This window comes from Cnephaeus nilssonii (genome assembly GCF_951640355.1).
Source record: "Cnephaeus nilssonii genome assembly, chromosome: 13".
In the NCBI taxonomy this organism is placed as follows: Eukaryota; Metazoa; Chordata; class Mammalia; order Chiroptera; family Vespertilionidae; genus Cnephaeus; species Cnephaeus nilssonii.
The window spans coordinates 45,768,346-45,886,267 of record NC_137084.1 but is presented as its reverse complement, the minus strand read 5'-3'; the positions used below and the strand labels follow the sequence as shown (position 1 = coordinate 45,886,267).

At 40.4% G+C, this 117,922-nt stretch overlaps 1 protein-coding gene across 8 annotated transcripts; it reads right to left on the bottom strand.

Moving 5' to 3' along the window:
- Positions 1-37,005: 37,005 nt before the first annotated feature.
- On the bottom strand, positions 37,006-117,060 carry EMSY (EMSY transcriptional repressor, BRCA2 interacting). Of its 8 annotated transcripts, none has more exons than XM_079786945.1 (21): positions 116,710-117,060; positions 114,865-114,973; positions 108,855-108,954; positions 107,138-107,212; positions 105,808-105,849; positions 101,959-102,134; positions 99,677-99,826; positions 96,064-96,323; positions 87,397-87,673; positions 84,433-84,687; positions 78,001-78,150; positions 74,333-74,503; positions 66,168-66,304; positions 63,270-63,443; positions 61,456-61,651; positions 52,083-52,247; positions 50,208-50,363; positions 45,751-45,902; positions 43,246-43,809; positions 41,795-42,295; positions 37,006-38,952 (listed from the first exon to the last, which is right to left on the bottom strand). In XM_079786945.1, exons 2-21 carry the CDS (start codon positions 114,932-114,934, stop codon positions 38,758-38,760), a joined length of 3,966 nt encoding a protein of 1,321 aa, XP_079643071.1. In that variant the 5' UTR covers positions 114,935-114,973; positions 116,710-117,060; the 3' UTR covers positions 37,006-38,757. The 8 variants fall into 8 exon arrangements, with proteins under 8 accessions (XP_079643071.1, XP_079643070.1, XP_079643074.1 ...); XM_079786944.1 differs by having other exon boundaries at positions 99,677-99,829; positions 116,710-117,058; XM_079786948.1 differs by lacking the exon at positions 99,677-99,826 and having other exon boundaries at positions 116,710-117,059.
- Positions 117,061-117,922: the final 862 nt, after the last annotated feature.

Below are 117,922 nucleotides of genomic sequence, written 5' to 3'. Positions count from 1 at the left end.
TCCATTCCAGCCCAGAATAATTGTTACCAGAGGTGGGCAAGTCCAGGGAGGGAGGCGAGGGGAAGGGCTGGAGCACAGCTCACAGCAGCCAGCGGGGCCTTTGGTGACTTGGAGAGAGGGGGCATGAGACAGAGGGTGACAGAGAGACAGAGGGAGACACTGAGACAGAGCGGGGGCAAGACAGAATGAGTTAAAGCAGATGTGACAGCGGGAGGCAGTCAGATGCAGTGACAGACAGAGAGCAGGCTGGGAGAGACAGGCATTGAGGGGTGGACCCTGGTAGGGAGCAAAGAGCTGGGGAGACTCGACAGAGGAAGGAGAGATGGCAAAGGAGAGCAAGAGAGGGAGCGAGGAGGAGGGGATGGAGAGGGCAGCCTCAACAGGCATAGAATAGGGCTGAGGAAATGCCAGGCCGGAGGAGCTGGGAGGCTGGCAGGACATGGGACGTCTCGGAGCAGCTGGAGCTCCCGAGCCCAGATGGCACTGCAGCCAGTCCCGGGGCAGCCACGCCAGCCACGGTCACACAGGGAGACGCTGGCTCTTGCCCACTGACCTTTCAGAGCCCAGCCCCTGCCTTGCACAACCTACCAAGGACACCCTTCCTCTTGCCTCCCTTCTGGAACCGGGCCTTAGAGCCCCCGGCCCCTCCTCCCCAATCACCTTCCCACAGGCTCCAGGAAACCATTTCTTTGCGGTGGTCCTGGGAGGTAGGAGGAGCACAGGACATGAGCCTTGGTCCTGTCCCTGCCTCTGTTCACCACACAACCTCATGCACCTCCCCTCCCCTCCCCTCCTGCATCTGTGGAAAGAGCTGGGCTCACCCCTCCAGCTCTGTGTTCTGAGCTAGCAGCACAACTGGGCTACACAGACGACGGACTCAGGCCACGGTCTCGTCTCCCACCCATTCGGTCACTCCCTCCCTCCCTCGTCTTCTCCCTCACTTCCTCTCCTTTTCCTTCCCTCCCTTCCTTCATGCCTTCTTTCCTTTCCCTTTCCTGTCTTACTCTTTTCTCTTTCCCTTTTAACTCCATTATTCCCTCCCTTCCTTTATCCATTCTTTCCCCCTCTCTCTCTTCCCTACCCACTGAGTGCCCCCTTTGTGCCAAGCCTGGGTTTGGCACTGATGTCTAAGAGGTAGATCCCACAGGGTCCCTGGATCTGGTGGGCTCAGCCTAGGACAAGGTACAGGTGTGGGGAAGCCAGGGACAGATCAGACTGCAGGCATAAATGCCCCTGCCCCAGGCTAGCTCGTCCCAGCTTGTATCTCTCTGCCCAACCCCTATGTCCACACAGCTCTGCTTTGGGCAGTTCAATCTGGACACTGACCCCAAGACGAACAGAGGCTGACATATAACCACACATTTTCCATGTTAGAGTTCGGGACGGCCAGAGAGCCCAGAGAAGGACAGAGACTTGCCCAAGGTAACGCAAGCAATCATAGCCTGACTCACTTTCTATTTGGCGTCAGTCCGTCCTGGGGGGGCGGGACTGGAGACTCTATAAATCCCACATCTGGGGTGAGGGCAGCCTCAGGCATACCTTTGAAGGCGAGGGAAAGTCTAGTGATGGCTAGTCAGAGTGAGGTCACTGATGGGACCCATGTGTTCAGGCCTTATCTCCCCTCCAGCCCTCCCCACCCAGCCCCTGGAGGCTTGGGAGTGAGCGGGGGAGAGGACTGTGGTGTGTCAGTCCAGGCTCTGAGCCCAGAAGTGATGAATGTGGAAAAAAGGAGCGACAGTGGCCCCCACCCCGGCCACCTTAGGTCTGTTGTCACAGGAGGTGACGGAGGGGGAGCTCTGGAGGGATCGAGGCTTAGGCTGGAGTGGTGCCAGCTTGATGCAGCTCCATGGCCTCAGGTGAGCTCAGACTGGTCCCAACTGAGTCCTTCCGACTTGCCAAGCCAGCCCCACACTCCACAAGCCATTTCCTTGCAATCTGTCTCTCAATGTTCATCACTGGTGACTCTGCTTCTCTGATGGGCCCCTGACTGATGTACCATCGACATGGGACTGTGTGCACTAGCCCTTGTTCCTCACCATTCCCTCCCAAACACTTTTTCATATTGGCTGCAGAATAGTCTATTGTGTTGATGCATCATAATTTACTAAGCCAACACCCCTTGCTGGATATTCAGGTTACTTCTAAACATCCATATCCATCTATCTATATATCTATATCTATATCTATATCTATATCTATATCTATATCTATATCTATATCTATATCTATATCTATATCTATATCTATATCTATACCTATACCTATACCTATACCTATACCTATACCTATACCTATACCTATACCTATACCTATACCTATATCTATATCTATATCTATATCTATATCTATATATCTATATCTATACTTTTGAAACTGTCATGAGCATCATCACATAGTTTGAAAGTTTTTTCAAAGAGCCCCCTCCCCAGCTGGAGTCGGGAAGGGGGCTGAGGCTGACCCGTGACGGCCTCTCCCATGGCGGCCCAGCCTCAGCTTCTCTCCTCCCTCCCTCTATCCCAGAGCTCCTGCCAGCAGCAGAGGACCTGTGCCCGAGATTCTGGACCCCCAGCGGTGGAGGCTGGACAAACACCCCAGGCTCCTGCTTCCCGGCTTTAAAGGCCGGGCGCATGTTCTGTACACCAGCTCAGAGGGTGCCCACAGCAGTGACCTGCCCACCGAAGCACTCGTTCTTGGGTTCTCTCCCTCCCTGTTTCCTGGGGTCACCTCCTGAATGAAGCTCCTGCACCTCAGTCCGTGGCTCAGGGTCTGCCTCGGGAACCCACGTGAGGATGGGATTTGTGAACACTTTCTTTCAAAGGCTCAGCACCACCAGTGGGAAAGGGGCCACAATTGACTTATTTCTTCTCAAAATCCCTGGAGTCCACTTCCCGCAGAGACCGCCTCAGCCTTCATGATGCAGCGTGATAGGCAGAGCACAGGCTTCGGAGACAGGCAGCCACCGCACCAGCCCTCGCAAGCCGCTTTACCTCCTAAGCCTCAATTTCCTCATCTGGAAACGGCCAGCTGGGCTTCATACAGCCCAAGATCGAAAGGGAACTACATACGTCCCAACCACCTCCTTCCCACCCCGGGCCCTGCCCCCTTGGCACCTGCCTCCTCTCTGTGGCTAGCTGGGGAGAGCTGAGTCCAAAAGCCACATCCCTCACGCTTCCCTGTCCTCTAACCACCCACACTCACTCCAAACCAGGAGCTGTGCCGGGGGCCGTGCCCTGATGATGTCATGGATCCCCCACAACTCTGGGAGGCAGGTGCAATGGTGATGCCCATTTCATAAGTGAAGAAACTGAGGCACAGAGAAGAGGGGACTTGCCTGTGTGGCTAGGGTGACACAGAGCCTGGTTTCATGTCCAGCTCTCTCCGGCTCCGAAAGCCATGCTCTTACGTGTCACATGACCCTGCTCTTCACCCTCGAAGCCCTCTTGAGAGAAGAGGGGATTCCTTGGAGCTGACTCAGGGCCTGGGGCCAGGAAAAGCCACATCCCTGGGGCCTGCGGGGACGGAGAAAGTGACACCATGGAAGTTCCCACACAGCCTTGAGGCTCTAACCAGCTGGGCAGCTCCAGGCTGAGCAGGGTGCTGCCGGCTCCGCTGGCTGCCCTTCCGCGCTGACACAGGCCCCTTGTCTGGGGCGGCTTCCTGGGAGGCTGCGTGACACGTGGGGAATTGGGGAGAAGTGAGTGAGTTCCCTCTGTGGGTCCGGAACCCGAGGTCATCTGCAGGCAGACATTCCTCAGGGGCTGAGGTGGAGAGGAATTCAGGGCGAATTCCAAGGCTGCTTTTCCTGGGAGCCACCAAGAGGAACAAGTCCTGGGAATGGCCTTTCTGAGTTCCAGAGCAGCGCTGGCCAATCAAGTACCATGCGAGCCACGTACTATGTTCTATTTCCCCGGTTGCCACAGGATGAGAGTGAAAAACACACCAGGTGAACTTAATTTTAATAATACATTTGTTTAAGCCCATGGTCGGCAAACTGCGGCTCACGAGCCACATGCGGCTCTTTGGCCCCTTGAGTGTGGCTCTTCCACAAAATACCACGGCCTGGGCGAGTCTATTTTGAAGAAGTGGCGTTAGAAGAAGTTTAAGTTTAAAAAAATTGGCTCTCAAAAGAAATTTCAATCGTTGTACTGTTGATATTTGGCTCTGTTGACTAATGAGTTTGCCGACCACTGGTTTAACCTAATATATCAAATCTGGTCCGTGCCTCTCCTCTCGCTTCCGGTGGCTTGCAGGCAACCTTCGGCGTCCTTGGCACGTAGAAGCATCATCTTGGCCTCTGCCTCCATCTTCCCATGGCATTTCCCTGTGCAAGTCTAGGTCCAAATTCTCCCTTCATGTAAAGACACCAGTCATGCTGGATTAGGACCCACCCCAATGAGCTCATTTTACCTTGACTTCCTCGTAAACATCCAGTCTCCACATAAGGTCATATTCTGAGGGGCTACGGATCGAGGCTCCATAGGCATTTGCGGGAGACAAAACTCAACCATAACACGAGGTAGTACAAAACCAGTGTGGCGGGGAGGTTTGAGGATCCATGCACAATACCATCCAGGCTCTGCGCCCCGCCAGACGGTGGGGACCGACGTACAGCCACTAAGAGGGACCTGGCTGCACGTGGAATCCCAGAGGAGCTTTCATAGAATGCCGGTGCCCAGGCCCCACCCACGATCCTGGTTGAACTGGCCTGGGGTGCGGCCCCGGCCCGGGGATTGTTGAAGGTGGGATGAGGATCTTGGTACTAAATCTGGATTCATGGACTCCACTGCCTCATCAGCAAACCCTTGCTCGGTTGGCACCGCTGCCCTGGCCCTCCCCAAATCCAGGCTGCTCAGGGTGGGACCTGTGGGCAGACAATGGAACAAAGAGGCTTTGTCCCAGCCCCACCCCAGGGTGGAGCCTGTGTACCTGGGCCGCACCTGAGCAGAGGACCTCCCAGGGCTGTGGCTGTGGGAGGAGCAGGGATTACAAAGTTACCGTCCGGGGGATTAGGCCCAGGAAGTCCCTGCCTGAGGCCTGTGACAGGGAAGGGGAGGGAGCCTTCGGGCCAAACCTAGAGGGGGTCAGAGAATGAGCTGGTGATCAGGGAAGGAGGGGAGGGCCTGTCCCCAGAAGGGGAGAGAGAAAGACTGTGGAGTGTGGTGGCCTCTGAGGTCACACGTACGGGCATTCAAATCCTGACCTCGCCACCTACCACCAGTGGGATCTTTGGCAAGTGGAAAGCTTATTCTAAGTCTCAGCTTCCACGTCTGTAAAATGGGGATTGCAGACACAATGCCTAAACCGTGTGTGTGTGTGTGTGTGTGTGTGTGTGTGTGTGTGTGTGTGGCGGTGGTGGTATTGTGAGAATAAGCATCAGAACTGGCCATAACAGTGTGTTACCTCAGTTTCAACCTTCTCCGTCCATGAACTGAATCACTCCCACAGCTCTGCCCCTCCCACCCTTGCTGGAGACATGGCCCTGGGGTCACACTTGCAGTTTCACACCTGTCTCCTCCCCATGACACCAAGGATCTGGGGGGAGGGGCCTGGGTCTTGTTCTGTGTCCCCGACCCAAGGCTTATGCTCAAGCGACAGTAGGTCCTTCTGAGAACCGCAGCTCGGTGGAGATAAGCATCTCTCCGGGTTCTCAAGAAGTGCCTGGCAGCACTGAGCAGCCCGTTCGGGTTCACGGCCACACCTGAAACGTGCTTGCCCCTGAGAGGTGCTGGGAAGCCTGCAGCTGCGGGATGGACAGATGGAAGTGCAGCACTTCCCGGCAGGGGCCGCTCCACCGGCTGTTCACAGGAGCCCGTGTCTGCTGAGCAGCTGTGCTTGGTCCTTTACGTGCACCTCCTCCCTGGCTCCTCGCAACAGCCTGGTGGGGCGGCTGCTGTTATTCTCGCCTGCTTTGCAGATGAGGAGACAGAGCTGGAAGGAGAGGAGCACTTGCCACAGCTTGTCCACACCGCAGGCCACTCCCCACCCCACCCCACCCCACCCCTCTGCAGGGCAGAGGGCTCCGGATCTCATCTCGTCCCTGCAGGCCCAGCAAGGTGCCACCACGTCTACCCTGGTTTGACTGTCCACCAGACTGGGAGCCCCTGGAAGGCAGGTCCCCAGCCCAGCACAGGGCCTGGCACAGACTAGGGCTCATTAAGTACACGAGTGAGTGAGTGAGTGAGTGAGTGAGTGAGTGAATGAGTGAGTGAGTGAATGAGTGAGTGAGTGAGTGAGTGAGTGAGTGAGTGAGTGAATGAATGAGTGAATGAATGAGAGAAAGCTAGGAGCCCTGTCTTTCAGGGTCCGGTGGACAAGCAGACAAATGTTCAGGGAGCAGAGGGCCTTGGGAAGCACTGCTTCCCCTCCTCATGCGCGGGGAACTGCTCACCCAGCCTCCTGGCCCGGGGAGGTGAGGGCTGAGGCTGATAACAGAAGGGGCCTTGGAGCTGTGGGAGAAAGTGTCCCTTGGTGTCGTTTTGTACCAGGAGGGAGCCAAGGCCCAGAAGGGGCAAGGACTTGGCCAGGCCACGCCGTCAGTTCACAGCAGAGCAGGTTTAGAGGCCGGGCCTCCCCTCTCCCCACTGGCCGGAGTCCTCTCCGCAACATCTCGCTCTACGGCTGTGCTGTCATTCTGATCATGCCATGCTGCTCTTCAAGAAGTGTCCTGGAGCTGCTGGCCTGTGCCAATGCGGGAGCAATGCCAGAAACTTTGGGGTGCATCACACTTGACCTAGGAAACAAAGATGAACAGGTCAGGGATGAATAAAATGGTAAAAATGCAGCAGCACAGGGCAGGGCAGGGAGGACCAGATCAGCCCACCTCAGGGCCATAAATCTCTGAGAAAGGGTGTGCGGGCCTTGAAGAAGCCCCCAACCTCAGTGCAAGACCAGGGGCATGAGAGCAGGGGTGTGCAAACCTGGATGTGAGCCCAGCTCGGCCATTCCCCTGGGGCAGGTCCCTTCCTCTTAGAGCCTTGGCTTCCTGGGAAGAGACAAGCTCTACCTCAGGCTTGTGAGGATGTCATTCATCCCCATACATGGCCCAGCTCAGAACTGAACCTTTCCAGCACCCTCTGCCCCTTACCCTCACCCTAATCCTCTTTTTAAAAAAGTCCTCACCCAAGGATATGTTTTTATTGATTTTTAGAGAGAGGAAAGAAGGGAGTGAGAGAAACATCGATGTGAGAGAGAAACATCAATCAGTTGCCTCCCATACAAGACCCTACTGAGGATCAAACCCGCAATCTAGGTATGAGCCCTGACTGGGAATCGAACCCATAACCGGTTGGTGTATGGGATGACGCTCTACCTAACTGAGCCATCCAGACAGGGCTCACCCTAATCCTCTTGAACTCCTGCCCCTCCACCCCTGAACAGAGGCGGGAAGGAGGGTCCCAGCCCCATGCTCCAGGACTGACTATGGCTCCCCGCCTCCCCGGGCTCTGGCGTGAGTTCCTCATAAGTGCCAGGAGCTAAATGCCTTTCCTGGTTTGCATTTATTTCATCCTCTAGTGACGGGAGGATTATTAACATCATTCCACAGAAAAGGAAACTGGGGCTCAGAGAGCAACTCCCGCAGTGTGTCAGGGCTGCGTAGCTCCCAAACCATGACCGCCCCACTCCTCCATCTGTTGGGGTTGTCTGCAGCCGACCCTGCCCCCCTAGGCCACTGCCCTCCATCCTTCTGCCACACTTCATTCTGGGAGCCAGACTCAGCCCTGCACCTCGGCCAGCTGCCTGGGCTGTTACCTGCACAAGCTTCCCACAGCCCTGCTGCCCCGTTACCATGAGGCCACCCACCACACACACCTGGAGGTGCCCAGCTCACCTGGACATCGCTAGTGCCTGGGTGCTGCTGGGTCCTCTGCTCCCCAGTCTGGTGAGTAAACCTCAAAAAGGGAGTGGCCTTGTCTGCCTTTGTTGTGCTGTATCCACTATGCATGGCACATGCTCAGGGCTCCACGAACATTTGCATGAATAAGAATAAATGGCCCAGCCAGTGTGGCTCAGTGGTGGAGCACTGACCTATGCACCAGAAGGTCACTGGTTCGATTCCTGATCAGGGCGCATGCCCGGGTTGCGGGCTCAGTCCTCGGCGGGGGGTGTGCATGAGGCAGCCGATCGATGTTGATGTTTCTCTCTCATGGATGTTTCTGTCTCTCCCTCTCCTTTCCTCTCTCTCTAAAAAGCAATAAAAACAAATACTTTAAGAAGAAAAGAATAAATGACTCAGTCAAACAGCCCTGGCACCTCCAGCCAGCGCTGGCTGTGCAGGACCATGCCACCCCAGAGCTGGAGCCAGGAAGCCCGAGCAGTGGCCAGGACCGTGTCTGCAGCTGGATTCCACAGGTGGGGCAGAAAGTGGAGGCCGGAAGCAGATTCAGAGGAAGGGGCAGGAGGTAAAGGGCTCTGGAAACCACAACCAGGAAGGATGGCTGGGGGAGGTGGAGTAGCCTGGAGTCATCCTACAGAAGACTGCAGAGGGGTCTGCCCATTTACTCATTCGTTCATTTGTTCAATAAACTTTGCTGAGCCGTCTTCCCATGCCACGCTCTGTGCTGCACGCTGGGGCACAGAGATGAATCCACCCTCCCCCGGTCCTGGAGAATCCTCCAGTAAGCGGGAGATGGAACTGGGCCAGACAAGAGCCTCCCTCCTACCCCCCGTCCCCTACTGCTGTGAATGGGCTGGGAGCCCAGACCAAGACGGCTGGCTGACAGGCTACAGGGACTGGGCAGGGGGCACAGTGACGCCCTGTGACTGAGCAGCCAGGTGGACGGTGATAGCACCACAGAAATGGGGAACATGAGAACACCCAGAAGAACATGGGGAGCCAAGAGAGGGTCTGTGTGGGACATGTGGGGTTTGAGGTGCTGGTCAGGCATCCCAGGGACTTCCAGGAGGACCAGACAGATGGGTCAGGTGATCCCAGAGGCTCCAGGCGGGGACAGAGCCTTGGCGACTGCCAGGGTAGAGATGGTTCCCCGTCCCCTCGAAGCACCTGTGGGAGAAGAGTTGACAATCTTGACGGAGAGGAAGCCCAGGCCACTTCCTCCCTCTGCTTGGAGCCGAGGGGTGGATAACGGCTGGCCTCAAGCCTGAGGCAGCGGGACCTTCCTGCTCAGCAGCGCAGCATGCGAAGGAAATAACTTTATTAGCTCGTGGATGAAAAACAGGAAACGAATGCTGTGACTCGGGCACCGGCCGAGTTTCACTCACATCTAGTTTCTAGGAAACAGGTATGTGGCCTCAGACTAGGTTGGGGTTTTCTCAGCGAAGTCTTTCTGGAAACGCCATGCTTTTCTCAGGAAAAACCATGCCCTATTGCCGCCCCCCCCGCCCCAGGCTAAGGGGTAATAGTGAGAAGAGGCCCCACTACTCACTCTATCCTACCCCCTAACCCAGCAGGCCTCTAAGAGACCAAGCGTTGACAATGGCTGGTTTCCTAAGCACCTACTATGTGCTATAGGTAGAAATAAATTGAATACATCAGTAATGATAATAACAAGAAGAAGATTGTTAAAGTTAAGTAAAAACTTTAGCTCAAAGAGCACAGAAAAGTTGAAAGTCAAAAGATGGGACAGACAAATATTAACCAAAAGGAATCTGGACTAGCCAAATTAATGTCAGACAAGACAGGCTTGAAGACCAAAGCATTACTGGAGATAAATTAAGCCATTACAAAATGATTAGATTCAATTCACCAGGAAGATATAAAACTGTTTAACTCATACGCACATAATAACATAACTTAATAGATATAATAGATGTATAATATATACATGTAATATATACATATATAATATATATAGTAGGAAATCTATCAGGATTTGATAGATTATGTAAAAAAAAAAAAAGCATCAGTAAGACTTTAGAGACCTAATGCATGGACACAGAACCTGCATCCAATGACTGAAGAATAAACCCAACGTAAAGCACATATGAACCACCTTTGCACACTGATTCTACACTGGGCTATAAAGCAAGTATCAACAAATTCCAAAGAATCTGTTTCATCACAAACCATGTTCTCTGACCACAGGGCTCAACATTAAACAAATCTATCAATGAACTGCTCTTTATTAACAGATTAAAAGAGAAAAAAATAGAATTATTTCAATAAATATATAGAAAACATAAAATTCAACATATCCATCCATGGTTAAAAATGCAACTCCTAGCAAATTAGTAATATAAACCAACATTCTAAACCTGATAGCTACAAAAACAAAAATCTGAAATGTTAAAAATATTTATTTTAAAAACAGGAATAGCATAAGGATGCCTACTATTGCCATTTCTATTCAACATGGTACTAGTGACTCCAGAAAATTGAATGAGACAAAAGAGAAATAAACTTTCCCTAGCCATTTGGCTCAGTGGATAGAGCATCCACCTATAGACTGAAGGGTCTCTGGTTCAATTCCGGTCAAGGGCACATGCCCAGGTTGTGGGCTCCATCCCCAGTAGGGGCAAGGCATCGAGGCAGCCAATCAATGATTCTCCAACCATTGATGTTTCTATCTCTCTCTCCTTCTCCCTTCCTCTCTGAAATCAATACAAAATATATTTTAAAAAAGAGAGATAAATAAACTTATAAGGACTGAAAAGGGAGAAACAAAACTGTGTTATGATTTATATTATGATTTAATGTAATTTTTACATAGAAAAGCAAAATAATCTACAAACTATTAGATTTTAGAGAGTTTAGCAATTTGATGTAAAATCAACATGCAAAAGCCAATTGCACTTCTATATACCACCATTTTTCCATTTTTTCCGTTAGAAAACTGTACTTTTAAAAGGTAATTTGTGCTAGCAATAAAACACAAAATATATGTTAGTAAGTCTAACAAAAGATGTGCAATATTGATAATAAAACATCAATGGAAGGCATTAGAGGAGACCTAAAGGAACCGAGAGGCCCACCACACTCATGAACAGGAAGGCTCACTATCCTGAAGACGCCAATTCTCCCCAAATTGATCTGAAGGCTCAGTGCGATCTCACACAAAATGCCCAATGACCTTTCTCACTGTTTCCTCATGATTAGATTCATATGGAAGGAAAAGGTCCAAGACAGGCTCCCATTGACCAAAGACGGGACCATTTGAAAATCAACAACAATAATAGCAAATGGATTTAAAGCATAAAAAATGATAAGCTCATAATAATTTAAAAACCCTTCTTGATCACATTTAGAGGATGCTAGGAAGCTAGCTCATTATTCTGAAAACTGGCAAGTCAAAGGGAAAGATTCAGACATTCATCCTGACTTCCTAATTAAATTGTGCCTCACGAAAATGAACCAGTGCAGTTGATGCAAGGGAAGTTTTTGTTTTGAATAAAGGAATTCTAGCTAATAAACAAAGAATAGAATTAGAATATCACTGTTTTACATTTCCTTAGAGATGCCTGATTACAGGATAGGGACAGGAAATGTCCAAGAACATCTTGTTATGCCAGCAAGTAAGGAAGTAGTCCAAGAACGATGGGGGCTTTTCAAAAGGATACAGGAGCCAGCTTGAAGCGACTCCCACTGAATAAAACAAAACCATAAGGTCATACTGATATAAACAAATAAATACATTGAGAGTTTGATGAGGAATGGTATATTTGCAGCATTTCAAAGGCTCTCTCTATAAAATCACAAAGGAGAAAAGAAGCACTCCACGCGGAGAAGACGGCAGACATCACCTTAATCATCACCAGCAATGGGGCAGATCAACACCAAACCCCACCTGAGGGTGCGACAAGAGAAGCACAGGGTCACTCCCCTGACAGTCCCGCTCAAGACGGGTCATCACGACGAAACGTCAGACAGACTCGCAACGAAGGAGAGCTACGGAATAACTTCCAAGTTGTTAAACTTTAGAAAGTCAAGTAAGGTGGTGGCCACACAATGCAATGTACAGATGATGTGTTATAGAACTGTACACTTGAAACCTATGTGATCTTATTAACCAATGTCACCCCAACACATTTAACTAAAAATATTTCTCAAGTTAAAGTGGATAAACTTTTCCCGACTGAAGGAATCTAAAGAGCCATAACTAAATACAGTACGTGTGTCTGAAACTGGATGCTGAGGCTATGAAAGGCATTATTAGGACAATCGACCCCTTGAATGGGGTCCAAGGAGTAGATGAGAGCAATGACTCTGTTAACCTGCTGGCTTTGATGGTCGCACTGTAGTTATAGAGAAGACGGTCCTTGTTTGTAGGAAATGGTACCGATTCGGGGGTGATGGGAAACCGGGACCACAGCTCACTCTCAAAAGGTTCACAGGAAGGAGGGTTCTTTGTAATGTACTTGCAACTTTTCGCGTTTGTGATTGTTTTCGAAATTAAGAAGAATTTTAAGAAACAATCAAAGGCAATGTCTGCATCTTGTTTTGGATCCTTCTTCAAGCAAACGCATTAAAAAGACAACCAGGGAAACGTAACGCGTTGGATATTTGATTATATTAGAAAAACATTCATTTTTTGAGGTGTGAGAGTTCATCTCTTGGAGGGTGATCATATAGACCTCGAGGCTTGCTGTGAAGCTCAAACGGAATGATGTTTATGGAAGTGTCTGGGATGTACCAGGCATGGTTGGCTCTCAGTGAACATCCGTGTCCTCTCCTCCTGTCTAAGGGCTTCTCAGGGAGAGGGGAAGCCCAGCCCTGCCACCCAGGAGCAGGGAAGCCCCTTGAGGGCAGGGCTGTGTCACGTACTTCACTTCTCCGCGGTGGTCCCTGCAGCTGTCCCGCCAGCAGCACCATGTCTGACATGACTGACCCCTGGGAAAGGACAGCCCGACAGCAAAAGAAAGCCAGTCACCGCTGGGAAAGCCGGGGGAGTCTCCTCACTCATGCCATGAAGCGAAGTCTTGACCCTCAAGAAAGGAACTAAAAGGACAGAAACAGAACTTCTCAGTGGGGGGCCGGGCCTGTTCTTGTTCCCTTTCCCCCTCTTTGGAGTCTGGCCCCATTGAGATTTGGAAATGTTTATTTATTATTTACTTTTTTTGGTGGGAAAAACAGAGTAAGATAAAATATTTCCTTGTGTCTGGAGAGCTATTTTGAGCCAGGCCAGCCGGGTGATGCTCCCGGCGATGGACGCTGGCTGACCCAGGCTGGACCCCGGCCTTCCGGCCTCTCTCCCTCCCAGGCCCCACAGTCCTGGCAGCAATGCAGCCTGCGGGAGCCTGGTTCCACCCCCAGCCAGTGACTCATCCAGGGTGATCTTGAGGAAGCCTTTGGTGCTCCTTAGACCTTATCGGCCAAAGGGGAGGCTCGGGCTGTTCCCGTCTGGGATTCTGACAGGGCCCCTCAAACTGTGGAAACAAATGTGCTGGAGAGATAGTGAGGGTGTAGACAAACAACAGACTTCCACCCAGCCTGTCCAGCTCAAGATCCCAGAGGTGGCCAGGACCTCACGGGCGGTTCCTCGGACCCCCATAAGCCTCCTCGCATCAAGCCGTGCCCCTTCTGTCCACCTCCTCTCAGTGGCCAAACTGCACTTCTGGGCAATCTGATTTGGCCCAACACTTGCCCAGTTCTTTATCAGACTCGCACTCCTCCTCCAAAGAGTCCAATTGCACCTGAGGGCTGCAGGCCCCGCCAGAGCTGGGCACCCCCTCCTCTGCTCACCCAGCCCACTCTTTCTTTGTGCTCTGAAGCCAGGCTGGCCTCTGTCTGCTCCTCAAATCGTTGACGAGTCACCCAGGAGTTTCACAGGCTTCGTCTTAGTTCATCCTCACCTTGACCTTCAAGGCAAGTGTTCCTTCCGGGGCTAAGAGTTGGGTGGAAGTGATGTTTGCAAATGTGTCTGCCGCACAATAGAACCTTAATAAATGTTGGTTTTCTTCCTTCCTGATGAACACACACCCTCTTTTCTTTACAAAACCCCAATGGCATCCACATAAATCTCACTCCAGCAGCTGCTGCTGTGGGGTGGGTGTGAGAGGGGAGGGGCAGGAAGCCCAGGGGCCCACCAGCCAGTGGGCCAGGCCCCGGGCTGGGAGGCTCTTGGGAGCCCTGCTCTCTCCTGCTCCCCTGGCCGGTGCTAAGGGGCTGGGTAACTGTGCAACGAGCTCCCCGCATCCCCAGTGGAGATGGGACTCTGTCTCCTGCAGATTGGAGGAGGCAGCTCCTGAGCAAGTCCCAGCAGGAGGAAGGAGCTACCTGAGACCTCTGGATCCTGAAGGTGGAGCAGGAGCAGGTGGTGGTGGGAATCCCAGAGGAGGAGGAAACACCCCCAAGGAGGAGTTTTGAGAACCTCTGGACAGCCCTGGGGAGGGGTTTGCTGGGATGAGGAAAAGGAGGCATCCCAGAGCCCAGCAGCCTACAAGGGCCAGACCTGGAAGCCCTGAGGGCTCCTCCAGGCCCTTGCTCTTAAAATGTGGTCCCAGGGCCAGCAGCATCAGCAGAGTCTGGAAGCTCGTCAGAAACGCAGAGCCTCAGGCCCTGCTCCAGACCTGCTAACTCAGAATCTGCCTACCAACAAGACCTCGTGCTTCACAAGCACGTGAAAGTCCGAGAAGTGCCGTGTGCGGCAACGCCAGGGACCGAGGCCCCGAAAGGAGGGACTGCCCAGTTTCTCCCAGTGAGTCAGCGGCGGCAGGGAGCCAGGGGCCCAGCACGCCCGGCGCCATCCTTAGACCAGCTCTGCCTCATCCTGGCCCTCCGCTCAGGAAGCTGTCCCCCCTCTCTGGGTGTGTTTAGGACAGAAAGCACTGAAACTGGGGCAGAAGGGCCCTGTTGGGGGGCAGGGGCCTGGGACCCGTTCCCGGCTCTGTTACCAGCTGGAGGTGTAAGCTGTGCTCCCCGGCCCTGGCTTCCCTGCAGTTCTCTGAGGTGGACTGGGGTGGGCAGGACAAGAAATCTCACCCCATTCTACTTACGGGGACACTGAGGCCTGTTAGACAGTAGCCTACCCGAGGCTGCCATCCCCCGCTGCCCTGCTCAGCTCTGCACAGCTCGGATGACTGAACTGTGCTCCCTCGACCCAGCCTTCCTCTCTAGTGGTTCTTTGCGCTCCTGTCAGTTATCAGAGGCCCTGGCTCGGCTGACAGCCAGCGTGTCTGCTGCTGCTGCTTGGATGTCCACATTCCTGGGCTGTGACAGGGAACACACCCCGAGCCCAGGCTGGGGGCACCCAGAGGGGTTCCGCTTGGCTGCAACCCCTGGGGCCTGGCTGTCTGGAGAGTGTCAGGAAGCAGAGAACTTTCCTTCTCACTGATGGGGGCAGGGGAGATGCTTCTAGAGGCTGAAATTGCCAGAGCTGAGTAGGGCGCAGACTCCCGCCAGCCGGCCCTGAGGCAAAGCCTAGCTAGTCCTGTGGACTGGGGGACAGGGAGTGTGAGAGGGGCAGGGACACGCTCAGGGTCAGTGGCTAACCACAGGAAAACTGAGCAGCAAGGCTGAAAGACCTCAGGTTAAAAGCCAGAGCTGCCTGGATTTTTGTCCAAGCTCTGACATTTCTTAGTTGTGTGACTGGGGCAAGTCACCTATCACCTCTGACCTTCCGTTTCTTCATCTATAAAGTATTAACACAGCCGGTACATGTGCAGTCAGCTTGCAGTGTAAGCCTGGGGAAGCCACGGGCACTCGTGGTTCAGTCTCAGCGCGGCACTGCATTTAAGAAGTGCACCTCCACAGACAAGGCCATAGAGTAACCCGTTCTGTACCTGAGGTTCTTAATGAGAAATGTGAATCCAGAGTCCATGCAGAGCTCTCAGGAGCCACTTCCTTCTCCGAGCCACTTCCACCCTGTGCCTGGTTTGGCTTCTCTCTCCTCCAACACCCTGAAAACTCCAACCCCATACTATTCAGCTTTTTCTCATCTTCCCTCCTTCCCAGTACTTTAGTATGTGCATCAACTCAGTCCATCGTCCAGCAATGGGGAAGAGAAGAGGGAAACTCACAGGATTCCCTTTGGCAGGACGGGGACCCTGCATAGTGACCTGTGTGCATCCCAGTAACAACTCTTTTTAAATCTGTGGCAGGACAGAATTATTAACATACTAGAGGCCCGATGCATGAAGATTTGTGCAAGAATGGGCCTTCTTCCCCTGGCTGCTGGCACCTCCTTCGCTCCAGCCGGAGCCGCCTTTCCGCCTTCCCGCCTTCCCATGCTGCCCAGAGGCCCGGAGCGGTGCAGAATGCCTGCGTCCCACCTCACCCCCAGCCGCTCAGTGCCTGCATATGCAAATTAACCCACCATCTTTGTTGGATTAATTTGCATACTCACTCCTGATAGGCTGGTGGGCATTACGAATGTAATTTGCATTCTTACTCTTTTATTAGAGTCAATTTGCATCTTACTCTAGGGTCAATTTGCATCTTACTCTTTTATTAGTGTAGATGGGTATCAAAGGCTTCTCCTAAGCCCTGCCCACTAACAAGACTCTGCCTTTCTCCTTCAGTTTCTTTCCATCCTCACCCTCTAAGGAGGGTCTTGCACTGCCAGGTAGAATCTTTTACTTTGGAGAATGGAGTTGGAGGGTATGCAGAGAAGAACGGGATTGAAGGGCAGCAGGGAAGGGGAAAGATTTAGCAAAAGAGATTTATTTTATTAAGAATGAAGGAGGGGCCCTAACCAGTTTGGCTCAGTGGATAGAGCGTCGGCCTGCAGACTGAAAGGTCCCGGGTTTGATTCCAGTCAAGGGCATGTACCTTGGTTGCGGGTACATCCCCAGTAGGGGGTGTGCAGGAGGCAGCTGATCGATGTTTCTCTCTCATAGATGTTTCTAATTCTCTATCCCTCTCCCTTCCTCTCTGTAAAAAAATCAATAAAATATTTTTTAAAAATAATTTTAAAAAAAGAATGAAGGAGGGAGTTTTCACTACTGCCCAAGATATAGAACGCTAGAAACAGTGTTGCTCCCATCCTCACAAGAAAGGGCCAGGAAAAATACACACCAGATTTTGTACCCATCAGAAGTCTGAGGTTGGAGGACAATTAAGTACCCTGAATCCCCAGGAGGGACAGGCACCTCCAAAGAGAGATGAAACCAGGGGTTGGGTCACCTGTGACAGAGCCCAGGAGGAAGAGGCACTGGCCACCATTCACACAGACAAGAAGAAAACAGCTAGGAGTTTAATAACTGCCAACAGCCAAGTGTTGCCTAGCATGATAGTATAGAGCTTCAGACTCAATAGAGTTTTAACATACCTTTAGGTTCTCTTTCATGCACCTCTACCAGGTAGCCAGGAGAAAGATGGGGAGAAGGGTGAGAGACTATTGGGAGTCTCCTTCAGGAGTTCAGATATGCAGGAAGGTTCAGCAACTGCTAAAGGAAAGGCACACAGCACTGTCAGCCTGCCAAGACCCTTCTCTCATAGGGAACAAAACCCTTCAGCTACTTGGGCAGAGCATCATACCTTATTGACCCCAAGGGCACAGGCAAAACCCCACTGCTTGACGATAGAAGGATGAAAGAAAAATATCTCCATTCTGGTACAGAACAAGAAACTGTCCCAGGCCTCACATCCTAAACTAAGATGACTAGAGGGCTCTTTCCACTGGAAGAGGGAAGGAAATCCCATCTGGTGCAAGGTGCACCACAGATAGAAGGCAGACATTGGCTTCCCTGGGAAGGAGGGGCAGGAATGCTGAAAAATTTCCAGCTGAGAGGGCCAGGCACAGTGCTAGCCTAAGACCAAAGCTGGAACACAACAAAAAGAACACCTCCCTGCGCCTTTGGTGAGTCTCACAGCACTGAGTCATCAGTCTACTACTGGGGAGGAGCAACCATGTGGACAGTGAGTCCTTCTGTGGGGAAGGAGTAAGAGGATGGTTAAAGGAAAAGAAGAAATTCCTGAGAAAAATCCCCCAGCATCCTAGTTCCAACCCTAAGTACAAGGCAACTCTAGAGGAACTTGAAACCTATGATGTACTGAAGGTAACCATGATAACAACAAAAACCCAAACCCAGTTCAACTCCCAATTCAATCCCACACACTAAAGGTTTCACAGAACCGGAGATATGTCTATTTTCAGGTGTAAATTGTATTTATCTCAGTCTCTACTGTTCTACAGATAATGTCTGATAGTCAATAAAAAATACAAGAGACATCAAAAAAGCAAGAAGCAAATGGCCCATTGTCAGAGACAAAGCAATCAATAAAACCGGAATCCGAAATAATCCAGATGTTGAAACTATCAGAAGGGAACTTTAAAACAACTAAAAGCGATATGTTTTAGAATCTAGTGGAAAAGATGGACAATATCAAAAGCAGATGGAGTTTCAGCAAAGGAATGAAACTATAAGACTGAGTCTAATGGACATCCTAGAAATAAAAATTACAGTACTAAAAATGAAGAATTCCTTTTATGGCTCATTAGTAGACTCTCTGACAGACTCCTCACTCTGAGCTCCAGCACTGGGCAGCTGCCCGAAAGGTCTAGAAACATGTTTGGTGGGGTGAGAGGAGTTTTGAATCATCTGGCTTTGGAGTGAGGGCTGGAGGGACAGCTTTCTCCCAGACAGAAGTGCTGGCAGAAGCTATTGTTCCTTTGCTGAGCCCTTCTCTGGCAGGCACAGGCAGGTGCCGTATCCGAGTCTTGATCAGCCTGGCTAACACTGGTCACCCCACTCTGATGATTCCCTGAGACCTTACCCCATTCAATTTGGTGGCCCACCCAAGCAGCTTCTAGTGGCTTTTCCATACAAATGGCCCATTGTCATTCCTAAATTATCTCAAAGGTCTATAAACCCTAAACAAACAGCATCTGGACTTGGTGTGCCATACAAGGCCCCAGGCCCAGCACTAGTGGCAGCCAGATTCAGTTTGAAGCTTGGCCTCTCCCAGGCACTTCCAAGCCCAGCACAAGTAGCAGCCATCTTCAGATTGCTTTGTAGCTCATGCCAGCTGGTCCAAGGCAGGGCACAGATGGCAGAGGACCTTGGCCTGCATCTCCTGGAAGGCCCCAGTGCCAGCACACCTGGTGGCCAGTTTCAGACCATGTTGGAGTATTGCCCAACCACCTCACAAGCAACACACTAGGGGGAAGACTAGGCAGGCACCAGAACCCCACTGAAGCGAGTTTTGCTCTTTGTGGTCAGCCCCTGCAGAGCAACTCTTCTGCTATAGTCATGGCTGGTCCTCATAGCCAATCAGCCTGGAGGTCAATCCATCCCACTGATGTGCCAAGGGCAATCAAGGCTCAATCTAGGAGGGTATACACAACCCACATCAGGGGTTACACCTGGAACTCCTGGCTCTGGTAATTAGGGAGGCTGTGCCACTGGGCCCTATAAGAAATCTACTATATAAGGCCAACCTACCAAGACTGAAAGACATGGCATATCTACCTAACACATAAAAACAAACACAGAAAGGCAGCCAAAATAGGAAGACAAAAGAATAAGTACTAAATGAAAGAACAGGAGAAATCTCCAGAAAAAGAACTAAATGAAATGGAAGAAGCAAACTACCAGATACAGAGCTCAAAAGAATAGTTATAAGGATGCTCAAGGAACTTAATGAGAATTTCAAAAGCATAAAAAAGGACATAGAAGCCATTAACCCTTTGCACTCGCTTGCTTTTTTCTCAAGCTGCTACCGATGCTAACCGTGTCGAGTCACACTCGACATCCGAGTGCAAAAGGTTAAAAAGAACCAGTTAGAAATAAAGAATACACTCGAAGGCATTAACAGTAGATTAAATAAAGCAGAGGATCAAATCAGCAATTTAGAAGATGAGGTAGCAGAAAACAATCAGAACAATAACAACAACAAAAAAGAATTTTAAAATGTTTAAAGGACCACTAGGACAACATCAAGTGTAATAATAACCAAATCATAGGGTTTCAGAAGGAGAAGAGAGAGCAAGGAATTAAAAATTTATTTGAGGAAATAATGACTGAAAAATTCCCTAACCTGATGAAGAAAATAGACACACAAGTCCAGGAAGTACAGAGAGTCCCAAATAAGATGAACCCAAAGAGGCCCACATCAAGACACATCATAATTAAAATAGCAAAGTTTAAAGACAAGAGAGAATCTTAAAAGTAGAAAGAGAAAGACAGTTAGTTACCTACAAGTGAGTTTCCATAAGACTGTCAGCTGATTTCTCAACAGAAACTTTGCAGGCCAGAAAGGATTGGTACAAAATATTCAAAATAATAAGAAGCAAGGCCTACTCAGCAAAGCTATCATTTATTTAAAATTGTAAGACAGATAAAGTGCTTCTAAGACAAGTAAAGGCTAAAGAAGTTCATCACCACCAAACCAGTATTACAAAAAATGTTAAAGAGTTATCTTTAAGAAGAAGAAAAAAAGTCAAAATATGAATAATAAAATGGCAATAATTACATATAAACAATTACTCGAAATTTAAATGGATTAAATGTTCCAATCAAACGACATAAGGTGTTATGCTGTACACCTGAAACTAATACAAATAATACTGAATGTAAACTAATTTTAAAAAATTAAAAATATAACAAATTATTTAAAAAGACATAGTGTGGATGAATGGATAAGAAAAACAAGATCATTACATATGCCACCTACAAGAGATTCACTTCAAATTGAAAGACACACATAGACTGAAAGTAAAGAATTGGAAAAATATATTTTATGAAAATGAAAATAAAAGATGGGGTAGCAATATCTATACCAGACAAAATAGACTTTAAAACAAAGGCTATAAAAAGAGACAAGCACCCAGCAATTTCACTTCTGGGTATTTATCCAAAGAAACCCTAAATTGAAAAGACATATGCATTCATATGTTCATTGCAGCATTATTTACAAGAGCCAAGATATGGAAAAATACTTAAGTGTCCATCAATAGATAAATGGATAAAGAAGAAGTGGTACATATACAGAATGGAATATGACTCAGCCATAAAAAGAATGAAATCTTGCCACCTGAAATAACATAGATGGGCCTAGAGGGTACTGTGCTGAGTGAAATAAGTCAGACAGAGAAAGACAAAATGCCATATGATTTTACTTATATGTAGAATCTTAAAAGCAAAATAAACAAGCAGAATAGAAACAGACTTATGATATACTAGAGGCCCAGTGCATGAAATTCGTGCACTGTGCTGGGGGAGGGGGGGTTGTCCCTCAACTCAGCCTGCACCCTCTCCAATCTGGGATCCCTCTCACAATCTGGGACTGTTGGCTCCTAACCACTCTCCTGCCTGCCAGCCTGATCACCCCCTAACCACTCCCCTGCCAGCCTGATCGACGCCTAACTGCTCCTCTGCTGGCCTGATTGCCCCCAACTGCCATCCCCTGCCAGCCTGGTCACCCCCAACTGCCCTCCCCTGCCGACCCGGTTGCCCCCAACTAACCTCCCCTGCCAGCCCGGTTGCCCCCAAATGCCCTCCCCTGCAGTCCTGGTCACCCCCAACTGCCCTCCCCTGCCAGCCTGGTCCCCCACAACTACCCTCCCCTGCTGGCCATCTTGTGGCAGCCATATTTGACCACATGGGGGCGGCCATCTTGTGCGAGGGCACGAGGGTCAATTTGTATATTATCTCTTTATTATATAGGATTTTGATGGTTGCCAGATGGGAGGGATTTGGGGGGGATGGGTGAAAAAAGTGAAGGTATTAAGAAGTACAAATTGGGCCCTGGCAAGTGTGGCTCAGTTAGTTGAGTATTGCTCGTCCCATACACTGAGAGTTTGCTGGTTCAATGCCCAGGTTATGGGTTTGGTCCCTAGTTGGAGTGCATATGGGAGACTACTGATTAATGTTTCTCTCACATCGATGCTTCTCTCTCTCTCTCTAAATTCAATAAAAACAATTTTTAAAAAAATAAGTACACATTGGCAGTTACAGAATAATATAGCATAGAAAACATAGTCAATAATATTGCAATAACTATGTATGGAGTCAGATGGTGCTAGTTTTATTGGGGCAATCATTTCATAAGTTATAAATGTCTACTCACTGGGTTGCACACCTGAAACTAATATAATATTGTATGTCAATTGTAATTGGAAAATAAAAATTATATAAAAAAGAAAAAAATTATAACCTCAATAGCCCACACATGAACCCACAGATCTAAGAAGTTAAGATAAAATTAAGAAGAATAAATATAAAACAAAACAGAGACCCTAGATACATCATATTCAAAACTAAATATAAAGAGAAAATCTCGAAGAACACCAGAAGGGGTAAATACACATTACTTAGAGGCACAAAGATTAGAACTACAGCAGACTTCTTGTATGAAACTATGCAAGCCAGAAGGCAATTAAGAAATACCTTTAAAGCACTGAAATAGAAAACAATAACTGTTATCCAGAAGTCTTGCCAGTAAAAAATATATTTCAAAAATGAAGTCAAAGGCTTTTCACACAAATAAAAGCTGAGAGACACTATTGCCAGAAGACCTGTGCTATAAGAAATGTTCAAAGAAGTTCAAGTACAAGGGATATGATACCAGGAAAAAATTTAGATAAACACAAAGAAATGAGTACCTTGAAATATTTTTAAAATAAAAATAGATATATTTTTAATTGCTCTAAAAATAACTGTGTACCACAAACATAGTAATAATGGATTGTGGGGTTTGTGATATAAATAAAAACAAAATGTATGATAATAATAGCACAAAGTATGGGCAAGAGGAATTGAAAGAATCCTATATAATAACAGCCTAATGTGCAAATTGTCCCCTTGGGTGGTAATTCAACCGGGAGTTTGACAAGGAGTTTAACTGCTTGCTATGACGTTCACTGACCACCAGGGAGCAGCACGGAACATGGTGGGCATTGGTGACATGGCGCTGGCAGAAGGCGGCAGTGGAAGCACTGCGGGCCCGATGGGCCCCAATGAGAGCAGGACCGTGGCTGGATGGTGGAGCAGGTGAGTGGGTGGCACCAGGCCAAGGTGGGTGTGAGCGGGGGCCCAACGCCCCGACAATCACCCGCAGATGGCGACCAGTGGGGGGGAGGGTGCGGGCCACCACCCGGCTCCCAGGCACTGAGGAAGCCAGACGGGGGGGGGGGGGGGGGGGGGGAGCCTGCCCCAACCAATTGCCCCGCAGGCGGGATGGTAGAGCAGGTGAGGGGGTGGTGCCAGGCCAAGGCGGGGTGCCAGGCGGGGTGGCGCGGCTGTGGGGCTGTGAGGCTGGGGGCACGAGCTGGGGCCCGATTTCTGAAGGCCACCCAAAGGGACCCCACCCATGCACGAATTCATGTACTGGGCCTCTAGTACCATTATAAAGTTCTTATACACCTTAGGTGAAATTGTGTAATATTATTTGAGGGTAGGCTGTGGGAAATTAAAGCACATATTTTTAAAATCTAGGAAAACCACTAAGGATTTAAGTTTTAAAAACAAGTGTAATAATAATAACAGAGTCGAAATTGAATTTTAAAAAACACTAAATCCAAATGAAGGCAGAAAAGGGAGAAGTGAAACAAAGATGGGATGAACAGAAAACTACTAACAAGATGGTAGATTTAAATTCAACTATATCATCCTATATAATAAAAGCCTAATATGCAAAATGTCCCCTCGACCGCGAGTTCGAGGGGGGTGGGCGGCAGGGCTGGCCGGCCAACCACCTGCAGCCCCTCCCTGTGGCTGGATCCCCCCGTGCATATATATTACATTAAATGTTGATGTTCTATATACACCAATTAGAAGACAGAAATTGTCAGATTGCATTAAAAAAGCAAGACAATAACACATTGTCTACAAGAAACCCACTCTAAATGTAAAGATATTGACAGGTTAAAAGAAAAAGAATGGAAAAGAGTGTACCATGAAAGTGTTAATCAAAAGAAAGATGGAGTGGTCATATTAATATCAGACAAAGCAGATTTCGGATCAAGGCAATAATCTGCAGCAATAATCTTCATGACTCTCACAACATAATGTTGAGCAAAAGAAGCCAGGTACAGACATGTATGTACTGTATGATTCCATTCTTATAACGTACAAAAGCAGACAAAACTATGTTGTTAGAAATCAAGATAGTAATTAACTTTTGGCAAGGGATGGTAATGACTGGCAGGAGCACACGCTGGATTTCAAGGTACTGACAATCTTCTCTTTCTTGGTCTGAGTTCTGCTTACATGGAGGTGTTTAGTTTGTGAAAATTTACTGAATCAACATGTTTGCAAGGTACAGTGTCCTGCATTATATTATACTGAAGAAAAAGGGTTGTGTGTTTTTTTTTAATAGCATTAAAATACACAACAATAGCATGTAAGTCAGGAGTGGAAGGTACATATATTCTATGGCACTTTTATTATTCAAGAAGAGGGTAAACATATTAACTACATTGAGTTTTGGTAAATTCAGGATGATCTTTTAATTTCTAAAGAAATCATGAAAAAGATAAAAACAGAGTGTATATCTTTCAGACTAATAGAGGGGGGAATGAAATGGAACCAAATAATTTGAATAAAGGGGAGAAAGACATAAAAATAATGGAATAAACAGAGTTCAAATAAATGATATAAATTCAATATATCTGTGTTTAAATTAAGTATAAATAGAGTAAATGATATACTTCAAGCACAGAGATTTTCTGTTCACCAAAAGGCATTTTAAAGAGTGAAGGCAGGTGACATTAAACTTTATATAGAGAACCTCAAAGATTCCACCAACAAACTACTAGAACTGATAAATGAATTAAGTAAAGTAGCAAGTCACAAAATAAATGTCCAGAAATCAGTTGCATTTTTATACACCAATAATGAACTATCAGAAAGGGAAACTAAGAAAACAATCCCATTTACAACTGCATTAAAAAAAATACCTAGAAATAAATTTAACCAAGGATGTAAAAGACCTGTACTCAGAAAATTATAAGACACTGAAGAAAGAAGATACAAGTAAGTGGAAGCATACACAGTGTTCATGGATAGGAAGAATTAACATAATTAAAATATCCATACTATTGCCCTGGTGGGTGGTTCAGTTAGTCGGAGCATCGTCCTGTGCACCAAAAGGTTGTGGGTTAGATTCCAGATCAGGGCACACACCTAGGTTGCTAGTTTGATCCCTGGTTAGGGTGTGTATGAGAGGCAACCGATCAATGTTTCTCTCTCACATTGATGTTTCTTTCTCCCTCTCTCTCTCTCTTTCTCTCTCTCTCTCCCTCTCTCTAGTGAATAAATATACCCCCAAATGAGTATAAAAAATTAAAATGTCCATACTACCCATAGTAATCAAAACAGCATGGTAGTGGCATAAAAACAGACACATAGATCAATGGAACAGAATAGAGAGCCCAGAAATAAACCCATGCCTTTATGGTCAATTAATATTTGACAAAGGAGGCAAGAACATACAATGGGGTAAAGATAGTCTATTCAATAAATGGTGCTGGGAAAATAGGACAAAAATGCATTAAAAAAGGAAACTAGATCACCTTCTTACACCATACACTAAAATAAACTAAAAATGGATTAAAAATGTAAGCCCAGCTTGTGTGGCTCAGTGGTTGAGCATCAATCCATGAACCAGGAGGTCACCAGAGCACATGCCAGGTTGCAGGATAAATCCCCGGTAGGGAAAGTGCAAGAGGCAGCCAATCAATGTTTCTCTCTTTTCGATGGATCCACTATTTAGTCTATACAACATCAGGCAACATCATCTAAGGGTGGAGATTTGAGGAGAGAGATACTATTCTCAGTCGGGGTGTCCTACGTGAGACTGCATAGACCCCATGTGCTATAGCTGTACAGCTCAACCTTTCATTTTCACACAAGCATGCACATGCAACCATTTCCCCCAGCATTCTCACACCACTAAGAGTTCACAGAGCTGTGTACAGCACATAGATATGGAGGAGACAGGAAGAAGCAGTGAAAAGAACACTAAGTGTGGAACCATGGGCTTTGGTTTGGCCCCTTCGTGAGCTGTGGGATGTCAAGAATTGGTTTTTCAGTAGGTAACATGGTGCTAACTTACCTCCTCTGACTATTGTGAGAATGAGGAGAAACAGGGGATGTGAGACCTCTCTATAAACTTCACAGCACTGTGCACATGGTGGAATTATTCCTACTAGAGGCCTGGTATTTGTAAGACGCCCTAGAGAAAGTTGCTAAAGATAAGCTTCCCAATAAAACTGATGCACAATCACAAGAAAGCCTCCAGGAGGTCAACTAAGACTTGATATGGAAAATAGGGTCTGTGGTCCAGCAGCACCAGCATCTTCTGCGATCTTGTTAAAAATGCAAAACTCAAATCCCAGCTCAAAATTGAATCCAAATCTACTGAATTAGAATCTGCATTTTAACAAAATGCCCTGGTGGTATGACTGCACACTGAAGCTGGAGACTCACTGGTCCCGTCAGTGGGGTCAGGGCCTGCCTTTTCCCTCACTTGCCCCTGGAGCCGCTCAGCTGCCTCCATTTTAGATTTTGGACTCTTATCCAGATCTGCTCTGGGGAGAAACGGAGCATGAACTAACCTGTTCTTATTCCTTTAGCAAGATTCTGTATTTTCATTCCTGAGCTGGGAAATTATTATAACTATGCCCATAATAATTGTAAAGAAATAAGAAATGGTAGAATCGTGTTCAAGAAAGCATAATGAATTTCTGAAGTTTATCATCTAAAATGATTCAAATTAACAATAACAACAATATCCTATTGCTTAATTGATTTGCACCGTGTTAATCCGGAAAAGTTGTCAGTGCAAAATGACTCATTCCCTAAAGGTCTTAAATAAGATTCTAAAATCACCTCCCATGGCTTTCCTGCACTTTGAAGTGACAGAACGACAGCAGAGATGGGCACTGCCCCCTACGTCTAGAATGGCTGATACACAAACATCTCTCAACAATAACATCCTCATCCAAAAATAACCTGCAATAAGGAGGCTATTTCTGGGATTTGCTTGTGCATTTTAGTTAACAAGCATCTGTGCACCTGTGGGCAGAGCCCCAGGACCAGGATGGTCTCAAGGGGGGCGTTGTACAGTTGATCAGCAAACTTGTTAATGCTTCCTCCATAGGAAGTCCTGTTCTAAAAACATGGAGATGAATCCAACTCTTAGGGCAAAACCCTCATGGAGAAAAAAATTGGGAGCCATAATGGGAGATAAGGAGGATAAGGAGGAAAGAGTCTGAGAAAGCATCCCAGGAGAAAACTTTGGAGATGAAGGGTGAAAGGGGGTTTGGTCAACAAACAGAGGTATGAGAACAACCTGCACAAGGCTTGGAAAGAGAAAGGGCTTGTGAGTGTTCTTCTTCCGGCAGGACAACAATGTAATGCTATGGGAGAAAAACTCAAGATAAGTAGCCCTTTTTGGATCATGTCAAAAACTATGGATAGGCATGTGACAGGGGGTAGGGGAGGCTGGGGGAAGGTCAATGGGGAAAAAAAAAGGAGATATATGTACTACTATATGTAATACTTTAAACAATTAAAAAATAAAACTATGAATAATTCATGGACCTGTCAGAATGCTTTGTTGTCCTCTAGTTATGTAACAGCCTTCAGGTGACTGCTCTGAGCTCATTGCTCCCTAGTCAGCCCACACCCAAGCCCAGTTTCCCACCCCATCTTTGGGCACTCTATTCCATTCTTCTGCCCCCTTGCTCATGGAAGAGGTCTACTGGTCTTCCAGCTTCAGCTCTGGGATTGCCTGTTTTTGAGGTCTCCACACCACTCAGAAACCTGACTCTTCCTCTCCTCACCATGGACAGGTAGTAATACAGTAGAAAGCATGAATTAGAAGAAAAGGAGTTGATCTTGGTTTGGGACAACTTGAAGCTGAAGTACTTGTAGGAAATCCAGTATTTGTACTAGTAAGATGTCCCAGGCAGTGGGTTTTGGGTCAGGGAAGAGATAACGATTGTACATATGGATTTGAGACTCATCATAAAATTGAAGCAAATGTTCTATCACCTACCTGCTTCTGCCCCCTGCATATCTTCTTTCTCTTCTGTTGTAGTGGATGAATCCAGCGCTTCCACAATCTTGTGCCCCCCCTCACCCCTCCACACACATACATACCATTACTCAAAAACAGTGCACCAGCATTCTCCTCTCCTGCATTGTAAAATTTATTCTCTCCTTTGGATCAATGCCTCTGGGAATCCCATTTCTTTAAATGATTTTTTAAAAAGGCCAGAAACATCTTGATCTCACTTGCCTTTCCAGCAACTATTCCATATCTCTGCCTCTTTACAGCCACTCATTGGATAATCTGTGTTCAGTCTCCAATTCCCTCCTCACATTCTCCTCTAGCTTTTGTCCCCAACTCCACCAAAACTGCTCTTCCCAAGGTCACCAATGACTTCACTTGACTAACTCCATAGTCTTCATCTTACTGACTTAGCAGCTTTCTTTATGTATTTCCAAGACACTACAATCTTAATCTCCAGCTTCACCTCCCATCCTTCTGGCTACTCCTTCTCGGTATCTTTTCTGGTTCTGCTTCATCTTCCTGACTCCTGCCCAGGGATGAGACCTTGGACCGCTTTTCTTTTCTACCTACCTACTTGACTTCTTCACCCGATGTCTAATAGGCAACTTGAATTTAATTTACCCCAAACTGAGCCCTTGATTTCCTCCTTCAGAATTGTATTTTCTACCACAGTTTTTCCGACCTCAGTTAATGGCCATTCTAATCTTCTAGGTTGCTCAGGACAAAACCTTGGTGTTGAGAGTGTTGTCAACAAATTGCAGTGGAGGCAGTCCCGAGCTCCTATCCTCCCACAGAAATATTGAAAAACAAGCAGAAACGGTCAGAATCCACTTTGTCAGAATTCTGGAACATTGCCAAATGTTTACAGCAACAACCAAATGTTGAATTAAGAAAATGGAAACTTCCAAAGTGTAAGGTGGTTAATAGGGGCTGTGGGAGATGGAAATGGAGGCTATTTATAGCAGGTACAGAGTTTCAATTTGGAATGACGAAAAATTTTGGAGATGGATAGTGGTGATAGTTGCACAACAACATCAATGTACATAATGCCACTGAACTGTATACTTAAAATGATTAAAATGGTAAATCCTATTCCATGTATATTTTATCACAATAAAAAATGAGACAGAAAAAAACTAGTAAAGCTTTGTGGCATTTTTTACTAGCCTTTGCCCTACCCTGCTTGTCAACAGTCTTGAACATGTTAGCCCATGTCACCAGTGTGAGGTCTATTCCCTGGTTCTGGAAGAAGCATAGTAGACCTCATTTGCAAATTATTGTGTCCATCTGTTCTAACCTGTCTCAGGGCCATTTGAAGAACTAATGCAAGGCACTTGTCTCTGTCTTACCTAAATCAGAACTCACCCAGGTTGGAGAAGCAGCAGACATTGCTTGAAAACATGGTAAGGCTAACAATCCTCAGACACCTGAGGTAAAAGATTACGGATATATAATGAAAAAGGAGGAGGAGGAGGAGGAGGAGGAGGAGGAGGAGGAGGAGGAGGAGGAGGAGGAAGAGGAGGGGAGGGAGAAGGAGAGGAGGAGGGAGAGGAAGGGGATGAGGGGGAGGAGGGGGAGGAGGGGGAAGAGAAGGAGGTGGTGGCCTGGGAAGAGAATCTGAGGAGAGAGTTTCTTCGGGAAACTGGGGAATTCAAAAGGACCTATATACTAGTATAAGGAGGAATTTCGAAAGCCACATACATGCTTAGAAAAGAACTAAGATAACCTCAAGCTTTCAGCTTAGGTTGGTCCCTAGGTTTAGTGGAAGTCTGGGTAAGTGTTGAAGAAGAGCCATAGCACAAAGCAAATATGTAAAGATGAGAAGTGTGTTTGTTCATTTGTTTGGTTAACTTATGAGGTTCAAGAAAATCTCTGTCAAAACAATAGCTGAAAGCATGCTGAGGAACAGAGACTTCAGTGACCACACACGAAAAGTAATATAGTCTCTGGAAAAAAAATAGTTAAGAGAAGTCACTAGACAAATACTAGTAAACCATTATATCCTTAAACAATATAAAAAAAAACAAAAGACACCAAACCAACCAAACAAAACCTAACCCCAGCAAACACTGAGGGGAAGGGAAAGTCTAATTTTCAGAGTTACCACATCAATATTCAAATGTTTCACTTTTCAACAACAATAAAAAATCATAAACAAACAGAAAAGTATGGCCCATTCAAAGGATCAAAATTAATCGACTGAAACAGTCCCCAAGAAAACCCAGACATTGGGCATACTACATAAAGACTTTAAAGTAATTCTTAAATATGCATAAAGAACTAAAGGATAACATGGACAAAAACTGTAAGAATAAGGAAAGTGATGTATGAACTAAATGAGAAGGTCATGAAAGATAAAATATAAGAAGGAACCAAAGGGCAATTCTGGAGATGAAAAGTAAAATTATTGAAATAAAAACTTCTTGGCAAACCAGTATAGGATTTCCTCAAAAAATTAAAAATAGAATGTCATAGGATCCAGCAATCCCACTGCTGGGTATATCCAAAGAAAATTAGATCAATATCTCAAAGAAATATCTGCACTCCCATGTTCATAGCAGCAATATTCATAATAGCTAAGATATGGAAACAACCTAAGTGTCTGTCAAAGATGAATGGATAAAGAAAATGTAACACACACACACACACACACACACACACACACACACAATTATTCAGCCTTTTAAAAAAAGTAAACCCTATCATTTGCAACAACATGGATGAAACTGGAGGACATCATGAGAAGTAAAATAAGCTAGACACAGAAAGACAAATACTGCATGATAACACGTATAGGTGAAATCTAAGAAAGTTGAACTCATGAAAGCAAAGAATAAAATGGTAGTTGCCAGAGGCTGGGGAAATTGGAAATATTGATAAATAAAAATTTTAAAAACTCATGAGGGGTTCAATTAAAATTTGAGCATGCAGAAGACAGAATCAGTGATCTTGAAGATAGAACAACTGAAATTATCCAGTCTAAGAAGCAGGAAAAAAAAATTAAGAAACATGAATAGAGCCCGTGGGACATCATCAAAGAAATATTTTAATAATAACTGAAAATTTCCCAAGTTTGAGGAAAGACATGACTCTACACATTCAAGATGTTCAAAGAACTCCAACTAAAATAAACTCAAAGACCTACACTAAGACACATTATAGTTAAACTGTCAAGACAAGACAGAGAATTGTGAAAGAAGCAAGAGGGCAGCAACTTGTCATGTATAAGCACTCCTCAAAAAGATTAACAGCCCATCTCTCACCAGAATCCATAAAGCCCAAAAAGCAATGGGGTGACATATTTAAAGTGCTGAAAGAAAGAAAAAATTGTCAATCAATAATCCAATACCTAGCAAAACTGTCCTTTGAAAATGAGGGAGAAATTAAGACATTCCCAGATAAACAAAAACTCAGGAAGTTCCCTACCAGTAGATAGAACCTAAAATAAGAGCCAAAGAGAGCCCTCAAAGAAAATTATGAACCTACATGAAGAAATAAAGATCTCCAGGTGAAGGCAGCTACATGGACAAATATAAAAGTCCGTATCATTGGTTTGTAACTCCACTTTTTATTTCCTATGTCATTTAAAAGACAAATGCATAAAATAATTATAAATCTATGTTATTGGACACATAATCTTTAATTATGTAATTTGTGATGACAACAACATAAAGATAGGACAAAGCTGTATAAGAGCAGAGTTTTGTATGCTATTGAAGTTAAGTTGTTATCATTCAAACTAGACTGATATAAATTTAAGATGTTCAATGTAATCTCTTTGGTAGCCACAAAGAAATTATCTAAATATCTAAAAAAAATGCACACTAAGAAAATGTGAAGGGGATCAAAACATTTCACTGCAAAAAATAAAAAATAAACTAAACACAAAAAAATGTAATGGTGTTTAAAAAAATTTATAAGGCGTATGGAAAACAAATACCAAATGGCAGAAGTAAATCCTTCTTTATTAGTAATTATACTAAATGTAAACAAATTAAACTCTCTAATAAAAAAGCAGAGGTTGGCAGACTGAATTCTAAAAATAAAATGAAAAATACAATATCTATCCATGAGTTTTTAAATATAAAGACATAAACAGGTTGCAAGTAAAAATATGAAAAAATGCATTCCATGCAAATGGTAACCAAAAGAAAGCTGAGGTAACTGTATTAATATCAGACAAAATATACTTAAAGTCAAAAATTGTTACTGGAGACAAAGAAGGACAATAAAAAAGGAACTGAATCATCAAGAAATGTAACAATTATAAACATATATGCACCAAATAGAGTCCCAAAACATTTGGGGCAACTATTAACAGAATTGAAGGGAGAAATATAGTGGAGACTTGTGAAGACTTCAGTATCCCACTTTCAATTATAGATAGAATATGCACAATGGAATGAAGATATAAATTATTAATAGAAGTACAACTGGAAAATTCACAAATATGTGGAAATTAAGTAACATACTCTTAAGCAAAGATTGAAGAAATCACAAGAGAAACTAGAAAATACCTTAAGATAAAAAAAACAACCACAACATACCTAAATTTATTGAATGCAGAAAAAGCAGTGCTCAGAGGGAAATTTATAGGCATAAATACCTATAGTGGAAAAGAAGATCTCAAATCGATAACTTAATTTTATACTTTGAGTAACTAGTAGAAAAACTAAACCCAAAACTAGCAAAAGAAATAAAATAATAAATAATAGAATGGAGATAGATTAAATAGGGAAGAGAAAAACAATAGAGTATCGATGAAACAAAAAATCAGTTCTTGGAAAAGATCAATAAAATTGACAATCCTTTAGCTACTAGCTACTGCTAAAGAAAACAGAGAAAAGATGCAAATAACTAAAATCAGAAATCATAGCAGGGATATGACTGCTTCCTTAAGCAATAAAATTATAAGAACACTATACACAATTATACTCCAACAAATCAGATCACGGAGACTAAATGGACAAATTCCTAGAAATACACCTATTACCTAAACTGGCTTAAAAAGAAATAGAAAATCTCAACAGACTTATAACAAGAAAAAAGATTGAACCACTAATCCAAAACCTCCCAACAAAGAAAATTACCAGGACCAGATAGCTTTACTGGTGAATTCCACCATTTAAAGAAATAACACCAATCCTTCACATATTCCTTCAAAAAATAAAAGAGGAAACACTTCTTAACTCATTTGATGAGACCAGCATTACCCTGATACCAAAGACATAACAAGAAAATTATAGACCAATATCCTTCATAAATATAGATACAAGAATGCTCAACGAAATACTAGCAAATTGAATCCAACTGCATATTAAGAGGATTATACAACAAAAACCATATGGGATTTATGACAGGAATGCAAGAACAGTTCAACGTAAGAAAATCAATCCATTTACTTACTGTTCTTTGAACATGCCAGATACACATCTCAGGGCCTTTGCACTTGCTGTTCCTCCACCTCGAACACTCTTCCTAGAGACATCAGCCTGGCTGACTTGCTCATTTCCTTCAGATTTTTTCCTAGTCGCCGTCACGTGAGTACTCCCCTGTTTATCCTATCTAAAATTTCACACACAGATAAGACCCTGAAATTCCGTATTCTCCTTCTCTATTTTTTCTCATTATTTTCACTAAGATACTATATATTTTTAAATGCATATTTATAGCCCATTTGGAATGTAAACTACATAGGGCAGAATCTCCCCCGCCCCTCCACCCCCATTTTGTTTGCTGCTGGCTATCCTAGTAGCGAGAACAGTTCCTGGAACAGAATAACTGCTCAACAAATATACAGTCAATGATTTAACCCATTTACAGGTGGAGGTTAAAGCCATAGTATGAATGATAGCTTCAGGAACACTGCAGAGAGTAAGAGGGATGTAGGTTGAGCACAAACCCTGGTGAACTCTATCATCAGGGGAAAAGCAGCTGATCCCATGCAGAGCCGAATATAATGTTATTGACTGAATGAGAGTGAATCCTACCTACCAAGATCATCAATGATCTCACTAAATTCTAACCACCTTGAATATTAAACCTTGAGATGCAAGGGCATAAAAAAATAGAGAAACTCAGCACCTCTCACTTTAGACTGAATTTTTTAGAGTAACTCCCTAGCACAGTGGTTGGCAAACCGTGGCTCGCGAGCCACATGCAGCTCTTTGACCCCTTGAGTGTGGCTCTTCCACACAATACCACGTGCAGGAGCGCACGTACAGTGCGATTGAAACTTCGTGGCCCATGCGCAGAAGTCGGTTTTCGGCCTGGGCGAGTCTATTTTGAAGAAGTGGTGTCAGAACACTCAAGGGGCCAAAGAGCCGCATGTGGCTCGTGAACCACAGTTTGCCGACCACTGCCCTAGCATGTTGAATTCCCCACTGGCAGGCACATTGTGGGGAATTGCAAAGGAACCCTCACATTGTGATAGTGTACATAAGGAATTCCTATCAGGTAGCTATAATAATAAAAGTGTAATATGCTAATTAGACCGGACAGCCAAACATCCTTCTAGACAAAGCCAGGGCTGTGAAGAAAGCTGCTGCAGCTGCAAGAATTTTGTGCATCGGGCCTCTAGTCGTCCATATATATTAAACCCTAAGCGACCGAATGACTGGTCGACCAGTCGCTATGACGCACACTGACCACCAGGGGCAGACGCTCAAAGCAGGAGTTGCCCCCTGGTGGTCAGTGCACTCCCACAGCGGGAGCGCCGCTCAGCTGACCAACCCGTTCCGATGGCCCACCAGCCCGGCAGTAGCCATTCCCTCCCTCAGTAGTCCTGCAGGTCCAATCTCCGGAGAATAGGCCAGGCACTGAAGGACCAGCACCACTGGCATGATCCCAACAGTGCCACCGGCCTCCTGGAAGGCAGCCTTGGGCCTCACAGCCGCTTCCCCTCCCTAGACGCACCATAAGGAAGAAATGATATAAAAGCGGCCACCAGGTGGCTCCTGGCAACCAGCGTGAACATCAGCAGGACAGATCCGGATCCCAGACTGGCAAGGGCGTCCCACTGCCCTGCCCAGAGGACCTATTGCATCCCAGCCCCGCCACCACTCCCATTGGGATGGGCGCCAGATGCAGGGCTCATGGCTGGTGAGCGCTGCTGTGGCGGTGCGAGCCTCTCCCTATTAGGATTGACTGGGCACGAGCCCGCGGCAGGCACAGCAGGGTCGGGATGAGCAGGAGTGGCAGGCAGGAGCTGCAGGCGGCGTTGAATTGTGGGTATCGGCCCGGTCCCCACAGGCCACCCTGAGGGGCCCCACCTGTGTGCAAATTCATGCACCAGGCCCCTAGTCCATATATATATATAAAGGTCTAAGTGACCATTCGACCAGTAGCTATGACATGCACTGACCACCAGGGGGCAGACGCTCAACATACAGGCATGGGAACATGGAACAGACTGATGAATCTCAGAGGAAAGGGGGGAGGGCAGGAAGAGATTAACCAAAGATCTTATATGCATACTAGAGGCCTGGTGCAGATTCATACACCGTTGGGGTCCCTCAGCCTGGCCTGTGGGGATCAGGCCAAAACTGGCAGTCCGACATCCCCCGAGGGGTCCCAGATTGCAAGAGGGTGCAGGCTAGGCCGAGGGATCCCACCAGTGCACGAATCCATGCACCAGGCCTCTAGTTATATAAGAAATTGGGTGACTTAAAAACAAAAAAAAAGTGAATCCTTGCCTACACAGAGCACCGTTATGCAATGCAAATAATTTGCAGTAGGTTATTAATGGTGAGCGCTAAGTAAATATGTTTATCCCCAAATGCTAGAGGAACCCAGCAGTGGGGTGGGATGAGTCCTCATTGAAGAGATCTGGGAAATCTTGGGGGAGGGGAAATTCAAGCTGGGCTTTGAGGAATGAGACTTTTAAATGCAGAGCAATAAAATGTGTGTGTGGTGAAGGAGACAGGCAGTAGATCAGGGACGTGAAATGGTTTTGAATCTAGAAACAAAGGTTGAAGCTTTGGCTGCCTGGTATGTCAGATTCAAAGTACAGTATTGGGGAAACCACGGAAGATGTTTGAGAAAAGGACAAAAGGAGTCGAGACTGGCATCAACAAAAGATATGTCAAATACATTTTTCTGTTCTAATGAACCAATGTAACTCCAAACAATTTGTAACTATGGTAATTCATTTTGCAAACTCCACTGCCTGAAAACTTTTCAATGATGTCTCATTGTTCTTAAAATAAAGACCCAACCCTTTATCATAACCCACAGGATCCATATAATTCAGCCTGTACTTTCTGCTCCCACCACACTGGCTTAGTCTCTTTGCTGCTGCCACAATGGCTTATTCAAAGTTCTCCTCCCACCACAGGGCTTTTGTACCTGCTGTCCATATGCCTAGACAGGTGTCCCCCCCTCCTCTTTGCCTAGTTAAATCCTCTTCCTTCAGATCACAGCTTAGGCATTCCATCCTGAGGGAAACTCTCCAATCTCCCCATTTCTATCATGGCACTGCAAATTTCTCCATCACAGCACTTAGTTGCAGGCTCGATCCCCAACAGAGGACGTGCAGGAGGCAGCCTATCAATGATTCTCATCATTGATATTTCTCTTTCCCTCTCCCTTCCTCTCTGAAATCAATAAAAATACATTTTAAAAAATAAAAAATGAAAGGACGCCTGGAGATCCACATATAGTGTCACCATCCACTTAATCAAGAAACCTGTTTCTTGTTTCCTCCTTCCTTTAGCCCTCACATTCACTTCATCAGCAGGAAGTCCTGTTTATAAACTCCATACGGGTAGAATTTTCTGTTTATTTGGTATAGTATCCCTGGTGGCTTAGAATAGGGCCTGGCACACACGAGATGCTTAATTAATACTTTTTTGAATAAAAGAATTCATGTTGCCCTTGAAAATAGCACCTTTAAAAGAAAACAATTTTAAAACTCTCATTTGAGAATTTGTTAATATGTGCACTAATTTTTAAAAAATGTAGACTATGGAAGTTTCATTTGCCATTCCAGTTGCTGAAACATGTTAAGACTAAATTCTCAAAGGGAGACAGGTATGCTATGCTGCCAGAATATATATAGAAGTAGAATGTAATAATTTTATTCAAGTGTGCTCTTGTTACCTGATCCACAAATATTTAAAAGATATTTTATTTTATAAAAACTTACACCTGCAAGTAATGAATTGACCATAACAGAGGGTTTAACCTGGAATACAGGATATGCTGAGGGGGCCTATAAACCCCTAAAATTATATGCAAAATCTAACATGTATATTGGCATGTGTATCTTTTTGGTGAGAGAGTTCATAGCGTAATCAGATTTTCAAAGAAGTCTATGACCGGAGAGGTTAAAAAAATTACTTAACTATAAACAGTCACAAAGTCTTTTAAACATGAATTTATACAATAAAATAACATCCAACAGCTCCATCTATGGGTAGGTCATCATCAACTAACAGAAATAATGACAACTACCAGAGATCAGTGCATCTTATGAATGCTTTTGTTTAAATCATGTCACTCTAGTGGGAATTTATTAACTATAGTATCACAGTTTTTCTTTCCAGATATAGATGCAAAAATTAGGAGACTGTTGATGAATTCTACTTACAGTACTTCAGCACCAAAAAATTGGGCAGTTATGCTGATATATGTATGTACAGTTCAACATTTGTCAGTCTTAAAACGCTCATTTATAGTGAAATCTATATAAAACCGTTAAAAACATTTCTATTTACATTTTTTAAAAATGAAAAGTATAATTTCCTTTGCCACAACTTGTCAAAACTGCCTTATCCTCCCACCCTCTTACCCCTCACTCTACTTGCGACAGTGGTCACAAGACCCAAACATATTGCTTAAACAAACTATGTCCTAAAAAGGTAGAATGCTTTAAAACATTACATTTAGAACTGTAAATGAACCTTTTATACATTTCAAAGGGGGTTAAACAAAAGTATGTAAAAGATTTTTCAAAGTCTCAGTCCAACATGAATGTGCAATTTCAATATAAAGATAGCAACATATGAACAATTTGTTTTCCTGAACATAACTGAACATTTCCTTTGGGTCAGAAAATGTTTCTTTTTCCTCTGCTTCACAATGAAACATTTTCTTGTAAGTTTTCTTAAAGTGGGGAGGGGGAGGTGGAAATGTAGGCAATCCTGGTTCACAGGAAATTTGTCAGAAGGAACATAGTCTGCTTTAAAACGTTTACATTTAAATAAATAGAAGGCAAGTGTGCTGGCCCGGAGCACAAAGGAACAACACAATAAATTAGCATACAATTGGTGAGAATGTACAAACCACCAGAAAAGCACTTCCCACTGGTTAGGGATCTGATTTTTCATCATCCAACAAGGACTCTTTAATGCCAGTATTTTTCTAGTTATTTTATAAACTATGATCTGAGCAAATGTAAAATGTTGAATTGGTTAATTCAACCCTTCCAGGGATTTGCAAAAACATACAAGATTAAAGGGGGGGAAAAACTGTTCCTGTCACACTGTTTCAAAGTACAAACTATTCACATTCTCTTTTTTTGATGGTGTTTTGCTCAGTAGAAGCCAGCAGAGGAACATTCACAGAAAAAAAGTCTCTTTCCACTGCAAGGCAAACTTTTCCATCAGCCACGGTCCAACAGAGGAAGAATATCAGGTCTCCTGCCCTGTAGATGTGCATCTCTTTTTCTTTTTTTTTCTTTTTTTCCTTTTTTCTTTCTTTTCTCTTTTTTAAAAGTACCTTCCCTGTTTTGTTTTGCTTTAAAATGCTTCTCCTGCAGCAATTCTTGTTGAAATACTGCTGCTGCGGGATCTACAGCCTAAGCATGGGCAAAGTGCTCTCTTTACACATCAAAATACAAGGGCTTCCCTGGACCCTTGGTAACCAAGTAGGTTTTAAAGTGCACTCCTGTATCCGAAACACTAGGATCGTTCAGCAGAACTCTGAGAGGGACTGGGCTCAGTTCCATCCTCTGTGCTACTGTCTATGTCCTGCTCCATTGCTGTTTCATCGTCATCCAACTGCTGACTGGTGAAGTTGTTTAGCTCAAGGAGCCCGCTGGGCTCTACTACCACATTGGAGCTGGAGTGACAAGGAATAGCGTACTGAGGAATGGCCTGGAAGAGAAGACACAGGAGAAAAGCTTTATGGAAAAGAAAAGGTAACAGAAAGATTATCCAACAACCCTAAAGAAGAAAAAAGGAATCTGACATTTATTAGACAATTACTACACGTTGGACACTGTGCTAGGTACTTTCACATGATATTCTACTAAATCCCCATAATAACACTATAAGGAAAATACTATTCCCATTTTACAAATGAGGAAACTAAGAGGGTCAGTGACTTAATCAAGGTCACAGTTGGTCAGGGTTAATGTCAGGATTCAAAGCCAAGTCCTATTAAACTCGAAGTAATCCTTCTACTCCTTGAGGGTTCCTCTTCTAACAAAGGAGGATGAAAGCTGTGCCTAATTCAAGAGACAGACTTTGAAGGACATTTTCATTTGATCATTAAGCACATTTTAAATGTATACGTAGTCAGATTTTTTGTTTGCCCCCCCCCCTTCTCCCCGCCCCCCTTCCACATAGCTAATCCTTGTGAAAAAGTCTCAGAGTCAGGAGACCAGGATTTTTGTTCAGCTTTGGCTCTAACTGTGGACCTCTGAAAAAATCACTTCACTTCCTTGAGCTTTTATACAAAAACTTTTATACAAAAGTTTGCTTTTGTGTAAAATAAGATGGCTGAAGAAGATATATTCTAAAGATCCTTACAGTTTTAAAATTCTATGAATTGCACATATATAGACTCTTTCAGGATAGTAGATATATTCTATCTTGTTTACTACTCTAATCTCAGCACCTAGCACAGTGCCTGGAACATAGAGTTAAATAATACATGTGGAATGAATGAACAAACGAATGAACGAATGAATAAACGAACTATACATTACCTCTGTCTACAAAGAATTCATGCTTTTCATTCAAAGCATTTACTATCAAAGCACTTCTGCAGACTTCCTTCACTCATCCCCATAGGTATTTTTCTAAATCAGTAAAATCAGTATGTACTTCAGGTCAAAGCTAAGTATAACTAATAAGATCTGAAAATGTTCTAGCAATGTATTAATGATAATTATAATAACATGAGCTATTTTTATTGAATCTATCAGACACTTGACCAGCTGCTTTATATACATCTTCTGACCTAATCCTCAAAACAACACTGTGAGGTGAATGTCATTGTTTCCATTTCATACATGACAAAATTGAGGTTAACTTTGTTGCTCAAAACCAAAATGCTGACAAGGAGTACAGGTGAGATTCAAATCTAGGTATTTCTGACTCCAAAAGCTTGATTCTTAATCACTATGCTGCTCTTCCCTCTGACATAGCAATCTAGCACATGGTACATGCTAAAAGTTAGCTGAGTATTCTGAAGAGAAACTATTAAATAGCTATTATCCTGATACATGCAATCGATTGCATTTTCACTCCTGTTCAGAAAGTGCAGAAAGTAATTTCCAATTAAGCTATCCAAAATTATTTTCAATTTAGTGAGTATACCAATTTAACCCCCCAGGAGCCATAATAAATTTTAGTAAAAATAGTATTAGCTACAATTTATTGGGCAATCACTGTGAGCCAGGTACTGTGCCAGGTGCTTCATCTCAATTTTATGTAATCCTTACATCAATCATGTAAAGTAGGCGTACCTTAGTCCCACTTTACTGATGAGGAGACTAAGGTACAGTGAGGTTAAGTAAGTAGCCTTGCCCAAAGTCACACAGTGAATGGCAAAGCCAGGAAAACATTCCTTTTTCACTATACCTCTTCAGAGAAAAACAACAACAAATCCCTTTGTCAAAGATTATTTAATTCACTAACATTTATTTTTTAATAGGGGGGAAAACAAGATATTTAAATAATTCAATGGCCAGTTCAATTTGCCTTTAAGCATTTTCCCCATACTTAATTATATCATATTTGGATTAATACTGGTTAATTTGCATTCTCTCAGAGCTTGGCATCATGGAAAAGGAAGTTTACCACAGGAACTGCCAAGTGTGAATCTAGAGTAAAATCCTAGACTATTCACATTTCATAAATCTAAAAATTCTCAATTAACTAAAATTGTTGCTCTGATACCTTCTGAGACAAGTATCAGTTTATCAAAAAATGACAATTGTCAAACAGCCTGGTACTTTGGAAGGGGAGAGGGAATAAAACACAATTCCTAAGGGCTAGTCCAAACCAAATCTTGGTCTATTATGCATGATGAAAGATGAGTTTAGAATGAAGAGAATGTGAGACTCATGTTCACTAGCCTGTACTTACCAAGACAGGGCAGTAACCATAATGAGATTTTTCAATAATAATGATTGAAATAAAAAGCAAAGCTTTACGGTTAATCCCAAGTTAGATATAAAGTTAAATTACTTAGAAAATTTTCTTACTTGTTTCTCTAGACATTTCAGTTAGTTAAGTTTTTATTATCCTAAAAACCATAAATTTGGATCAAGATCAAAAACTGTATTTCCAAGGAAAGGATCCATAAAATGTACTTGAAATAGAAGTACAATCCAATTATATCCCAGAGCAAAGATTAAGGAGTCCAAAATTGACCCTAGGAAGTTGCCAATCTTCAGGGGTGACCTACTGAATTTAACATTGGGAAGTGTGACCTGCATAAATCAAGCTGACATATGGGCTCAGGCCCCTTGACTGTCACTAAGGTGTGCTGTCTGACAATGTCCATCAATTTTCTGGGATTCACTTCCAAAAAATTAGTATAAAATTGTATATTTGAATAAGTATTAAACCAAATTTGTCAAACACCATCTCAAGGTAATCTGTCTTTTCCCCATCTTGGTTTGACTTTTTCTGTGATATCCCAAAACCCACCAAACCCACCACCCCCAAGATGCCCAAGAGTTCTCATGTTCTTTCCAGTTCTTACCTGGATGATAATTTCTGCTGGGCTCTCTTCAGCTTTCTTTTGGCCTACATTCTGAATATGCATGAACTGGCCTGTTGTAGGCATTCCTGCTGCATCGATTTTCCTTGTTGTTAGGGGAGGGCCAGCAGCAGATGGACTTGAACAGGACTCTCTACATTTCTGTTGCTGGGGAGTGCAATTCGCCATCCCTGCCACCACCACGTGGGTGGAGGATGATGATCCTGCTTCACCAGCGAGCATACTAGTGGCAAGAGCCTTCTTTGGGGAATCCACTACCATATGCTCTACATTTGTATCAATCTGAGCTTCCATCAAAGACATTTTCAAAATGTCTGACACTGCTGTCTTCTCAGAGGCCTGAATGGGAGATATGCTTGTAACTGGTGATGTCAGCTTAGGCACAGAACTGCCACCAGTTATCTTTGTAACTGTGGGTGGCTGGCGCCCCTCAAAAGTTATCTTTGTAACAGAGGATCCTTGGGTTATAATTGGCTGCTCCACCTGAAAACAAATTGGGGTTGTGTGTGTTACAGCTACATCTTTTTGAAAATCTATCAAACACCCCAGACAATATGGCAAAAGAAACATTTGTGCGGTATACTAGGAAGACATTTTGAAGCTTGGTGTTTCGATAAGAGGGCTGGTAGGGAAGAAACTGGCTACTCGTACAGAACCTAGGGAAAGAGGAGGGGTCAAAAGTTCAGCCAGCCAAAGTTCATAGCAAATTAAGGGGGGAAAAAGTTACAGCAGTCTTGTTTTCCTTTAGGATTTGTATTCCCACACAGTATACCTTCAATCTGTCTCAAATTATTTCATATAATCTTCAGCTTTTTAAAATAAGAAGTTTTTTTTAATCTTTTGCTTCAAAATACATTTACACAAACATATTCTATATATTTATGTATTTATAATTTACACCTACACACATCACTCCAAAGCCACTGACTTTCCTGAAAATAGTTTTTCTTTCAACTATCCAGAGATAATTTCTCTGCAATGTAGAAGATAATTTATTAACTAGATGGTGATGATGCAAACTACAAAGGAAGACGTTCAATGAAGCGCCTTAAAAGACTACAGTTTACTTAGCATTACTGTCATAGAAATAAGAGTTTACAGGCATAGAAATAAATATTTTATACCTAAACAAATAGGAATAATTTAGGGATATCGCTTCTATGCACTGTTGATCAATGCTGAAGTGATTTCATTAAAAAATGCCTGGAAAATCAACTTCTGAGTGCTATGATTTTTTCCCCTTCCTATGTTAATGATGTGCATTTCTTCCCTAATGTCAACCTTCTAATGGGGTAAACTAAAACCAGCATAATGAGGCTTTCGAGTTTCCTCTTGCCAGGAGAAAGCACTGCTAATCATGATAGGGTCGTGATAGTTTCATTTTTTCCGTGAACAGAGAAGTTTAACTTTGCATGCTATCAATATTCCGTTACCTGGCTTGCCGGCTGTTTCTCTGACGAGGCTGGGAGCGCCATTTGGCTCTGGGGGGTTTGGGGTTGCACGTAGATTTTTGGTTGGTTCGGAGCCTGCTGCAGTTTAGGGAGCTGCTGTGTGGTTTTCACGGCAAGCACCTGTACTACAGTTTGCGGGGGCTGTGCCATTAAGGTAGGAAGCTGCCTGTCTTTGGCCACAATAGGATGCTGTGTGTGCTGTACATCTGGCTTGGGCTGTGCTTGTTCTTGCTGGAGAGGGGTGAGTTTTTGATGCCTGATGGAAAGCTGGGGCATTTGCGGGAGTTTGTGCTGGAGCTGGTCTGCCTGCAGGTGGATGGTCTGCTTCTGTTTAGTCTGGAAGCACTGCAGAGTTTTCACTTGCAGCTGAGTCTGTTCCAGCTGGGGCTGGCTAAGTTTCTGCTGTTTAGCAGACTGTGACTGAGGCAGGGCAGATCGGTAAAACAGACCTGTCTGAGGGTCTAAAGTGTCCATCTCTTCAACCTCACCCTCCTCAGTTCCAAGTTCCTCGCTGTGTTTGGTAAAAGCAGTGTGGCTGCTTAATGCCTAAGTAAAAAAGGCACAAAGTAAGAATGAAATAAGAAAAACACCTATAATGCTACATTTTCCTCAAATTGGAAAAGACTTGGTTATGAGATTCATGCAAAAATTATCAGAGGGAAGAGCCTAAAAAGACCAAGAAACCTCAAGATTTCCAAATCTAAAGGGGGCTTTACATTGAGACTCCTGTAATTTCAACTCTCAGACATTAAGTACTGTAAAAACTAGTCTACTCACTTCTACTAGTATAAGAAAAATTTGACAGGGTCCGAACTTATAGGTAAGAAGAACAAGGTTGCTCTGCAAGCACAGCCCAACACAGAAAAAAAAGAAAATGCTGCCCTGGCTAAAGAAACAGCTCTCAAGACTGGTAATCAGAGATGGTAACCACACAAAGATGTAGCAAACCAGGAATGAGGCATCCAGAGAAAAGCCAAGGTTCGGAGAAGCCTACTTTGGCTGTGTGCATGCCCAACAGTGTCCAGAACAGCGGTCGCCAACTGGTGGTCCGCGAGGTCCAAAAGGTTGGCGACCGCTGGTCCAGAAGGTAAGAATTGTTGCCCGAGGGACATGCCCATCCCAGTCCCCACAAAGGGCCTCTCTGCTCAGAGTGGAGATGGCTTATCGGGCTTCACAAAGGTCTGCGGAACCACCCTCTGCACTAGCCCTCCTCACCTCACCCCTTTGCTCAGATTCTAGGCCCACCAGGCAACAACTTCCCAGAGACCCGGCTCCCTGGAGAGAAGGAGGGGGAGGGGACAAGAGTACTTCTGTCAGTGGAAAGGGAGATTGTCTGCTGTTGGTTATAATAGTGTTGGGAGGAGCATCAATCTTGAGTGACATGATTGGGGCCAGCCTGTCTGACCTCTCTGGCTGTCTTGAGAAAGAGGTCAATGTCAGGACTGGCCAGAACAGGGTCAGACTCCAGGCTGAGATCTGACACCTAGCAAAACCTCTGGCCATCTGACTTCCCTAATGACACCAATCCCATTCTTGTCATATGCTGTACCTCTATAAGATTCAATTAAAACCCTCCCCCATCTCTTAACGAACTTACACCTAGAGGTTTTTAATTCAACATTTTCTTCATTGCCATTCAGGTAGTTTGCCTACTATTAGGGTCAACTGCTACCGGTAGTTGAGAGCTGGTGATTTATGTAAATACTTAAATGTGATATCTATGATATCACTTTATAATAAAGGCAGGCTACTTTGAATTTAAATCCTGGCTCTGCCACCTAGGATAAGTTATTAAACTTCTGTAAGCATGAGTTTCCTCATTTGTAAGAGGGATAATACACCCATCTTACAGGATCATAGAATTAAACAAGTTAGTGCATTTAAAGCTCAAAGCACAGTATCCGACAAAAAAAAAATCAACTTATCAACATGTTTTCTTTCTCCCATTATCCTTGGTACCAGATTCTCTGTTTTAATTAATTCATTCTCCCTGTTGAGTCTTTTCCTTCTTCATTGGTCATATAAAATTTTTTTAAAAAAAAGGTCAAATATTTATTTATCTACTTATAATGTTCCCATGAGGATTCATTATAAAATCAAAAAGTAAAACAAATAAGAAAAAAAAAACAACACCTCAGTAACAAAAACCGAAACAAGCCAACTTCTATTTCATCTGAAATTTATCTCAGTGATAAATTCTTTCATAACAATAAAAATCATAGAAGCAGCGACCAATTCTAAATTCATCTAGATAGCCCCACCCTTTCAAAATAGTAAGAGTTCACAGAAAATCCAAGAATATTATTTCTTAATTACTTTCTGTTAAGACTTTCAATTCATTTCCTCTATTCACTCCTCACAGATGAAAGAAGTACACAAACACTCTCTGATTCAGTTATTTCTCCTCTTACAAGAGGAGATGAAACTGAACCTCATTTCAGGCAAAATGCAGTTACAGAAGGTAGGAAGAAAAAGAAGAGGTACAACCTGCTGCATAATGTGGGTGATTGCTCCTGGGGAAGATGCTGGAATGGACTTCACCACCACTGAAGTCTGTGTTGCAGTCTGTGACTGAGCCACATGCTGGAGTAGTGTCCGCTGGGGCTGGGAGGGCTGTTGGGGCTGGGAGCGATGGCTGACTGAAAATAGAGGAGGTGATGATATTTCTCCAGAAACCACTACAGCTTATGTAGCTAGTAGTCATTTTAAACAAATATATGTGATACGGCATCACAGAGAAAGTGTGAAGTGAACTAGGAGGCAGAAGACCAGAGTCTGCCCACCTATGAGCTGTGTGACTCTGAGAAAGTCACACCCTCCTATGAGTTGTACTCACTTTCTCCAGTGACGTTTATCCCACTAAATAAAATAATAACCAGTTTCTGTAATGGAATCCCAGATTAATTTCTTTAGGGATCGTAAGACAATACAAGTTTATTTAATCTCTTGACCCCAATTCCAAGTGCAACAAAAACCAGAAGCATCCACTCTTTATGTTTATACTAGAGGCCTGGTGCATGAAATTAGTGAATGGGGGAGGGAGGTTCCTCAGCCCGGCCTGCACCCTCTTGCAGTCCGGGACCCCTCACTCCTTACTGCCCGCCTGCTCGCTGCTCCTTACCAATTGGCTTGCTGCTGCTTAGCACTGCTACAGAGGTGGGAGAGGCTCCCACCACCGCCACTGTGCTTACCAGCTGTGAACCTGGCTTCTGGCTGAGCAGCGCTCCCCCTGGGGGAGCGCACTGACCACCAGGGGACAGCTCCTGCGTTGAGTGTCTGCCCCCTGGTGGTCAGTGAGCATCATAGCGACCGGTCATTCTGCCGCAATGTCGCTTAGGCTTTTATTATATAGACTAGTGGCCCGATGCACGAATGAAGATTTGTGTAAGAATGGGCCTTCCCTCTGGCCGGAGCAGCCTTTCCGCTCGGGCCCAGAGCCGCCTTTCTGCCTTACCACGCTGCCCAGCGGCTGGGGTGGTGCGGAACGCCTGTGTCGTCGCCATGGCGACAATGCAAGCATCCTGCCCTGTCCCCTCAGCACCTGTGTATGCAAATTAACCCGCCATCTTTGTTGGGTTTTTTGCATACTCACTCCTGATTGGCTGGTGGGCATCGTGAAGGTACGGTCAATTAGCATGTTACTCTTTTATTAGGTAGATAGCCTTACAGTTCTTAAAGCTGTAAAAGGTCAAGATGATACTGCAGGGAGTGTCATCACTAAGAGTCACACCTGGATTCTGCCCCACTCTGCCACCAACCAACTGTGGGAATTTGAAGACATCGTGTAAACTTTATTTAACTTCTGAAACTTAAGAGATTTTGTTTGTTTGATTTTTGTTTTTTAATTGGATAATAATAATTTGTTTCTACCTAGAAGAGGACCAAATGAAGTAATAGATTGAAAATATTCCTTAAATTGTTAAGTACTAAAATATAAAGTTAACAAAATAATAGAAAAATCAGTGTTCTTTCATCTTCTCTTAGCTCATCTGACACAAATAAGTAAGAGTATACATTGAAATAACCCCACTTCTTTTTCTTTCGCTACAAAGATCCCATGTAATAAACTATCTATATTGATGCCAATCGATCATATTTTACCAGCCTGAATTTCCACATTTTAAACAGTATAAACATTCACTGCGTCTTATTCTACACAGCTTTAAACATGTTTATATTTACTGAGAAACCAACTTTCTGAATCAGGAACAGAGTAAAAAATTCTAGAAAATTAGCTAAGAATTCTGAGAAATGAAAACTCAATAATCCATGATTCTAATGCTCATATATATATTTTAAAATATATTTTTATTGATTTCAGAGAGGAAAGGAGAAGGAGAGAGATAGAAACATCAATGATAAGAGGGACTCATTGATCAGCTGCCTCCTGCACGCCCCCTACTGAGGATCAAGCCAGCAACCTGGGCATGTGCCTTTGACCTGAATCAAACTTGGGACCCTTCAGTCCGCAGGCCGATGCTCTATCCACTGAGCCAAACCAATGAGGGCTAATGCTCATATATCTTGATCTACAATTTCAAGTAGTAGTGGTTTCATACTTAGAAAAGTCATCAGTGGGGTATCTAAGTGTAAGATGATCACTACAGAAATCAATGTAAAAATGCCATTTATGTGTAATAAGTACAGAACTTTTAAACTATTAAGTGAAATATAAACAAGCTTTATTTTTATAACACATTCTATCTATACTCAAAAATGCATTTTTCTATTGTTGCTGTATGTACATACTAGTATGCCTACATCTGATGAGATTATAGGCATCACTAGTCTTATTTTATAAATGTACTGTAGTATCAGTTTGCTTTATTTTTCATTTTATATTATATGAATTAATAAAATCTTTCATTTGTGCTCAACCAAACTGGAAAAAAAAAAGTTGGCATTTATATCAAAACAACTAATGAAATCTACAATATGACTGAATAAGAGAAAAATAAATCATATTAAAATTAAACAAGCAAGTTAATGAAATTTTTATTGATGAAAGCATCATCAAAAATGAAAGGTATTTAAAAAATAAAGAAACTTCTGATGAGATTATCAGATTATATAAAACATTTCTGCTGTCCATACTAATCTTTATACTTATTACTTTAATTTTTAAGGAATGAAATGAATTTAATAGAAGATCAACTAAAACCATTTAAAAATAATCTTTATTCAAAATACTATAAATCTCTTCTCCAGAGTACAGGAAAGTTAAGACAAAACTAACACCCACTGCAGGATAATACAAGAGGCCAGGGCCAGGAAACTGGCTTGGAAGTCAAAGAAAACGCTGCATGTGATTGAGGATATTATTGGGAGGAGATTATGAAAGAAGGCCACAGAGTGAACATTGGAAAACAGCTTAACTGGGCCAAATAAATACCATAAAATGGTCACTTACTTCTTTAAAGAACTCTTTTTTTTCCTAATGTCAAATTCTTTATTTCTAAGAAAAAAATCCCACTATTCTGCAAAAAGAAAATCTCTCTTCCTTTCTTTCACTGATTGGAGCTTTCCTTTCCCCTACCAGATCAGAGTAGAGCACATACATTGAAGTGGTTCTCCCCTAAACAATCATCTTTTACCTTTGGTTATACAACAAATGGATGCACACAACTCACCTAGAAGGGGAAAAGCAACCTCTGTCCCCTCATCACTGCATTCTGAAAAGGATAAGTATGGGAAAAAATCATAGGTCTTTTCATCTATTTGTGATAATCTAGTCCAGTAATGGGCAACCTTTTGAGCTTGGTGTGTCAAACTTTGCCAAAAAACTGAGCATAACTCGGGTAGTGTGTCACTTTGAGGAAAAAACTAACTCCAAGACTCTAGTCGCAAATGTTTCATCCTCAGGAGCAGCAAATGTTTCATCCTCGGCATGCGGCCGCTTGTCATCAGAAATGGCTACGCGTGTCAGTGCTTACACGCGTGTCATAGGTTCGCCATCACTGATAAGTCTATACCAAGGTCAATACTGATTTCCCTAACATACTGCCCTCTGCTTTATTTAGCTTTCTGCTAAATATCTCTCAAGTACTAGTAAATGCTAGATGGCTTTCCATAATCTTTAAATGGATTTTCCATTTGGCAATTTTAACCCATTAGTTTTAATATCTTCTAAAATGATGCCAAAGAATTCCCTTTCTGCTTCAGTATTTACATCCTTCAAATATTTTTAACTTTATGTTCTATTTTAATCACTGCTAAGGAATACTTAAGACAGGTGTTCTTTACATAGTGCTTCATAAGTCCTCTCTCCTAACCCTGAATTATTCACATTACTACTCTCTGAACTATTTCAAATCTCAAGGTAATGAAGTGTCCAAAACAGAAAGCAGTATTCCAGGTGTGGTTTCACCAGCATCTGAAAGAATCTATATCCTTCCTGCTCCATTCTCTATATACACCATCCAAAAATCTCATTAGTATTTTGCTTCCAGGCTGTATTTTAAACAAATACCTAATTCACTTTCCACCAGAACTCCTAAGTATTTATAATAACTTAAAAAATTTTCCACATTTTTTCCCCTTTACATTAAAAAAGGGTTGGATTTTCTACCTTCTTTCTCCCTTGATCCACCTCTCCCCCTCCCCCAAAATAAAAAAGTTTGGATGCATAAAAATGTTTATTTCTAGATTTAAAAAAATATTTATCCTCTCTCTATAAGTGTTAGCCTATAGTCACAGGTATTATTTATGGCCAACTTGCAGTTTTATATTACTTGCTAACTATAGCAACCTATTATCTCCGCTGCCCCCCACCTCCCCTGCCAGTTGTAAAAGAGTAAATCCCAAGGACAAAGTGAATTTGCTCTCAGAGCAAACTGAAAGAGATCCGGAAATGTAAAAAATATATTCTCCCCCAAACAACCACCCTATGAAATGCAGAAAGGTAGCTCTCCTATCTTAATACTACTTTTCAAAAGGACACCTACCAGTAGTGATGTATTCAGCAACTAGTTCTGATTCTACTACAGCAATTGATGGACTCTCCGGAGAATGTCTCTTTTCCTGGGTCATCTGAATAGGCACTGCCATTTGACTCAAGTCAATAGTAGGTTGTCTTGGTTTAGATTCCAATTTTTCCTTTACTGCATAAAAAAGTCAGGGGAAAAGTTAACTTTTATTACAAACAAGTACTAAAACCAGAGTTGTCCATGGGAATAACGAACCAGACCTCTGGGGTGCCACACTGGTAGTGACTAAGGAGACAATGAGTTGAAAAGGAAAAATCAGACTGCTATGCAAGAGTACAGAGTCCACAACTTGTGCAATCATACCCAAAAGCCTAGCAAAAAGGACTCATATGCAATCAGAGTAAAATCCCCCCCTATTATCATTAGGCCAGACAACTGGTTCTGTTTCCCTTATACACATTTCCCTTAGAACATTTTCTTTACCCTTCTGCAAGGTAGTCCCTGGAATCCTTGAGTTCACCAACCTGAAAACAAAGGGTGAATAAGCAGTACAAAGCATGATTTCCACTCAGGCACACCTACCCTGAATAACACAACTCGGTGATCAGTTTAATTTGTTCTATTAAAATTTTAAGATAATCTCTAAAGAAATATTAGAATGTTTTCAATGACTTTTAAAACATAAAAATTTTTCAACATTAGAAAAAATGGCTTCTGTGTTCCTGCAAAAAAATGTCTTCTGGAATAGTCTGGAATCAGGAATGGTTTCCGTGGACAGATTTTTCTATCTTATCACTTTTCCCACAGAATCTACTCAGTTTCTACTTTCTTATAAGGCATTAATGAAAATGGCTGAGTATGTAAAAAACAAGGAGCTGAGGAAATAAATGACTAAGGCTAAAAATAATATCAATATTTAAAAATGTTAACCGAAGACTTACATTAAATACTAGTATTCTTGGGGTAGTGTAGAGTGGATGTCACAACAAAGAGTAGTAACCAATAATCAAGTCCACTGAATGATCATTCAGATTATTCCCACAAAGCATATAATGTGACAAAATCAAGATAATCATTTAAACAAAGAAAGCAAAACAAAACCAAAAAAATACAAAAGTCACCCTATAAGTAGAGAGGACATTGAACTAGGAATCAAGACATTGAATCTCACTCTGCCACTAACCAACTGGGTAACCTCTCTAGGTTTCAGTTTATTTATCCATAAAATGAAAGGGTTGGATGAGATCATTGCTAAGGTCCCTTAAATACTCCGACAATCTTTGACCTATTATAATAGAGAGGTCAGTATTTATAATACACGTTTTGCCTAGTTTGTTGAAGATATTTAGTAACTAGAAATACTGACAGAATCTTGTGAGGATAGCTTTGCATGGAAGTTCAAGTAAGTAAATTATACAAAGAAACATGAAGATAAAATTAAAACAAATCAGAATGCTAGAAAGGGCCATTAATGGTATTTTATGAACATAAAACTGTCCCACCAATATCAAGGAGGATGACAAGGGCCCTTCAAACTGCCTCCTACTATTCCTGAATAGAGCTGGTGAACTGTATCTATCTTTCCACTTAGAAGTAACAGACCTACTCCTTTCTGGTAAGAAGAGAAACAGGATTGTCCACTTAAGTCAGGAGACAGAGAAGAAAGAGCTCTGCCATTTTTTTCTACCTTTCTACTGACTATATCTATCCTTCAGTACTCCTGTGCACATCTTAATGAACTGACAAGTGAGCAGACTGCACCAATGATTATAGACAAGTCCAGAGGGGGGAAATGTGCTCAAATAACAAAGAAAATAGAACAGTGGTAGTATTTTAGCACAACCCATCTCTAGAGAAAACATGCTTCATTCAATTGAGCATGTGAGTTCATACCTGTTGTCTGTTGGAGTTCTAACAGAGCTTTGATTGTTGAAGTAGCTGATTGTGATTCACTGGATACATCCTGATAAATTATGGTGGGGCTAGTCTCCATTGCAATCTCATGTTCTGACCAATCCTGACGCCGGGAAGCAATTACATGAACTACAGGCTGGGAATCTGTTTTATATTAGTTAAAAAAAAACAAACCCTATAAACAAAGTTTCTCTTTAAAAAAAACAATTTGCTTTTTAAAAATCTTTGTATTTATTGTAAACTTCATGCTTTATCTCCCCAAGAAGACTTGTAAGCCCCCAGAGGGCAAATGTCTTTCATGTCCGTATTCACATAATCATTCATTCATTAACTGAACAAATTGGGCACCTATGTGCCAGAGTCTATATTTGGCATTGAGGATACAAAGGAGCTCACAGAATAATCAGAGGATTCTCAAGAAGCACACAATCTGGTTGGGGAGACAGACATGTAAAAAAGACAAGTTACAATTCAATGTGATAACTGCTGTAATAAATAGATGTGTACTGTGTAAGTGGGTATATATTTGTCTAAGGACAAAATGCTATAGGAGTCTTATTTTCCCAAACGCAGCTGAAAATGTGCTCTGTATTACAACCTCAGCATTCAGTCAACACTTATTGGATGGCTGATTTACTGAAAGGAAATCTTGTCCACTGATAATAGGACTGGATAGATAATCTAGAAGCAACCTGATATAATAAGACACATATAACATTTGGAATTCAAAGTCTGAGGTTACAGCCTCAGCTCTATCAATTATTAGCAAGTTGGTTCTTTGGGTCTTAGTATCATTATTTAATTATGGCAACAATAAAATCACCTCTCTACCTCACAGAATTTCTGAGGATCTGAGGATATAAGGAAATCATACATGTTAAAGAGCTTTGTAAACTATGAAGGGCAATAGAAATATTGTTGTGGTAGTGGTGGCCCGAAAGTCCTCAATTCTAAGACTTTTTGATAGTTTCAAATTAAATTACACCCTAATTCAAGGTTTATTATATTCATGCTATACCGGTATGCATGTAAACACTAAATGTGCATCAAATCGAGCAACAAATTATTTATGAGTTTGCTATCTACAGAATAAGCAGATTGGAATAGACTACTTTTAAGTTCCTAAACTCCTTTGTCCAAGACACCACACAGAAAATTATGCAGGGTATATAAAGGCATGATCCCTACTCCCAAGTTTGGATTATAATGAAAGAGACATAAAATAAACATATATATATATATAGCTTTGTATTTTGGGGTAAAATCAAATGATTAGGGCAAATAAGATGAATACATAGAAAGAAAAAGTCTGCTTTGAATTGGAATGGTCAGTGAAAGCATCACAGAATAATAAAAATAATTCATGTAGCCCCCCAAACAAGAATAAATGGAACCTAAGTTTGGCCTTCTATGAATATTATATTTTTGAAAACCACAAAATTGTCCCAAAAGTTTGAGGCAGGGGAAACAACTCTTAAAAAAAAAGAGAGAGATAAAAACAAAAATAAACCAATACAGTACGTCCTCGGGTTACGTCGGAGATCCGTTCCTACGGCGCGATGTAACGCGATTTTCACCCTAAGTTGGAACCCACCTACGTAAGCACCTACGTCACTCACATGGAGCACATACACAGTAGTAATGAAGTGAAAAAGTAAAAAAAAGTGTAAAAGAAAGGTAACAATTCCTGACCTTTACTTGTGGTAAATAAATAATAAAAAACATAAAGCAGCCAAAACCGGTTTGGCTCAGTGGATAGAGCGTCGGCCTGCGGACTGAAAGGTCCCAGGTTCGATTCCGGTCAAGGGCATGTACATTGGTTGCGGGCACATCCCCAGTAGGGGTTGTGCAAGAGGCAGCTGATCGATGTTTCTCTATCATCGATGTTTCTAACTCTCTATCCCTCTCTCTTCCTCTCTGTAAAAAATCAATTAAAAAATATATTAAAAAAAAAAAAAAACATAAAGCACATATGTACATATGTCAAAATGACGGAACTTTTTTTAAATAAATAAATGGGAGATGGCGACGTAATCACGAAACGACGTACGTAACCCGAGGACTGCCTGTAATCTTCCCAAAGAAAACAAAATCAGTATACAATAAATCTGGAAATTTTAATTAACATTAATAAGTTATTACACACACACACACACCCAAGTGGGTAGAACTATAAGGCACATGAATAAGGTGACCAGATTTTAACATTGGTAAAGCAGGACACCACTGACCGGGGTGGGGGGGTGGGGGGTTCGTGATTAAAAATTTGGTCTATATGGAGCAACAAAAATTTTCATAGAACACAAAAATAGTATTGTAATATATTTTTTTAAATTTCAACATAAGTACAATTTACAAATATAATAAATAAAAAATTATGTATAGTATTATTTTATTCTTTGGCATATTTCTCATTTGAGTGAATTTTTTTAGTAGATTGCTGTCATTGTTTAAAAGGTCATGAATTTGCCATAACGTAAGTCGTAAGTGTCACTTTCAAGGCCGGCGCTAGACTTTTTGCCGCCACTATAAAATATAAATAATACGAGTACTGTCTGCTAAATTCAAGAAAATTTATGTATTTATGAAATAAATAAATTACTTACCTAAATTATCTGAATAGCTGATTTGTAATGACATCACTTGTTTAACTAGCTTACTAGCACGCAGTACGATGTGTATCGTCTTAGAGACAGTTACAAAATGTTTTCGTCGTTGCCAATCCCAAAAAATGCCATTGTTCATTAAGTCCAAACAATGGTGGTCGAATTCTAACAACTGATCAACAATGCGAACTTTGATAAGCAGTTCTCGATAATCAGTTCTCAACAATTATTTGTTATTATTAAAGTTTAACATTATAAAATTAACAAAAATAATATAAAACTCATATCCTGGCTAAACAGCCACATGGCCGCCGAAAACCGTATATTCCCTTCCCGTTCTCCTGCCGTTCCCTAGCTTGTTGTGCATTCTTTCCAAAAATCGGGACTTTTTTAAAACGCCGCGGGACAAATTGTTAAAAATCGGGACTGTCCTGCCAAAAGCAGGACGTCTGGTCACCTTACACATGAAGGATGTATAACGTCCATTAAACTTCCTCCAAAATCTAGAAAATTAAAGGATACTATCCTGAAATACCAAATGCTATGTGAAGCATATAACAATTTTTCTTTACTCATTCAAAGTAGATATATAGAACTTAAACTTAAGAGAATTATATTAGAGAACCATTCTTTTTATATAACCTAAGTTCTCAAATTTAAAAAATTCCATTGATGATATAAGTACCCCTTGATTGGGTGAGAGGATCTATAGGCAAAGAATGACTTGGCAACTCCACTCCATATATATCGATTATCTAAAAGAAAGCAAGGACTGCATTTGTAGAGGGATATAGTAGAGACTAGAAAAGGAACACAAATTTCCACATGGGAACACCTATCAGAGGCATCACCACAAATAACATCATCCCATAGAGACTGGGGAGATTGCTCACTCTCTGCCCAAACTTAGAAAGAGTAGCTGACCATCACAAAGTATTACTAAAACAACCCCAACATCTATGACACAGAATGAGAGAGTGAACCTAGATGTGAAAACCATTTCTTGAGTGATTTTCCTCTCTACCTTTGGCTTATGCTTAGTCTGGATAAATCTACTGCCTATCAAGCCTGATGCTGGGGTAGGAAAGTAATGACTGAGGTACCGGGAGTCTGATCTCATAGTACCATTTGATTATGTGATGTGCATCCATCTTGTAGATTTTTTTGAAAGTTTAATGGAAATTATGCATCCCTGGTGTTGTACATATTCTACTCAGTGTTGTTGTTTGTTTTTTTTAAGGGGTATGGGAGAAATACAGTTTTTAAATGGTAATTAAAAATTCCAGATCTATTGTATGTTGATTTTGTTCTCTTTGGGAAGGCTATTTTTTTTAATGACTCTATCTCTCTTGAAGATGGTGGCCTGCTAACCTCAAATATCTTTCCCAACAAGTTACTTAGCAAGTATTTATTAAATACCTATAGCATGTTGGGTACTAGAGATACACACTGTATCCAAAGTCAGAGTCAGGCATCTCTATGAAAGAATGTCTCCTATGTCTTTACTATAAAATGCCTATATCACATTTTCATAACATCATAAGACCTGTCAGCTAGAAAAGATTTAAAAGTTCGTTTAATGCTCTCAGCAATCCTATGCTATAATCTTCATAAAGTACCACTGCCAGTCCAGGAACTCCGCCACCAGAGAACTCCCTACTTTCCAAAACAGTTTCCTTCCCAACTCTGCACAATTATGACAATTAGAAAATTTTCTTTTATGGAGTGGAAGCAGGTTTTCCTGTTACTTCTACCCAATGGTTCTAGTTTCCATCCATGTATCTACAAAGACCAATTCTTTTTCCTTTTCTTCAAGATAACTGATGACATCTCCCATGCTCCCCCAACCCAACTCAATCTTCATCTTCTCTTCTCCATGATAAATGGTCTGTCTTCACTAACCATTCCTCATATAAAATGATTCCCAGATGCCTTACCCAACTAAACCATCTCTTCTAAACTAAACCCAAGATGTCTACATCCATTCTATGATGTAACATGTACCTTCCCTCTGAAGTATTGTCATAAAGCCTAAGGCCTTCATAGTATTTAATTATCTAGACAGCATCGCCCAAAATGTTCCAGAGAACACTAATTTCTCAAGATGTTCTGCAAAAAAAGGATCCCATGGTCAAAAAAGTTGGGGAGCATTTTACATTATATACTGCACTCCTCATAATAGCACATAAGAGCTCTGAAAAGTTATGCGATAAGTACGCTTTGCTTAACTTTGATTTATTCCTCACCTTCACCAAGACTGCCCAAATCATGAAGCTTCTGGAAGAATCATCCTAGAAACCAAGATGTGGCCTACTTAAAACAATGTCTTGACAGGATGCATTTTTGTATTTGCCTCATGCCTTGTTCTATCATAAATCCCTACCCTTGGTTTTTGTCCTCTTATTCTCTTCCATTTTACTTCACATAACCTTATATTCTATCTAACCCACCTTAAAACTTTTTGGAAATAAACAGAATATAAGAAAAGTAACTTTTAATATTTTTTCTTTTAAGAAAATCTGGAACACTATACGTCTAGCCTATTCCTAAGTAAGAAAGGGGGGAGGGGGAAGATACAATTAGGAAGAAAAGGTTAGGAGCTGTGGAAGGCATATGGTCTAATGTTCAGTAAGTGACCTAGGCAAATAAGGTTTGATCCTTTAGGATTGGTCATCTAATTATCAAATAAGATCTAAAAATACTCCACTTAAAAAGGCCCACCTGCAAGGTTAGAGGGAACCCCAGAAAGGAAACAATATTTTGGACTCAGGAAACAAAATGAGTTTATGCCCTGACCGGTGTGCTCAGTGGTTAAAGCACTGACCTGTGCACCAAAGGGTCATTGGCTCAATTCCCTGTCAAGGGCACGCACCTGGGTTGCAGGTTCAATCCCTGGCCTGGTAGGGGTGAGTGTGGGAGGCAACTGATTGATGTGTCTCTCTCACATTGATGTCTGTCTGTCTGTCTGTCTGTCTGTCTCTCTCTCTCCCCCCCCCCTCCCCGCCCCTTCCACTCTCTCTAAAAAAAATATCAATGGAAAAATTTTCCTTGGGTGAGGATTAGCAACAACAAAAAGTTTATAAGGCTGAAGCTAAACACTATGCCACAGATACTATGATTGTTGTTTTACTGTTTGTTCATTCAGTGAAACTTCTATTGAGTGTCTACTTAGTGTCAGTTAACCTATTTTCTAATTATTGGCTATATAGAGATAAATATGACCTTTGAGAAGCTAGTAGCCTTGTGGTAAATAATCATTATAAATAAACGAAAAGTACAAAATAAAATGATCAATGATAAAATAGCTGGTAGTACAAAGCAATTCTGGAAACATTGTATAGAAGGAATGATGAAGCCTCCAGGGTGATACAGCAAGGTGAAGATGAAGGCCACTCTTCTAGCCTTAGAGACAATTTAAGAATAAGGTATAAGGACAAAACTGTTCCTCTTTGGGGGTGGGAGATAATGAGAAAAGTTAGAAACTATTAAGTAGAATCAAAAAATTCCCCTGGCATAAGAAATATCCTTATTTCCAGGACTTGTGTAAGAGAAATCATCAGAAAAACATCTGAAATCAAAAAAAGGTTGATTTTACAGTAGAATGCCAACTATCAATATACAAATAATGGACTTTAGAAAATCATCAATGGATGCTAAAACTAGTAGATAAATGTTTAATGAGGAACATGATATTTATATAGTTTCAAAGTATCTCCTCACAAATTAATATAAATCTCAAAGGAAAATATGGTAACTTCACAATGTAAAAACATGGGGAAGATATCACCTTAGCCAATTGATCAACATTAAATTAACATCAATATAGGGACAAACTAACATCATGTGCCTACTAATTCCACAAAATCATATCTGTGGAATTCTTGCTGAATTTAATCAATAGTAAACATCAGACAAAACAACTGAAGAATATTCTACAAAGTAACTGATCTATACTCTTCAAAAATGTCAAGGTCAAGAAACACAAAGAAAGGCTGAAGGATTAGCTAAAGTTAAAGGAAAATGAAGAGCCATGACAATTAAATGCAACTAAATGCAATGCATAATCTTAAATTAGATTGTGGACTGAAGAAAAAAGTATAAAGAATATTATTAGACAATGATGACATTTGAATGGATTATAGAATCATAGCATTAAATTTCTTGATTTTGATAACTGCATTTTAGTTATGAATAGACTAACCCTTAAGAAATATGAACCTACAAATGTAAGTATTTAGGGGTAAAGGACATATCTACCACTTGTTCTCAAATCGGGGGGTGGAGGGGTTTAGTTAGAGAATCAACAACAAAGCTAACAGGGCAAAATGTAAACTAGTGGTGAATCTAGATAAAGAGTATACACAGGAGTTCTTTTTACTCTTCCTGCTACTTTCTCCTGTCTTAAATTACATTAAAAGAAAATGTTGCTATTTTTTTTTGGGGGGGGGACGCTAAAAACCACAAAAGCAATATAAAATAAAAATGGACTTCTAAGTAGTGTTTAGATTCCTAGCAGTTATGATACTCAAATACTCTGAAAACCAGCACAATTTTAGACTGACTCAAACCTTTATCCCTTTCTCTTTAAATCACAGCATATATATTCCCAACACCTTGTCTTTGTGAGAATGTACTAAAGAGCTATACAAGGATATGGGAAGGGTAAATGCAGATTATAAAAACTGGCTTCATATTCAATTACATTAGATATGCTTAGTCTGATATAAAATATCTCTGTATTACAGAATTTTTAAAAATACAAAATGAAAGAAAACTAATAAAAACAGATGATGCTTATATTATAATAGATCAAAGAGCAGAAAACCTTATATTTAATCACGTCTAGAAATAGCCAAACTCTTGCACCATCTTAGAATGACAACTGAAGACTCACTAATGAAGTGACATGTTTGGGAAGTACTGATTGATTTAGGGCTCCCTTAGGAAAAGAAGAGCAATTTCAAAAGATCATCTGAGATTATATATGTACATATATATAATCTCAGACACACACACACACACACTAGAGGCTCAGTGCACGAATTCGTGCACAGGTGGGGGACCCTCGGCCTGGCCGGCGATGGGGCCGTCTCACCCAGTCCCAATCAGGGCCCGTGGGGGCTGGCCAGCCAGGGAGAGACCGTGGGAAGTTGGCCGGCCGGGGAGGGACTGCGGGACGGCTCCAGGGCATGTCTAGCCCTCTTGCCCAGTCCCGATCGGCCGGACCCCAGCAGCAAGCTAACCTACCGGTAGGAACGTCTGCCCCCTGATGGTCAGTGTGCTTCATAGAGACTGGTCGAGCAGTCGACCGAAAGGTCAACCGACAGGTCAGACACTTCGCATATTACGCTTTTATTATATAGGATATATATATATATATCTATGTGTGTGTGTATATATACACACATCTACTATTCGTGCCCCCCTTTTAGCACCAATGCATAAACTAAATATTTTACATTATTTTATAAAATGAGTGACATATTGTTCATTTGTTAAAATCAACTTTTTTATTTACTTTGAATTGATGAGTTTTCAAAGACCATTTCAAATACTACTTCCTTCATGAGGCTTTCTCATTTGCTCCTCGCTGGAGTGTGAACTTTCAGCACTTGGTATTTTTGTTAGTAATAACATTTTGTTACTAATAAAATTCTTATACTGAAGTTGTACATGTAGTTTTTTTTAATCCCCTACTCTAGAGTTTAAGCTCCTAACGAGCAAGAACTATATTTTATTCAGCCTTTGTAGGTTCTAGCATAATTCTTAGTACATAGTATAAACTAACAAATAATTTTAAAATTGAATTATTAAATAATTAGCAATCTGAACCATGTAAGACTAACTTGGGATGACTCTACTTGAAGAGTTAAAAAATAAAGTGTTTGGCACAATATGAAGAGTCTGTATTAGAAAAGTGCTAAGAAAGCACTCCAGAAAGGATAATGGGAAGGCAGGGACAGAAATCGAGTGGCTAAGAATAACCGAGGGAATATAAACCACTTTGCTTAGATACATCAGAGTGCATAAGCATGGGCATAACATACTACCTGACAATAAGAGTGATTTAAGGTAATTGAGTATTAGATTTGTAGAAGGTCTCAAAGATTATGATCATGATTTAATTTCAAATGACTTCCTAGAAGAACATAATTAAAAAAGCACTGAAAACAAAAAGCTTCCCTACTATGAATTATGGCTTCATAGCCCCTTCCTTATAATTAGGAGAGTTATACAATTATTATCTAAACTGGGATACCTTTGATAGTGAAAGGGAATGCTATTAATAATAATGCTAGAACAGACATAAACTAGGACTTGTCCCATGCCAACTGCAAAGCATGATAACCTACTTACAGCCCACTCGTAGCCTACCTCTGGCCACCTTGACTCTTTCTCAAGATTCGGCAACAACCATTTCAAAAGGTATATTCACTTTCTTGCATACTTCTACCTACCCAAAGAAAACAGGAGGAATCATAGCTCTAAGCAGTTTGATAATACCTACCTGTCAAAATCATTATCTTAAGTTTACCAATTATTTGAAGAACATATGCCATGCAGTAAAGAATGGTAGGCCTTACCAAAAACAAAACTTCAGCTCACTAATTACATATCAAACAAAAGAAAATCAAATCAAAAGAAGTGACAAATCAAAGCATATTTGTTTATTTAAAATTTCTAGATGCAACTATTTTAGAACTAGGGCACTATTGTCAGCAGTAATTATATAAAATGAATCTTACCTTGGGAACTTTGGGAGGACTCTGTAGAAGAGGAACTATCTGTATAACTTTGTGGTTCTTCTTTTCCCTCCTGAATAGAAGAATTACTGGCCTCTGCCACCCTGGATGCTTGCTGTAATGTTTCTGTGACCAGCTGCCTTGTTTGTTCACTAACAACTGTGGCTTGAAACGTTACTGGTTTGGGTTTAATAAGAACCTAGAAGAAAAGCAGAAATATACCAAGTTCAAATTTTAGAGCACTATTTAACCTTTTGCACTTGGATGTCAAGTGTGACTCGACACGGTTAGCATCAGTAGCAAAGGGTTAGCGAGTGCAAAGGGTTAAAATGTTAATCTTCTATGTCATGAACAATAATATTTCCTTGGTGTACTAAACAGCATTCTGTACATTTACTATGTTTTGGGCACAACATTGTTCATCAAAGACTAATTCAATCTATGAGCAAATTATAGTCAAGCTACATAAAACATTCTAAGTAGTACATGCCACATTATTACAGCCATGATTCTGACAAGAGCATCTGCCCTTCTTTGTCCTTGCCTGTGATGTCTTCAGGAGTCATTTTACAATCTAGGCTATATAGTAGAAATGAGTCACATGAAAAATACAAGAAGCCTAGATTCCCAGTGGAATTTTTGTGTCCAGATTTCACCAGTCTGTACATTAATTAACATAGTAAAAATAAAACCCTAATTTGTTTAAGTCACTGTTCTTTGGTTTTCTATCATTAGTAACCAAATGAAATTCCTGACACACGTATACAAAGTAAACTTGCTTGGGACTGAAATCATTTTTGAAGAAATCCCCAGAGGAACAATGATGTAGTCAACTATTAGAAGCAATATGGAATATGTGGTAGATCAACTCTTGGCAAAGGTGAAAACCACAGATACCAAAGCAAGTGAAATGAAGAAAGATTTTCAAAATGAACCATTTCATTTCAAAATTTGGACTCTAGGAGTTGACTTCAATTCAGTACATGGAATAATGTTAACTCACCACATTTATTTTTTATTTCTCCCATATATAAGATTTTAAACCTTTTCAGACTCTATTAAGTCACCCATTTCTAAGAATTCAAGAATGAAAACATAATACAACTTAGATAATGGAACAAATCATCAAACTTACTTGTTTAGATAGTAAACTATTTAGCTAAAATTCTGAGGAATCATTCTAAACTCAAATTATTATTTTATAGATAAATTACTACTTTTTACAAAAATTCTAGAATAGCATTTCTCAACCAAAGCAACCTTGCTTCCTTTGATATTCTCAGACATCATGTAAAATACACAGCAGCCCAGCAACTAAGATTAATTCCTGAGCCTCAATTTCCCAAGCAAATTTCCAGAAAAGTTTCCTTAGTAGTAAAAAAATTGAACAGATCTCTAGCTTCTCTATTATTTAAGTTTCAAGTAAAGCAAATTTTTTTAAGTAAATAAAGTGCTTTCAAAGGCCATATTAGCTTATAAAAAGTAAATAATTTTCTCTGAGAGATGCTAAATAACTACCATTCTTCCTCAACAATATACTCCTCAAATAACAATATACAACTTCAACAATTTTATTCCAAGGGGATTCTTTTCTCCAATCTTTGCTCATAATAAGACACAAATATTTAGATATTTTTAAAAAGCGCGAGGAGTGAAACAAAGGGTTTGAAAATGGAAGGATAATTATACACGTGGTCATAACTTTTAATAACATTTTTAAAATATTAGTGATCTTTTCATTCAAATTTCTACTTTGGAATTTTAGGAATTTAAAATATACCTGAGCCAAGAAAAATCACCATTATCTTAGAGCATACCTGTGTTTTCCCTTGCTGCCCATAAACAATTTTTGTTGGGATGATTTTAGCTGCTGGTTGAACTGTGGAACCTATTCCTTTTGGTTGCGTTACAATCATTTTGGTGATGGGTCTTGTAGCAGTGATGATAGCTGGCTTTGCTCCCGTTGGCACTGTCTGAATAGTCTTTTCTCCCTAAATTGAAGTCAGTAACATATGAGATTTATAAGCATTTAAATGATAAAAACTGTCCTTTTACTGAAAAATCACAGAAAAGATTTTATCAGGATGATGGGAAAAAGAACTATAAATTGTGCAACAAAGTACAATGTTTCAAGGTGATCAAAAATCCTAGACTTAATTGAAATGATCTCTGAAGTCATCTGGCTAACTTTCTATCCAAAGAAGGCATTATTTCCTGGTGAGTAAATTAAAAGAATTACTAAATAAGAATACCTATTATACTGCCTCATTCATAGACTAAATATATTAGAAGTCAGAAAATTATAGAAATACTAGAAGCCTGGTGCATGGGATTCGTGCACTGGTGGGGGGTGTGGCCTGTGCAGATCAGCCTGCTGTGGGAGCGCTGCTCATCCTGGTCAGCCAAGTGGCTATGGACCCGCCCTCTGAGTGGCTACTCCTGCTGCGGTCAGCCAAGTGGCGCTCCCACTCTGGGAGTGTACTGACCACTAGGGGGCAGCTCCTGCGTTGAGCATCTGCCCCCTGGTGGTCAATGTGCGTCATAGCAACTGGTCGACTGGTCGTTCTGCCATTCGGTCGCTGGGCTTTTATTATATAGGATATGGAAGTGTAAACAATGATAGAGTTGGAATTATACGTCTTACCCCACCCATATTCATCTTTATTTTCTAATTTATCTAAAATTAACATTTATGTAATAAAATTACTGTGCATTATACCAATAGCTAAAGGCACAGATATAAAATAAACTGCCTAAGTCCCCAAATATAAATTACAAGGATAAATAGCATAATGTCTATGTGAAAAAGCATGGGCAAGAGATGAAATCAGCAATGATTTAACATTCTTTCTGAGGCCATATGGGAAAATACACAGGAAAAACTTAAGGCATTTCCCATGTTTTATTACTAGTATGTTACTAATATCACTTTACTTTATTGTCTAGATAGCATAAGCCCATTAACTTTTCACCATTTTCTACATTTTCATCTGCTTTATTCTTAAGTTCCATTTCTAGTAATTTATTAAATCAATAATTAAACTTAACTAAATTTAATTCAAATAAATGATTTTACTAAATTAGTAAAATTTTAAAAATAAAATCCATAAATAAAAAGGATCTGAATTTTTTCACCTTATCAGTTATTTTAATTTTTAGTCATTAAATGTGTCTATCTAAACTTAACAGCCAGTAAAAACAAAGCACCCAGGTGAGCTGGCAAAAGGTAATCACTATATGAACTTAAGAGCCAAAATTATTACACAACTCACAAGATTAACTATCTGCTATAATTATCTAGAGGACACATGAAGTGTCTGCCAATTGTGCACTTACTTATTTTAACACACACATACCCTTCACAGCTGCATTCTCTGGAAAGAGCTCTAGTTCATTTGCCAAGAACTGCTGGTTTATAAGTGGGCATGCCTATCTATTTAAATAGCTTGATGGCCCTTGTCCAAGTATAATGACCCATTCTAAGACAATTCAAAACCAACTAGCAGGTTATTTTTTTAAAAAGCTTTTCTGGGGTGTGTGTGAGCATGCACAGGAGAGCAAGTGGTTAAGTACAGGTGCGTGTACATATATGGTAAAGAGGATTGGTCTTATACTCTTCTTCTTGTAACTGTCATGCCTTGTGCCTACTATAATATATATCTAGCAACTACAATTCACAAATAACTCTTAGATCTACATGACCACAGGACCTAGGTTACATGGCAACCTCTCTTATATATCAAGTTCTATGAAATTACAAAAAGGTTCTGAAAATCTAAATTCTAACTGTGGCTTTACTTTTGGCTTACTATGTGAACTCAGGCTAGGAACAATCTATGTCTTCCCACCTGATGGAAAACTCTAATGCTGGACCTCTATCAACACTGTGAAGACTGTGATGCCTAGGAAGCTAATAGAAATCTATTATAATGAAGTATAGCATTCTTTTTCAAGCAAAGTAGGGACATTACCAAGCCTAAACAGTTAAGTACTAAGAGTAATAACAATAAAGAACAAAACGAAACAAAAACACTTATTGAGGACTTCCTATGTGCGAGGCACTGTTCTAAGCACTTTCAAAACAGCTACCAGTTAGTGAAAAAACTCACTGGTAGAGATTATCATCCCCAACATACAAATGAGGAAATTAAGGATGAGAGAAGTTGAATAAATTAGCCAAGGTCAAACAACTATGACACTGAGAGACCCAAGGTTTATCTAACTCCAAACCTCTTAACCACTGCCTATATTAATAAACAAAACTATAACTGAATCTGTTATTTAAATTTTTTTACTAGCTCCAAGGTAAAAATGAAAGTAACAAATCCCTGTCAATTAATTTAGCCTTAATCCCAAATATTTCTCTTTTCCCAGCCTAGGCCAAATACTAGGTCGCTCTCTACTGGCCACATGCAGGAATAAAATATCCTCTAACAGATGTCCCCCAGGAGTTAAGCCAGTGGAATCCTCCATCAGGATCAAGCTAAGTATCTAAATCATGATCATAAGCAACCTGGCTATAAGCAACATGTTCTAGAAATTACTGTAAAAAATGGCATCAGTAGATGTGTTTAAACAGTTATTACATCACAGCGGTGGTAAATCAAGCCATTCTGGGCATTGTGGAGTTCTGAAGTTCTTAAGCAAATATTTGTATAGCTGGTCTTTCAAGTCCTCAGTATACTGCTGAGTCTGCAGTTCAAGCTCTTACTTACTCCAGCATTTAGCAATGTTGTGACAACATTTTTGCCCGGGAGGCCTTGAATGGTCGTTCCTTTTCCTGTAGTCTTTTGCACAACAATCACATTGGGCTTGGAAGTCATTGGGATTGTAGTGATTTTGGTAGTCGTTCCTTAGAGAAGGGGGGAGAAAAGGAGGCCTGAGTTAAGAACTAGTGATATTTAACTATTTATGTTGTACATAATTAATACATGTAATCAACGTCATCCCAAGATGACATGAAGGCTGTCATGAGGATGAAAATGAAGGCTTGGAATAATAAATTACAAGTTGTCCTAGAATGAAAGAAAAGAATTGACTCTTATAGCAGACATCTTTTTGGAATCTGAGGACCTACATACCAAACTCAGAACCTAAATATATCACTATCAGTTTCTCCATCAATATTCCTCTCCCAACTAGTTAACTGAAAATCAGAATCTCTATTCCATGATATATATTTTCCCCAAACATAGTATCATATGTAACTAGTGTGATGGGAAAACTCATCAAAAACAACATAAAAAAGAGGTAGTTAAATGCTCATCAAAATTCACATAACCCTAGACTCTAGAGAAAATTTATGGGGAAAAAAGTCATGTATTTTTATGTGATCAAAAAAGACAAACTAAATACTGACTCACAGACTAAGTCACAGGTTAAACATGTGCTCTTATAATCTGCAGCACTGTAAACAGTGAGGATGAAACTCTATTTTTTATTTTTATATACATAAACTTATATTTCCATCTATTAAGATCTACTTAGTAGAGCTATAGCTACTGACCCAAACATCATATTATCTTGCCCTCTCCCCCACATCTGCTTCTCTCCTTACCTATGAACTCTATCTACCTATCAAATTTGTACCCTATATTCTCCTAATTGTCCAAGTTGGAAATCCTGGTACTAATCTTTGATTCATGCCTTGTCTTCACTCTGACAAAAATGAAAATTTCTTGAGGTCCACACTACATCTTTACACATCACTGATTCCTCAATGCTTAGCACACAATGTATGGCAATTACTCAGTAATAAGTATGTGAATGAACCCAATTTGTCACCAACATCTGTCTTCTTTCAAAATATTATCAATATCAGTTCAATAGACAACCCTCATCTATTTTGGCTTCCCATTATTTTCTCCCTATTTCAACTTTCTCTATTACACAAATAGTTCTGATGGTACCTGTAGCAAATATCCTAAAAACCAAACAAATAAAAAAGCCACCTAATTTCATCATGCCAAGAACCCAGAACATGTGAAATTGGTTAAAACCTTCCTAATCCCTCTTGTATTTAGTTCCAACTTCCCATTTTGATTTTCAAATTCCTATATGATTTGCCCTTAATCTACCAATTTGATCTTATTTGTTCTGTGAGAAGAAACAAGTAATCTTTTCAGTCAAAGAAGGGAGTTTAGGCAGTAGACATTTTGGCCTGTGACTTGCAGCTCCCGTGGGGGCTGCCATTTTGAAACAGCAAAGGTCAACTCCTCCCTTTCTCCTCTAGCCAATTGCACAAGACTGTGAGCCTAGGCTCCTCCAACCAAGAGTGAGGGACAGATCACGTGTGTCAGGAATAAAAACCAAGTGACCACCGCTCAGTGTACATGCTGCCAGGCTCTGCTGGTACACACCCTTCTGCAGAAGTGAAGATATGTGCCTTGCTGCTGGCTCCCAAGGGTGCTTCGTATTCTATCAGGACCCCTGATTTTGGGGGCTTGCCTTATTTCTAACAGTTCCTACTCCACAATACATACCATAATTCTAGTCTAACATGTAACTTCTTGACTATGGCTTCCTATTACCTACCACACAAAGCCAAACTCCTCTGCTTAGCTTTCCAGGTTCCATCAGACTTTTAATTTTCAGGATTACCTAGTATATACCTCTCCTTCAGTGTTGGTTTCCACGTGGGTCCTTGAGCATAACAGTCCCAATGCAACTTTTGCACCTGTAATTTCCTTTGCCTATGAAAACAGGCAAGCCATATTTTTCTTCCATGACTAAGCAAAGGACAGATACTCATAAAAATATAATGGATCAATATATTCTCAAGGAGAAAAATTAAACAAAATTTTTTTCTACTGAAAAACCTTAGCATTTCATACAAAAGATTTAGAAATAAGATTGTACTAAGAATAAGAATATTCTAGTTATATGTCAATTTTTTATAATCTTGCTACAATATCCTTGTAATATACTTGCCATCATCTAGTATCTCATCAGCCCAAGGTAACACTCAGGTTACACAAAAAAGCACCTTTATCTATGCACCCCCAGGTTCACAAATGTTTCTTCCTTTATCTGTAGTATCTAAACAATAAGCTAAGAGCCACAAAAACCAGGCTGCCCATTATTCACTTATATCAACTTTAATTCTTAATTAACTCCAGTCCCTCATGTGTTACTAATTATGATGCCTCTCCTTTGGCAATACAACCTCACCTAATTTTGGCTAAGAAAAACTTTTTAGAAAGTAAGCATTAAAAGCTATCTCAAGGAGCCCTGACCGGTTTGGCTCAGTGGATAGAGCGTCGGCCTGCAGACTCAAGGGTCGCAGGTTCGATTCCGGTCAAGGGCATGTACCTTGGTTGCGGGCACATACCCAGTGGGGAGTGTGCAGGAGGCAGCTGATCGATGTTTCTCTCTCATCGATGTTTCTAGCTCTCTATCCCTCTCCCTTCCTCTCTGTAAAATATCAATAAAATATATATTAAAAAAAAAGCTATCTAAAGGAAATGTAAACCAAGCTTTAACTACACCAAAGTATAAGGACCACCAGCTTAACAAATGTGGAGGAGGCTTAGCATAAGGCAAAGCAAGTACAGCATTATATTGAAACTAGTGCCCTGGCACATGGATTTGTGCACATTGAAAAGAAATTAATTAGAAGGTGGCCAGTGGGGTGGGACTGGGCAAGACAGGGCCGGATACGCCCTGGAGCCAACCTCCCATGGTCCCTCCTCAGTCTGCCACACCTGGGGCAGTGCCACAGCTCAAAGGGCGTCTGCAAAGTGAGCAGGGTCCCTCTGGCAGGTGGGGTCCCTCAGCCTGGCCTGCGGAGATCCGGCTCTCTGACATCCCCCGAGGGGTCCCGGATTGTGAGAGGGTGGCTCTCGGGTGATGCACCCCGGAATCGGGCTCCTTTCTCTCTGATTCCGGGGTGCATCACCCGAGAACCACTGCTGCCAAGTCACCGCAGCTCGGCAGTTCCTGCATTGAGCGTCTGCCCTGGTGGTCAGTGCACATCATAGCTACCAGTTGGGAGCGTTTGCCCCCGGATGGTCATTGCGCATCACAGCTACCAGTTGGATGGTCACTTAGACTTTTATATATATAGAAAGAATACAATTTATAATTGATTAGAATGATCAAATTATAAAACTCTAAAATTCCAGTGAGCATGTTGCTATATCTCAGGTGATACCTATGTTATATTGAAGAAAGTAGTACTACTTGTTTTTTTAAAAGATCTTCCTCTATGCTTTCATAGAATTCAGTCTATAGTTTTCATGTTACAACAGAGAGTATAAACTTAGCATTCTTTAGGGCAGAGAATGCACCTCATGTACATCCCTATGTATCACAGCACCCCACCCAGCATCTGGCTCATGGTATATCACAGAAACCATTTATATATACAGTCTTTACTTATAACAAGTCAAGATATAATGGATGCAAATAACTGTGAATCACATTTGGATCATAGGCTATGACAGTGATGCATTCCAGGGATTCCTATTTAACAATAAAAGAATTATGGTAGGGCCCTGACCAGTTTGGCTTAGTGGATAGAGCGTCGGCCTGCAGACTGAAAGGTCCCAGGTTCGATTCCAGTCAAGGGCATGTACCTTGGTTGCGGGCACATCCCCAGTAGGAGTTGTGCAGGAGGCAGCTGCTCGATGTTTCTAACTCTCTATCCCTCTCCCTTCCTCTCTGTAAAAAAATCTATAAAATATATATTTTTAAAAAGAATTATGGTAGGTAGGCTTAAAAAAACACAAATTTTACTATTAACCCAGATTTTACTATGCACAGATTCTTTTTTTCCAGGGTCTACAATTAATTTTATTTACTATCTAAACACATACACTTCTCAATCCCTTCACCTTTTTCACACCATCCCCTAACTCTCCTTCCTTCTGGTAATCATCAGTCTGTTCTCTATATCTGTGAGTCTGTTTTTGTTTTGTTTGTTTATATACTGTTCTTTAGATTCCACATATAAGTAAAAACATATGGTATTTGTCTTTCTGTGACTAACTTATTTCATTTAGTGTAACACCCTGTAGGTTCATCCATGCTGTCACAAATAGTAAGATTTCATTCGTGTTTATGGCCAAGTAATACTCCACTATGTACCTGTACCACAGCTTTTTTTAAATCACAGATTCTTAGGTCACCCTAACAATCTTGGTCTCTTGGGTAATGTTTTGATTTTGATTTTTCAACCACAGTTTACATTCAATACCATTCTGAGACAGTTCCAGATGTACCACAAAGTGGCCAGAAAACCCCACTGCCCCGAGTACCCACCTGGCCCCATACCCAGTTATCTCAACATTATTAACTATAATGTCTTCAGTAATGTTTTATGTTGTTTTGCTCAGAGATAAGCAAATTAATAAATGAATTAAAAAGAATATATTCCCTGACCAGGTGGCTCAGTTGATTGGAGCACTGTTCCATGCACCAAAAGGTTGCAGGTTCGATTCTCAGTCAGGGCACATACCTAGATTGTGGGTTCAGTCCCCTATGGGGGGGAGGGACGGTGTACGGGAGGCAACCAGTTGGTATTTTTCTCTCACATCTATCTTTCTCTCCCCCTTCCTCTCTCTCTAAAAAATAAATCAATGAAAAACATATCCTTAAAAAAACAACAAAAACATATCCTTGGGTGAGAATTAAAAAAAAAGAAAGTACTTAAACACTTGCTTTTTGTTTGGACATTGTATTAAAAATTAAGACAATCAGCCCTGGCCTGGTGGTTCAGTTGCTGGAGCATCATCTCACACACCAAAAGGTTTCAGGTTCCATTCCTGGTCAGGGCACATACCTAGGTTGTAGGTTTGATCTCTGGTCAGAGCATGTATGGGAGGCAACAGATCAATGTTTCTCTCTCACATCGATGTTTCCCTTTACCTCCCTCCCTCCCTCCCTATCTAAAAAATCAATGAAAACATGTCCTCGGGTGAGGAAAGGAAAAAAAGAGTAAGTGTATCAAAATCAAGTTTTGCCATTGTCATGGCTTTTAATAATGTCCTCAGAGTCAAGATAATGAGTTCACCTCTGAACGATTCAATCATCTCCATAAAATATGCATAATTCTTCAACCAACCCACAAAAAACCTTACATATCTCTTAGTCCTCGCTATGTATACATATGTAAGTAAATATTTGACTCTATTAACATATGATTTAAATAACTGCAAAAATGTCATGCCTTCCATTTAATTGCTTATTCCAATAAAAAGAAAAACTTGACCTTTATAGAATGCACTTCGGAAGCATGAACTTGCTTTCTGGGATATTATATACAAAGAAAGTAAGGCCTTCACATAATAATATATGTATAATGTTCATCACAGGATTATTGATAATGAACACAAAAAAATTGTAAGCAACCTAAAACACTGTGTAACCATTAAGCAGAGTGGGAGGGATATCAAAATACATTTAATGGAATGGAAAAAGAATATTATTATATAAAAAACACTGGTTATATTAGCTTTCAAATTAAATACACACACACACACACACACTTATACAAAGAAATGAATAGAAAAAGGAATGAACTGAAACATATACACTTAAATTTCAACACATTTCTCTGGATGATAAAAATTCTAAGTTTTTAATTTTCTTTGTACCTTTCTATATTTTCCAAATTCCCCACAGTGAGGAAAAAAGTCTCACTTTTTAAAGTCTTATATTCTTACATCTAGATTTTTTAGTGTAATTTTAAAAAGTACTCTTTTCTTATTGGGAAATAGTGGTGTGGGGTTGGGGTGTGGACAGACTCTAGAATCCAGCATCTATCTGCTCATGGGTGAAAGCAGAAACTGTCTAAATTCATCCAACCAGGCTTACCAGTTTACTATAAATAGACAGCTTAGAACTGAAAACTAGTAATAAACTAATCTATAATCCTAGTATCACAGAGAACAAAAATAAGAGAACTATCTTTATAAAGGAAATTGATATGTAGCGTAAGGATCAGTTTAGAACAGTCAGAAATGAGGTAAGTTCTTTAGAATAAAAGTGTCAAACAGTGAGGCAGAGGTCCAGACAAAATGAGCTCCATGCAATAGAGTTGTTTCAACTGTGTGCCAAGTGTATCCTATAGTGCTGAAAATTTAAGAACTCTTCTCATGTATACCCACATTCTTGAAACAGCAACTATGAGCTGCTTTATAGTTAAATAGAAAGGTGGGTAAAATGTATACATGATAAAATCTATAAATGTTATATCTAAGCACCTCTTTGCTTCTAGAAAAATGTGCTTGCTTTGCATTGCTCTAACCTAGTACAAAAGCAGCTAAATCATAAATGTCTGAAAACAGAGGCTTTATAACATCTAAACATACCTTCTAACAATATAATACCATAAATTAATATACAGAGAATAAAGAAAAACACTTAAGAGTCATAAAAAGCTACATACCAATGAAAAACATTATCATTTTTAAGAAATGTTTAACCGACTATATGTTCTATACTATTTAAAGATATTGTCAGGTAATAAATTATAACTTGAGTTTTAACTGTGTTATTTAAAATAGCCTCTTAAAATCCGGAGTATGATAATTCTTTCCCTACTGGTTTCACCCTCCTCAGTTTGGCAAATGTTAGATTTTCTCACTTATACTTAAAAGTAGAGCCAAAATTAACAGCTTTAAATATAGTACTTTATACCAATACCATGCCCTGCTTTGCTTTTTTTTTTTTTCACTTCCTGGGTTATCAGCAACATCATATTATGCCAGGAATGTCAATCCCTTCATTTTTAAAATAGAACAATTCACCTGGGGCATACAAGTCCACAGGACTTGCTTGATCAAAGATTATTTACATCATTTTAATTAAAAAATAATAACAACTGAAGAGGTCAATGGAGGGGAAGGAGACATATGTAATATTTTAAATAAAAAATTTAAAATTAAAAAATATATATTTATCACTAAAAAAAAAATCCTATATAATAAAAGGCTAATATACAAATTGTCCCTTCAACCGTGAATTTGACCAGGAGTTTGACCAGGGGGCGGGCCAGCCAACCTCCTGTGGCCCCTTCCCCTGGCCGACCTCAACCCCAACCGGTCCCCCCACCCCGGTCAGGGGTGAGGCCAGCCGACCTACCTCCCCCGGCCCCTCCCCTGGCCAGCCCCACCCCGCCCCAGTTGGGGCAGGCCAGCCAGACCCCACCCGTGCACAAATTCGTGCACTGGGCCTCTAGTAATAATAATAATTATTGAAAACAAAAACCATATTAACATTTCACTTCAGGATCCACAACCTAAATTACTTTAGGAATTAATGAGACCATAAAAACCTAGGTAAGGTTCCAAAATACCAATAAATATTAGCCTTCACTATCTAAGTTAAATATTTTTTAAAGTAAACAGTCCATATAAATGGTGAAAAGCAAAGATATTCAAATATTTTTATTTTTAATAAGCTAAAGTGACATTAGTAACTGAAATTATGAGTTATGGTTCCTCAAACACATTTAGATAAATAAATACTAGTTCTTCCAGTATCTAGAGTGTGTGATCTTGGAAGGTCAATTTCATCTCTGTAACCTTAAATCTGTATCTGTAAACTGGGGATGATGCCAACTATGTCAGAGTTATGAGGTCTAAATAGATGAATAGAATATTTTATAATGAAAAAAATTCTATGCAAATGTAAGCCATAATCGTTTCAATCTGATTAAAAGCAACATTTATTTCTTTCTATTTTAAAATGATCAAAAACTTAATATGTGAAGATTTAATACTAGAACTAAAAAAAACTGTGATCGCTAAACATCAGGACTAAATAAAAGCTTTAGATTTCTAATCAGAAAACTGAGACCAAACAGAATCTTTCAACAGTTGAAATATGTTTCATCCTCTAATCACCTATATCTTTTACATGTTTCAGAGATACCTACCAGAAACTATATTACTGCTAATTATCTTTCCCCCCAAGGTAGCTAATGATTTGGGTACTACTGTAATGATGCTACCACTGGTAGTTTTCACATAGGTTGCAGCTCCAGGGGTTGCAGCCATCCGACCTATGGATGGGCTCACTGTTGGCCGGGTATAGGTTGCCTGTGTGCCTGTAAAATGGGAAAAGCCAAAAGAAAAACTTGTCATTGCTTATAGAAGAATGACAATTTATACAGTTTTACTATAATTCAATGTAATCTACATTGCTTTAACTTGAAAATGGAGTTTTAAGGTGTCAAGACTTAAGTAACAATTTACAGCTAGTTTTCAAAGCACCATACAGAACTATAGCCAAGTCAATTTGAAACAATTTTACACATGAAATATTGTGATGTGTTGCATCAAATTACTAACCCCAGAAAAAGTTAACTCTGTTCCTTCTCCCACTACCTTTCTTCCATTAGTTTTAAGCCAAAAGAAACTTAATTATCTTTCCTGCCAGAGCATTTTAGCTATTTCTGTCATAGATTTTAAGGTCTATAGATTTTAAGGTGCATCTGTTTTATGCTGTCTCAGTGCCAAACCCAATGTCAGCACTCAGGAAATAAGGCAGTACTGTTTGCCTAAAATGTTATAAACTTTTACTGTTTTGTACTCTGCTACCCTGTAAATATATTTCCATCTTTTAAAGAATTATGCCATCATTTTATTAGAGATTAAAGATGCTGCTGCCAAGAATATTTCTTTTTAGCCTAAAAAGTTCACTATTTCCATATTTACTCAACTTTAATTGACCTGTAAAGATATTTTTCTCAAAGGATTTTACACTCCTCCCCACTATTTCTAGGATTTTTTCCTTTTCCTAAAGAGGAATTAAAAACTAATCAAATGAGCCTGTTATAGTTTCCTACAAATCTGGTAACTCAGAAATCCCATTCCTAAACTAAGAACTATTTGTCTTGAGGAGAATGAAAATGACTAAAATAACACCTTCTTCAACTGAAAAAAAATTTTCCATGATAATTAGATTCAAAGGTCACTGTGAAAACCATTTTCAACAACCTCCTTCCCAAAAATATGATTTTAGCAAGTTATTCACCACTTAAAAATACAATCTCTATCCAAAAGAGGGAGGAAGGGAGGAACATTAAGTAGAATTAGTTTAAATTGATTACAAACATACATCTGAATCAGAAAAAAAATTTAGTGCAAAGTAAATGTTATATAGTTTGAATCAGTTAAATTATAACCAGAAAAAAAATTCAACTTCAGCTTTTGTTTTTTTTAAAAAAGAAACACTCTAGATACATAAGTATAGACATATTATTTTTTGCTACCTTCCATAACATAAGGATTCATATATACATAACACTAATACCTTTGTACCAAGTGGTGAAAAGTTTTGGGGGAAGTATGATAGATTTAATACAAAAATAATGGTATATCTAAAGCACAGGCTTTGCATAGAGACAGAAAGTACAGTGGCAGTTGCCAAATCCTGGAAGAAGGTGAGACTAGTTACTATTTAATGTGTACAGAGTTTCAGTTTGGGAAGATGAAAAAGTTCTGGAGCTAGATAGTGGTGATGGCTACAAATGTGAATGTACTCAATACTAACAAACGGCACACTTAAAAATGGTGAAAATAGAAAACTTCATGTTATGTATATTTTACCACAATTTTTGTTTGTAAAGTACTGGGTTTGGAATCAAACAGATCTGAATTCAAATTCCAGTTCTGCCTTTTATTGACTATATGAACTTGGGCAAGTTGCTTAATGTCAGTCTTTGTTTTGTCGCTGAAAATGGAGATAATAGAGCCTAAAGGAGATTAAGTGCAATGTTTGTACAGACCTTTACATACTGGCCAATAGCTGATAGCTTATAAACTTCAGACAGGTATCACCTTACACTATCTAAATTCTATCATCTAAATACTGTCCATCCTCAAAAAAATTGTTAAGAGTTATGCAAATTTAAAATAATATCAATGAATAATTCTTTTTTTCCCCCACCCTAACCCCTAATAATTCTAATATTAATTAATAGTCATAGCTATTGAGCACTCTGCTGGAGACTTTACACACTTGATTTCAATTAATACTTACAATAACCTTATGGCATAGGTATTATTATCCCATTTAAATAGACAAGGGAAAAGACTGAGGATTGTATTACTTAAAATGTTCTACACACTTGTCCTGGACAATGTGCTCAATGGTTAGTGTCAGCCCACGCACCAAAAGGTCTCGGGTTTGATTCCCTGTTAAGGGCACATACCTGGGTTGCAGGTCCCTGACCCTGGTCAGGGCACATGTGGGAGGCAACCAATCAATATGTCTCTCTCTCCTCCCCTCCCTTTTACTCTCTCTAAAACATCAATGGAAAAAATATCTTCTGGTAAGGATTAACAAAAATAAATAAATAAACAAACAAATAAATGTTCTGCACTGTCACTTCCTTGAGCATAGCCTGGTTGCTCTCATATCTAGGCACAATGTCATCCTGTGCCTCCCTCAGTCTGAGGAATGTTTACTACACTATAATGTAATACAGATTCTCAACCTCATTAAAATGAGATCCTTATGAACTGGGACTGCATTTTCATTCACTCGACAAATCCTTACTAACCACTTACAGAACAGAATAGCACGTTCTCTCTCTCTCTCTCTCTCTCTCTCTCTCTTTATATAAATATGTGTGTGTGTGTGTGTGTGTGTGTGTATATATATATATATACACATATATGTAAATACTAGAGGCCCGGTGCATGAAATTCGTGCAAGGGGGTGTGTGTCCCTCAGCCCAGCCTGCACCCTCTCCAATCTGGGACCCCTCGAGGGATGTCCGGTAGGATCGGGCCTAAATGGGCAGCCGGACATCCCTCTCACAATCCAGGACTGCTGGCTCCCAACTGCTCGCCTGCCTGCCTTCCTGATCACCCCCTAACCACTCCCCTGCCAGCCTGATTGCCCCTAACTGCCCTCCCCTGAAGGCCTGGTCCCCCTCAACTGCCCTCCCCTGCAGGCCTGGTCCCCCCAACTGCTCTCCCCTGCAGGCCTGGGTCCCCTGCTAACTGCCCTTCCCTGCAGGCCCAGTCGCCCCCCAACTTCCCTCCACTGCCAGCCTGGTCACCCTTAACTGCCCTCCCCTGGAGGCTTGATAGCCCCCAACTGCCCTCCCTTGCAGGCCTGGTCCCTCCCAACTGCCCTCTCCTGCAGGCCTGATCCCTCCCAACTGCCCTCCCCTGCTGGCCATCTTGTGGCGGCCATCTTGTGTCCACATGGGGGCAGCCATCTTGTGTGTTGGAGTGATGGTCAATTTGCATATTACTCTTTTATTAGATAGGACATATAATAAAACAGACATGGTCCCTTATTTCCCTTATCCTTATGGGAGCTTATGGTCTAAAAAGGTGAAAAATATTAAATAAATCAACAAACAGTAGCTAAGTAAATAGAAATTGTAGTACGCACTATGAAGGAAAAGTATAGATGACCATACCACAAAAAGAGAAAGAACTTTTTTTAGTTGGAGGGAAGTGGGAAGTCAAGAAAGGCCTCTTTGAAGAATTGTCTCAATAATATCTGTAACCCCAGTGTCAAACACAGAGAAATTACTCAATGTCTATATACTGAATAAATAAACTAATGCTCAAGAAAACTTACCAGTAGGAGTGGTTACCAGCTTAGTTGTCATTATTGCACCATTACTACTAACCACCATAATAGGGGAATTGCTACTGGTAGGCAGAGTTGCTGTCACTGGTTTGGGTAAGATTTTACTTGGTTGAACTTGTTGTGTGATGATTTTAACACCTTTGAAAGAAGAAAGATAAATATCAGTACAAATTATTTTTAAAAATACATGTGCCTTATACCAAGCCAAGAGGGCAGTAGTTATAAACATTTACTCCATTTACTCCGTCTTGACTAAAGAGAAGCTTTAAAGTTCATGTGGATAAAAACTCTTCACCAACTTCTGTTTCTCAAATTCCTAATTTCTTATTCAAGAATACAATTAAAACATTATAGAAACTATTGAATTCTTAAAGAAAAACAATTGTTTTCTTTATCTATGATATATAAGAGCTTTCAAACCAAACAGCCATTGGCCTGAACTTTTATAGACAAATAAACAATGTTTCATGCAGATGGGTATGAAAGATTAGGATAAGAAGTCAAAAACAAATGTTAATGTAGCTTTTATATATTCCCAACTGCACCAAGTAGTTTTCTAACCTCTTAAATTATAAAGGCTGTTGCCCTGACAGGTTTGGCTCAGTGGATAGAGCCTCAGCCTGAGGGGTCCTGGGTTCGATTCCAGTCAAGGGCATGTGCCTTGGTTGCGGACACATCCCCAGTAGAGGGTGTGCAGGAGGCAGCTGATCGGTGTTTCTCTCTCATCAATGTTTCTAACTCTCTCTCCCTCTCCCTTCCTCTCTGTAAAAATTCAATAAAATATATTTTTTTTAAAAATTATAAAGGCTGTTGTAAACTATAAAGGAGCAAGAACATTTTCTTTTTGAACCTTTATTTTTAAATTGACATCTTTTTAAAAGTATTTTTAATAGTACACTTTGTCAAATACATAATAAAGGATACTTTATTATTATACCTATAAAAATATGCATTTGGACAAGAAGTTAAAGGCAATATGCAAAAATTAAATAAAAATATTAGGGTGGTGAGGTTATGATTCTTTTTTACATTTTTCAAAAATTTTACTTAAATAATATAATTGTTACATTGCCTTTCCAAATGTAAAATGTAAAATTTCATGCTAACTACAACTTTAAATAACAATTGTTAACCGAGGAAGAAAAATTTTGGTTACATTTTTTCCTCCATAACTTCACTGAAATAATTCTGGAGTTGAATGTATTGCACCAGGACTTTAATTTCATGGGATTGAATGTATTGCCGTAGACAACTAAAAATTGTATTACTTTTTTGGATGGTGATTAGATTGAGACATTAGAAAAACAATAAATCTACTTATTTAATAGCCTTAAATAATTTTAAACTTCTTATAGCCAACAAAGAAGTTAAAATTATGACATCTAAGAATAATTAGGCAAATTACTTAATCTCTCTGACTCAGTTTGCTCATTTGAAATAAATATACTACTACTATATACCTTCTAGGGCTATTGTAAAGATTAAATAAATCAAAATTGTAAAGTGCCTAGTACATAACAAGAATTCAATAAATAAAGTATTATTATCATCAGAGAAGTAAAGAAATCTTAATTATAATAAATCATAAACAGTGAAGTTGGAGGGGAAAATTATTTTTAGTATTATCTCATTGGTGAATTACAATAACAATGCTTAAGGCACATAAAAAGAAGTTCCCAAAGAAATAAACACAGAGGAAAATTTAAAAGGATCATAAGAGACTACTTTGCTCAGTCCTACAGATAAATTGAAAATTTGGATGAAATAAATAATTTTCTAGAAAAATATTATTTATCAAAATTGACCTCAGAAAAGAGATGTCTAAATAGACAAATTTCCTTAAAATAAATATTTAAGAGATCATCCTCCATCACCAAAAAATAGAAGGCCCAGAGCTGCACAGGATAATTCCACAGTCCTTTAAAAAGAAGGTAATTACAATGTCACAGATATGTAAAGTATAGTATAGGGAATATAGTCAGTAACTTTGTAATAACTATATATATGGTGCCAGATAGGTACTGGAAATATTGAGGGGAACACTTCATAAAGTATATGATTATCTAACCACTAAGCTGTACACCCAAAACTAATCTATACTAATAAAAGGGTAATATACTAATTAGACCGAGAAACCTTCAGGACATCCTTCCGGACAAAGCCATGGTGGCGGGGCAGAGGCAGAGGCAGTTAGGGGCAATCAGGCCAGGAGGGGAGGGCATTTGGGGGTGATCAGGCCGGCGGGGGGGGCAGTTGGGGGCGAGCAGGCCGGCACGGGGGGGCAGTTGGGGGCGATCAGGCTGGCAGGGGGGCAGTTGGGGGCAAGCAGGCCGGCAGGGGAGGGCAGTTGGGGGCGATCAGGCCGGCAGGTGGGGCAGTTGGGGCAATCAGGCCAGCAGGGAGGGCAGTTAGGGGTGACCGGGCCAGCAGAGGAGGGCAGTTGGAGGAGACCAGGTCAGCAGGGGAGGGCAGTTGGGGGGGACCAGGTCTGCAGGGGAGGTCAGTTGGGGGAAGACCAGGCCTGCAGGGGAGGACAGTTGGGGGGGGGGGGGGAAGGCCTGCAGGGGAGGGCAGTTGGGGGCAACCAGGCCTGAAGGGAAGGACAGTTAGGGGCAACCAGACTGGCAGGGGAGGGCAGTTAGGGGCAATCGGGCCAGCCGGGGAGCAGTTAGGCATCGATCAGGCTGGCAAGGGAGTGGTTAGGGAAGTGATGGGCAACCTTTTGAGCTTGGTGTGTCAAACTTCACCAAAAAACTGAGCATAACTCGGGTAGTGTGTCACTTTGAGGAAAAAAACATTATTTCGCAAATGTTTCATCCTCAGGAGCAGCAAATGTTTCATCCTCGGCATGCAGCCGCCTCAGCGGCCGCGTGTCATCAGAAATGGCTATGCGTGTCAATGCTGACACGCGTGTCATAGGTTCGCCATCACTGGGTTAGGGGATGATCAGGCTGGCAGGCAGAAGCGGTTAGGGGCAATCAGGCAGAGGCAGGCGAGCAGTTGGGAGCCAGCAGTCCTGGATTGTGAGAGGGATGTCCCACTGGGATTGGGCCTAATGGGCGGTCGGACATCCCTCAAGGGGTCCCAGATTGGAGAGGGTGCAGGCTGGGCTGAGGGACAACCCCCCCCCCCCCCCCGTACACGAATTTCGTGCACCGGGCCTCTAGTACCTAGTATAATATATATGAACCTTGATAATATTAAGTGAAAAAAGCCAGTCACAAAAAAACCACACATTATATTATTACATCCATATGAAAATCCAGAAGAGTCTGCATGGTCTATAACATGTATAAAACTCTAACACCTGTATCAACTGCATATGCACAAGCAAGAGGGGATGACAGGATGTCTTCCTTTGGTGGCTTTGTTACATTATCTGATATACTAGTATATGATGTCCCTACTAACAAAATTTTCTCCAGAGAGATATCTGATGGTATTGTTGCCCTAGGACAGTGGTCGGCAAACTCACTAGTCAACGGAGCCAAATATCAACAGTACAACGATTGAAATTTCTTTTGAGAGCCAAATTTTTTAAGCTTAAACTTCTTCTAACGCCACTTCTTCAAAATAGACTCGCCCAGGGCATGGTATTTTGTGGAAGAGTCACATTCAAGGGGCCAAAGAGCCGCATGTGGCTCGCAAGCCGCAGTTTGCTGACCACAGCCCTAGGATATGAAGAGACTTTAAAAATACTTTCTAAAGAGAAAAGTGGGAACTACTATGTTCTTCAGATGATCAGTCTTACAATCCAGATGAAAATGAAGTTCAAATTCTCTTTGGTCTTTGTTAAACCAGAGAAATAATGGTGTCATTATTTAGCAATGATTTTACCAAGATTAAAGATTTGCCAGAATGTGTGCTCACAGACCTCTTCATGGCCACCATTGCTGTGAAATATACACTCAGTCTAACTCCAAGTATCAGGTTACTGGCATTGAAGGGCAGGACAGCAGTCTCGGACACACTGCACATGCCTTGAAGGAGATAAGGCGAATGAATGCTCTCAATGAAGTTTAACACCAGAGTGAAGAGAGGAGAAATCTCCAATGCCATCAATCAATATGGTACTGGAACCATCAGCAAGGATGAAGACTGAGTAACATGGAAAGCACTGTGAGGAAGTCCCTGAATTATTAACCAAGGCAGAGAAGAAGGAATGATTTGACAAACTTGGTGAAGTTTCTGTCAGCTCTGAGCCTTCCTGCCTTTCAGGGAGTGGTGTGGCATATATTACTACTCCCACTGGTTCTGCCACTGACAAGGTTGTGATTGAGGCCTGTGATGAACTGGGAATAATCCTCGCTCACGAGTTGTCTCTTTCATCACCGATTTCATCACACATTACTTTAAGGTTTGCTTATATGTGGGTGAAAAATAATGTGGGAAATTTTGAAAATACTTAAAACATTAAATCTGCATAATTTTTTAAAAATACTTTAAAAAAGAAATGTGGTATATAGACACCATGAAATATTATTCAGCCATGAGAAAGAAGGAAATCCTGCCATTTACAACATGAATGGCATTATGTTAAGTGAAATAAGTCAGAGAAACATAAACACTGTATTATCTCACTTATATATAGAATCTAAAACAAAACAAAACTAACAGAGCTCACAGATACAAGAGAACAAGCAAGAGGTGAGAGGTTGGCTAAAATGGGTGAAGGTGGTAAAAGGCACAAACTTCCAGTTATAACATAAACTAGAGGCCCAGTGCATGACATTTATGCACTGGGGTGGGGGCGGGGGTGTCGGTCCATCAGCCTGGCCTGCGCCCTCTCGCGGTCTGGGACCCCTCGGGGGATGTCTACCTGCCGGCTTAGGCCTGCTCAACACCCCCAAGGGGTCCTTAGCACTGCCTCGGAGGCGGGAGAGGCTCCTGCCACCGCTGCTACACTGGCCAGCCTTGAGCCCAGCTTCTGGCTGAGCAGCGCTCCCCCTGTGGGAGCACAGTGACCACCATGGGGCAGCTCCTACGTTGAGCGTCTGCCCCCTAGTGGTCAGTGCACGTCACAACAAACAGTCGTTCAGCTGTTTGGTCAATTTGCATATTAGCCTTTTATTATATAGGATAAGTCCTGGGGATGTAATGTGCAGCATTGTGACTATAGCAAACAATACTGTATCGTATATTTGAAAGTTGCTAAGAAAGTAGATATTAAAAGTTATCATCATAAGAAAATAAGTTTGTAACTATGTGTGTGATAGATGTTAACTAACCACTTTAAAATATTCAGGGATAGGGAAAAGGAGGTCTACAGTAGTTCAAATGGAAAATAATACAAGAATAAACTGAGTTTTGCATACTCACAATTGTAAATCTACTTTTGCCTACCCTAATATACATATAACAAATCATTATGTTGTACACCTAAAACTAATACAATGTTATACAGCAGTTATCTCAAAACAATAAATGTTCCTATCAAAAAAAAACAAAATAAAATAGAAAATGTCAGTATCCTCCAAATTACTGTTCTATCACCAAATAAAGTCCAGATTCATTAGAGAAAAAACATCTATTTTCTTTCCTTTTAAAGGTATTAAGTATGTTAAGAGGCTTTTTTAATTTTCCTGTGACTCAGCCTCCATCCTACCTGCCTTTCTATTCAATACTTTTATGATTTGACAATTTATAGTAATTGACTCCTACCTCTGAGTTCCCATTGTGCTGGAGAAGCTTTCAATAAACTGCTAAATTGTTATTCCACAAACCACAAACTTCTTCATTGTACATGATCCTATATAATAAAAGGCTAATATGCAAATTGTCTTCCCAGGAGTTCAACCAGGGGGCGAGGTTGGCCGGCCAACCATCCACAGCCTCGCCCCCCTTATCCCAATTGGGAGCAGGGCCGGATGGCCATCCGCCTGCGGCCCCTCCCCACAACCGGCCCAGCCTGATCGGCCCTGATTGGGGTGGGCCAGCCAGACCTCACCCGAGCACAAATTCGTGCACCAGGCCTCTAGTAGTCTATAATCTTAGCACCTCTTCTGTGCTTGAAAATTTTATGTCATATTATTCATAAATATGAACTTCCCTCTAACACACAATTCACCAGACTAATTTTTCAAGTGTTCACTTCCCATGACCCCAACAGGTTCCAGAGTATAATTCTAAAATCTGGGTTTATTTCCTCAGCATTCTTTATCTCTCTTGAGAGTTCATTGAAAAAATAACAACAAAAAACCTCTTCCTGCTGTGCAAACTGCTTTTTATTCCTTTTCTATTCCCAAGCTCCAGTTCTTTCTGTATAGGTATTTCCAACAAGAGAGTCTCAAAATACATTTTGGAATTTAAAAATCTGGTAATTGAGGAAACTATATATAGAAGTAAATCCATATATATTAGTGGTATTCTGAGAGCTGGTGATTAGAGAAGGATTATATCTTGTAAACATTTCCCATTTACCTGACTCCTGTTTGATTTGAATTGTAGGCTTAATACCAGGTGGCAAAGGAGACTGCTGAGGCTGCTGCTGATGAGATACTGAAGAAGGCTGAGCCACCTGTTGCTGTGTCTGTTGCTGCACTTGATGTAACTGTTGCTTAGGAGACTGTTGATGCTGTTTAGGAAACTGTGCAAGAATCTGAGTTGGGGTACCCACTAAGCTTTTGGGGGAAGGAAGTCTGGTTGATGCCATTTTGATTGCTGATGTAGATACACCTGTAGAAGAGTGAGGAAAAAGAAAATTCAATAGTAAAGCATAATTAAGGTTACTTCTGGTTATTGTAGTAGATAACACAAACTAGGTAAATCAATAAAAGCAATAATTTATTAAGCACCCATTGTATGTCAGATATAATGTGTGATATTTTACATATTAGATATCTAATCCCCAAAAGCTGCAAGGGAGGAGGCATCATTGCTCTCACTCTCAAAAAACACACAATGATTTCCCTTGGTGACGAGTTAACACAAAAGAAACAAAAATATCAAGCAGAATATTCTCAAACTTGTTTCTCAACAGATTTTCCATTAGAAAATATAAGTTCTTAATGTAATATAAAAGCAAAGTAAACTAAGTTTTAAATCTTATTTCTAATACATTTCTTTTTAGGTTCTAGTGAGCCAATTTAAACATGGCATGAAATAAAATAACTGCCCTGGCTGGTGTGGTTCTGTTAGTTGGGTGTCATTCCATGCACCAAAAGGTTGCTGGTTTGATTCCCAGTCAGGGCACATGCCCAGGTTGTGGGCTCAATCCGCCGTAATCTCCACCCCACTCCCACCAGTACGGGGTATGCAGGAGGCAGCCAATTGATGTTCCGCTCTCACATCCATGTTTCTCTTTCTCTCTCCCTCTTCCTGCTTCTCTCTAAAAAAAAACAAACAGTAAAAATATTTTTAAATAAAATAATTCACAATGAAACATTTATCTTTTGAATTATTTAGCAGGACAAAGTAGCTTTTCTTTATAATAATCTATAAATTAAAGTCATTTCTTAAGAACTCTAACTGGGTCATTAAATAATCATTTGTCCCCCAGATACTCACACAGGGGCTACAGAAGCTCTGTAGTCAGAATCACAACTACAGTCTGTATATTATCATCCCATTAAATTTTACCTTTTTAAAAAGAAGATGCCTTAATTTCTTAGAATAATATAAAAATTAAATATCTCAAACAGAAACTCAAATCATCATACAGTTTTCTTCAATATCTACATTCAGATACTTTTATATCCCTCATGTTCTACTGAATTCCAGTGAATTCATGAGAAATCTCTGAGACGTCTTGTCCAGCTCCCCTGTAACTAACTACTTAAGGCTCACAGAGAGATACAGGATGCAAGAAGAAAAGAAGAAAATAGGGAAGTCCTAAGTTCCCAAGAACTTCAGAGGGTAGCTGGAGAAAATTAAGAATGAAAACAGAAGCATGGAATATTCATTTTGTCTAAAGGTATTTCGTTAGTAACCAAGAAGAATACCCCTCTTATCTCAAATAAAAACTTGGAAGAACAGTAACCTTTCTGATATAGTAAAACTTTAGCAAACTGTAATGAGGACTAGAAGGGAAAAAAACTGTCAATGGATAAGAGTTTTGATATAGGGTCAGGTGAGCAGACAAGTGGCCTTTGCTTCTCTCACCTTCAAATTTTGAAATGATGAATTTAGATCATGTTTACAACCAGCATTTTAAATACTTTTTATATAAAATTATTTCTATTTTTAATAATGCTATATTATAGTTTACTACTGCACAAATAGAAAAGTTGGAACGACTTTTTTAAAAATCAGTTAAGGTAACAAATAAAAGAAAATTTCAAGCCTGCTATTTCTTGTTATTGATTGAGACATTAATTGAGTATTAGAGCCAGAAAAATAATAACAGATGCTCTCACATTCTATTAGGGCTATAGAGAAGGAATACTGACCACACTACATCTATGTAACCTCTTCCTTTCTAACAGAGTTATATAGAACACACTAAACATGATTAAAGCAATTATGAAAAACACTATTTTTCTACTCAACTGCTTGCATTTGCTACTAGTTCATAAACTATATTTCCCAGTCTCAGTCTATCTTGAGCTATACATTATTCAAGTAAAATCCAATAAAAAAGAATATTAAGTTCTGTCCTATGTTGCTTCTATGCTCCTTTTTCATAGATTACACCATGGGTATGAATTCTATATAATAAATACTTCTCTGATCCCCATCTTAAGACTTACCAACCCCACAAAATAAAAATTTCTTAACAGTGTGCTATTCACCTTTCCTCTGGGAGGAATATAAAAATATAGAAGATATCTAAACTGATTTAAGCTAACAGAAAATTGATGTTTCCACATTTCCTTTCCTCTGCTATAAAGAAGCAATTGTCCTTCAGGTCAGCCTCAGTTCCTCTCAATATCTCCCATTACCACCCACACAGAAAAATTTAGGATATTGAAAAAAGGCAAATGGCATGTCCTTGAAATCATACTCTTCCCCCTACTTTTTATCATTGGGTAACTTATTTTGAAGAGGTTACATACTTGATATCTCTGAGTACATAATTACAAACTGAGTGCCTATAAAGAACCTATAGTAAAGTAATTTCAAGTTCCTCATTTGAAAATTCCACTATATTAAAGATATTTGTATACGCCTTTGAAATTTGTTGTGACAAGATTTAACCTACAGTTGGGGAATGTTAATTACCTTGGTGATTAGATACTATGCATGTGAATTTTAAAAATCTTGAAGTATATTAATATAAGAAAACTGAGTAATCTACTATCTTGACATTCTCAGACTGGGAGAGGGAAAGTGGTAATCTGTGATGAAACAGGAGAGACCTTCAGACCCAAAGCAGAAAAATAAAGAGTTCTCTTCAAAATTCCCATATAACACAGGAATAGAATTACATGTTGAATTACCACTCACCTTGTGCTACTGTTGACATGACCACAGATGGTGTGGAAGATACCACAGCTGTTACTGCAACTGTATTAGGGATGGGTGAAGGTGTAGAACTGCTGCTGCCACTGCTGCTACTACTGACCAGAGAGGACTGTGAAGCAGTTATAACCACCGGTGGCTTCTGGGTTGTGGAAGCAATTACTGATGTTGGTACAAGCTTAGTGACTGCTGCATAGTTATGGGATTTGGAGAGAATATTGGGCACGAAGGTTGAACTTGGTGATGTGGTCACTATAATAACCTAAGAAACGAAAAATAAGTTATTTTCATATACCTGCTATACTACTAAATGTATTTAGACTTGCCGATATATATAACTCAAAAATAGCTTATGAAACACAAAGTATGAAGAAACAATTTAACAGAGATAAATACACAACTAAAAATATTTAAACGAAAAATGTTTACCAACCAAATATTTTTAAAGACAACATGCAATGCTGTTCAAGACACAGTAAAGTAAGAATGTTAACATAATGTTTAGGAAATATATATTGGCACAATCTTTCTAGAAAGTAATTTGAATAGTCATTCATTTGTAAATATTTGTTGAGCATCTACTATGTGCCAGGCATGATTCTAGATGCTAGGGATAGTGGGATAAACAAAACAAAGTTTGTACTTCATGGAACTACATTCTAGTGGGGAGAGAATAATAATAAACAAAGAAAAAATTCATGTCACGTTGGAAGAGACAATAAAGCAAGATAGGACATAAAAGATAATGGAGTGCTTTATGACTTTTTATCTAATATTTAATGATGACCTCTATGATAAGGTGACATTTGAACAGAAACTAGAAGTAAGCAACGAAGGGGTAAGAAGCATGTTGCTACTTAGAGGAAGAGTATCTAATGGCATAGGGAGCAGTAAACACAGGGGCCCTGAGGCAGAAGCAAACTTGGTATGTTCAAGAAACTTCAAGGACCTAATAAATAGGATTGGAATTTATAAGGTAGAGCATAGTAGGAGACAGATTCAGAGAAGTAATGGAGGACTAGATGATATAAGATCATGTTGACAGTAAATACCCTTGATCTGATATGATGAAAATGGCACTTTGTATCTGTGGCCTTCCTTCTAAAAATCCATAAACCTTGACTAATCATGAGGAAACATTAGACAAATTGCAATAGTGGGACATCCTACAAAGCACTTGACTACTACTCCTCAAAACTGTCAAGGTCATTAGACATAAGGAAAGTCTGAGAAACTTTCACAGCCAAGAGGAGCCTAAGACGACACACAATAAGGTATCCTGAAACAGAAAATGACAATAGGTTAAAAACTCCAAAAAAAATGTGAATAAACCATGGACTTTAGTTAATATCAGTGCATTGATATTGGTTCATTAATTTTAACAAATGTACCATACTAATATAAAATGTTAAAAATAATGGAAACTTAGTGCAAGGTATATGAGAACTCTCTGTACTATTTTCTCAAGTTTTCTCTAAATCTAAAACTATTTAAAAATTAAACTACTTTTTATTTTTATCTTACTTTTAATCCTCACCCGAGGTTATGTTCTATTGATTTTTAGAGAGAGAGGAAGAGGGGAGGCGGGGGAGAGAAAGAGAGGTGTGAAACATCGACCGGCTACCTCCTGTACATACTCTACAACCTAGGTATGTGCCCTGACCAGGAATCAAACCCACAATCATGTGGTATATGGGATGACGCTCCAACCAATTGAGCCACCTGGCCCGGGCAAAAAATAAAGTTGTGTGGTTTTTTTTTTTAAAGAAAACATTACTCTATCTGCTAGGTGAAAAGTATAGTAGAGCAGAGATAGTAGAAACATAGAAACAGGGAGAAAAATTAAGAGCCTCCTGCAATAAACAGAGATGATGATGACCAAAGTGTTCATGGTAGAAATAGTGAAAAGTGAACAGATTCTGAATATATTTAAAGGAGAAAACAACAGGAGTTGCTCATAGGTGGATACAGAGAACAGAGAAAAAAAAAGGGAGGGGGCAGGGGGCAAGAAAGAGACTTCAAGTGTAGCAGTATAGCTAAAAACTCTAAATGGCATAGGGACAAAGCATTTCAAAGAGAACAGGATAGAGCAAAGGTCCTAAGGTGGGAATTAGCTCAATGTAGTTATAAACAGAAAGCAAGCCACTGGAACAAAACCATATAGAGCAAGGAGAGGTGGAAAAATAAGCAGAGATCAGATCAAACTTGTAAGCCAGAGTAAAGAATTTAAATTGTATACTAAGTATAATGGGAAACCATGGGATGGTTTTACAACAAAACTTGATTTTTATTTTAAAAGATGACTCTAGCTGCTATGTGATAAGATGCAAGAGTGGAAGCAGTGAAGCTAGTAAAGAAGCTATTGCAGTAGACCAGACAATGATAGAGGCTGCTTGAACTGGGGTGTTAGTGGAAATAAAGAGAAGTGAGCAGTTTCAGATTATTTCGAGAGGTAAAGTAAATAGGACTTGATGTATGGAAATGGTCAGGTTAAAGGAAAAAAAATCAAGATTAGCTCCTAGCGCTAATATGCATTGGCTTATTTAAATCTCTCAACAATCCTATGACGCAGATACTATTATTATCCCTATTTTACAGTTGAGAACACAAAAATCATTTACAAATCTGTAGTATTACAGTTTTATCCTTGGTGTCATGGTGGTATAGTGATACCCAAAACAGAGCTGAATGTCTTTTTCCTCTTTTACCAACATTTCTTGTACCAAGGGCAGAAAAATTGTTTTGAAAAATCCAAAGAATTTAAGGAAGAGATTCGTTTTCATTTTTATATCAATCCTAAAGAAGGCCTGAAGTTAAATCAGTTAGTCAAAATTTACTGAGTATGTCTATACTCAATACCTACATCTCAAAGAAGCTTTGGCTAAATCTCTATTATATATATTTCAAGTGTTATAGAGAATTAGTACATGTCCATTACTTTAAGGACTCAAGAGACAAATACACATCATGACCAGCATACTTCTATATAGACTTGATCAGCAAATACCTACATAGTTATTACAAAAACAACCATCAGCCGTTATGTAAACTGAGAAGAAGTAGACTAATATGGTAAAAAGACCAGAAACTTAAGAGTCAAAAGAACCTGAGCTTACCCCTGCACTGCCACTGACAAATAGTGACCCCTGGACACGTTTCAAATCTCTGTGCTCCAACTTTTATCTATAAAATAGGGATAATAATACCTACCTTGCAAATTATTACAAGGATTAAATGAGATAATGATGTGAAGCATCTAACATAGTGCTAGGCACATAGCAGATGGTCAATATTTGGCAGTCAACAAATGGTACTTTTTAGTAGCTTATTATTACTACTTAATAAGTGTTAATAGGATATCAGCAAAGGTGTTATAAACCAAATCAATCTGGAAATAAAATGTACTTAATTTTGTTACATTAAAAAATTTTAGATAGCTTTTTCCAAAATTCTGATACCCCTGTATATTCAAAGAATTCACATAGCTACTAACACAGCCAAACCAATTAGCGTAGTAATGGCAATTAGGTTTCACATTTGCCAATTCTGAACTAATAGTAGTAAGCTTTCTCAAGCACAGTGTTTATATAAGGACTCTGTGGCACAGATGAGGATTTGCCAAGGTTTGGCAAGAAAGTATGACACAGTTAATTTGCAATGTCAGTCATGGGCAAGGGAAGGAGAAGCATTCACACTTGTGTCAAATATTTGCAATTTCAGAATTGGAATATGAATGTAGGCTTCTAACATTAAGACAACATAATTTCAGCAAAATAAATCTGGAGTCTTTAAGAGCATGTTTTAGGTTATAGATACAAAGATAAAACATATTTGAAATTTCAGTCTTCAGGTTGATTTTTTTATCTGAAAAGGGATTATTCAAAATTAGAGATCCACCTTGAAGAAAATTTACTTGTACTTTAAAGTTACTTATTACAACAGGGAAAATAAAGGGATTTTGAAACCAAGTGAACCAAACAGTGTTTATTCAGGCCATAATTCAAATTACTGACCTTCTAGCACTCACAAAAACTCCTTAAGAGTGCTGGGACTTGCACCCTAAGGATAAAATGAAAAATATAAATCAAGCACATGAAAGCATAAAGCTATATTCTGTTGCTTTGTTTATATTAAGTGCTATACAATGTTATACTTAAAATGATGGCACCACATTAACATAGGTGGAAGTTTGTCTATCCTGAAAATATATGACCTATTAGAATTTGAATCAAGTCCACAAAATCATAAATAATTATATTTAATGTAAAAGTCACTTTACCTAAAATAATTCCTAAGTTGACTTACATAGGATTTGTGAGAAATCCAAGGTGAATACAATAATGTCAACAGCCTTACAAAGTTTTCAAAAAAAATCCATCTACCCAGCAAAATGAAAACAAAAAAACCAACAATATCTATTAGTCCTACCCATACTCAGCTTGTCCAAGAAATAATAAAACTAATGGTACTGAGTGTACATGAAGTAAGAGTAGTTTTGCATCTGGAACACAGTAAATAATAAATATTTGAGGAATCAATGAATCTTATTTTTAACATAATTTGTTTTAAATGTTTATTTTTTAAACACAGTAGAACAAATCTAAAGTTCTGAGCCTGAAATCTCATGGTATGACTCATATATGACTTTGGAGATAAATATGCCCTCTTATAAACATCACAACTGTAATGACCTCAACTATCCATTTTCATAAGTCAGAAAGAAAAAAAATAAAGTCACTAAATTTAAAAAAAAAGTTCACCAACTTTACTTACAAGCAAACCTCCATCTATTACAAGTATAGTTATATAGGTCTACCAAAGAAGATTGAAAGGTTAATAATGTTAGGTGACATTTACTGAAAATTCAACATATGCACTATGTAAAGCACTTTCCATGAATCATCTCATTTAATTATCATGATAACTCTAGGAAGTAAGTACTGTCATTAACTTTGTTTTATAGCAATCTGAGGTTCAAGAATAGTGATAAAGCCAGTACTGGAACCAAATCTATTTAATCATTCATTCATTCATTCACTCATTCAACAAATATTAACACCTACTACATCCCAGACACTATTCTAACCACTGAAGAATACAGTGATGAGTAAGACAAAATCTCTACTCTTAGCAATTTCTACTCTAATAGGAAATAAACAAATATGTAATATGATGTCAACTAGTTATAAGCATAATAAATAAAAATAAAACATAAGGAAATAGAAAGGCATGGATAGGAGGTAGGTGCTCTTTTAGCTATAACTTTGCTACACTATTACTCAAATTTAGAAAGTAGGAGAGAAGGTAGGGGAGAGAAGGATTACTGATAAAATAAGATCTAGCAAAGAAGTCAGTAAAAAAGTTATAATACATTGCCACATACTATAGGGCTAGCCCAGAAAGCAATAATTATATTATAATAATATATAAAAAATGATATTCAAAAAGACTACCTTGGAGACATCAAATTACAAATGCAAAATTTATGTTCAGTGTAACTTTTAAGAAGTCATCAAAAATAGTCAATTTCTATATATTAAGGGGTAAGCTTCAATTAATTGATGAGTTCAGTTACTTGAAACAACTCACTCACAATGGTGCAAATAAAACACTGCTTTCCATAAAATAACTGCATTGGAAAGGAGCTAACATTTTTGAGTACACACATGATGTTGTACTTTAAAATACCCAATCTCGTTTAATCCTCACAATAATTTTTTAAGACTGGCATTATTCTCAACTCACAAATGGGTAAAGAGATTTAAAAAGACTAATTTATCTTAGATCAAACTGAAAGAACTGGGGTTCCATCCCAGGCCTCCTTACCTAGAAAAATCCTTGTTTGATTTTAACACTACACCATAATGCCTCATTCTAAGATGGAAAATAGAATTATAATTCCACAGATCAACTCATTATCACTTCTACTTTATTAAGAAAATGATATTTTTTATATATTATCTAATGGTATCCTTCTAGAAAACTCAAGGAGATTCTTTAAATGAAAATTATAATGTATCTGAAGATTGAAAGTGGGAAGATCACACATTGAACACAAAAATTTACCTCCACTCTCTCTCCCAAATTCCTCTAACAGTATGAACAGATTTTTTTTAAAGGAAAGAGCAACATAAACCTGGAAAGTCAAAATGGAAAGGAGACAATAGCTATAAAACTTTTGGAAACTGGAAAACAGACAAGCAATAATTGATCAAGCATTCCCAAGAAAGTGAAAACCTAAGACAGCAAACAGAACAAAAACAAGACAACTTGCATCAGAGAACCCCAGAAAGACTCAGCAACTGAGAGCACAAAATACTTCTGAAGTGGGGATAAAAGTAGAACTAGAGAGAAAAAAATTAGCTGAAAGTCTGTTTAAACAGCATTTAGATCCCCAGTTATCCTCCCCCATCCTAAAGAAAGACTAAATCCAAGGGAATTTGATGACACCAAGATTTACTGTTCTATGTAGGAAACTGGAAGATTCTCCTCTGAGGAAACTGAGTGGAGTGGGTGCTATGTTGAAAACAGAGAGATAAAGTTTATATACTTAATGATGGGGTTATCCAGCCCTCTCTCTCCATTTACTTTCAAAATAAGGGCAGAAAGATTTACTGCTCTAGGTAGGAAACTGGAAGATTCTCCTCTGAGGAAACTGACCAGTCCCTGAAAAAGCCCCAAATTAGAGTGACAGCTTAATGGAGGTAAAGGGATAGTCAACCAGCTATGTCAACCTACAAAGAAAGTCACCAGCCACTCTATACACAGAATTTTCTGTCAGCTTTTTAATGCCCACTTTCACATATAATAAATAGCCAGCATTTAAGAAAACTCTGATATGAGAGATCAAAACAAACAGATAAAAGGAACTTACAGGTAAAAGAGAAAACATCAAAAATTATCCTGAGCTATCATAAGAGAATATAGTGATTATATAAAAGAGCAGGATGCTGTATTTTTTTAAAAAAGGAACTTTCAGAGTATAAAAAGGAATTACCAGAAATTTAAAGTATGAGAGCAAAAATAAAAATTTCCATAAAGTAGTGAAGGATAAAGTTAAAGAATAAAGAAAAATAATACTTATAAAACATTAATTATGTGGTAGACTTTATTCTAACAGTTTTACATTTATCATCTCACTTATTTATACCCCCAAAATCCTATAAAATGGATATATTATTTTCCCTATTCTACAATAAGAAAACTTAGGTCTAGAGTTTAGTTTTCCCACAGTCACAGATATTAACCCTTTGCACTCGCTTGCTTTTTTCTCGATTCCTTTATTCTACTCGGGATTTAATTTTTTAAATACCCCAGATTTTACAAAGCACGGCAGTAGAATAAAAAACTGGAGTTTCTTTTCATACAAACTTATTTATTTGGATTTTTTTATATTTCAAATTATTGATACATTCAAAGAGTAATTTGCACTCGACATCCGAGTGCAAAAGGTTAAGTGGCAAATACAATACTGAAATTTGAATTCAGAAAGTCTAATTCCAAAATCCAAGCTTTTAACCATTATACTAAAGCAGAAAGAAAAAGCAAACAAATGGAAAATGTGAGTGAGAAAGGATAAGAACAACAAAAGAATCAATCCAGGCAGTTCAACGTCATGAATAATAGGTGATCCAAAAAGAGAACAGAAAAAAATCAAATAAATAAATGAAGGAGGCCACTCAGTACGCAACCCAATGGATTAAAAAAAGGACTCACACTAAAAAAGTTACCTTGAAATTTCAGAACTCTGAAAGTTACTGAGTTTTCAAAAAGAAGAAGAGGATCTGAAATTAGAACAGCATTGGCCTTCTCAAAAGTAATACTGGAAGCCAACGGCGAGTGGAGCAATAGCTTCAAAATTCTTAAGAAAAATGACTGCCACTCTAGAATACTTCCCCATCAAGAAAGTGGGAGGGTAGAATAAAGAAATTTTCAGTCCACCATGCAAGGTCTCAAAAATATAGTTTCCATCCACTTATATACCAAGAAGTTACTGCAGGATATGCTCTAGCAAATGAGTAAATAAACCATGAAAGAGGAATATCAGGATGCAGTGAACGAAGATCCCAGAAATGCAGGTGTGCAAGAAGCCTAGGATGCCATCAACATCCAGATTAGTGTGGGAAGTTAGAGGATTCTAGTAAGATGAAATTGACAGAATACCGATGATTCGAACATATGGAGAGAAGAGTTTAGGAATAAACTGATGATAGCAAACAAAATAAAAAGACAATTATTCATTTAATCATATGCTTCCTTCTTATATGAAACACCTAACTCTGACAACTCTATTACTCTAGCAAAGTAAAAACTGAGTGCCTAAAGGTAAAGTCATCTTATCTCAGGTAAAAATAATCTTTCATATTTAATTTTTTCCAAGTAGCATTACAATAATAAAATAGAATAAAAGTCTTAGAAGCATGGGATCTGCTAACTGTGGGTATTAGGCAAGTCATTTGGCATCTCTGAGCCTCATCTAGAAAAAGTGAAATACCTATCCCAAAGCTGTATGTGCAGAATTAAGGAAATGTGAATATTCCCAGCATAATGCCAAGCACATAGTAAGTACTCAGTGCATGTTTGTTAAATCTGAACTGTACTGAAAGAGACGGAAATAGCAATTGGCAAGCAGAGACTCCCAACACTATATACCTTCTGTGTTGTTGTGTTTGTCGTCTGTGTTGATGGTTTGGTGAAGGTTATTTTCACAGGAGACATGTGAGGTGGTAAGGAGTTGGCAATGCTCTGCATGATATTGCTCATCTTGGGACTTCCACTCACAGGCACAGTGATTGTCTTTGAGACGGGAACAACAGCTTTTGGAACTTCCTTTAGGACAACAGGGGAGGAACTAGAAGAGTTTGTTCGCCTGCGTTTTCTGGGTTTTTCATCTTCATCTGAACAGCTAACACCTGAAAGACAAGGACGATATTGCTATATTTATAGCAATTTAACATTGCATTTTATACCTCATTTTAATATCTTTGTATCATTAAATCATCCTTGACCTGTCTCTTTGTCATGCCCAATCAGTCAGTAGTAAGTCCCATCAATCCTCCTTCAGAGAAGTTGTCTCTGAATGCCTTCTTTCCTTTCTTTAACCCTATGTTAATGGCAAGACCCTCTTATCGCCTGCCTGTATTTTAGTAACAACCTCATAAAAGGTTTTCATGCTTTTAATTTCTACTTCTTTTCTACCCTCCAACCTACTACCAGTTATAAAATCTCATGGGAATGCCCTGCTTCAAATTCTTTAACAGTTTTTATCTTCCTACAAGATAAGGCACAAAATTAGTACTATATCAAAGTCCCATATTTTTACAAGAACACAATATCCTGTTCCACTCAACCCTGTGTACCTCTATAATCCTGGTACACTGAACTGCTCACCATTCCCCAAAGCCTTACCACATTCTATCCATCTGAAGTCTCTATATACTGTTGTTCTTTGGGGAATACTACCTCCCATCAACGACCACTTCACCATGGTGCAATCAGCAGCAGCAAGCCATCTCCTCAGTGAATCCATGTCGCCTCTGAGCTTATAAAGCACTTTGTATATTCTCTTATCACTTACTCCATGACAATGTGACTGTCATTCTGCATATCTCCCATAATTAAGGGGTACCAGAGGAAAATGACTAAGTCTTATTGGTTGTTTCCCTGGCATCATGCCTTGCACATATAAAGTTAAGTGAATGAATTATTCTATCCCAAACTAATGTTGCCTGTGTAACTTCTGAGAATAAAGCAATATACTTCCTGTTACTTCAAACTATATGTTATGTAAAATTGTTATTTTATGTTTAGGTTCACTTTCAAGGTTTTAAAAAACTATTAAAAAGTAGATCTCTAAAGTTATTTTAAAAGACCATCTTGAAAAACACACAAGGTGTCAAAACAAGCCAGAGGAAAATCATTTGGGCAAAAAATGAAATAGGATCCCAAGTCAAATTTATAGAAAATATTCCTTTATTAACTTTTGGTCGAGAATATGTTTGTATATTTTCAGAAAACAACTCCGAGACCATGTGGATTCCAGCAACAGAGAGGAATCGACAGGACTACTCCAGCCATGAAGACAGAAGAGAAGCAGTCCAGAGATGGAAGACACTGATGTGGCCTTCCCATACTAGCAGTTAGCAGCTGTGCATCACTGCAGGTTGCCCAGGACCAAACCAGAGAGAGTCGGACCTGCATTACTACCATTTGTCCACCATCCAGAACTGTAATGTCAGTGCTGACATGTGCACATAAGGAAATATTTGACATTGAAATTGGGTCTCAAAAGAACTGTTGGCCCAGAAAGAAACTCACTACAGACTGATTCATTTGCCTGTCACCATAACCATTATTGCTTGTCTCATTTTCGGTTCTTATAAGTGTACTAGAGGCCCGGTGCATGATATTCATGCACTGTGGCGGGGAGGGCTGTCTCTCAGCCTGGCCTATGCCCTCTCACAGTTCGGGACCTCTCGGGGGATGTCCGCCTAAGCCGGCAGTCAGACATCCCTCTCGCAGTCTGGGGCTTTTGCAGTCCAAGACCCTTTGCTCCTTACCACCCACCTGCAGCAGAGGCAGGAGAGGCTCCCGCCACCACTGCTGCGCTCACCAGCTGTGAGCCTGGCTTCTGGCTGAGCAGCGCTCCCCCTGTAGGAGCGCACTGACCACCAGGGGGCAGCTCCTGCATTGAGCATCTTCCCCCTGGTGGTCAGTGTGCATCATAGCGACCAGTCATTCTGGCTTTTATTATATAGGATTTCTAATAGCACATGATCTCACTCATCTAGGGGAAATAATGAACAACATAAACGGATGAACAAGAACAGACCCAGAAACAAGGAGGCATGGATCAGACTGTCAGGCCTCAGAGGAAGGGTAGGGGAGGGTGGGGGTAAAGGGGAGAGATCAACCAAAGGACTTGTGTGCAAGCATAAGAGCCTAACCAGCGGTTAAGAACAACAGGGGGGTGGGGACATGTGTGGGGAGGTGGGTGGAATGGGAATGTGGGATGAGGACAAATATGTGATACCTTAATCAATAAAGAAATTTAAAAAAAAAAGACCATCTTGGATAAATCCACAGAAATCAGACATAAATTTAATAGTCCCAAATTCTCAGTTTTTTATGTACTAAAGTCTCAACTGTTTTGTTTTTTTTTAAATCAAATGAGAAACATAAAACCTTCCAACACACATACAAAATCTCTACAGAGAAGATATTTTTTATAAGGATACAGCATGACTCATGGAACTTGTAATAAAATACAACTCCTTACATGTTTAATTTTTAGACTCTAATTTAAACAACATTGACAATGACCTAAAATCATTCCTGTCTAAAACAGCTAATTCCACCTCTAAAAGTTACAAAGAAATCAAGTTTATATTGACAAAAATTAAAATCAAATATTAATGATCTCTAGTTAACAGCAAAAGCAGAAAAATAGACATAGATATTAAAAACCAAAAAAGTGATCACCCTAGCTGGTTTGGCTCAGTGGTTAGAGAGTAGGCCCACGGACTGAAGGGTCCCAGGTTCCATAGGGCCCATGCCTCGGTTGCAGAGTTGATCCCCTGGCCCCAATCTGGGCATGTGCAGGAGGCAACCAATCGATGTGTCTCTCTCACATTGATCTCTCTCTCTCTCTCTCTCTCTCTCTCTCTCTCTCTCTCTCTCTCTCTCTTCTTCCCTTCTACTTTCCCTCCCTCCCTCCAAAAATCAATGGAGAAGAAAAAAACAAAAAAATGAACTGGACATTAAACTGCTTTACTGGGTAGAATCAAGAGGTTAAAAACTGCAAATAAACTTCAAAAAATTATAGTCAATTAGAAATATAAAAGAAGGACCGTCTAGAATGCTTCACTGAATCTAACAGATAATGTCTATAATTTTTTAAAGTACTACGAAGATTACAATTGTAGGAGTAACACTGAATGACTTACATAAGCACATTCCTTCATTTCTACTCCCATTTCTATTTCATGACAATCAAAACAAGTAAATACTTGAAGGGTAGCACTGTTCAAGGCATATTCCCCACAGAGAACAAAAGAAAAGTAATTTATCAACCCCAGAACTAATTAAAAAGCAATATATAGCTAGTCACATGTAAAGAAAAGAATTCTTTAGAACCTCCAAAATCTAACCACTGCTAATAGCCAGTGGATCAATGATTTAATCCAAGAAAGCAGATCTAATCAGAGCCTATGCTGCAGCATTTAGCCAAGAAGATCCTAATAACAACACTGAGAATATCACTTACTTTTGACATAAACAGTACTTCCACTTGGCAAGACAACTACATTGGAGGCAGGACTGGCAGGTCTTGGAGACTTAACCGTTGCTATGCTGCCACTTGGAACAGGGGTAGAGGTTGGGGTTGACGTGGTACTTGTGTAGGAATAGCAAACCACTACTGAAGGAACGATAAAAAAAGTCTGCTGTTAACTTTCACGAAAACTGTCCACTCATATAGAAAAATTAGATTTTACCGCAGGCTAATTTTAACGTTTTCATGCGATCAGAAGTTAGAGGGCAGTGCTAGGTATTAGGTTTACAAGTTAAAAGGTATTAATAACCTTCCTGAAAATCATCACGTAACTGGGTTTCCCCCAAGTATTTAACAGGTGACACTGCCAATAGAGAAAAGTGCAGTTACAAAGAAATTAAGTCTAAAACTATCTAAGAAAAATTAAAATCATTTTCCATTCATGGCAGGAGTTAAACAGTACTTGTATTCCCTTTAAATATTAATACCAGCACCAAAGATGGAGTGATGGATAATTTTTTCCTAACCATAGCAATTTCCAACTTGGCTACTAGGGGGAAACCAAGGCAAGGTTCCTTTATTATAAACCAACTCACTAGTCACTTGCCATCCAAGCAGTGCAACAATAACTCAACTAAAGTAATGACAATATATATTTCAATATCTTGAATAACAACAAGAAACAAAAATAATTCATAGGCACCATTTACTGAGTACCATGTACTACACTAAATCTTTGTCTTCTATTATTATTAACTAGAGGCCCGGTGCATGAAATTTGTGCACAGGAGGGGGGTGTCCCTTCAGCCCAGCCTGCACCCTCTCCAACTGAGGATCCCTCTCACAATCCTGGACCGCTGGCTTCTAATCGCTCACCTGCTTGCCTGCCTGGTCACCCTTTACTGCCCCCCCCCTGCCAGCCTGGTCACCCCTAACTTCCCCCCTCTGCCAGCCTGGTTGCCCCCAACTGCCCCCCCTGCTGGCCTAGTCGCCCCTTACTGCCCCCCTGCCAGCCTAATCACCCCCAACTGCCACCCCCCCAATGGCCTGGTCACCCCCAACTGTACCCCACCCCCCACCAGCCTGGTCACCCCTAAACTGCCCCCCCCACCAACCTGGTCACCCCTCAGTACCCCTCCCCCCACCGGCCTGGTTGCCCCACGCAGCCTGCTGTTCAGTCGTATGGTCATCCCTCACTAACCCCCCTGCCGGCCTGGTCGTAGGCAGCCATCTTGTGAGGGTGTGAGGGTCAATTTGCATATTAACTCTTTATTATATAGGATTGTTACAATACCAACCTACATTTTAAAGATGAGGAACCCAAGGTTGACAGAAGCTAAAAAACTTGCTGGAGATCACATAGCTAGGAAATGGCAAAACTAGTATTCAAACATAGATTTGACTATTGGAAATCCTATATCCTTTCCACTCTACCAGAGTTGTGGATAGAAAGGGTTAAGTGGGAAGAAAAGATTCCTCTCCTACAACAAACAAATCAGAAACTCAATGGAGGTCAAGTTTGCACACTGGTAACTCTTTCTGAATATAACTGTCTCAGCTTAAAGAGAACCTGGCATGCACAAAAAGGGTATCTCACTCTGCTCCACAGCCCACTGCTATTCCAAAAAGACAATTCCCCAAAGTCAGCTGACAACTACATTATTTTCAGGGTCATTTTCATGCAACACCAAAGTAAGCTACTAAAAGTCAATCCAATGTGCACTCTCAAATTTAATATTACTCTTGGCAACCTCAGGAGAATTCAAAGATTTTTAAAGTATGTGTCAACTACTAGATTAAGTAACAGTAAGAAAGCTTTCTTCATCTGCCAGGTAATCCCTAATGGATTTGGCACATTGAGTGGAATAGAGAAGCAGCATATACCACTGATTCCAGAAGACAAAAACAGAACTTTATATTGTAAAGTATAAGTTCAGCATCTTTCCCCAACAGCTAAGTGACTTCTATCATCTTACTTATTTTCTATGTCACCCATTAAAACCATTTATTCACTCCTAACAAAACACACAAATCTCAAAAATTCATTCCAAGAAGGCTTTTTGCAATTTTGTGATTAATATAATTTACACTTTGCATAAAAGGGGGAATTAATTCTGGCTGAGACTAAAAACTTAGCAGTTTCTAGTTTCAGAATAAAAATTGCTCACTGATTTGCAACCTTTAAACACTGAGATATAAACAGATAAAAAATAAGACAACTTTTCTTGAAGAATCTAAGAAAAGTCATCTGTATACACAAATATTTTTCTACTCACCTTCCTTGCTTCCTGTTTCTGCAGGCACTGGAAGAGATGCATTGTGCTGGATAGCTGCATTGGCAACAGCGTTAGCTGTTACAGTGAAGGCAGTTTGAGGAACCAGCCGGGGCATCAGTGGTACCAATCGCCGACCTTCAATGGACCATTCTGAAGAGCTATTAGGTCCAGACATACTGAACAAAAAAGAAAACGCTGCTACAAGAGTTCTCAATCACTGAAAGTGAATCAAATATGTTTGCTCAAACAAATATAACTTTTTACATTTAAAAAGTACCCTAGGTGAATAGGAGAGGCTTCATTTTAAGCAAGTTAGATAAAAATTATGAATAATTAGAATTCAAGAAATTTCATATATACTTAGCTTCTTACATATCTTATTCCATCATCTGATTATAATGAACATAATTGAAACTATAAAAAATTTTCCTATGCTTTCTAAATAAATATCGATATTATTTTCATTAGTTTAAATCCAGTGGTATGGATGAAATCTAGTTTTCTACTAACTTTTAGAACTTAATTTTATAATTAAACTAGAAAGGTAAAAAGTACTCAATTTTAAAAGTCAAATTTTCCTCAATAATTAAGGATGGAATTCAGTGAACCTTTGCAAAATTATCTAACTGCCTGCATGGCCAGAGGTTCTAAGGCTTTCAAAGATGGAAAACTGAGGCAGTAAACGAGGGAGACTTGAAGGGTAGAGGCGGCTGTATATGTCACTGCATATTTCACTGGCAATATTATTATTATATATTATTATCCTTATATTATTTTTAAAAAGACTAGACCTGAGGACACTGGGAGAAATCTGCCACTATTTCAATTTTATTTATTTATACCACTCTTCACTGTTAAGTATTTTGAGGCTGCTAAACTCTATCCTTAAGCAGACACTATTCTCAGTTTCTGTACTCTAAACTTCGTGAGCAAAAATTTGTTTGTTAGTCCTCACCTGAGGATATTTTTTCCATTGATTTTTAAAGAAAGTGTAAAGGAGCAGGAAATAAAAGAGAGGAACATCGATGTGAGAGAGACACATTGACTGGTTGCCTCCTGCAGGTGCCCCGACTGCAACCAAGGTACATGCCCTAGCCCAGAATTGAACCCGAGACCCTTCAGTCTGCGGGCCGATGTTCTAAACACTGAGCAAAACTGGCTAGGCTCTTGAGCAAATTCTACCCCAGGAATCCAAACAGAGGTTGAAATATGAAAAGATAGTTGCATCTCCTCTCTTTACTTGGCTCTGTAAAAGGTAAGTTGTGTCACTTCTCCTGATTAATGATTAGGGTTGAAGTTTAAAATTCACTTAGAGTCAATCAATCAATCTCTTCACTAAATCAGAAATATTTCTGTACCTTTTTCAAAACCAAAGATTCTACAACCCAACCTAGAGTTTAAGACTCTCTCTGTCCACTGATTCTTCATATTTAGAGTACAGAAAAGACCTTATTAGGGGACAGTGGAATAATGATGATGATGATGATGGTAATTATGATAGCTAACATCAATTAAGCACTTACACTATCTCTGCTATAGCACTATTCTAAACATTTTACATGTAATTAACTCATGTAATTCTTTCAAAAATCCTATGAAATTGGTAATACTATCTTCATTTTGTAGATAGGGAAACTGAGTTTAACTAACTTGCCTAAGGTCACACAGCTACTAAATGCCTCCTTCAACAAGCATTTATCATGCTATTGAAATTGTTCACATTACAAGTAGAGCATATAAAGATTTTCAAATGTGTTTTATGTCTAACTTTTGCTTTTGATTTATACTAATCAGGCACTGCTATCTAATTACTACCAACTTTCACTAAATAGAACAAATAAAATTACTTTACAACTTGAGAAGGATTTACATTCCGTTCAGAAAGGAATTTCTAGGAGTTGATGAATTCAATTGGGTTACTGTGGGAAATATGCACATTTCCTAGTCATTTAACACAGTCTTACCTAAGACAAGAGAAAGAGGATTTCCTAAGACCCCCTCACAGATCTATTAACACATTATCTCCATATTGATGCTAGTTCTGAAACAGAGTGGTATAAACAAGAGAGGCAAAGAAACAGCTATAGCTAATTGTCAAAGGAAAAAATTCAAAAAGATATTCAGCATTTTCTTGGCTTTGGCTAACTCCTATTTTGCTACCATTTTATTAGAATATCACTAATAAATGTGCTTAGTGAGAGTTTACCACACAAATAAAGTGTTATCTACACTTACCTGGTGCATTGTTTAAATGGTGGTAGAAATTATGGAAGATTAACAATTTCAAACACATGAATATATGCTACTGAAAAGACAAAATTTGCAGCGCAAAAGACACACTTGCAGCTTTTAATATATAAATCTTCCAAATTTCTACTCATGCAAATATGCTCCAACTTTTTTTACGTTATGAAAAATTAAACATCATGTTAGAATTAGATAAAAAATTCCTCTCTGCTTAGCAATGAAGGTATAAATATGCATTAGTTGCACAAATCATCTAAACTAAATTTTAGAAATTTTTGTAAACATCTTACTCCAGGGCTTCACTGGCACACCTAAGTTATATTAAGATGGCAAAGGAGGGTGGAAACCTTGTTCCAGCCCCTTTTCTGAGAGATCTAACATGATACTAATAAAACTACCTTGGCCCTCACATCCTTTGGTGTGCAGGGCATTAGCAAGAAATCCTCATCCTCACATAGAAATTCACACAGTCTCCTATGATGTTGGGCTGATGAAAAAGGAGTTAAGAGAACAATAATTCCAGATTACCACTTTCTTTGAACTCTAGAGACAATGCTGGCAAGAGTGGACAAATTAAAGACTCTGAAGCCCCTTGACATTCCAGGCTTTAATACTATAATATTCTGACTTGTTTCAAAACTGAATTAGAGAATCAAACTTAATAAATGGCCTGGTACCAAATAATAAATAAGTGTTATGCTTCAAGCCACAGGCAAGGTTTTTCTTTGATCCCAGATATCCCACTCATTTTGTTTCTACCTCCTTTGTGCTCAGTCTTCTCAGTTTTCTCTTCACCTTTCAACCACATTCCTTGGGCCTAAGCTGATATTTTGAGTGGGGGAAGGAAGGGAAAGAAGGGGAATGCAGTCAATTCAGATGCATTCTTCCTTGGCTAGAGTTGCTTTTTTCAGGCTCAGAGTATGACACCCTCCTACAGATATTCTTTGAAACCAGGTTCTGTTGCTACCTCTTAAGGAAAGGCAGAGGAGATGGAGCAAATGAGGGATCTATGCCTTCCTCACCACTGCCACTCTGACGTTTGGGCTCAACAAATAAATGTGACATCTGATCAAACTAAAACCACAATATAAAATATTAAAACAGAAATATGGAAAGACCTAAGAAGCTTAAAATTATACACTGAAGTAAACTCTTCAAAAAATTAAATTCGTGTATTAAAGAAATCAGAAGGGGGGAGGGGAACACAGGCAGATAAAAGCCAACTCTCAATTATCCATGCTAATAGATAGAGGAGGGAAAGGGAGAGGTCAAACAGATTAAAGAAACCCACATATTATCTAAAAATACTTTGGCAAATACTTGAAAATTATTCCACCAACTTCTCCAGGACAACTAATAAGTAATAAAATAACTAATTAAAAATTTCACCTCCTCTCCCTTCCCACCCTCTGACTAGAGTACTCCCAAGCAACAAAATGGCTAAAGGGTGGACAGTATTAGGTGAGGGAGAAGGAGAAGAGAAGGAAAAGCAAGGGGCAAGGTTAATTTGTAAATGGAATATGCGCCCCTGAATAATTGAGAGCTTCAATTTTGAAATAAATACAAGAAAAAGCCTGAAATAATAATAACCTATTTGCATACCTGTAACTTGGTCTTTCACCCAAATATAAGGATAAATTCATTCTTTAAAGGGGAAAAAAGGAAAAGGAGACTAAATAAATGTTATCCTTTAAGTATGACACTGATGCATCAACTTACAACTATTGCCCCACAATACTGTTCCAATGGTTTTAAGGTTCACTAATATTGTATCTAAGTGCCTCTGTATACAAGCTACTGTTAACTACTTTATTATCTAGCACATTACTTTCCCATTACCAGTTCTCAAATTAGAATCTAGGCTCAGGTATTACTTTTTGAGCATACCAATTCAAAAATTTACAGTAAATTAAAGAAGGAACACATTAATATTTTGTTCCATGTTGGCCTGACAACTAAATATTTAATATCTCTAATGGAAAACTGCCAGCTTTCTACAGTGCATACATATCTACCACTGAAAGCTCTCAAAATTCAAATAGCTAAACTTTCAAACTATGAGGTTAAAAAGATAGCACTCCATTTTATAGGTTAAGTAAAATGAGGAACAGTGAAGCACAACATGAAGCTAATGGATCTTCAGGGCCAATTAATTTAAATGCACTATTTATCACATCATAAAAATAAAAAACAAATGAATTATAATATATTTTATGAAATGTTCCTATCATCTTGCATTAACATTTAAAGGATTAATTTCTGTTCCTTTCTATTCTTTAGGAGGCACTGTCTCCATACATACTCTACTATTTGATCCTTGCCCTTAGTCCTCCACCACCCGCTACCCCATCTGCCAAACACTTATAATGATTTAAAAATAATTTGATAAGAATCCTTTATAATTGTATTTTGTTGGCTTTTAAAAAATATATTATATTCATATTTCTTAACAGCAGAACATATATTTTATAATCTTTTTGTGAATCTCAAAACATGTGACATATTAGTTATCAAAAAATTTAGAATGCCTATTTATAAAGCTATATATATATATATATATATATATATATATATATATATATATATATCTCAAATACCATTACAAAGAACCTCTAAGGGAAAGTCAAATTTGGGGAGCACACTACTTTGTTACTGAACTTTGCTTCAAGTGAATCATCTGCTAAATTCTGGGGGCCTTTAGAGATTACATTGTAACGGGATTTGAACTGAGTATTTAGAGCTTGCCTAACCAAATGCAAAAACATAACCAATTGAATAAACAGTTAATAGCATTATGGTCAGGATCCCTGAGTAGAGCAGTATTACTATTAAGATAAAAGACTCAGGAATCTGCTACACAATAGGAAGACTGTTTCAAAACTATATTATACTATGTCATAAAAAATCAGGGGTGGTATGACTAATGGCTTACTTATGTGCAATTGTTGTTAACCGTTCATCGTTTACTGCTCTCCGAACTTCAGCACGGTGGCGTTCTGTTGAGATGCTATGAAAAAAAATAGCCATTATAGAACTCTGTCAAGCAGGCAGCTCTTTTCTACACTTTTATTAATGTTTAAGCCAACATTTTGCTTGGGGTGGGAGGGCAAAGTTGATTTGTAAGATATAGATGGGATCTAACATTTATCTTTAAATGCTTTATTTAATTAAATTCAAAGAAAAAGATTCAGACTGATTCTGTGTAACTGCAGAAAGAATTAGCTGAAAATCTGAAACCACAGGAAGACAAATTTAGCTTGATCTGAAGTCATTGCCTCAAAAACTCAGTAATGTCAGACCATGTTCAAATTAGTATAGGTTCCTATTATCTGAGCATGCAAACAGCCACTGAATGACCCCTAATCACTCAGGAGAAAGTCTTCTGAAGTCCTTTCTAAAGCTCACGCACAAGTCTATAATTTTATGTTCAATGAATATAATAAAGAAATGAAAGTGACAAGATAATCTGTTTCTAGTGGCAACTTGCTATGAAACTTAACACCAGGATATTACTCCTTTATTACTCCATATTTCAGCTATGTGTCTTTACAGTATGTCATGTTACCACTATGGTAAAAATGTGCTTACATTGAACCTGGTTAAATACATGTAAAGTTAATACTAAACAACTGAAAAAAGGCTACAGCATTCCATTCAAAAGTAATAAATACCACTCTTCAAATTGTAGTGTTTACTGTGTAAGCTAAATCTATACCATGGACTAAAATAAATTTAAGGGGCTAGAAAGCAGAATTTATGAGGAAGTATATACAAAAACAAACAAAAAACATAAATTATTAAATATGAAGACAGTAAGATTGAGGATTTGGCTTAATAATGTCCCTGTATTAATGTTCATATAGGAAAAGCCTCTTCCCTACTTTCACTTTTAAAAAAATTGTTTTTAAATGTAGAAAGGAAACTTCAGTTAAAACAGAACATTTTCTGAGAAAGCTCAAGATATTAGAATGGCTTAATCAAAATATCAAAGAACCCCTTCTACAAGAATTTTTAATGGATTCAAGTGCCACTCTAATGGGAAGCTGAAGGGATAAACTATCCTTAAGGCTATGACTACATAATCACCACCCATTTCTATAAATTAAGACAACTGCCTAGTATCTCCTTCTTCTCCTCAAAAAAAATGTGAGCCCAGCGGGTGTGCCCCAGTGGTTGAGCATCGACCCATGGACCAAGAGGTCGCAGGTTCAATTCCCAGTCAGGGCACATGCCCGGGTTGGGCGCCATGCAGGAGGCAGCTGGTCAATGTTTCTATCTCTTTATCCCTCTCCCTTCCTCTCTCTCTAAAATCAATAAAAGCATATTTTTTTTTAAAAAAAGTAACTGGGCCTAGACTCTAGATCTTCATATCCAGTTGCTGCCAGCTCTTCTTTCCTCTACCCATATGAAAAACACTTTCCTTTCGCAGCTGGCCCAAGCCTAAAATAACCTGCCTTAAACCCGTTCTGATTATATTACAGAATAAATGGTAAATTGCATAATTTTCTGTAACAAAGTACACAACTGGGATGGGATCTTTAAGCACCAACAACTTGAAAACCTGTCTTCAATCTGAGTGTGAAAAGTACTGAAACCCCTCAAAATGAAAATTCTAGAGTCATGTCTCACAAACTTTTATGTTAATTTACCTAAGAACTTTTGAGAGTTCTCCAAGAAGATCTTTCTTTTCCTTGGTGAGATCCCCCTGTGCCCGAAGTGCACTGATAACTCCAGCATATGCCTCCAATTCTAGAAGAAGAAAATTATTTTATCAAGAAAGGCCTTCAATATTTTAATACTGTGGCTACATATAGTGAAGCTTCAGGGGAAGAAACCTAAAAATCAATAAAAAATCAATATACAAATATTTTTTTAAATTCCTCTCAAAAATTTTATCTAATAACATAGATTAAAATGTAGCTTTTATAATTTTATATTACTTTCTTCTTACTGCCTCAAGAAGTCAGGTATTTAAAATATGGAGGTAGAAATTCTAACGGTAAATATTTTGTCTCACACATTATCACTAAAGGACATTTAACTCAGATGCTACCAACAACTGGAAACGGACTCTAAATGATATAATAAGGGTGATAAAGAAGGTTTTAGCATTACTGAAAGTATCTTCACCTCTAATCCTTGAAACAATTCCTTAGGCTCACTTAAGAATTCAAACTATAGTCCACATACCTCCTTGATAGTTGAGAGTACTATTGAGTACTGTGCAACTGAAAAATTACTGGAACAAGAGTCAAGTGGCCAGATTCTGGCTCCAACAGTGCCACTTACAAGTTGTATGACCTTGGGCAAGTCCTTTCTCATCTCTGAGCCCCAGTTTCTTTATCTAAAAGAGACTTTGAAGGGCCTGGCCAGTGTGGCTCAGTGGTTGAGCATCAACCTATGAACCAGGAAGTCTCGGTTCAATTCCCATCAGGGTACATGCCCGAGTTTCGGACTCAATCCCCAGTGTGAGGTGTGCAGGGGGTAGCCAATCAATGATTCTCTCTCCTCATTAATATTTCTCTCTCCCCCTCTCCCTTTCTCTCTGAAATCAGTAAAAAAAAAAAAAATATATATATATATATATATATGACTCTGAAGGTACCTTCCAGATCTAGGAGCTTCTCCAGCTATAAAAACAACCATCAAAATGATTAAGGAAGATTAGGAAACATGAATTACTCTTACAGCAACCAGGACTTAATATTACCAACACAGCAACAACCATTATGAAATAAAACTGTCAATCCCTGGAAGTGGTAAAACCAAAAAGTCCTCAATGGCTCCCAATGAACCATACCTCTCCCCCTGATTTGGCATGTGACTTGCTTTAGCCCTTAAAACCAGTATATGTGATGCAAGCAGACAAGCACACAGGGCCTGGCTCTCTTGGAACTCTGAAATCATCAAGCCATGAAAAAGCCCAGAATGAAGGCCACATGGAGAGAGAGGCTCAGCCATCTCAGCTGAGCCCAGTCAACCAGCTAAACTACCAACTGAAAACAGCCAAATGAAAGAGCTCAGGCAAGACCAGCAATCCACAGAATCTTGAGAAATAATAAAATAGTTGTTGTTTTAAATCACTAATACTAGGAGACAGGTAGCTGGGTAAAACAAAATAATGGGAAATAAGTGCCCAGGCTACAGTTATCTTCTTACTAAATTCAAGTTGCTACCAGTATTTGCCACTAGCCAATTCCTGACACAAAAGACACTCAAAGTTAGCCAAATAATGAAAGCAAGGATACTTGCATTCTCAGCACTTATATCAATAATAAACTAATAGCCTCATTCAGTTCATATTATTCACAGTTCTAATTGTAAAAAAAAAAAAAAAAAGCTTTATATGGAAAGCTGAGCTGACTATATTAAATAGAAATCTCTGGACCAAAGGAATTATCCCAGCTGCAAACATCCTGCATGTTCACTCTGTGCTGGATACGAGATCCATGTTTCACGAGGTCTCTCTGGACGAACAAAGCTCTCTGCTGCTCTGGAATAGTGAAGGAAATACTCAGCTCCAGAAAACATATATTTTAGCTATTATCAGGACCCAAAGTAGAGTTCAGAAAAACTCTAGGATAACCAACTAAGAAATCACTGCACTCTAAATGTTTATGCCCCACTTATGAAATATTTCATGCAACAAATCAATATTGAGTCCTGTTATATATACACCAGATAGTATGCTAAATCCTGCCCTCAAGGAGTTAGCTCTAGAATATAGCTACAGTGAAACAAGTCATCAGACTATTATGATACAGTTTATAATAGAGTGGTAGGGGCACAGAGGAGAAACACATCATCTAGTCTGGAAGCATAGGTTTTAATCAGAAAGGTATCTGTGTTCCAGGCAAGCAGGGGGAAAAAAGGCAAGTGTGCAAAAGGAATAGAGAATAAGACAGCAGATAATGTTTCATACAGACATCAAACTTCCACTAAGTCAGTGACTACTTGGAGAGTTTTACACTAGGGGAAGTAAAAATATGTCTGTACTTGCATAGTCAATAATTCAAACCGAACTAGTAGTTGAACATTACTACTACAAGGGACCATGGAGAATCCTACATAATCCTACATAATAAAAAGGTAATATGCAAATTGCATCACTCCACTAAGCCCACGATTGGGGCGGCTGGAGGCGCGGGGGGCGGGACTCAGGGTGGGCGATTGGCTAGCGGTAGGGGGGGGGGGCGGGGAACGGCCGGCGCTGCGGGAGGACCCAAGGGGCTGGCAGAAGACGCCGGTGGCAGAACTCGGGGTGGCCGATTGCATGGCTGCCGGCACCAGTTTTCCACCAGCACGTTTTCCTCTGGCCACCCCCAATCGATTGGAGCGCCTCCCGAGTCCTGCCCTCAGCCTTCGAGTCCCGCCCTCAGCCTTCGGGAGGCACTCTGATCGGCGAGGGGGGGGGGGGAGGGCAGAGGAAAACTGGTGCTGGCAGCCAGGTGAAGGAAAGTCTATTGCACGAAACTTCGTGCAACAGGCTTCTAGTATTTACATAAACAAAACGAAGTCCCTATCCTCAAGGGGATTAAAATCCAACAAGGGGTGCATGTGAGGGAATAGAGAAGGATAAAAATGGAAAAGTAGTTTGGTGCCAGACTAAGAAAAGCCTCTAATTCCAGTCTAAAAAGTTCTTATTTGATAGGACTCAGTAACTGAATGTGGAAATAATAGCAGAAAGAAAGGTTTTGCAGTTTACAAGATATTTAGGAGAATGTCAATATCATAAGAAATGGAGAGGTCAGAGAAAAGTGGTTTGAGGAAACAGAAAAAGAAATTGACTTTGGGGCTCTGGAATTTATAGTGATCAAGACACTATTTCAAAAAAAGTGAAATTAACTAAAGAAATGTGATAAAGATTTTTGACATATCAAGTCTCACTCCAAGTCTAACTAAAAAGTCATGCACAAAAGTAGGTGGCAACCTCACAAAATACTGGGACTCAGAACAATTACCATAGCTACAAAATCAAAGGTCCCTCCTTTCCTTCTCCAGAAATTCACTCATTGTAAAGAACTTTTAATAGCTTCCCAACCTCCTTCACATTTATTGATTTCCATTTTGATGGGTATCCTCAGATCCTGACAAATACCAATTTCTGACATTAATTTTGATGCCATTTTATTATAGTGTTAACTCTAATGATACACAAGTATAATGAAATAATAAACACATGCAAACACCACCAAAAAAAACCAAAGGATTTACCATACCATTTTTATAAAGTCCTCAACCCATTCCCTTTAAAGAAATCAGCAATTCAATTATACTATTGTCCATAAAGCCCCTGTTAAGAGTTATAGCTCAAGAATTTGATATTAGAGGCCCAGTGCACGATATTCATGCATTTCGGGGAGGGGGGTTTCCCCTCAGCCCAGCCTGCGCCCTCTCGCAGTCCAGGAGCCCTCGGGGGATGTCCAACTGCTGGCTATTAGTCAGAGGTGGGAGAGGCTCCTACCACCACTGCTGCGAACTGTTGTTCTTAATTATTTCAGCTATGAAACAAATACAAGCCTTACTTTATAGTTGGTAGCTAGAAATTATAGCAACTGCATGTAAGTGTGTAGAAAACCATCCTTAAATTAGTACTAAAAGTTTGGATATAAAGTTAAAGGGAAAAAAAAACATAAAGGAATGACTGACCAAAGACAAAAACAAACCAACTGTCTAGTTGTACTAAAACACAATGCTACGTTTTTAAAATAGAGAAATCTTCATAGTAGCCTGAAGGGAAATAAAAACAGCCAAAGTTATTAACAGGCAGAGTAAGGGCAGCTATGACCAGATTTATACATAGGAATTCCTGACAAACATTTCTTTTAAAGAAAAGATTCTGCCCTAGCGGGTTTGGCTCAGTGGATAGAGCATAGGCCTGTGGACTGAAGGGTCCCAGGTTTGGTTCCGGTCAGGGGCACATGCCTGGGTTGCAGGTCCAATCCCCAGTGGAGGGTGTGCAGGAAGCAGCAGAAACAATGATTCCCTCTCATCATTGATGTTTCTATCTCTCTCTCCCTCTCACTTTCGCTCTGAAATCAATAAAGATATATTTAAAAAGAAAAGATTCATAGATTCATCTGCAAAAAAAAATGTCTAAAAGTTGTTTTAAAATACTGTACGCTCAGATGTCAAGCCCTGTAACAGGCCTTTTTATATACAGTTAATCCACATAACAAACTTATGCAGCAGATATTGTTATCCTTCCTTTACAAAAGTGCTAGCAGATTTAGGGAGAATAAATAACTTTGTCCTTGATCATGTGGATCATTAGTAACAGAACCAAGACCCCAAGCCTGTCTGAATTCAAGGTCCACACTTTCCCCTTCAAAATCATAGATACCTAAATAATTCATATCTACTGTCAAAACATTTAATGTTCTTTTCAAATATTTGTTCATTTATTGAGCACCTACTATGTGCTAGCCTGAGACTACAGTGGTAAATGAGACAACAAGGTCCTTCTTCTACCTTGCAGTTTAAAGCAGCATTTCTCAACCAAGGATCCTCATTTGAACCACAGAATACAGAAAATTATTTGAATTACTCTTTTTCTCAATTTCCTCATTACTAATACCATTCTGGCTGCATAAGAAGTTAGTTCATTATATACAACAGATACTTTAGTATTAGGGCTTAAGTCCCTAAATGCTAGTTGAGAAAGGCTGTGCTAAAGGAAAATATAATAAACGAGAGGCCGGGTGCACAAAAATTCGTGCACTGCGGGGGCGGGGGGGGGGGGGGGGGGGGAGGCGGCCCTCAGCCCAGCCTATGCCCTCTCACTCCCCGGGGGATCAGGCCTAAGCTGGCAGTCAGACATTCCTCTGGCAGCCCGGGAGCCCTGCTGGGAGCAGGCCTAAGCCGTTAGGTTGGACATCCTTAGCGCTGCCATGGAGACAGGAGAGGCCACCACCAGCACGCTGGCCAGCCATGAGCCGGCTTCTGGCTGAGCGAAGCTCCCCCTGTGGAAGCGCACTGACCACCAGGGGGCAGCTCCTGCGTTGAGCGTCTGCCCCCTGGTGATCAGCGCATGTCATAGCAACTGGTTGTTCCTGGTCATTCCGCCGTTAGGGTCAGTTTGCATATTACCCTTTTATTATATACGATTACTATATAATTCATTACAACCACAAAGGGTATTTTATTACTGATAGTAAAATATAATTTGGGAAAGACAGCATAGCTTACATTAACTTACAATTCAGAAACAATATATAATTCACATATACATTCATGAATGTTAAAAGCATGCTAAAGTGAGACAGAAATCATATTCCCCGGGTTGAAATACTGACTCCAGGACTTACTATCAGCATTATCTTGAGTTCTAAGCTTCAGTTATATCATCTATAAAATGGGGACAAAAAAAGAAAAATGCCTCCTTTTTTAGTTTGAGGATTAAATACGAATGTAAAGAACTCAGAATAGCCCAGTATCCCTCAAGAATTCTTAGTTGTTATGATTATTATGATTCATGCACCTACTATGTACAAAGCACTACGGTAGGCACTGGGGAAATAACAATGAGTAAGACGAGAACAATACCGCTCAAGAATTTCTAATGTAGCAAGAAATATGTCATCCCTGCAAACAGCCATGATCCAAACAAAAAGAGAAAAGTATCATGGAGGCATAAAACACAGAAAATGAAAAGCATACCCAATTTTCGAAGAATCCTTTTGCATTCATCCCTGCTGAGATCCAAAAGGGTTGGCCACACAACAGGCATTGCTGCTTCTTTTTGGTAGCCCCAAAGAGCTTGTCTTCTCTACCAAAACAAAAAATCAAATCATCAAGTACATTCAAAAGGCCACTCACCTGGAGATCCACAGGCTAGGAAGTAAAACCAACAATAAGAAAATCTCACAACCACTCTTTCACCACCACACTTTCCAACTTCTGACAAATGAATAACTAAACAATCATTTGGGAGCATACTACTCCAGCCTATGACTGGAAAAAGCACAGGCTACAGAGTCAGACAACCGTAAATTCTAGTTCCGTGTTTCAACTTACTGCCTGTGTGATCCTGGGAAAATTGGCCTATCTGAGCATACCTTTTACACATTACTAAAGCAGAGGTATCATCACCCGGTTTGTTATGAGGATTAGAGAACTGTGTATGTGAAGTTATCATCGTGGCTGGTACATTGTTTAATAAACAGGCACTACTACCTTTGTAACCTTGGACAAGTTACTTGATTTCTGTTGTCTTTTTCACTTATGAATTACATGAGATAAAATATGTTAAAACTCCTAGCACAATACATGGGTTAATGGAACTTAATAAAGAACGTTCTCCTCAATCCTAACAATGAAAGATGAATGCACACCCTGTAGTCTTTAGCCATTTAACAAAAGTTTAGATGCTAGGAACTTACTTGGCAATGGGAATTCCCTAATCTGGAAGATAAAAAGACAACGAAGCTGGGCACTTGTGCAATACCTGCTTAGCACACAGTGGGTCCGCTGTAAGTATTTGTTAAACAGACAAATGAATGACTGAGGAGAGTAAACTGAATGAATGAGTGAGTGAGTGAATGAATGAATGAACGAACGAACGAACGAGCGAGCTCACGGTCCGGTCTAGGAGTCAGGCACCGAACCCTAAGAACAGTTTTATCCCCTTCCAGGCGCCGAGGCTGCTGACTCCCAACTCCCCGCCTGGAGTTGAGTCCCCCTCCCCCTACTTCCCAACGTCCCCTCAGCTCAGAACCTACCCAGAGCAAGGAGACCGGGACTGCGCGCCCCAGCCGGCAGGATGACATAAAGAAAAGGGGTGGGGAAGAGGAAGCAGGGGCAGAGCTAAAAGAATCCGCTCCCTCCACAAGCCAGTCCCCGCCTCCCGACGGGATTTTGGAGGCGGCCGGCGACCGACCGCCGGAATCGAGCACCACGTCACGGCATCCCGACGCGTCCCCCCGCCAGCGGGACCCACCGCGGGACCGCATCGCTCGGGAAGCCTGGGCAGCAGTGGCCGGAGCCGGGTCCCGGAACCGGGATCTCGTACAATCCTTCCCCGACTCAAGTGTCAAGGAGACAAGCCCGCCCCGCCCCCTCCCCAAACATGCACTCTCGCAGCGCCACAAGAGTGGCCAGCCCACCCTCCTCACCGCGGCCGGGGCGCCGGTCGGCGCCGACCCTAACATCGAGCCCGCGACCCCAGCCTTTCGGGGCCAGTGGCCGGTGTCAGGGGCCCCGGCCAACCTCAGCGCTTCGCTCCCTCCTCTGCGGAGAGGATAACGAAGAGAGAGGAGGCGCGTGGACAGCCAGGCAGATGACCGAGACTCACCAGGAGGCTCCCTGGGCTGGAACCCCAGATCCCCCAGCACGAGGCCTGCCAGAGTGCCCCTCAACCCACCTCGGGAACCCAACGATCCCGTTAGGAGACAACGGAGGATGGGGCTGGGCGCCCCAAGCCGGGCTCTGCATGCTTAGCCCAGGGCTCCTCCAGCCTGACTAATCTGCCAGCTCTTTCCAGCACCCTGTCTGAGAGTCACCCACCTGCCCGGCCTTTCGGGGCTCATCTAAAAGGCTCCTCCGCCAAGACTAGGGGACACCAGGAATTGGGTTTGTTTGCGGTGCCTCAGAAGGGGCAAGATGGCGACAGGTATCAGGGCGCAGGCGCAGCTGCGCGCTGCCAGTCGGGAAATGTAGTTCGCCCTTCCCGCCTTTGGGAGAAAAGCCCGCAGAAGGCCTCCTTTCTCCCCGTTCCTCTTCTCCTCCGCATTTTGAAAGGAAACGAGAGACATCGCGAGGGGAGCTGGGAGTTGTGGTCCGAACCCAAACTCTTCGGTCGGCTGTCGCACGCGCAAGGAGGACTGGGATTGTAGTTTCCTTGGCTTCTCCTCCATCCCCTCCGCTCCGGCTTCGCGCGCCTTGTCTCTGGCTGCCATCTCCCAGCCAATCAGCTGCGCTCTCTGCTACGTGTGGCGTCACACGTAGCGGTCAAAATGGCGTTGGTAGCTGGAGCCGTGGTTTTTCCGCGACCTTTATTCCAAGGGAGGTTAGGGCTGGAAGGAGAGCAGCTATGTCCCTGAAGTGACGTGGAGGATTAGGATCAGATTCTTGGGAGTCTTGGGAGCAATTATCAGCTGCTTTTAACCCTGCCCTCTCCCCCCCACGACGCAACTCGGGAGAGTTAATCTGCGCTACGAGAATCCATGTAGTGGACAGCACAGGTGGCTTGCACCTGATCGGGGGGTTGCGAGGTTGCGGAGAAGGGGAACCCTAAGCGTCCTCGAATTCGGGTTTCTCCACCTGTGAAGTGGGAAGGAGAGTGCTGTCTCGTGCTATATCTGCCAAAGGCAAGGAGAAGGGATTTATTTGAGGCCCTATGACCTGGTAGGTTCACCCTTTTAGCTTTTGTTCTTACAGAACAGTTGTGTGAAGAAGGTATTGTTGTCCCTGTTTTACGGATGAGAAAAGGGGCCCAATATACGATTATTCGCGGCCATAAAATCGAAGTCAGTGCCTGGTATTGAAGATTTAGTCAAATTTTGTGATTGCCCTCCCTCTTAAATTTTGTACTTTTGGAAACATAGGAACTGGTAAAAAAAAAAAAAAGTTCAAGTCAAAGAGGTTTTTAATATGCTTTCTGATATTAACAAAGTTTCCTTGAAAAAACAACAACAAAAAAACTGGGGTCAGTACTACCCAGTGGGGATGTTGTGATAACACAGAGAAAAAAGGTTATTTGTAAATTGTGGACACTATA

Bases quoted from the DNA above. Each gene is read 5' to 3' on its own strand.
- EMSY (XM_079786944.1), bottom strand. From the start codon at position 114,934: ATGCCTGTTGTGTGGCCAACCCTTTTGGATCTCAGCAGGGATGAATGC. The intron at 96,324-99,676 runs GTAAGTGATATT...CTTGTCTTTCAG, and splicing joins AAGTACTGTTTATGTCAAAA to GTGTTAGCTGTTCAGATGAA. The intron at 43,810-45,750 runs GTTGTACCTCTT...TTTTTTACTTAG, and splicing joins TCACCCACATTATGCAGCAG to GCATTAAGCAGCCACACTGC.